Below are 142,768 nucleotides of genomic sequence, written 5' to 3'. Positions count from 1 at the left end.
GTTTGTGTGCGTTATGTAACATTATGACCCAGCTAATTTGAGCGAATCAGAGACTAAACACAGGAAAACAATGTCATAAGCACAAACAAACAGCAAAAGCACATTTCTTATTTCTGTAGATTTGCATTAGGCTTATTGAAACAGTAGTTGCTTATTCCACCCCCCCCCCCCCCCTCTCTCTTTCACTGTCTGTGTGTGTGCACACATGTGCATAAGTGTGCGTGTCAGTGTTGGTCCCGCTGTGCTCCAACTGGGCTTGGTCAGGGCATCGCGTGCAGCCCAGTAATGGGAGCCCAATCTGGAGAGGCCGAACAGGGGCAAAGCAGGGGCCCCTGGAGGTATTCAGAGCTGGTGGGGGCTCAGGGCAATTAGGAAGTCAGTTGGCCAGTTTAGCACTGCTTTGTGGAGAGAAAAGATTGAGCGTGCGTGAGGGTTGAATTTGGCAGGTCGAAAACATGAGGGACCAGTGAATAGGCAGTGTAGAGTAGAGACTTTACTGTGTGTGTGTGTGTGTGTGTGTGTGTGTGTGTGTGTGTGTGTCTGTGTGTGTGTGTGCGCGCACATGATATATCTCATTGCGGAGGACAGACAAGCACACACACAAACACAACTACAACCCTCTACTGTTGGTTCTGTGGGCGACGGGGAGTCCTCCTAAAATTAGAGTGCAGCCCTGTGTCACAGGGATGTGACAGAATGTAGTGAAAGAATAGAGGGAGGCATGAAGGCCAAAACACGCAGTGGGGTTCAACCAGGGTGTGGGAGGTAAGCAGAGACCTTTTGGAAGTGAAATTACAGTACTAAATCACTAAATTGGTCTTCTTCCGTCTGTTCTTTGTCAGGTTTTTTGGCTTTTAGACACTGCGTTCAGTGTTGTAGACGTATTGCAAAAAATCCGATGCCAGCATAAACTTGGCCAAAACTCACTATGAGTTGAAATAGTGCAGAACAATCTGGAATCCTCATAATCTGAGAATTCAGAAAATCCCAGTTGTAATATTTGTGTTCTCATCACTTTATCCAGCTAAGTGGAAACTACATTTCTATTCCTCTACAACTCCCGAAGCCTTTGAACTCTCCTCTATATTCCTCTACAACTCTCTAGATTGCAGAAAAGGAAACGTAGTCAAAAGAAGAACAGGAAATGTATATCGAGCCAAACTCATAATTCTATAAACATACCTAATTCCAAGTCACCCTTCATTTCAATGCTTTATCTGTGACCAGAGCTGGCCATTTCAGTTCTTTTCTTTCTTTCTTTCTTTCTTTCTTTCTTTCCTACAAGTTCCAGTAGAAGATTTTGACTAAAGTTCACATACACACAGGGGCAGTAAAAAAAAAAAGAGAGAGAGATCTTTTAGTGAAAAAAATCTTCTCACCGATGTTGTTTATTTCAGTGTCTTTCTCAGGGTCGTGTTATTTTCCTTCATAATATGTTACACTGCATGGTACTGTCACTCATCATACCAAAAAAAAAAAAAAAAAAAACCCTGTCCATTCAGTAAAGTATATTTAGTCATTTGTTTACCGGTCCAGGACTGTTTGTCGGTTCTGGTTGTTTTGTATATTTGTACGGCTGTCACATAGAGAAGCAGTGGATTACAGAAAGTCCTGTGTTTCCAGACTCCTGAGAGATTTGGCACATACCCACACTGCCTTGCGTGTTTACTCAGGATCACAGATCGGATGTTACACGCCACATACTCGGGCCGTCTTGTTATTTTAATGACTCTTCATGTTTTAATCCATACTATAGGTTTGCTCGACCGGCACCAAATCCGGGACAATAGACTTCTATCAGAACGCCGGTGACTGAGGACTGGGCTCTCTCATGTTCTGGTTTTGAAGAACAAGGCGGCTATTTTTGCTAATTAACCCTGCCCTACAAACCCAACACCGCCTGAGTTTCCACCCTCTACCCTTCTAATTAGTCACCCATAAACTGTCTCCCTGCACAGACTTAATAGAAAAGTTCATTGAATGAAGGGGAACACCAGATTAAAAATATGACAAATATGTAACCCGCGCGCTGGTTTTCTGGGGGAAGACCGAAGATTTTGATTTGTTTTCGTTGGCATTAAGAATGTTTTTGCTTTATTTTGCCAGACCAAAAAACAGACCAAACTGAAGAAAAACAGTTGCACTTTGACATACTGGGTCTGAAACATAAGAACAGTCTGATGGGCATTTCCAAAGCTTTGTTGTATTAGCTTTATTGTAATCAGACATCGTAGATTAGTTGCAAAGTAAATCTAAACTGGTAAGTGGAAGCTAAAAAAAAATGTCTTTAACTCAAGCCATAAAGTTATACCTCAGACAGTAAATGGAGTGTAAATGTGTACGCTATAGAAAACATCAGTGATAAACAATACATAAGATGAAAAAAAAAAAAATCACACTGGCATTCAACATACACTTTACCACGTACAGACAAACTTGATATTTTTGACGAAACTTGGTCACTCACAGCACTTTTTCTGCTTCTGCTAAATGGGGACGCATACATATTTGTCAAATCCCAAAACGAATTAAAGACAGATAAATCATAAAGCCATGACAGTGTAAATTGGGCTGAGATTCACATTCAATCACAACTTTTCCTGCTGATCTGCACCAAAGCTGTCTACTTTCAGGATGAAATGCGAAATAAATCTGTCTTTTGTTTGTTCGACTCTTTTTTTTTTTTCTTTTTTTTTTTTTTTGTTCATTGCTCTCCAGGGTGGAACGGTTTGTGGTAAGGAGACAATGTCTCAAGAAAACATAGACAGTCTCAAATGGTCATGGTTTCAGTGGAATAATGTAGAGGAGAAGGGGGTGTTAAAAAAAGAGAAAAAGAAAATAAGAATAAATCAAATGTGTCTGTTTATTGTGCCTTGCGAAACTCATCATGTTGTTTGGCTTTCGTTAATATTTGTCTCCTATCGCTATCCAAACATTTACTGCTATTACAGTTGACTTGAATATGCAGTCAGTATTCTCTTGGTCTGGATAAATGCCACAAACTGTCCTCTTTCTCTCCAACTACTCTAAAAGGAAGTCTTTCATTCAAACACAAAAGCAGCTTTTTAACAAGCAAGACTTTGTCTAAGTCTTTAGATCAAACCTTTTCTCTGGCTCTGATGCAACAAAACGATTCAGATCACTGCTCATATGAATGCTATTAGAAAGCATACTACATGATAAATGCTGTATTAAGCCAAGACATGTACTAAAGCTGCTACGTTCTTAATAAATACATATTACACATATGTTATGCCCAAATCATTTGCATAATTTGAATCCTATGTCATTATACTAACCTTTAAAAATCTTATGTCTGTTTCAACATCTTTTGAAAGCAGTAATAATACATAGAAATTGTTTCCTACATCAAACAGGTATGATGGACATATTCCAAAACACAGACAAAAGTTGTTAGAACCATTACACATCAGCTTTTTTTTTATAGAAAGTTTAACTAGCTGTAGCTTTGAATGTTTCCTTTACGTAGCTTTAAATGTTTCTGAGTCACTTTGACCATGAAGACATCATTGAGACAGAGGTAGAAATGGAACTGACGGTAAACTGAAGAAACTGATTGGCTTAAACCATTAGCGATGCCAGTCTGTAAGTCCAGCACTGTTACAAACCCTGATATAAGCAGAATATAAGATTTCATAAATAATTGTATGACCATTCAAACAACTGGCTGTAGCTCCAGGAGTATCATATTCTGCTTATGTAGTGCTTACAACAGTGTTAATAAAGGTGTATTAAGATGTTATAACACTAATGGAAAGTATTACCCTGTTGATATTCAAGTGGCAAATGAGGCTTTGTGTATTGGTATGTGTGTGGTTGGATTTTGTTGTTGTGTACATATGGTGCGTTTGTGTTCAACTGTGTGTTTTCATGTTTGGGCTGGTGTGGGCTGTTAGGAGCCGTAATAGTTTGAATGTTTGGTTCTAGGTTCGAGGAGACACTTTGATCCGGTATGGTCTGGGTTTCATGGTAAGCCCAAAGTCAGCAGTGAGGTCCAGCTTCTGACCTGGAATGTTCTCTATGTGAAGACGGTGGAGCATGGTGGTCAAAAACACAAACATCTCAAACTGGGCAAACCTGTCGCCTAGGCAACGGCGCTTCCCCATCCCAAAAATCATCACTTTCTCCGACAAGTCTTTGTTCAGTTTTCCCTCGCTGTCAAGGAAACGTTCCGGACGAAAGTTGTCTGGATCTCCCCAAATGTCCCTACATAGAGGAATGTATTTTACAACTTACATACAAGTCTGTCTCTCTCACACTCACACACATATAAGCACACAGTTCATACTTACATATCATGATTAACTTGATACTGATTGATGAACACACAGGTGTCCTTGGGGATAAAGTATCCGTTGAGGGTGATGTTGTCCGTGGTGCTGGAAGAGAGAAGGGAGGGACCGGGAGAACTTTACGACATTCTGATGGTCTTTCTTTCAGCCCCTTTCTCAAGCATTTTTTTGTTGTTGTTGTTGTTGTAAATGGTAATGTTGGATTATGTGGCTGCAAAAATGAAAAGGAAAAAAAAAAAAGGGAAAGAAAACCGTTTCAGACACCACGGACAACTCACCAGTGCGGTATAGTGAATGGCACGTAGGAGGCGTGACGGAAGACCTCGTTTATAAACGCTTGGGTGTACGGCATTTTCGGCCTGTCCTCGAAACATGGCAGTCTGTTTGACCCCACGTGGTTGTCTGAGAAACACACAAACAGAATTACACAGTAACCAAGTAACATGCAAGATCATAAAAAGAGCAACAAATAATCCTGAAACGCTAGGAAAAAAATTCTGTTTATAAATGGGTAACCATTTTCCATTTCGTTTCAAAATATGATTAAGGATAATTATCATATAAAGTTAAATAGTTGTATTTTTGTTCTCTGAGGGGGTCAGTTCACTTCAAAAAGCAGACTGCTATCTCAGTGAATGCAACATGGCACGTGGACACACTCCACTGGTTTTCTAGATCCTTTCTAAAGAAATTCCAGCGTCAGCAAATTAGTGTGACCAATTGTGCGTGACCCAACAAACTCTAAACTGGAGGAGGGGAGAGAGAGAGACAGAGAGAAAAAGGAGAAAAGGGGGTTGAAGGGTTTAAAAGATGAGCTCACATTTGGACAGAGGTATAGTTAGCTCATCCACACCACACACAGGTTCTCCATGAGTGATGAATACCCACAAATTACACGACTGCTTTTTCATTCAACGCGATCACATCAATTTCATCCTGCTAGTTAGTGTTTTGATGATTTCTTATATCCACCAATCTAATGTGTGAATGTCATCAGATACTTGGAAAACACTGAAAATTGTTTTTTTTTTTCTTAATACTTTAGCAAGGTGGTTAATTGCACGGACTCAGTGCATCAGATAGTGTGTGTAAAATGTACCAAAAATGAGACATAACTTTCTGTGTAATATGACTGTAGTCATAGTGGATTTACAGTGACTTAAGTGCGGGCAGTTTTTTTTTCAAAGGCAGTAACACTGTCAGTAATTGCCTGAGGTATTTGTGGTGTACCAATCATTAATCATGCAACAGGTTGCGCAATACTAACATATGCAAATCAAGTTAACCAACCTTGTTTTATATATTTGAGAAAGAAATCATGATTGTACAGTTATGATCTGAATTCATCACACCTGCTCACCGGTAAACAATAAATCGGCTTAACAAAAAGCCTAAGAAGGTTCAATTCGGTAAGCAGTTTTTAAGAAATTACACAGAATCTGACTTCAGTGCTGCTTGTCTGCTTCACCGCATATGTGAGGAGAGTTTAGAGAATCTCTAATATGAGGTTTTGGAATGTTCTAGCTCTTTCTCTGCTTAAATCTGTTGTTGTGTAAACATCCCTCCTGTTGACCAATCAGCATTTTCAAAAATGAGAGACGCAAAACAGTCGGACATTTTGAGGGTACTGAGCGTTTCATGATGCCATAGCATTACACAGATATCACTATTTGTCCCCATCCATTGCTATTTCCTTGACCGCAAACTGCTTGCGGGTAGCTAATTTCTCCAAGATGCTCGGTCTGAAGTTAGACAGGAAGAGTAAAAACCATGCGAAGGAGAATGTACATGGGATGCTGTTTTTCATTCAGACAGGAAGCGTGTTACCGATCTCCTGGAAGATCTTTGCTTGGATGCTGGGGAACTTAATGAGATACAGAAGGCTCCATTGCAAACCAGCTATGATTGTGTCAAACCCTACAAGAGCAATAACAAACAAACAAGAAAACATAAAACAGATTCTTTTCAGCACAAATATACTTTTTTTTTTTTTTTTGGTTGTCATCATGAAACAGAGTAAGAAATTGTGATAGAATCTCATCTTGGCATATGGTGGCTACCTGAATGGTTCACGCGAACTACAGCTACCGTGGGCAGAACTGACTGGGGCCTAGAGTATAATTGCAGGCTGATGGAATGACATTGTGCAAAGCATTTAACACAAAAACATGATGTGGTTGGGCATTACACAGAGAGATTTACAACATTGTCTGTGTAATTCAGAGTGGGAGACAATAATGATGGGAAGGAGTGGTTTGGCCCAAACCACATGCATAAGGCACTAAAAATCATGTAATCTCACATAATATCTGTTACATGCCCATATATGTTATAAGCATTTGGTATTTCACAGTGAATACATGTCATGCACAAAAACCCAGTGAGGAGAGTTCTAAAAGTGCAGGTTCTGAACAGATATATTTTTTTAAGAAAACCCTCTCAAATTTTGACAAATCTCATTTGTCTGTCTGGCTAATGCCTTTGCTCTGACCTTGGATACGGTCCAGGAAAAACATCTGGGCTTGGACGAAGCTTTAAGTTGTTAACAAGAGTTACAATTCCAAGACAAGTCTTGTAAACAAGATCGCTGGAGACCATACAGACTGTTGCTTCCAGGAATATGGTGATGAAATTTGTACAGTCATTTCCTCAGGATCACACTCACTTAACATATTACCCTCCCCGTTCTTACAGGATTACGACAGCATTACAGCATATGTTTAAAAAGTTTACCATGCAGTATTAGTGCGTAGAAGAGATTTATATTCAGCCTAAACCTAATTCTGACTTCATAGGGTTCTCCTCTCCCTTCTCCTCTCTTGATGTGAAGTAAGGGAAGAGAGAAACCCTGTTTCAAATTCCCAGGTGACATCTTGTCCTAATCTCCTTCCATTACTTGGACTGACTAACATGGAGATTAGAGGCTGTTGCAGCTCTCTCTAAAAAAAAAAATGGCAAGCAGTAGTGGGTTACTAAGTAATGTGGGGAATAGACTAGTGACAATTGTTTTCAGATACTGCACTTTTGCTCTCTCATATATCTATGTTTGCGTCTGGTTTCTCCTTTCTCACCGGCTCCAAAGATGTCAATGACGCTGTGGACTATCTGGGAGTTGGTGAGCATGACGCTTTTCGCCTCCTCTTGTCGGTCCTCGCACAGAGCAATTAAGGCATCGGTGATGTCACGGATACAGTTCTGCGCGCGCGCACACACACACACACACACAGACACACAGACACACACACACAGTAAAATGAAACCTTTGGCACTGACTAATGTTTTTAGCATTCCAGTAGAACAATAAATTATCCACAATCAATACAAAACACATGCTATGATGAGTCTTTGGCCTACTGCACACATTACTATCAATAACATGGGAAAAATAGTATCATAACTTTTGACTGGTGCAAAATGAATACCATGGCTGGTCACTGACTGTAAGAAAAAAAAGAAAGAAAGAAAGAAAGAAAGAAAGAAAGAAAGAAAGAAAACAAAAGTTTTTTTCCAAATGTGTTGAAACTATGCTCAGAATGTTTGTTCAGAGTAGCTGAATGTTGCTATATGGTCAAGATTAATATATTAATACTTTTATCAATATCAATCAAGCGCAAAACAAGGCTTTATCATATTTAAATCTGTTCACTTCAATGAGAAATAATAGAAATATGAGCCTGAGTGTCTGAGGCCAACATTTCATTCAAAGCTTTCCTGTGTCTCGTGAGATCTCTGTGTAATTCTGAGGTTTGGATACATGCCCACTGTAAATGTGGAGTCATTTAACAAGATTTCCTCCATACAGAGAGAATTCAGCTCTAGTAAAGTCTGTGATTTCACACCGGTAATATATTGCTATCTTCACATTAATAGTAAGAGCAATGTGTAAATGCATTATAACAGCTACAAATATTCATCATAGTAGCATGTCTGTGGTTTTCTTAATATAAACAATTTCATATGATTTTAACTTTAGATCTTCACAAAACACATATGGTTATGGTAGGGAAATTAATCATATTTACCAGACTGCCTTTGCTTGAATGTTATTAATTTTTTTTTTTTTAATAAATTCAGCTGTTCATTTCTCCCAAAACCATGTCTCCTCTCGTAAAAACTTTTATATACTTTTATTGACAATTTTCCTCTCAATATATCTAAGCATGCGCCTTCCACAAGATTGATTGTAGCAAATTAAATTGTCTGTGGAAACATTTCAAACTGTGGGCACAGAGACAATGGGTCATTTTGGATGCTTCAGAGAAAACAATTAACCCCGGCCTGGACCAAAATCAGCAGATACAAGTTTGAAATTTGGACAGCGAAATAATGACAGAACTTTGTCTTTTAAATTACTTCTTAGAATGATGATTCCTTACATATTCTTTCAACAGTCACAATGAATACACCTAAAGTCATCATGCCTCAGAGCCTCCTGTTAGGAGGTATAGCATCTATAGCTACATAGCATTCTATAGCATCCTAGTGGCAACTCAGGGTGACCATGTGATCAAAGTATTATGGGAAAGCCTTCTACAAGATCTTGTAATAGTTCAAGCATATAATGTTTCTTAGTTTCTTTTTAATGAGAAGTCAGATTTTATGCTAACAGTTTCACTGATGTATTGTTACTGCAAGTATGGACAGAAGTGTCTTGAAATTGTAAATATCTGCAGAATTCATCAAAGGCCAGGATTTAAAGTATAAAATCTGTTTGGTCAGTGTCCAACATCAAAATGCTACGATATCCAAAAAGCATATCAGTGGTAGATAAAAATACAAACAGCAACAAGGCAAAGATTTATGTGTATCTTAATGGAATTTTTGGACAAAAAATTTATGGCTCCAGTAACTGTGCCAATATTTTCTTTAGCCAAAGTATCACTCTGAGAACAATTGTGGGAGAGAGGGAGAGATGTGTTGTCTTTGCTCTATCAGTGGAGGAGAATATGGAGTACTTGGCAACAAAGTGGACACCACAAAGTTCAACCTTAGTTCACTTTACACCAAGCACAAAAGACTTCATTTGATTCAAATTTCTGTCACGAATGCAGCAGAAAGAAGACTGCTCTCCCTTACACACAAGGTACCATTTTTGCTTCCATTATCTAAATGAACCCTTTACCCACTGCATTTTCTGAATCACTTTTCCCATTTCTCCACATCTTATCTCACCCAATCAGTGCACATCTCATCTAAACCACCCACTATTGCTACACTGGCAGCCATCTTGGACTTCAGCCTCTGTACACAGAGTTTTGGATGTGATGGAAAGCTCTCTTGAACTGGTTGAAATTATAAACTTAAGCACTATTTTCTGGGCTGTTTTGTTTGATTTTGGCAATGACACATTAAAGGGGCTGTTTTGGTAATGGTAGATTAGAAGAAACAGAGGAGATTTCACAGAGTACAATGTTCCTAAACAAACTGTCATGTGCGTCTCTCTGCCTCATTACTGGAGTGCGTTTAATGAGTACTCATCAAGGAGTGCATTTTTCACGCCTCCTGTCACGACGTGATGCGGTGACTGTAGAAACTACAATTCGAATAGCACTATTTGCCAATTATCATGATGACGCACAATCCTGAGCGTATTTTTGCGATTAAAAAGGGAACAGAACGTCCCGTCATAAAGTAACACAATAAACTAATGGTCACAGCCAGTTTAGAGATCGAATTTCATTACTCACTTAATTAAGAGCAAGGAAACAGCCTACTCCGGTTATTACCCCGTCCTATTGCTAGGTAAGTGTAAACGAAGTACTGCAAAACAGGGTGACTTGAACGGGTAAAATGCATGCGGATTCATGTGTAAAGTAGGTCTGCGTTTACTGTTTCAGCCGTGGTGCTGTGCCCAATAAGAGCATGATAGGAACATTGACTGGCCAATCGAGACAATGAACCAGATTACCGATTTACCATAGAGTTAATGCCCACTGTTTCCGCACTACTGCAATGACGTCATGGTCTATATGTCGAAACCACCGCAGTCATCATGTTAAACAAGTTTAACAGTTTAAGATGCAGCATAATAGAGTTATCAGGTCAATACCTTGTCAAAGGTGGTGAGATGTTCTTTGATGTTCTCCTCCATGAAGCTATTCATCTGGCGGATAAATTGCACCATCCTCCTGAGAGATGGACTGGGCAAGTAGCGAAAAACAGGGAAAAAATCAGCTAAATTCCCGGTACCAAAGATTCGCAACACCTCATTGTTGATATTGACAAGTCTGAGGAACTCCTTGTCATTATAATCATAGCGTTTTCCAAAGCACAGCGCACAAACTACATTGGCCACTGAGGTGACGAGAGGAATCACTGGATCCAGACCAACTTCTCCACGTTTCTTTTCGTCCATCAATCCTTGCTCTTTCAGGGCTTCCACCAGCTCAGCTGCCTCGGCACAAATCCGTTCCTCCAAGAGGCAGGAGGCACTAGAATCCTTTGCTTCTGCCTGGGAGAAGTTGCGTAAAGCGTTCTTGCAGATCTTCTTATGAAGGATCCAGGCTTCTCCGTACTTTTCGCTGAAGGTCATGGTGGTTCCATTGGCGATAGCCGAGAAGGTGAAGAGATCTGGACGGCCGGCGAAAGCCTCACCTTGTCGAACCAACGCCTGGCGGATTGTGGAGTAGCCGCTAAGAACGACCACCACCAGAGAGCCCATCTTCATCTGAAACACATCGCCGTACTGAGCCCTTAGTCCAGTCAGAGAAAGATGTATCTGCTCTCCCATCTGCAGGAGGTTTCCAACCAAGGGCCATGGTCTGGGCCCTGGGGGTAGAGTGGCCCCAGGACACTTCTGTTGGCTCCTGAGTGCCAGTAGAAGCAGGGTGAATACACAGAGAGCTACAGTCACACCAGATGTAGACAGGACAGAACTCTCCAGCAGAAACATGTTCATATTCATACTCTCACTGTGGAGCACAGGACAAATATTCCCTGTCAAAAAAACAAAAAACAAAAATGACGACATGTTAACAAATAAATAAATATAGAAAATAAAACTGGTTTAGAACACAATGCATAATGTAGCACAAATTCCACAAGGTCACTAGTTGAGTTGAGATGCAATTTATTCTATATTACATATTACATACATAAAGTATATTTCTGAGTGAAATAAAATGTAATTTATGCCTAAATTATGCAGTGCAGAGGTTAAAGGAACAATGAGAATAGAAAAGGAAAAGAAACTGAAATGAGATTAATAGAGAGAAAGAAAGAAAGAAAGAAAGAAAGAAAGAAAGAGTTATATCTACTGGCACAATGTTGCAACTAAATGCAGCACAAACTGCAGAAAGTTCAGGAGTCGCAACAGAAAATTCTAGGACACTCACCAAAAGACACTCGGAGTCAAATTTGTCAAAACGTAGCTTGAAGACTCGCCTTAAGTGTGCACTGCGACCCCCAGCGAAGGAAATCACTGAAGGTCTCCATAACTCCAAAAGCCATACAACAGGACTTAGTCCCAATAGCACACAGAAATTTGAGGGGCGTTGCAAAAGTGTCCGTGCACTTCTTGGTTTCTGTCGACGTTATAAAAATAAAGATGGTCGACTTTGTAGGAGGGGGGCAAACGGAGTTATTATATTCGTTTAATTACCTCAGACTACAATATAGCAAAGTCAATCTGTTCTGATTTCCCATCTCTTATCGTTCCTTACCACAGGCAAAAGAGAGTGCGCAACAACTCTTTCACAGGACGCATCATGTCTCATGGAAAGCGCTATCCTGTGTTACCCTGGCTCACGGAAACAAGGGGATATTAGTCAGGTTATTAGCACAAAAAGTGCACGCTTTCTGACTCAGCTTTTTCTGTCGTTCAAGGTGAAACCTCTTCCTAATTTTCGACTCATTAATTCTTCCTAAATTTTGTGAAATGCACAAGACACCATGTATATAGAATAGAATAATCAGAATATTCTGTTCAAACTTTATAGTTTAGGAATCAAGCGCAGAAAACAAGCGCACTTGAGTGTACTGAATACGTGTATTAGTTTTATTTGCTTTAGCAATAAAAAAGTAGGCTGCTTTCTAAATTAAACAGCCAGCGACAATGGCTTTTTTTAATTGACGTTCTTAATTAAATTATCTTGTGGATCCCACCTTTAAACTGCTGTTGTTTTCCACGAATTAGCTGTCCTTTATTCATCCCTTTTGTTGATTTTGTTGATAATTGTGCTTTGTTCACAGCCTACTAATGATCTAGGACATTTATTGCCACCGTCTTTGACAAAGAAAACATGTACCACGTTTGGCCACACGATGGAGTCGGCTGTACGATAATAATCCGCAGTCCCAGAGAGAGGAAAGAGGGAAGAATGCAGAAAAAGTGAGGAAGAACAGAAGGAAGGAAGGAAGGAAGGAGGGAAGAGAGGAAGAGGAGGAATACAAACAATGAATTTCAAGAGAGGTATATACATATTTGGCAGATCCATAAACTCTATCAAATGCTGGACTTTATCTGCAGCATCATCATCATTAACATCATCCCCATCTTCATCCTTCTGCTTGTCATCATCAGCAACAACAACATAGTCTATACAGAAAGACAATATATCTTTATATTTATTTAGTTGTTTGTAATTTATTTTAGTAATAAAAAAAAAATCATAAAAATCATCATTTTACAGAATGTGGCAAGTTGCACAACTAAATATTTTCCTTCTTGTGAGGAGATGAGTGTTGAGGCTTGAGGCAAGGTCTCTGTCTGCATGCGCACACATGCGTGAATGCGTACATGCATAAACAGTCTCTGTGAGGGCATCTCAGCGTCTGGGTGGTCCTCCTCTCCCTCTGCCTCGCCCAGACCCAGGGGCCGGTCCACGAGCGTTTCCTGGCAACGGTCCCGGCCCTCTTGGACCAGGGGGCCGGGTTACTGCCGCCCGTGGATTGGGAGCAGCCAACGACACGTCCTTCTGAAGGCTTACTCCTTTCCCATTGGTCGCTGCCCCTGGCTTTCCAGTTACCTTTGATGACTTGCCACCAGGGGCTGGATCAACTGACATCTCTATGGGAACACATGGAGATCAGAGGGAAAGCTGTTACATGAGGTCTCCAGTGTATTCTTTTAACACTTTTTTGGCATCTTCTGGGTGTAGAGATATAACCAGTGTCCTCTTTTGTCCCCAAACTAAATGGCAAATGGCAAAATGTACAATTTCTTACATAGTGCCAAACCAGTAGTAATTGAAGACCTACTGAGGTAAGGGGAGCCCACAACGCAAGTGCTCTGACAAGCAGGGGCAAGCACAGGAAACTGATGGAACATCTATTTAAATGCCATGCTAGCACACTTTTTTAATAATCTGGAGGATTTGGGAAAAACCAAAACTATTAGCTCCACAAAGTCTGGTAGCTTTTCTTTTCCACATGGTACAATAGTTACAACAATATATTTCAACGAATGCCCTTTCTCTGCTTGCCAAATCACTGAACATCACGAATGTTTCACCATTTCTGCAGCAGATTACTTCCACTGCCTCACATAGTAATTTTACACAAACAGCTTGCAAACTGCCATCTGGTGGTTAGAACATTTCCAATGTGGGCTCCCACAAAATGTGGGGTTTTTCATTTCTGTTAATGCTAGTGTGCTGTCGTTTTTCAGATGGTTCTGCAATTTGTTCTTGTGTTTTTTTGTGTTGTCAAGTTCTCTCGGTTTGTTTGCATGCTTGTCTTTGGTACTGCGTCCCCCCACCCCCACCCCCCACCCCCAAATTTGTGGTTTTGGTTTGTTTTCTGGAGCAAATGTAAACTCATATATTTAATGACTAAAATAATAATAATAATCATCCAGGAAATGGTATAAAGAGAGAGCTATGGGAAAATGTGATAAATAATGCAAATACTCGCAGTAAATATTTGACACAGAGCAGCCAAAATTGAGTGGCACTAACCTTTGTTCTCATCAGGAGTTGGAGGTGGAATTAGAGATTTGTTGGGTAGAAGATCTTCTAGATCTTTCATCACCTGGTTGGTGCTATCCTTATTGTTTCTCCGGTTCTTCTCCTCATCTCTTTGCTAAATATTTGAGAAGTACAGTGTCACAGAAATCAAAAAAATATTATATGTTTGTTCATGGCAACATATCATTTCAGAGTTCTCATCTGAAATGCAAATTTAACTTTGGTAAACTAGCATAACAAGGAGCTAAATATAAAAGACGTTCGATAAAAGGTTAACTGAATACAGATGCGAGAATAATAAAGATAAGAGAATAAACAAGTCATCAAAATATGTATTTAAACATTTACTAACCATTTGCATTTTCCGTTTTAGATCCATATTAGCATTCTGGTACGCTTTAGACACAGCATTCAGATAATAGATGGCTAACCTTCAGAAAAAAACAGCCACACATTTGACTAATGAAAGACTATTTATAAATAATGACTATAATCACATTATGCTTTTTTTTTTCACATTTCAAGTGTTAACCGAACTAAAAAACAACTGTCTCATTAAATTGATGGCTTTTGACAACTGCAAACCACGGCATGGAAAAGCTTAAAACATTAACTGGCTGAGATAAAAGACAATTTTTCACTTCTAATTTTCATTCAGTTTGTGCTATGGGAGTTTCAGTCAATATTACTGATTGAACAGCAGGTTGCAGGGGTGATGTTGATCAAATACAGAATATCAAACATGGAATATTTACACCATAAGCAGTACTGCAGGTATGATCAGGCCAGGGTTGGAAGCGTAGCTGAAAATATCAGCCATAAACGGAGGCAAGTCCTTCTCAATCGTCTCCATAATTACATCATACATCTTCTCTCGTCCACTGTTGGGTCAGAGGAGAGAGAGAGAGAGCCCGAAAAAGGTCAAGGTCAAATCCCATTTAAAGATATGTCTTTCCTAAATACTTTATGTATAATTTATTTTAATGATGAGCTAATGAGGGAATGTTTTATTTATTGGTTAACTGAAGACTCTTAAACAGCCAGTTGGGCACTGACTCATGAATCCATGTGTGATGTGTGTGTGTGTGTGTGTGTGTGTGTGTGTGTGTGTGTGCGCGTGTGCGTGTGTGTGCGTGTGTGTGTGTGTTACCTGAAAGGTCCACAGTCAAAGGAGGGAGGCAGGGTCATGATGCTGTAAATGACAGGCATTAAACTGAGGAAGAGTACGAGAAGCAGGAGGGCCATGTAGAAATTGTTGGAGCGTGATGCTTTGAACACTCTTTCATGAGGGACGTTACAGCTCATTACTGCCCAGCTCTGATAATACATGGAACAGAGCAATCGCAAAACGTTTATCCCCACCAGCCCTGGAGCATAGAACGCCCCCATCCTGTAATATACACACACACACACACACGCACGCACAAATTTATTTCTCCAGTGAATGTGCATTTAACGAATGATTTATCAATATTATCCATCTCAATGCCTCACCAAATCATTCCCTGGTTGAAAATGAGGCCCAGCACATTTCCACTGATGTCAAACTCAGCATAGGATGGCTATCAAAACACACACACACACACACACACACACACACACACACACACACATACACATACACACACACACACACACAAGAAAAAAATTTCACTTTCCACAAATGGCATCAAACAATATTTTCCACAGAAAGCATCCATCAATGTTTAAAATGCTGACTCCACTGCCTCCGACCCTTGCTCTCTTTCTCTCTCTGTAATTAACTGCACTGAATGGTGTTGTCTTTCTCTTTGTGCTTGAGTTTGTTAAGTATCACCTGTCACACCAGGTGCTTCGGTGTCATGTTGAGCTGGATGAGTGAGTAACACATGAACGCAGATAAAGTAACAGAAAGAGGAAGAAAGAAAGCTGGGCTAACCTCTCAACTACGTCATACATTTCTTTACCAAACTGTAAAGAGCCCATAGTGGATATGATTAGCCTATGTTGTCACGGATTAAGTTTTATGAGTTTTCATGAGTCCAAATATATTCATGAAAAAATATTTTAAGTACAGTTATACAAAGCATACAGTGTTTCAACATTTTTTTAAAAACTAATTTACCAAAATGCAAGGCCTCTTACAGAGATATTGGTTATAACAGTGACCAAGATATAGGAGTTACGTTGACTTCTTTTTAAATAAAAACCTAAAAATGTTTCTGGGCACTCACAAACCCTGCCTCCAGATCCCAGCACCAGCAGTAGTTGAGGAACCGCACGAGGACTGCACGTAGAAAATCGCCAATCAAAATGGTCAGATAGGTCACCTGAATGTCTGAAACAGTAAGCTTCACAAACTCCTACAACAAAAAAAAGAAAGAAAAAAACAACACATAGAAATGAAAAAAAAAAGCAATTTAAATTCAAAATATAACAACAAACAGGCTGTTACATTAAAAAGCCTAAAACTTTTTTGTAGTTGTGGGTACGTGCGGCTGCGAAGAAACACACCACAGAGTTTTCATTAAAAAACCCCTCAAATATGAGACTTTAAACCACATGGCCATTTTAGTGACTTTTTGTCCATATTTCATAATGCAAAGGGAGAGGGTTCTGGAATTGTGTGATCTGGTGTAATAGTGATTGAAAAATATTCCTTTTCAAATTAAAGCAATTTTATTTTACGTATTTATGCATTGACCTACTCATAAAATAACCAAAGTGTTGAGAAAAAATGTCCAGTTTCTGTCTATAAGCTTCATGTGCTTAGTTTGTAACAGAAGTAAACTGGTACACACAATGCCCACTCCTGTTTCCCAGCAGGGTCCTCTGATGACGTCTGCAGGGTGAATATCTGGAGGGGGGATGTCCGTTGTGTTGTGGTACGCAGAGTAATTACCATAGTATTCATTGAGTGACCAAATAGTAGCATTCTTTATTGACTTCTCCTTCTCCAGCTAGAAATGGCATATATTTCAAAAATAAATAAATAAACTTGATTAGGCCAAACATATTTGAAATATAATCATGCTGTCCTCATGTATTCATACTCCATTTTGTATACTCGTGTTTATATGGTCATACCCAAAAGAAGCAAGAATCCAGACTCCATGTAAATATATAATTATTTTCCTGTGGCCTTTTCAGCAGATATGAGTTCATCACAGGCATTATGGTATTAACTCTGTGTTGTTGTCCATGAAACCCATAGCACACCAAAGAACTAGCCACACTCCACTATATCCTTTGTCCTCAAAAGGACTATAGCCTATTGTTCTGTTTTGAAAGTGCTAGAACACTCTAGGTTTAGCAGCAGGATGAGAATCTCTACAATTTGTAGGAACTTGAACTAAGGGAGACATGTTAACATTTGAACACTGTGCTTGGTCTGCTGTACCTTAGCAGTGACCTCGTCGAACAGTGCGAACAGGAATGTGTAGAGGTTTCCCAAAAAGAGGGCGAAGATTCGACCCAGCTGCCATTTCAGGGCAATACGAGGGTGATAGTCCTCCAGCTCAGCGATAGTTTCAAACAGAGGAGGACACACCAGGCCTAGTAATGACATAACAAATTCTACCTGCAGGGGACAAAAAAGAACTACAGTTTGGAATGTTTTGCCATCACTAACATTATGACATTATCACAGACTTCAAATGTCAGAAAAAGAAACAGCTATGACATCATAAAGTCACAGAGTAAGAGAATATCCTTCTAAAGTGATGTCACTGTGAAACAGTATATGAGATTTTGACACCTTGACACGATGACATGTTTCTGATATCACTGCTTAAAATACCTTTGCTATTCTGTGAGGTGAACAAACAGTAACTGGCACAAGGGAAAAAGAAAAAAAACAACAAAAAAACCCTTCCCAGCAAGTTTACTCATCTGGCCGTAAAGATTACATCTGAAATGAAGAATCTGGGGGTTATTTTTCATACTAGCAAGCATTTCAAATCTCATTGAAGTAATTTGATTTTTTCCTCTTTTTTTACTTTATGCATTCTGTACAGCTTAGACCATTCCTTACGCAGCTTGATGCTGAGACGCTGACAGATGGTTTTGTTTAAAGCCATCTATATTATTATAATGGATTTTTTACTGGGTTCCCAAAGAGGTTTACTGGTAGACCGAAACTGGCACGCAATAATGCAATCAGAACATGAACATGACATGAACACAAAAGACAGACTATATAAATTGTTCTAATTCTTTTAAGGTATTTAACACATCTGTCAGTGCCTTAATATGTGATAGTGTCATAAGCAGAATCCTTGGGCATCATGATTCAGCTGAAAAAAATACCCATTTATAGAATAATAATAATTTCAAAACGCACTTGTAACCTTAATAATGTTAATAAGCAGATAGGGGTATTCATGAGTGATCATGAATGTGTTAAGAAAACAGCTGTATCTTTTTCCTTTGTCAATTCTGATCTTAAGTAGCACAATGGTGGGCTCCAGATGGCTGTATTGAAAATTGATAGATAGATAGATAGATAGATAGATAGATAGATAGATAGATAGATAGATAGATAGATAGATAGATAGATAGACAGATAGATAGATCAAGTATTTGAACCAGGTCCAAAGAAAGAAAGCTTGTTTCCATCTTGAAAGAGAAAATGTTTTTTAGCGTTTCTGTGAGTCATTTGTCATTGGGAGAATGGTGACAGTGTTTAACCTACTGGGAAAATGCTTAAGATAATTTGTCAAGTGTTGCACTTCCTGTCCTATTTATGGAGCATATGTGGTTTAGTTTGCAGTGGAATTTTATTTAGTTTTACTTCCTTGTGAAACCCCCAAACCAGAGCAAGGCAATCATTCAACTTGGCTAGTTCTGCTCTGAGACTAACTCTAGAGTAAACATCTGCCACAGTTGTGTGAATGAAAAGCTAAATGAGGTATTCTCAGGGTACTGGAACATTTATTTCACAGTCTTTGGTTATTAAAACACAGAAAAAGACCATAAAAGTGAAAGAGTAGCCTGCTGTTTTATGAATACCCACTACAAGAGAAAAAACAGACACATTCTGTAGAGATGCAATTTAGCCTGGCTTTCAATAAATTTTTATAGCATTAGTATTTGTAGCGCTGATAGTGGATAATGATGATTACTTTGTTATGTGTTCTTCTGTTTGTCTCACTTGTGTTTTTTATTTGTAATTGTATGTTTTCCATCATCTAATTTGCTTTTTCTACATCTTCATCTACCTCCCTTTTAAATTTCCTGCTGCAAAGCACTGAGTTGCTAATGTTGCATGAAAGCTGTAATGTAGTAAATATATTATTATAACTGGCAGTTGTCGTAATGCTTTCTAAAAGAAGGAGAACTTGCTGTGACATCACAAAGCAGTTCAATAATGATATCACCACTTCTGCTAAAAGAAGTCAGCTCAACATCATAGTGACATCATGGAGTAAATAAATCCAACTATTACCTCACAATCTGAATCAGAAAAACAAGGAAGCATAACAATGATATAACTCTGACATCAAAAACTCATTAGTTACATCATAGTGGTTCATATTCAAAGCTTGTCAAATCTTGTGAAAAAAGTATGGATTCTTCAGGAGTAAAACTGGGTTACCTCATTCTTCTCAAACCATGACAACTGATCTGCATCCATTTCAGCAAACACCTGTGACCTTTTAACCACATAGTAGATAAGGTATCCACTTCCTCCCAGGCTGCAGAGGATCATAACGTTGGCTAGGACGCGGAGAAAACGCCGTAAATGAACATTCTCGTCCTTCTGGTTCTCTTGCTCGTCCACAATAGATTCCTATGGGCAGAAGATACAAAACATCTCTCAGGATTCAGAAACCTTTTTACTTTATAACAAAATGAAAGCCGTTAGGGTCCGACAGCATTACCACTACATGTGTATCTAAATGTGTATGTGCTTTACTGTTACACTGCTGGTATGTACAGTAGACATTATTCATGTCAAGATGAGGGTGGGAAAGAAGATTTTATAAAATGCAGAATAATGCTACTGAGCTAAATTCTGTTTTTATGCTGATAACACGACTAAAATTGTTGAACATATTGTTTACGCCGACAGAGGTTAAAATTATTTATATTTCTGGGATTATTTTACTTAAAATCCAGTGTCCTCCATCGCTGTGGGAGAAGGAGAGAGTAAACATTAAGAATGAGAGGGGAAATTGCTGATGACATCCATTTGTCAGGCAATGGTTACCAAATTATGACTGAAATGGGTTCCACAAGGCAGATGGACTGAGAAAGGAAAAAAAAAAAAAAAAAAGTAAACAAAATCTTTGGGCCAAAGCAAAACTCTGATTTTGCACACAATGCATCTGCTATGTGGTGCCAACCTCCTGAAAATGGAATTTTTGGAATTGTTCAAAGGTGTGAAAAATGATTTCAAGTGCAAGAACCAAAACTAAGCGATTCAAAAAACGAAATCCGAACTGATGAGTGCTGTGAAAACTCAAAATAGTTTTCATAATGCTCAGTTATTCCAAAAATCTTATGTGCAGGAGTGTGGCATTGCACGATTGGAACGCTGATTGGAACCAGCTTTTCTGGGCAAATGACGCTGTGATTGAAACTTGCAGCCACGCACATTAGTAGTGAGTTTTGTATAAGCAGGAAGAGACATGCTTTTGAAAAGACATACTTGTGCATAGGGAAATATACTGAAAATCATTCATATCATGGATCTATTATGAATTTGCTGAGCTTGTGGATTTTAAGAGGGTTAATGGAAGCATTCAAATCTTCAAATACAATGTTGTTTTTATAAAATCTACCCCTCTTTGAGAATTACAGCTAATTATGATTAAGAGACCATGGCCAAATCAGCCAAGAAATCTGATCACAAAAATCACTGTTTTATAATTGACATTTTCATATGCATATTAACTCAACTGAAAATTAAGGTATCAGCTGACAAGGGCAGGCAACAAACTGAAGTAACTTGAAATGAAAGGATGTTGAAAGATGAAAAGACAGGTGAAAAGAAGATGTGAAAGATGGTTTGGGCAATTACAGTGGGCAGAAGGTCCAAACATACGGTGGTTATTTCACATAATATGGATTTAGATCAAAAAATGTATTTTGGCTTCCAAAACACAGCCCCGAAAGGGCCAAATCCTGCTGATATTCATTACTACCAGTCAGTGTAGTCTCTGATTGGTTGAGAAGTACAAAACACCTGTGTCCAGAGGTAAAATTGGCCAATTATGGCAAAAAGCCACAGGACTTAGGCCCTCCAGGAATCAGCATAGCAAATGAACACGTTTTGTTATCCAAAGTTGCCAGGGATACCTGATATTATATGAGACTGGATACCATTGGATACAGACATATGTCACTTAACCTTCATGTCATAACTGTGTGTGCATTTATATGAAACCATCCTGGGATAATGTACCTTGAAACTGGTGGTGATGGAGGCAAATTTGTTGTCGGCTGTCTCCGGGTTACCGATGAGGTAATCCCAGCTTGTGAACAACTTCCAGGTGAAGTTGAACGTCCCCTCCTCAGCTCCATCACCACCCTCGTTAGCATTCCGCGCCATCCTGTGACAAGGTAAGTGCTATTAACGACTTTGTACAACTAATGTCTAGCATGAAGATGTTCAATATTTACAATACTTATAAGAAAATAGCATGCATTTTAGTACTAATATGAAGATGACCTATACTTTCCAATTTAAAGGGCAACATTTCTGATGCTAATAAAAATATTAAGGCTGGCATTTCATTGTTAATGCTAATGAGAAAAACAAAGATGAGCACATTTAATCATTAGTGCTAATGTTTGTATTACTACTGTACTGTATAATCAACTTGAATGTTTCTCCCTGTTGTCACCCATGTCGTCATAGCCAGCCATGACACGTAAGTCTGATGTGCACTTACGTTCTGATGACAACCATGAGACTATAGCCAAAGATCCCAACTCCAACCAAGAGGTAAGACAGCGGCAATCTGAACTGCAGGACCCCGATGGTTCTCTGGTCGTTATAGAAACCATAGAAGAGAATGGAGTATTTGCAATAGCCCTGTCAGACAAAAAAACACAAAATCCTTAAAATCTGGAGTACTTTTTTTATTCGAAAAATTAAAGCAATATGATATTTCCTGATTAAATCTTGGACATCTGAAACCCTACATTAAAGAACGCATGCACATACACACAAACACACACGCACACACACTAAAAAGAATGATCAAGAAAAACAAAATCCTCACCCCAAAATCAAATAGCACAGAGAAGTCCATGGCTCTGGCCTGCTCCTCTCTGGGAACAGTCTTTCTGGGGATGGATCCATAGGGTAAGCCCATCAGAACCTCCAGGGAAGAGGGAGAGAAAGACCTTTTCATGGACCGTCTATTACTTCAACCAGGCCAGTACAAAGCCTTAAACACTCTCACTTGTGGACGTAATATCCTCTTAATCTAACAGGACATTACACTCACTTATACACTGTGGCTCTCTCTCTCTCTCTCTCTCTCTCTCTCTCTCTCGGAATAAATTCTGAAGACCCTCTCCCTTTTGAGTTTGCCCATTTTAGGTAAGGGTTGTTTAACAGAAGACCACACAATGTTTTTGGGGTGATATTATATTATATACAATATTATAATGGTTCATACCTCAGGAATGACAACAAGCCCAAACATGAATCCAAAGAGAACAAGATTTAGGCCATACATCCATCTGAGAAAGATGAAATAAGAGGCTACAGAAGATCCAAAGTGACCTACGAGAAAATAAAGGTTGGATTAAACCTTCTATCGTTATACTGATGTATGCTGTACTACAATATGATGGTCAGAACACTCTGAAGTTTAAAAGACTCTGAACTTTTGCGGTGTTCTAAATGTACTTTAATTCTCTTTTCACTCTTGATATGAACCTGTGTGCATCACTACCCGATGAAATGGTTCTGGAATGTGTTCTTATCAGTTATTCTTCAGTCAGAATCTTTTGAATTAGTAATAATCCACATAATGTCATGCTTATTGTCACATGCATTTAAGTTCACAGTTATGCCAGAAATCCCTTTAAGCATGTGTATAGTCATACAAACATATGTAAAAAAAAAAAAAAAAGAATGACTCTCAAAACAGACTTTCAACTTCTTTGATCTTCCTTTCCCATGGAATGCAGGCTGTTTTGAAGTTTTCAAAATCTCTGTTGAACTTGATCAATTTCTGAGGAAAAGAGAAACATGAAAAGTGTAAAAAAAAAAAAAAAAGAGTACTGCTATGAAAGCCTGTTAAACGAAATATTTAAACATTCAGTAGCTGTATTTCTTTTCTTTTTTACATGTACAGAACTGCACCTTGGTCATCATCACTTTGAATGCATATAATCTCCTCCCCTTTCCTTTGCCTAATGCCCCTTCAAACTTCTCCACAAACAGCTGGGCCTCCCTGAAACCCAGGGACAGAGAGAGAAAGAGACAGAGACAGAGAGGCAGAGAGAGTGTACTGAGGCAATGTTTATCATGGGGTTGTCCCATAAGGAAATGGATGTGATACATGAAACAGGCAAACATATTGTATGACATATATCAGAACTGCACCCAAAAACACAGTGATGAGTGATAGCTCATGCGTTAAGATTGACACACTGTCGTTTCAGTTTTGTCTGTGATCTCCATAAAGCCCTGAAAAATCCGACGGAAAATTCAACTAGTGGCCCAGTTGCTCCAAAGAGCTTCAATTTCTACCGCTGAATACAAAAGTAAAAGGTTATTTCTTTATGAAGCTATCCATAAATCATCGATCAATTACACTGTGTTCCTTGCACAGAAATGCACCACTGAGCCATGAACAAAAGCAGTACAAACAACAGTATCAACTTCCAGCTGAGGCCGTTACTCACAGTAACCTGAGAGCTCGAGTAACTAACTGATCCACTGATTATTGATGGGAGCACCATCGTCAGTCATCGCATCAATCAATTCATTGACCTATGACATGCAAGCTATGGCATTCCCTATACAAAGTAATTAACTTGCTATGGTACGTAACAAGACTACACAAAAGCTGTGATATAGAGATTACACAGAAATGCAAAGAATGTGCACTATTACCCGAGTGTTAGAGTGTCATAAGACCCGAAGAAGGCCCAAAGAACAACATTCCACCGACTTCATGAGCGTTCATCAATACTAATGTGACATTACGTTAAGAATGAGGTATGTGCAGGCATCTCTGATGAAAAAGACAATGGTTGACACAGATTCAGAACTATGGTCACGAATGTTTTCCCTATGAAAGCTTATGGGAGGTTTATGTAAAACATACACGTAAAATATACACCAGGTATCACTGAAGTGCTACGCAGCTCTTAGCAAATTCGTTGGAAGTGGTGAACAAGAAGACATGTTGGCAGGATCAACAGCATGCATAAAACAGTGTTACACTCATCAAAGCGTAAACACATCTCGCCTGCTCCAAAGCTTTTACCGAGAATTTGGCTTGGAAAGGCATGCCAGCATCCGGTCGTGTTTAGGGTAGAGTTCTCATTTCTACACCACAGGTTGTGTGAGGTGAAAACCTGAGCGCCCAGGTGGTGGCTGTTGGCACTGTCTCTCCTTGTGTTCCTTGAGTTCACTGACCTAAACTCTCAATTGTCTCTTCGTCTGGCTCCCGGATCAACTCTGATTTGTCATTAGTATTTCATTAATTAGTTGGTGAATAATTAAACGTTTCTGGACTTAGTTCACTTTTGGTCATACACTACACTACCATGACTATACTTTAAAATTACTATCTATGACTATTCTTGACTATGACTATAAAATGATATCGCTTTTCGTCCGTTGTTGCGTTTGAAACGGTTCCTTTAAGATTTTCCCAGGCTCCCAAACACTGAATACTGACAATTTTTGTTACCAACCTACAAACTGGTTCAAAAGGCCATTTAAAAAGTCAGCACACTCTAAGGAACAATACCTTTAAAGCTGTCAAGTTTAAAGCGGAGCAGCTTGAAAGTTCAAGGCTCACATTCAGATCTCCTGCTGATTGGTGATAAAGAGGGTAATTCATCCTACTCTGTGGTGTGAGAAAGTGGTTTAGAGTCCCAAAGCATAATTGGTGGATGTAGATAAACAAAAGTATAACAAATAAAAAGAGAAGATGTAACAGCAGCAGTGCAGCAAACAGCTTTAATCACACACGCAAGAAAGAAAAAAAAAAAAAAACTTGAACAAAGCTCATGGCAGTTGTACAAATGAGGTATTGGACGTCGTTAAGACGGCAGCTGTTAGAGAAAGTTTGTGGTAAGTAACTGAGCTGTGGAGATGGCAGTGAGTAGCTATTTTACTTAAGGCTTTTAAGTCTCCTTTTCATCCTCCAGGGTTTGTTCCTCAGAGTGGCGATAAGTTTCTTCTTCTCCTCCACCTCCTCCTTCAGCCGTGCCATCTCTCCTTCTGACATGGACTCTTCTTCGTCCGATTCGCTCGAGGAGGATGAACTGCCGGAAGAGAAAGCGGTCTTAGAGAACAAGCCAAAAGGCTAACCGCAGACACGGTTCTCTTTACTCCGGGCTTAATGGTTCTATTCCCAGTTATCAAAATGAAAGAGCGCAGTCTGATCAGGTTTTTAGGCAATATTGGAGCTCGAAACACGGCAAAAGGCACACAAAGGTCAGCAAGAGTTCGGAGAGTTGTGCTGCGTTCTGTTAGCCTGAGAGGCACTTCCAGATCCAGGAGTGGAAGGCATTGGAGGGAGGTGTAGTCTATAGACAGAAGTCATAGGCAAACACAAGACTCAAGGAAACAGAGGACAGTTTGAGGGCAATGAAACATTATTTTCTGTAGACAAGTAAAATAAATGCAGTTTTCATGGAATTAAAAATACGTGGCAACGAATCACAAATTTAAAAAAAATGCAAAGGCCTAATTAATGACTGACCAAAATGAGTACATAAGTATTCCAATGAACCAACCCATTAGTTAACCATTTCAATTAAAAATCACTTAATCAATGAACCAATAGATGCACCGATCATTAAAGTAAAGTAAAGACCTCAAAACATGACAACAGAATAAGGAAAAACATGAATGATACTAAGGCAAACCAATTAATGAAATGCAAGGTTTAAGTCTTGCTGGAAAAGTTTTCCTGGCCTCAGTGAATAAAGCATGTAAATCATTAATATATCTTCAGATGAGCTTAACTTAAAATGTCTCAAACAGCTAAAACTCAAAGCAAAACATTCTGCACAAAGACACTGCGTATGTGAGACACAGTATGTTGTAGGGCTTTAAGAGTTGATTTAGAGAATACTGCACCTGCTAAACTTTCCTTTCTTCTTTTTCTCCTTGTTATTCTCTTTGTCATTCCCCCCTTTTCCTGCTCCCTTGGTTTGCCCTTTCTTCTCCTTGTTGTTTTGCTCCTCTTTCTCCTTTTTGCTCGCTCTTCTACCTCCTTTTTTCTTATTCCCTCTCTCCTCTTCACTCTCTTCATCGCTTTCTTCATCTTTGGTAGACTTCTTCTTTTTACTCAGCGTTTTCTTTCTTCTCGTGGTCTGTTCTTCCTCACTCTCATCCTCCTCACTTTCCTGCCGGGCCTTCTTCCTGCTTTTTCTTTTTCGCGGGGCTTCCTCTTCTTCGTCATCTTCCTCTTCCTCGCTCTCTGCTTGTCTTCCCTTTTGCTTTGCTCCTCGAGAAGCGGCTTTCGGTTTTGGTCTGGGCCGTCTCTTTGTGTATTCTGCACTCACACACACACACGTATGCACAACCTTAACATCTGATATCGAGATCATGATTCACTTCTTTGAATTAGTTTCATATAATTGTCAAACATTTTTGGACTGTTAAAGCAAACTCAGTGACCAATTTTTCTTTTTCCTTTTCATGGATATGAACACATATAGCATTACATACACACACACACACACTCTCTCACACACACACACTCTCACACACATACACACACACGCGCGTGCACAACCCTTTCCTCCTCCAGAGTCACCTTCACTATCACTGTCAAACTCCGCATCAATGTCCATCCCCACTGCAACAAAACAAAGCCCATCAGTGAAATATTTGTACATCTTTCTTTCACAGTAATTAAATGTACAAATAAAGATAACAGTATTAGTAAGATTCATCTGGTACATTCACATTTAGAATGATGCAAATGAACACATATAGAAACATCAACATACAAATACAGTAAGTACAGTTAAAAAACTAAAGAAATGTCATTTATGTATCTTTTTAATTTGAAGACATATTAAAAATTAATTAGACAGATAATTAGCTAGTTAACAGTGTTGACTGAAGTGATTATTTAAGTTTTAATGGAATGAGGCCAATGGGAAGGCTCCTTTTAGTAAACTGATAAATAGTAAGAAACTCACCGTCCTCAATTTTTATTGCAATATCGCTTTTCTTCCGTGGCGGCATTGCGACTGTAAGATATATACAAAGTCCGATTAAATGCTCTCGAAACGTATCAAAGTTTAGTTTATCCCATCAGGCATCCAGAGGTTCTGACATCAGATGCTGCCAAGCAAGGTTGTTTCTAAAGCAGGTGCATGGTTCCTCGGCTCTTGTATCAGATGTCCTCCTCATAAAAGCACGTGATGTCTCCGAGAGGCGACAAACATCTAAATCTAGGCTCCTTCAAAAACAAAAACTTGAAGGAATTAAAAAAAACGGTCACATAAGAGAAGTCCATCAACCAGTAAACTGATCTAAGACGCAAGCATCCACCAATAGGTGCGCGTACACACTTACGCGCATTCAACCCCACTACTGCTCTCTCTTGCGCTCTCGCTCTCTCTCTCTCTCTCTCTCCGTGCACCAGGTGGAATACTTTAGCTAGTCATTCACTCATAACCACAGACTACAAGCCTATACCATATAGGCTCTTTGGTTCTGGGATACCTAGCTCTCTCTTGTATTAATAATGAAAGCGTTCCCCTGTCAAGTAAAGAGGAGGACTACATGTAATTAGAGTCCACAAGGATAACCCAAATCCAGGTTTTCATGGTTACATAGAGAATTCGCCAGTAACTTTTAGAGTATAGCTTTATATGAAGACATTTTGGTGTTTAGACCTATATAATCCACACTCACGTCGTGGCCAAACTGTTGGCCTGTTCAAGACGGGCACGGGACGTGAAAAGGTCTGAGACTAACTCTAAAACACCGGCACATTACACTGGGAAGAAAATGTGATTATTTATTAGCTTTCTACCCAGATTTCGACAGTGTTAATAAACACCTGTGCACATGTCTGTTGTGTATAATCTGGTCGGTCTCGTATAATTAAATCATTTCAAATTCAACGAGTGCAACGATTTAATCCAGTTAAGAATGAACGCATGTTCCGTTATAACGCCATAACAAGACCGAGCAATTGACCTATATGCTCTTCAGTACGGCGTTCATCAGAAATTTAACCAGTGCTTCTCCTATCAGCGCTATCAAATACTCGCTCACGCAAAATGTCCATCAGTGTCCTCTCCGACGGAGGTTGTTTTCCTTTCTTCCAGTGTAGCTTCAGATCACTGGCTGATATGTTGGCATGCTTACAAACAATTACTTTATACAGTATTTTATCCAGCGAATCACAAAAACCCATGTGTGACATTTCGTCGTCATTCACAGCAGTAAACACATCATGGCTGCTGTGATAGGAGTTTATCCAGTAACTCACACCCACTGGGAGCTCTGCTGTAAACTACGATTACAGTTTATGTCAGCCAACTGACTTGAATTTAAATATTGTAAATGTGCAGTGGCCAACAGCAGGGCAAGTTAATACCTCGTCTGAAACTCTAACCAACATAATCCCCGCTACGTTAAAAGTTATTACCAAACGCAGTGTTTTTTTTTTACTCTTTATGTTATGAATTTATTAAAGATTTTCAGTTTACTAAAACTTGTTCTTTTCAATCAGTAAACTGGTGTAACTGAAACCAATGTGTGAGTTTGTGTGATTTATATTATAATGATGTGAAATCCTTTGGGCTCTCGGCAATGGCGAGAATCCAGCAAATCCAGCACTGATTACTTTAATGAGCTATGGCTTTCTGAATGAACAAAAAAAAAATTCTCAGATGACGCATGAATACTTAATGCTGTGTGATCATGAATTTTATATGCGTGCATGCAATGTTAATGAAACTATGGTGCCAGCTGCATAATCCCGGTGCCAAGATGGCATGAGGTTGTCTTGGAGATGTAGATCGGCGCATGTGGGCTTTGAGGAGAGAACATGTGCGCTATTGGTGACTTTGAAGTTCAAAATATATTTCCCAGATATGAAATGCCAGTTTTATAATAGGTCTTTAGCAATAAACCAATTTAGGTCATCATGTGAAGGCAGGTCAGAGCTGAAGAAGAAGAGCCGTTGATTGACAGGGAAGTCGCAGCCTGTCATATCTTCTGCTCTAGCGAAGGCAGTCTAGCACCGGGATACTGGACACCCGGTACCGATGCCAAGCGTGGTTTTTAGAAGACAGACGTCGGATCAAAATAACCAGTCACCTGCTGAGGGTCTGTAATTTGGGGATTACTGGATTAATGATACTGAGAAGAGAGAGAGAAGTAAAGCCACCTGCTTGGTGAAATAAGGAGACCAATCTGATGAGGATGATTTCCTTTCCTGTTATGTAATCTGTGCTCTATGGGACAAACAATCTTATTAAGTCCTCTATGCAGCGGAATCAGCTTTTTTGGTGTATTATATCATAATTATGCATTTGGAAATTTTTATCATATAAAAGTTGCAATGATGGTTTATTTGTTGTTCTATCTCACGAGAGCCCCCAAAGTGTATGGTCTTTTTCCTTTTTTTTTAATTGCCATTCAACACAAAATGACAAGACAAACATCTCAATGTGGCAGATGCTGCCTTTATGAATCAGAACTAACTCCAGGTTCTCAGATTCAAAATGTTAATCATCATAGTACCTGTCTAACTGAGTTTATACAGTTTGCATCTTTTCATTTGGCAAAAAACCGAGAAGTTTGTCTAGATGCCAAATCCATTTTCTCCATCCACTTATCTGTTTGCTCCATTTTATGCTCTACAGAACACTGGAAGTAACTTAGCCTTTGCGGAGATGAGATAAGAAGTAGAGGTATTATAAGGTTACATAGCCATTGAACTCCTGAACCTATTAAGACTCAGGGCATATGGGCTAATGTCACTCTATCAGTGTCAAAGCAGCAGGACTCCAGGATCTTCAGGAATAAAATATCAGTTATCTTCATTTTCATAAGCAGTGAGAAAATACTGTACTGTATCTGAATCAAAGCAATGCAGAAACATCAAAGAGTTCTCTATTTACCAGTAAAACATGAAAATAATAAACTTTTCTTTCTAAGTAATACTGTCTGCCATGTACATAGAGTTGTACTAATACTTCATTTTTGTCTCTGTTTAACATTCATTGCTCAGGGGTCTAGAATGCTAAAAAAAAAAAAAAAAAAAAAAAAAAAAAAAAAAAAAGCAAACAACTTCTGCTGTCATCCCGAATCATTTTGGGAGACTTGCTAAAGTGCTTGCTCTTTTAGTTTTGTCGAACAGACGTCAGCATCCCCGGGTGAGCGTCTACATGGAAATCAGCGTCTCTGAAAATGTGAGCCCCTCTGCGTTGTTGGCTCTGGTTGTCGTGGGTGACCGGGTAGATGACTCCGTGCAACGGGGGGTCGTGTGTGAGGGGAGTGGGGGTTTGATGTTCCTCGAGCAGCGTGTGATGAGCGTGTATGTGTGTAGCGTCCATGCTGGCCTGTGTATTGTTCTCTCTGCCCTAGAGAAACAGAGAATGCACAACAGAGAGACAACAGTGAAGATCCTCATCAAGTTTGGGATGGTGGTGATGGTGATGGTGATGATGATGATGATGATGATGATGATGATGATGATGATGACGATTCCACTCAGACAGATGGAGAGATTATGTTTTAGGCAACACACCATAAAATGGGTACTCAAATATTCATTTGGGCCATAGAATGTGTAAGATTATATCACAAAGCCTTCTTGTTAGGCAACAGTGAAGCTGTAGGCATCACCCCTAACAAAATCATTTATTAACATTGTATCATGTGTTGTTAAAATACATAAAGGATGAAATTGTATCGTGGGTTTTTAAAATGCATAAAAGAAGACTGGGTCCTGGTGTATAAGAGTGTTCACAGACATACATAGTCCTGTTAATAAACACATATATACGACTTAATGTGTTTTATTAAAATCATATAGAGATGATCCAGAGCAATGTTACATCTTCATTAAGTCGACTTAGTGTTTTGACTGACGAGGTCATGATGTTAGAGTGTGAATTCTCACCTGGGTCTGAGGCATTGTTATTGGTCTGTGTGGACAGGAGCTGAGATGCTGTGTTCTTGGCCTCTTTCAAATCATCAGCTGCCTTTTGAGCAGCGAGTTTATTCTTCTTTTTGTTCTCTTCATTTTGCTGCGAAGAAGGAAAGCGAGAATTTGACATATACGCCTAAAACAAGCAAGCAGTTTTACAATTCGCTCGTTCTCAAGACTAATGATACAATCTTTAAAACGTTTTGGCTATAATTCTCCGGAGTTTTATTGTTTCAAGATATGAACAAAGTTTAGGACCTTTAGGCTGAAGTGGACTGGCACTTTTCCGTGTCTTTACATCTTTACGCTTTTGAATTCATGGGTTACGTCTTTGCTTTCTATTTCTTTTTTTCCCCCTTCACTCTATATTAAACACAAGGGTTATGTTTCCCTGAGAAAAAAAAAGACAATTGCTAAACCCTCCAAATGGTGGACATCATAGAGAATTGCAGAATAAGTAAAACATAATTGTAGGAGAAAGAAAAGAAGGAAATGAGATAGATTGTTTTAAATTGTTTGGCGCTGTTTGTTACCATGTTGGTATGCGGAATGTGTTTTAGGTGTTTTTCTGTAATTTTGTGGCTTTGTTTGGAAATGATCTTCTAATTTGGTGTGGTTTGGATGACAACATTTTGGTTTGGCCACTGCATTTAATGCTGTTTTAATGCCTATTGCTGATTGAGACATTTGGTATACACCAGTACTAACATGTTGGGGTTTTTGGGGGCGGGGGGGGGGGGGGCGGGGGGGGGCAGCATCAAAGCATTATTTGTATTTATGCATATATTTTCACTTGGTGTGAAACTAAACTAAAACAATTACATCAGCAGCACACCCAGGGAGGAGTACAGAGGCATAGTTCCAGTAAGTAAGCGCTATTGACTTTCTCTGATGTTGTGTTCACCTCATTAAAAGAATTCTTTATGCACCGATTCTCCTCTTTCCTCTCATTCTTTAATCATCTGACAGTAGATTAGCCCGACATATTTACCCTGTGTTTAGGCATAGGTTTTAGGTTAAAATGAAGATTGACCAAGTCTAATTACATGGAATTATGTGGGACATATACATTTTCATTATGTTATGGCATAGTTATTTTCTCATAGGGAGTTCTGTGATGCGACTGGACATTTAAGCTGACAGTGCTAGTACAAAGTGATACACTGCCACCTTGTGGTAGAAGCCTGTAATTACTAGAGGGGTATTCAATGAGTAGAGAGAGCAGAACTGTGTTACAACTGGTAAATTTGCTGAGAAGTGACTGGTGTTTTGACTTACTGTTTGAAGTTTCTTCTTAAGCTCAATGTTGGCTTGCTTGTAGGTTTTAGAGGTAGACTGCAGGTAATAGATTGCCAGACTGAAACAGTTAAAAGATCACTGACAAAGGGTCATTTCTTTTTCGTGCATAAGCTATAAGTTATTCTGTGTCTTACAGTCACAATTACTCCATGGTCTAAATATACCACACTCAGTACCTTACAGAACCATACTGCACTTACTCACTAATACTATATACTGTAACATAACGAACTATGCTATAGGCTACTATGCCATGCTATTGTAGCCTGCATGGTATTGTACTATACTCACCTGTATTATACAACACTAGACTATGAAACATTATGCTAAAGCACACTACAATACTCTTTTTCCACTTGTCACTGTGGAGGTCTTCTGTTTGTTTAACTGTCTCACTTCCCTGCACAGTTTTCTAGACACACAGACAAATGTACTCACACCATGACTAGTATGAAAGGAAGGACCAGGCCAGGGTTCGAGGCGTAGCTAAAAACTTTCCCAAACCAGGCAGGGAAATCAGTCTCCAACGTCTCCTGAATCACATCAAACATCCTGTTCTTGCCACTACACGGTTAGCCAATCAGATCAGAGGACAGGTTTAGAAAAAAAGAAAAAGAAAAACACTCAGTATGGATGAAAAAGGTACGTTTAATTATCCATTAGCATGGGAGTACATCACTCTACTTGTTTAGCATCACAACTCTGCTCTAGCTTTAATCTAATGTAACTAGCCTAAATTCAGCTCTTCAAAGGACCTTTACTGTCTGAATCAGGTGTGTGTGTGTGTGTGTGTAGGATTGGAGTGAATCCCTGCCTACAATGCAGTTCTGCAGTAGGAATATTGCTCATTGCTTTAGCTCATTTCTCAGTTACACAAAAATGTGCCTTTTGATGGATAAAAGGTGTACTCGACTGAAAGATATAAAAGATTTCTTTGTGTTACAAAAAAACATGAAAGAAAAGAGACCCTGAAAAAGGTAAGAATTTTTTTTTTTTTTCATCTCTTCTGATTGGAAACTTCAAACGATATTTCTGTGAATGCGTGTTTTTTTTTAAACACAAACTAAGAGATTCTATCATTTATCAAATCAAAAGCCAAGAGGCCTCCGGTCGTCAAGGCAACCACGTTCGCAGTCACCTGAAGGGTCCACAGTCAAAGGACGGGGGGATGGTTACGATGGTATAGATGGCAGGAAGGGTGGAAAGAAAAAGGATGACGAGAAGCATAGCCATGTAGAAGTTGTTGGAGCCAGAGGCTTTGAAGACTCTCTCCTGAGGAACATTGCAGCACATCACAGCCCAACACTGCAGGTACATGGAGACGTGCAGACGCAGGACGTTCAGGGCCGGCAGACAGGGGGCATAGAAAGCACCCATCCTAATCCAAAAGAAACACGTACGCACTCAGTCGGGTACAGGAATGCACAGAGAGAAACAAAGAGTCGCACAACCACCCAACAGAGAGAGAGAGAGAGAGAGAGAGAGAGAGAGAGAGAACGTGTGTCATGCGAAGAATTAACTTTTAATACAAGATGTAGTCATTTCTCTTGATGCAGTCTGCTCTCAATTTCTCTCTTGTTCTCTCTCTCTCTGACTAAACAAACAGACACCCCCCCACACACCCACACACACACACACACACACACACACACATTTCCTACCATATCATTCCCTGATTGAAGATGAGTCCCAGCACATTTCCACTGACGTCAAACTCTGAGTATGAGGGCTATCAAAAAAAAAAAAACAACAACAAAATTAGTTTCAAGTTTTAACTGAATTTGAATATAATGCATGTTTTTCTTTCTGACAAGCGCACAGTTATTGTATATATTTACTTACGAAGCCATACTCAAGATCCCAGCACCAGCAGTGGTTCAGGAAACGCACTAGTACCGCCCTCAGGAAGTCACCAGTCAGCAGCATGATGTAGGTTGTCATGGTGTCAGATATAATGAGACGGACAAACTCCTAACCAATCAGAGATGTGAGGCAAGGAGCTCAAAAACTCTACTTATGTGTAGTAATTTAGAATCTGGCTGATTTGTCTTCAAAGTGACAACATTTTATTTGCAATGTCAAGTTAACTTTCTTGTTATCTAACCGATGACATGGTATAAATTACCAAAAACATTTTCCCAGCCTTTAAGTTTAAATTAGCTCTAAATAGTTAAATAATATTGAATTAATACATGTCTTTTATCTCACAGATGACACTCTGAATGCTGATTATCTCGCATGCGTATAATCTATAGACATACATTACCTGTCCCACCATTGTCTCCCAGCATGGGCCGCGGGGGACGTCTGCTGGGTCGACTGCGATCATGGATGCTGTGGTATTCTCTGGCAGGCTTCCATTATACAGACTAGCCATCCATATGGTCATATTCATTTTCACCACTTCTTCCTCTGCTCTCTGAACACAGATAGTGACATGGCATTAGATATTATGCTTTCACACAGCGTGAGTGGCTGTTGTTCTCTCTAAGGTACAAAGCTGAAACGTAAACTGAACGAGAGGGTAGATGTTACACAGAGATCTGTGTAATCTAAAATGGAAACAACGTTCTACTTCATCTAAGTTAGCGAATGTGTCGACACTGATTACCTCTGAGAATTACAGAATACTCTCTTCCTTACATTTTTATGTGTTGCTGCAAAAATTAAACATAGTTTTAATCCATTCTAGTGTACAGGGAGTTCAGAGACACCATGTGCTCTGTGCTAAGGAGGATGTGCTTCAGTCTTAATTGGGGAAGAAGTGGCATTGATTTCAATTTTCTCCATCTAATAACTGAAGTTGCTTTAAGGTAGAGGGAAAACTGAGGTTGCTGGAGACTGAGGTTGTGTGAATTGAGGTTGCAGCGACTTGCCCTGAAATGTGAAGACTCACCTTTAGGTTAATAGCATCCATCAGGGCAATGATGAAGGTGTAGAGGTTTCCGAGGAAAAGGGCGAAGATCCGTCCCAGCTGCCACTGCAGGGCAATGCGGGGGTGGTAGTTCTCCAGGGTACTGATCACGTCAAATAACATCGGACAGAACATTCCCAGCAGTGACATCACCATATTTACCTGGCAATATACACAGACACACACACACACACAATTTTTGTTTAATTATTTTTGTACAAGTCAAGCAGCGAACAATAGTCATCATATTAATACATACAGAAGTAAGTTAATAAAGATATGAACCAAATGGTAATGACATTAATTAATTATTACTTGGAAATATATTCATTTGGAATGGCATCAGTATACTTTTTCAAAAATCACCCAGTTTTTTTTATTATCAGTTCTGCATGATCACTTCTACTGCTTTACTGCTATTTACCACTACTTGTTCATTTTGATTAAATGCTGAAAAACAGCATGGCATGTCCATAGCTGTATACAGGAATGCATAGATATGAAAAGCAGGAGAATGGAATAGGTCAGTAGGTAGCTGGAAGGTCACAGCTTGTCCTCTCCTTCCATAGCTTTATAAGTTACCTACCTCTCCTGAACTGAAAAGAGGAGCCATGTAAAAATTCAGACACGTAAGTACATAAATCAGTATAAATTTAAAAATATTCAGCCTCCTGTAAAAACATGCCAATCTGTCAAAAGCACTGACAGGTTAATCTTACCTCGTTCCTTTCCCACCAACCATAGTTTTCAAGTCCCTCCAGAGCAAACTTCTGGGACCGTCTCACCACAAAGTAGATCAGGTACCCGCTGCCAGCCAGGCAGCACATTACCAAGAAATTCGCCAGAACTCTCAGAAACCTGGTCAGGTGGATGTTGTCATCTTTCCTGCTCTCTTGCTCCTCCACAATAGCCTCCTGAAAAAGTAATCAATGCAAGATCAGTTGATGCGGAAACACACACACACACACAAACACATATACACACATATACACACACAGACTCTGTGTACCTTGAAACTGGTAGTGATGGAGGCGAACTTGTTATCAGCTGTTTCTGGATTACCGATGAGGTAATCCCAGCTGGTGAATATCTTCCAGCTGAAGTTGAAACTGGTGTCATCTCCACCCCCTTGTTCATTGGCATTCCTTGCCATCCTGTCGGATTATGGGGATAGGAGTTCCATGCCATCAGCTCGTATGTCATCGTAACACCAAAATAAATAAATTCCCATTTTTATCCTGATTGGTAAACAAATGCTCTTGACGAAGGAACTCACGTTCTAATGACCACCATGTAGCTGTAGGCCACTGTGCCCACCCCAACCAGGAAGTAAGACAGGGGCATGCGGAACTTAAGCCAGCCAATGGCACGCTGGTTGTTGTAGTAGCCATAGAAGAGGACTGAGTACTTTGCATATCCCTGTAATTAAGTGTTAGGTGTTTAAAGATGACTGTAAATGTGCTGCTGAAGACTTAGGAGTGTGTGTATGTGTGTGTGTGTGTGTGTGTGTGTGTGTGTGTGTGAGTGTGTGTGTGTGTGTGTGTGTGTGTGTGTGTACACCCTCACCCCAAAGTCCCATAAGACAGCAAAGTCCATGGCACTGGCCTGCTCCACTCTGGGTACAGTCTTCCTGGGCAAACTCCCATACGGTTTTCCCATCAGTGCCTAAAAACGAGAAAATAAACCAAACCAAACACGTAGTAAGAGCTGTCAGTCACACGACCTTTGTTTTTGTTGTGTGAGAATACAATTGAAATACAATCCTAAATACATTACAAGTACAAACACCAAACACTTTCGTAGTACAAATGTCAACGCAAACGTAAAGGCAAACGCAAACGTAAACAAAGTTCAAACACTTAAAAAGGGAAAGCAGAACAGCTTGCTTAACACAGAAGCAATATAGCACCTTTGTCATTGGCTTACACTGTAGTATTGTTCTCATTTTAAGACTGTTGTAAATAACACATAAAGTGACAGGTAGATTGTGTCTCACCTCTGGAACCATGACCAAACCAAACGTCAGACCAAAGAGGATCATGTTAATACCATACATCCACCGCAGAAATATGAAGTACGAGGCCACAGATGAGCCAAAATGACCTGGAGAAAAGTTTGTACATTTTTTTTATCAGATAGGCAGTACAGAATGCCTCAAAACACACTCCAAAAAACTCTAGGGTAAGAGCTGAAAGGAAACTGTGTTGCAGGACAGGCTGAAAGGTCAGACCAAAGTCAAGGACGTTACTTTCAATTTCCTTTATTTTCATTTCCCAAGGGATGCATGCCGTCTTGAAGTTTTCAAAGTCACGCTGAAACTTCATCCATTTCTAACAAAGAAGAACTGGGTTAAATTAGGTTAAACATCAGATAATTCTGCATAACCTTTACCGCACTAATTACATTCTGCAGTAACAGTTGTCTTAAGATTTCCTCTGGATGTTCATTTCAGACGTTACAGGTGATAATGAAAGATGAGGTAAGACTTTGATTAACTAAAAGATGATGACGGGCATCTGGAGGTGACCTCTGACCTTCATCATCATGACCTTGTAGGCGTAGAGTTTCCTGCCTTTGCCCTTGCCCAGAGCCCCTTCATATTTCTCCACAAACCTCTGAGACTCCCTGAAACAAAAAGAGACAGAGTTTGTGTGTGTGTGTGTGTGTGTGTTAGCAAATAAGAGATAGAGAGAGAGAGAGAGAGAGAGAGAGAGAGAGAGAGAGAGAGAGAAAGTGAGAGTGAGAGAGAGAGAGAGAGAGAGAGAGAGAGAGAGAAATGATACCTCAGAGTGAGGAGTTTTTTCCTCATGGGCCATGGTTTTGCTCTCAGAGTGATAATGAGCTTCTTCTTTTCATCCACTGCCTCCTTCAGTTTCTCCAATTCCTCTGGTGACAAAGAGCCCAATATACCTTCATCTCCTTCATCATTATCCACCCCCTCCTCTTCCTTCTCCTCCTCCTCTTCCTCAGATGACTCCTCCTCAGAGCTGTCAAGTTAAATTTTCACATTTCGCTTCTTAATATAGCGTGTGTTTCACATGACAGCTACACAGTTAATGGCAGCCTATAAAGCACTTACTTAAAATGCATGTAATAATCGAGAGGGAAGTACTATTAATTTATTATTACCATATAATTATAGGAAACTGTGAGACAGTTGCATAGTAATCCCTCATATGATTCTTGCATTAATATTACTGTTTTTGTTCACTGATGTGAAACATGTCTTCGTTTATTTTTTGGACATTTGCAACTATTTTTTTTTTCTCTTCTGTGTGATCTAGATGACATATATGGGAAACCTACGTTGTCTCTACTTTCTTTGTCTCTTTCTTCTTCTCGTTCTTCAGTTTTCTGTTCTTCCTTTCTTTCTTTTCGTTTTGCTCCTCGTCTTCGTCTTTCGTTTCTTTACGCTCTGTTCCTTTTTCATTTTTGACATTCCTGGAAGTCCTTTTCATGCTGCTCATCCCATCCCCGTCATCTTCTTCTTGTAGTTTCTTCGTCCCCTGATTCTTGCGATTCTTTCTTTTTTTAGTGACCTCTTCCCGCTCAGCAGTTCCATCTGCGCTCCTCTTTCCCTCTCTCTCTCTCTCTTTTCTGGTCCTCTCTCTCTTAAGGTGTTTCTCAAGCCTCTCCTCTCTTCTCTCATCACCGTCATCCTCCACAGAGGAGCTTCTCCTCCCGTTTGTCTTTCGTTTTCTCGCCTTCTTCCTTTTCGGTTCTTCTTCGGTCTTTTCATCCACCTCCGCCTCATGGTTAATGGCATCTACATTTTCGGAACAAAAACAGTGACAAGGCCAATATTTCACATGCGTAACATGCATATAAACACACACACACACACACACACACAAACAAGCAAGGAGAAAAAAAAGAAAGAAGAAAACTATAAATAAACACAGATGAAGCATTCTGACCTACCATCATTCACTTCAATGCTGACTGTAAACACAAACAGACAAAATAGTTATTTTGAGGAACTCTCTCTATACACACACACACACACACATTACCTTTTTGTAATGTATACATCCTTGGACTTTAGTTGGACTTTTTAGTATAGTTTGACTTTTTTTATTAGAAAAATTAAAGCAATATGATATTTCCTGATTGAATCTTGGACATCTGAAACCCTACATTAAAGAACGCATGCACATACACACACACACACACACACACACACACACACACATATTACATTTTTGTAATGTATACATCCTTGGACTTTAGTTGGACTTTTTAGTATAGTTTGACCATAAGGTGGACAGGCATTAAGGGACCAGAAATACAGAGGTATGCTGTTTTGAGACAGCTTTTGTTGTCTGTCCACTCTGTAACCAGATACCTGTGTAATATGCGGGTCATTACACCTGTAGTAGTGAGCACAATGATCACAGACTGAACCAGTAATGAGATATAGCTTATTACTTCACTGTATGGCATCATACAATAAAAAATACACTGAATACAGACACACACACACACACACACACACACACAAAATCTAAAGACAGAGGCTGCTAGGACTCGGCACAACATCATATGTAAATGAGAGCACATATGAACTTTCAAACTGATGTTCCATATTAACACACACAGAGAAATTAAGAGAGAGAGAGAGAGAGAGAGAAACAGAGAGAGGGGTGGACAAAAAGCATAGGCTACTTGTGTGTGTAGCCCACTCTACATCCTGAGGAAAGGTAGCACTGTAAATCTTAGTTCCAGTGTTAGGACTTGGCAGGAAAAAAAGAAAACTGACTCCAAAGGTTTTGACGACGCAGAAATAAGAGTAACATAATCATTAATCAATAAACACAAAAAGATCAATCGGTATTTACCATCGCTCTCTGAAGCAATAAGTCTCTGTCTGGGCATCCTTGTCGTCCTTTCAGCCTCACGGTCTTAGGAGTATGTATGGAGCGGACCCGACATGACCTGACCCGGGCGTAGCCCACTGATGAGTCTCGCGCATGAGGAGTTCACTTTTTACAGCTATTCAACGCTGCTCACGCGCGAACAATAACTTGCCGAAACCTTAGAACCACTCCGTTTTCTCTTTCTTTAATTATTCAGCACAGTTATGACTCCCTCTTTTTATAAAGGGATAGGGGACCGAGCCAGAATAGGGACTGATAGGCTAATAATTTTCAAGAGAGACAGTAAATGAGATACCGAACAGGGATGTCACCTTTCATTGATCCTGCATTGACGGAATGGCGATAAATTTGAGGCTAAAACGAGAGGAAGTGCCCCACGAGACATTAATGGGACAGGTAACACAGAAAAAGTCGGTACCAAGACATCCTTAAGTATCCCCGCGACTCCCACTAGTTCTCCGCGCCTTCAGAGACGCAGATCGTTCAAAAGAAGTGTTGCCTGGGGGGAGAGAAAGAAAGAAAGAAAGAAAGAATTAGTGCCGACTAAACTGCAGTAATAAATTAATACAGTCTAAACGACTATTTTGATTAAATCAGATGATATTAGAGCAAAAACAACAGGAATAGTAAGAGAAATGTTACACATCGAAAAGTGGCGCACACAGTGACAAGAGCAAGTGAACAAATAGCCTAGAGTACAATGAGCTTTGTGCATCCCTGATGAAAAAAAGTGAAGGAAAAAAATATGTATGTACAGATTTAATGTCTAGTCTTAAAGACGCGAAACCTGCAGAGTTTCGTGGGACTGCACTACAGGGTGGGTGAAGATGGGGATGTATTTGATCTGCAATATGTATTGTGCGTCTTTAAATTTGGCAGAATGAGTTGGGAACTCACGTCTCTCAGTAGATCGTTTAACTGTAACCCTTTGAACTATTTTGGTGTTTTGAAACTAGGCCATATTAGAAATTGGGCAAAATTTCATTACACATTTCATTACACTGAACTATCGGGAAATAGTATTCAAGCAACATTAAGGAATTATGTAAAATATAGCCTACGTAAATGACGCTCACTGAGACAACAGCGATTCAGTATTTTACAATAAAGCAGTTTTATGCAAAACACACAATAGGCCACCACTGGCATAATGCAAGCTACAGACACCTCCGATAGGTCGCGTAGAACCTACCACTCTATCATTTGCATGAGTCCACTCTGTAAGAAACCATTTTGACTATTATTTGGATTTCATTTCAGTTTATTACGGTAGGCTTATAAATGTGGCTGACATGACGGTTTTAAAGGCATTGGTTGAAAACCCGACGCTTTCCGTGAAGTTTGCAATAAATAAATAAATGTTAATGTTTTTTTTTCTTTAAGGTTTTAGATGCCGTTGTCTACATTGGCCGTGCGGTATTCAAAATGCCGTTTAATCAGAATCAGATATTGTTTGCAACGAGACCACCAGGTGGCAGTATAATAACAAGTGACCGAACGGTTCTGTCCTGTGGCGAAAGAAATCTCTCCATATAAGGAAGCAAACGGAGGAAACTCACTTCACTTTTCTGTACGCCAGATTTCCCTAGAAGAATTCGAACAGTGGTAGAGAATCAGACGAAGTTTTCTACGTCACGTATTAATTCATCTTAAACAAATACACCCGTTAAAGCTCGTTTTGGACGCAGCTTGTATGTTATCTCGGCACAATGGCGTACGATTAACACAGGTATTCTAAATACATTTTGTGTATGTTACCCACAAACAGAGCCTAAAAGGCGTGAATAAGGAACAAAGAAGCCATAGAGAGACAGAAGGTGTGTGTGGGTGGGTAGGTGGGTGTAACTTATTTTTCTTCAAAGGCCTCTTAAACAGTACATGAGATAACAGAAATGTTATAGATACACATTCAGTAAGTGTTTTAATGCTGTATATATTTGTGTATGTACATGTCTGTTCATGTGTATGTTTATGCATCCCGCTAAGCAATATATTATTTTCCCCAGTGCTAAATTTAGCTGAAAACCTTGGGGAATTCCATCTTCAGAGAGGTGAGGGGGGGCCTTGGCAGTAACCTGAGACTGCCCCCCCCCCCCAAAAGCTGCAGTCCTTCTCCCACATACACTCTCTATTTTAATTTTATCCCCACTGAAACACATGAGAGTTTCACATTCATATAAATAGATTTCTCAGTGTTATATAGGGTTTTCCAAATGGGCACAGATGTATCGCTGTGGTTGGATCAATGACAAGTTTAAAAAAAAATGTTAAATGCTTCGTTAACAATTCACAGACTCCTGTCATACTGGATTTTCTCCCTTTTGGTTATTATCGTATTATACTCATTCCATTGCTCATCATAAGTTTGTTTAACCCCATAAAGACAGCTGAATCACTGAAAACCAAATGACAGTTTCTATTCAAATTTAACCAACTGACAAAATACTAAGTAGCCTGCCAAAACTCAAAGTACACCGCCCTGCTATATTTGTGTAAGACCTTAATTTGATCAGTCTTTTAATGAATTTGTCTATGTAATGACTCACCTGGTATAACCAGTCTCTTGTTTATGGTACAGTCAAGGAAAACATCCACCTTCCTTGACTGAGGTGGTTATTGTGGGGAAACGTACACTGTACAGGCGCCTAATCAGTTGGAAACAAGGGGTAAATACAAGCTTATGATAAGTAGTAGTAGTAGTAGTAGTAGTAGTTGATATTGGCAGTGTTCCAGCAGTAATAACAGTGATATTGATGTTATTAGGAACATCATTATTAGTATCATGATTATCATAGAAACTTCCAGCTTCCATCTCAGAGTGAGGTAAAAAAAAAATGGATGACTCAGCATGTGTTGAAATCAGGTGTTTACTCTTAACTCAAACATGTGAGTCTGCATGCATGAGTCTTAAGTGAATGGGTTCTAGAGAGTACTGTCTTGCCCCAAAGGCATACCAGTGTTGCTTTGCCTAAAGAAGAAGAAGAATACACTGATCTAAAGAGTATGTTTTCTCTTTTCCTCAGGAATTCCAGGTGTTGAAACTGCATGTTTGTACTGATGTCATCATTAACGTTCTCCCCCCTACAGCAGGGCCATGTTCAGTATGAGGGACACTTTGTTCTACAGTCGGACAACATTCCCACTCTTCCAACTGTGCTGTCATGACAGAATGGGTCAACTCTATTGGATCACTGAAAAGGTAAACCTATTTTATGTGTAGAAAACAAAGATTTAAAAAAAAAAGAATGTTGAAAAATGCACCGAAGGCATATCAAAACATTTCAGAGGACCTTAAAGTTTGTTTTGTTATTGGGTTTTTGTTCCTCACACAAGTCAGAGTCCTGAACTCTGCACAACAAAAAAAAAGCTTGTTTGTTTTCTTGCAAATTGGTTCAAAATAAAGATTAATTACATGTATAGAAAGTTCATCGTTTTTGTCTTTCGTTACTTATCATTAACCAGTTTATAAAATGCATATGTCTTAAGCTTCAAAGCTGGTTATTTGTTCCTCCCATTGTCCTTTGTTTACACTAAATAGTCAACTCAACAGACACAAAATAAACAAACAAACAAACAAGTGGTGTGCTCACACAGTTGTTTGCGTGACTTACTTGTTTTCCTCAATTCACTGTTCCGGTATAAACCTTTGACCCAAATGGTGTATGTCACGTTGACACAATTCAAAAAAGGGTTATACCTGACCCACAACATCATTACAGAGTTTTTTTTTTTTTTATCTTGGCTAGAGCAGTAAACAAATTATATGTAAACAAGCACTCACAAGATACTGGTATGTCAAAGTGGTTACTGTTGCTTGACATGTAAATTGGTCATCATCAAACCACAGTGTTTTCTCACCATTGACTGAAATATTGAAAAACCGTTTGAGTGTATAAAACAGATTGGTGTATTGTAATCATGATTAGGTCTGTGTCACACCAATAATAATTTTATAATTTTTCTCAACAGGCAACTAGTATTATAGCATGTTACCAGGATCTTTTTTCAGATCCATAACATTTAACAGTGCTGAGTTTGTTAAACATATTTCACATTGTAAGCAGTTGGTATGAACCAAAAAGGTAGAAGTCTAAAGCAAAACAACATGGAAAGCAAGCCACAAGCATGTTCTCAGAGAGCAGGCTCTAACTAGTTCAGCCAGGGATGTTTTTACTAAAACTCCCTACACCTTCACCTCTCACCCACAGCCGTCAAGACCCCCCCCGCCCTCCCCCAACCCGCACCCCTTTTACAATAAAACACAATTTTAAAGGCATGTCCCACGTGTTACCCCACCTACTGAGAATCCTAGAGACCACCTCTGACTAAAACGTCGCTTTAAAACGGTTTTGGACGGTAGGCGACAGCGCATGGCATTAAGTATGACCTTCGCTTATGGGCGTATACAGAGAAAGGATGGTATATCTTTTAAATTAGCCATAAAGGTCAAGTAATCTCTCTTTCCAAACGACAAAAAAAAACAATGTTCTGCCGTAGCAGGGTGAGAGAAACAAACAAACAAACACAGTTACAACACAAATTATTCCTTTAAACGGTTCCCACATAAACACAGTATGTATCATATTGAAAACAAATGTAATTATTACATAAAATACTTTTGTTCTGTTTTGGGGGGAGGGAGATCGTTCAATATAAATTGACTAAACATTGAACGTATTCCGATGTATGCATACCTCAGACATTATTGTATGAACACACGACATGTGGACATAGGATTATGATGTCCAAATAAAATCTTCCTGAATAGAAAAAGTGATTTTCCAGACCTGAAGATCAGTTAACAGCCTTGGACAGACGTGTCTTTTTAAGTTGATAAACATTGTTGGGTTACACGCAAATGTTTTTTCTCCCCTTTAGAACTCTCCCACCCCACCCCCAGGCAGTGTATGACCAATAATGCTTCCTCCTCCATCCAATGATGTCATCAGCCACGCCTCTTTACTAAAGAAGGAAACAAACAGAGTGAAAGAGGAGATAGCTCGAGAAGAGTCTAGAGAGAGAATTGACTTGCCGTTGCTGCTGGCATAAAGCTACGGGAGAGGGGATATACCTCGCTGATATTCGAAAAAAAAACATCGCCTACAACACATATTTGTCCATTAACTAAGTCATCAAGATTCAATAAGAGGTAAGTGTCGACGATGAGAAACTGACAAGACTTGGAACGGGTAAATGTCGATAATGAGAAATTGTGTTTAATAGTACCCAGTTCAGATCGCTAGAATGTCTGTTCCTTGTCTGTGTGCGAAGGAGACACTGGCAATTGAAATGGAAAGATTAGCTGACGAGTTTCTGTTAAACTTGGCCTAGATACTGGGGGCCATAAAAGGAAAGTAGGTGTCCCGTGTGGATCACCTCAATTATTTTCTATTTACGTACACAGTCGGTATGAATCTATTGTTTAGCCGTTGATCTTGATAAACAAAGTCTTCGAAGTTGTCGCCACCATCTCTGTTATCACAAGCCTTTGACCGTGACTAGGTTGGTCGACATGTAGAGGGACTGAGTCGAAAGCAGTAACTAACCTAAGTCTATTATTTACAATAATTATCGACAGAATGTATGCATGAAGGCATTGGTAGGCAGACAACAGCATAATCAAATTAATTGAAACCAGTCGATGTATCTGATGAATGCGAGCGAGCAGTACAGCCAGGCATCTCACATCTAACTTAACATTTGTTGACCTTTTTAAGAACATTACATCTTACGGTGATTTATATTTGTTTTTTCTCTACCAAAATATAGCTAGGTCTTCGATATTTTTGTAAAAAAAATATGATCCAAAAGGCCATTTGGCCAGATAGCTTTGTTAGCTTTTTGTGTCAACCGCAGTCTGAGCAGGAAGTCATTTGGCTATGTGGTTAGACAAAGAGAAAAAAAACAGACAAAGAAGAACAGGAGAGGTGGCGACCTAACAACGACATAGGTGGCAAACTGGGAAGTAAATGTTTAATGTCCGTTGATGGTAAATTTCTGCTGGGTTTATGTTACCTCTCGACAGTTCATTTAGCTGGTTTCAGAGTGATCAGTTCTAGTTAGCTAGCTAGGTTCTGCTAAACTATGCGATAGCTAGCCAAAAGCAATCAGACTTGTTTTCCATGGAATCGCTGGGCGAAGCGACATTACAAGTTGACAGTTTGGCTTCTTTATGGCGTATAAATTTGAACTGCTATGCATATGTGGATATGATACAGTAAACAAACTGAACTGAATTAAGCAACCTTGAATTGTGTTTGTCATCTATCTGATGTCAGTGTGCTCAAGGAATAGACCTTTTTTTTTACGAATTTTAGCCAGAATGTTTGCCACACCTTTCCGTAGAATACCTTTTGACTACTGATGTTAATAAAATAGCTGTCTGATTAAGGTTAATCTTCGCTGATTAAGAAACAGAATGGTTGGCAGTCCTCGCGTGGACACACATGTGAATTGTATAGTCCTACCCTCAACTGTTGGGAAGAACCATTCGCAATTGTAGGAGACTACGTCTCGTGGTTAAGATAAGTAGCTTAAATCATACGCCTCTCGCTTAAATTTATCGGATATAAACATTTACGGGTGAAACACTGCACCCGCCCATGTCCCAACTGATATTTTTCGGTAAGGCTTCCGCTGCAAGTCACGTTTTGACACTGATGTCTGGCGGACAACTCCCAGGCTGCCCCCACTCCCTCCCTCAACTCAGCAGCTGTGAGAGGAGCTTGCAAGAGGATTTGTACATTATCGGAATATGTGGGGGTGGCGGGACCTGAACAAAGTCGGCTGTTAAGTGTTCCAGCTTACGTCTGCCCTATTTTATGGTGTGCCAACTATGTTGCTCTTATAAATGGGGAAATTGTGGCATATAATTCTTCGCAACGCTTTGGAGGCGTCAAAAGGTCACTGTAAAGTCGTTTAAGGGGAATATCAAAAACGTATTAGAGATTACTTTCCTTTTTATATGGTTATATAATATAGAATGAGACACCGACCTGAAAGGGCATAATTATTGTACTAATAGCACGGATGGGTTTGATAGCTAGACAATTATGCTTTCTTTTCAAGCGTGAAGGACACACAGGTTGTCTCATTTACCAGTGTCCTCAATCTGAACTTCGTTGTTCATGCCTTTCTCTCTCTCGCTCTCTTATTTCAACAGAAATGGCCCAAGAAACCAACCAGAGTCCAGTGCCCATGCTTTGTACTACTGGCTGTGGTTTCTATGGCAACCCCCGAACCAATGGCATGTGCTCTGTGTGTTATAAGGAACATCTGAATAGACAACAGAGCAGTGACCGAATGAGCCCCCTTAGCCCTATGGGTAAGTATCTACTAACATTCATCAGTTTTCACAGGTAATCAACACATGTTGTGACTAAAAACTGCAGTAATAAAGTTGCTAAAAAGTGGTCTCCAGCACTGGTATGTTGGTACTAGTAATGTTTTAGCATGGCAAACATTGTCCTTGTTGATAACTGTTGATAAATTTTACAGTGTTTTTTTAGCCATATCTCAAAGAGAAGAACATTCACACTAACATATCAAGGCCCAATAAGAAATTATGTCTACTTCTTTGGGTATCGTCTACAACTATTATACAGTTATAACCATTTCTTTAGCCAAAACCATGAGGCTTCACCATTTGCTGCTCTGTGCTTTGTTCCTCATTTTGTTGTTTTTGAAGAAATGCATTTCTTATTCATTATCTGTCGAGCCTTCCCAGCACATTGCCACATTTGACGATTGTTTGCTTTGTATCAGCTTCAGGAGCAACAGGGAATTCATCTGTGGAGTCCTCAGCAATGCAGAGACTAGAAGCCACCCTAAACAAAGCTGAACCCTCGACGGCCTCTAGCACTGATACCATGACAGAGTTAGTATCCATGTCTTTCATCCCTGCTGTGTGTCAGTAGCTGTACTTACTGAAATAAGATGCAGGGGACAGTCATTTTACTTTATTCTGTTGTCACATCTGCTTAGACACACATTTCGATCCTAATTTTTTAATTACCAGTCATAACATTCCAGTTAATTCAGTTCAGGGTTTTCTCTCTTGTCATCGTCCAATGAACTCACCCTTTCTCTTTGGCTGTGCTGTCTCTTCAGAACTGTGCCTACGCCTTCTTTGCCTGTGACCCAGCAAATGACCGAGATGAGCATCTCCAGAGAAGACGAGGCCCTTTCCCTTAAATCAGACTCTGTTGAACCAGGTCAGAGCAGTGGATTTATGTTTTATGGCAGTTGGAAAGTAATCCAAAATCCCAATCAAAGAAAAGAACCAGTATAGTTTTTTTGTTGCTGTTGTTTGCATATTAACTTGATTCGATCTGTCCACAGTCGTCACCCAGCCCACTTCCAGCACCTCCTTGCCTGTTGCCCTTGGCAACGACGACGCCAAGTTGCCTGAAGCCGCCAAACCGAAGAAAAACCGATGCTTCACCTGCCGCAAGAGGGTGGGCCTAACAGGTTAGAAAAGCGGTTAATAGTTTACTGGACAATGAATGAATCATCCAGGACTCCTCAAGTGGTGTGAAAGTGAGAGTCTAAGGACTGTCTACCACCAATTTCATAACCTGTCTTTATTTCTTCCCATTCTCCCTCTATAGGCTTTGACTGTCGATGTGGGAATCTGTTTTGTGGAATCCACCGCTATTCCGACAAGCACAACTGCACTTACGATTACAAGGCGGAAGCAGCTGCTAAGATACGAAAAGAGAATCCTGTCGTTGTTGCCGACAAAATCCAGAGAATATGAAATTCTTTTCGTTTTTTTCCAAAAGAATGGGACTGATTCAAACACTGGCACAAGCAGATAATGGACTTGTCGTTTTTGATTCTTTTTTTTTTTTTTTTTTTTTTTATCTTAACCTGGAGGAGTAAGAGAAAAAAAAAGTATGCAGTCTGAGGCAAATGCATGAACGATCGTTTCTTCCCTTTCCTCTCTCTTTTTTTTTTCTATTAGATATTCTTTTCATCATTCTTTTAGTTTCCTTCCTTGTCTAGAGTATGTCTGTGCAAATTGTTGTTATTACCATTACTTAACATGTATTTGTTATTTTCTAGATCGGGAGACCTTGTAAGAAAATCTTAGTATTGCTCTAGGAATATCTTATCCCTATAATCTCTCAGTGGAAGTGATGGACATTTTGTGCCAAAATGTAATTTTACTTTTGGAGGATTTACGTATATCCCGGGATGCAGGTAGACCCTTTCTCCTTTATTCACCAACCTTAATGTGACCACTCTTAGGAGAGTGTTTGCAGTGATCTTGGACAACAGCACGTGAATCAAATTTGTTGTTTATTATTTGCAATCAACTTTAGAACAACATCATATAGCAATCATACAGATTAAAATGTGAGTCTCACTAATAATGGTTTTAAGAATTTTGTTTGTTTGTTTTCTTAGAATGTGAACATGCTACTGTGATAATGTTTCTACTCTCCTCACCAGTAGAAAAAAAAAGATGCAAACTATCAAACTTTCCTCTCTTTTTTGATTTTCATCATCTTTTTTGTCGTTGTTCTTGGCATCCCTACTTGCACAACCGATAGCCAATAACCACTTCTTCAAAGCTGAGTATGAATGGATAGGGTTTTTCTTTTTTTCATTTATGAGAGACTTTTTGTTTGGATTGTGTGTTTGTGGACATGTTTTAAGTTCAGATATTTAGACGTTTATATTGTTTGTGTGAAATGACGCATTCTGTGTGTCTTTGTGCGGGAGAAAGAATCCTGCCTTTAGGTAATCCTTGTATCCCTTAGGATTGAACCAACCTGTTCCTTGGCTGAATATGTTTCAATACCACAATAGTATCACAGTTATTTTGGAATCTGAAACAGATTCTCATTTTTTTTCTTTTTTTTTCTTTTTGTCATCACATAGAATCACATCTGTCATGGCATGTGTGTGTGTGTGTGTGTGTGCGCGCGTGCGTGAGTGAGTGAGTGTTGTAGATAAATTCTTTAGTTTTGTTTTATGTGGGGAATGAGGTTTTTTTTTCTTAAAAGAGAACCGCGTGTATCTGTTTGAGTTTTAATTTCAACTGTTAGTTATATGCAAATGTGTAAAAAAAAAACCTACCATGTTCATATTTATGTATTGCATTTAATCCTGTTATCTGGCATTAAAGCAAAATAGTAAGATGTAAATAAAGCTATGTACAGAGAGTCAACATAAAGGTAAATTCTTGCACTAATTTCTTTCCATATCACACTTTTTTCCTGCTTCGTACTTCAGAACGGATGATTAACGTGTTTCCTGTGGAGAGGACAGCACACACCCTGTCTCAGAACAGAGAAGAAAAATAACTGAAATTCTTTTTATAGTGACATGAGTTACAGGTTAAACTAGGTTCCTTTCTCTCTGGGATACACATTTCTATAACTTTTTGTATGTGTACAGAGACAGACAGGTGCTGATGTGTGTCTAATTGATTTGTCAGATGGCTCAAGAGTTCACACACACACACACCTGTCACCTTTCAGGAGAGCTGGACATACTGTCACTACAACAGTTGCTTACACAGCTTTAATTACTGTTGTTCACACCCATTTAGAAAGGGTTAAAGTTGACAATGTGACACTGAATGGTAACAGCTGGAGAGGTGTGTGTGCATGTGTCTGTGTGCATGTGTCTTATCTTGCTCCTTGGGGAGACAAAACAGGTGTTGTACCCAGATGACTTGGTAAAACACTTATCCTCTCACCTTTTTTATCTAATTGAGTCTTTTTTACTCTGTCTTAATGTCTATCTTATTTCACATGTTTTTTTTTTCTTTTTCTTTCTTCCTTTTTTTTTCTGCGTCACTGTCTGGCACAGTGTGTATCTGTGTGTGTTTTTCGTTCCTCTGTAGGAGACAGCGTGTTTGTGTTGGGGGAGGGTTGAATGTTAAGCCAGGCCAGTCTGGTGACATCACAATGACGCTTTGTGACAGATGTTGCCTGCAAATGAATGGACCTTTGGGAGGTGGGGTTAACTGAGGGGAGAAGGCGGGATTTTCAGGGCAGCGTCGACCAAATTTGGGCAGTCCCATTCTTGTGGTCATGACAAGAAGTAATACAAATTTGACATGAAACTTCTATGTGGAAACTATATGGTTTTGTTGAAGAGAGGAAAAAGTGATACAGACAAGAACACAGGATCAACGAAGAGAGTGAGCAACATGAGAAAAAGGTAGAAAGTGGCCGTGGTGTGATAAAAGTATGTAAAAGGGGAGGATGAGAGTAAAAAAAAAGAGGAAAAGAATAGGTGGAAACAGAAAGGGTCATTTGGAAAGAGGGAGAGAGGAAAAGAACAGAGAGGTGAGGTGAGGACAGGATAAATTAATAGAAACGTCACTGAGTGTTCAGAGAGCATAACAAGATTATGACAGTCTTTGCTCTGTGGGGACTCAACAGTCTAGTGATCTCAGATACTGTTCAATTCTCTCTCTCTCTCTCTCTCTCTCTCTCTCTCACCTTGACAGACAAATACAGCCATTCTCTCTTGGCCATATGATATCTATTAGAACAAGAAACGAAGCTAAAAAGGATATCAAACAACTTTATAACTTTATTACATGTTATAAGGATACCACCTCACCTCTATGTTTCATTAAAATATAATCGGACTAAATCTGTCAAGAGAGATATTTTCTCAGCACTGAGAAGACTGATAGTGTCTGCATTGTTTTACAGTGACAACAAATCATTGTAAAGTGGTATTCACACTCATAATTCACATTGTTAATTGGATTTGACATCAAGTTTTCCAGTATTTATTTATAATAACTTTCTCTTCCGTTCATACCCAATCACAGTCCTCAATCATTATTAAATGAACTGAATATATTTGGTAGTTTTGCTCTTAAGCAGATGAATGTTTGTTAAATAAGGATTAGATCTGTCGAAGTGTCAAACGCGGTGTGGTAGTTTCACACAGGAAGCAACCACTAGAGGATTACATCAGATTAAGGAAACTCATTGAGTCATAGTATTAATGACGCGCTAGGTTTGTCCGCCGGTATCATCGCTGGTTTGTCTTTAACATTGTCAACAATACCATTAATATGATTATGAGGTGAGTGTAAGCGTGGGTGTGTGCGAACGCTTTGTATGTTCTTGCCAGAAAACACCCAGCCACGCTAGTAATCTACGGTTGTCTGATTCAGCAAATTTGTGACTCAGATTTAAAAGAGAGTGAAAAAAGAGAGACGGAGAGGGCGGACAAAGGGCGGGGAAAGCAAAGACAGTATTTTGACGTCACCGAAATCAACGTTAATCTCTCAGGTTTATTTACATAACCACGCCCATTCTAATCCACGCCCACTCACATGGTTGCAACTCATGCCCTCTCGTTTGTGTACGGTACAGCAGAGTCTTTTCCCCTGTGTGCACCCCATCACCTCTTTTGTCTGCCTCTCCCGTTAATACGCTCCCTTTCGCAGTTCCCCTCTCGTCTGTTCTCTGTCTCCCTGACAGTTTGTCACGCCGTTTTACCCTTAGGAAGTGCAAGGGAGCCTGTGAAGGTATTTTCTTTTGTCACAGTAAACGGTGGTTTGTTGGTGCATTTATTTTCTCAAATAGAATGCATTGTGCCTGTACTTCACTGGTCTTCCTCGTTTATGATACCATTCTATGAATGATGCATTCTCGTTTCTGCACGATTCATGTGTAGATTGAGAAAATTCCAGGATAATAATGATAGATTCACTGTTTATATTTCATCCTTGCATGGAAGAACATAAAGCCGTCAGAGTAAGCCACCGTGTTATTTAAAAAAACCCTTTAAAAAGTCCTCTGCGGTAAAACACTAAGAATGACGTTAAGAGGATAATGTTTGGTTTGGTTGGGTAGGTAAGGTTTGTTGTTGACAGTTGAATTGGCGGATCTCGGGCTCCCCCGTGTGTTTGTTACTTTAATGTGCTCTGATTTGTTGGTTTATGCCGAAAGGCTAAAACGCTGTTGTGGCAGAATGTTCGTGAACGTGCGATGGATGAGACGCGTTATTCTGTCTCACTTAACCCCTGGATGTCACTTTAATCAGGTCAAATCGCGTGCTATTTTTTTCCACCTTTGTCCGTCACAGTCGCTGGTGTGTCAGCTTGTGGTGACAAAGAGCACTTACAATGTGAGTCCGTAGACTAATGGTGTAGTGCACGAACGTATAGTCAGTCACAATCAAATGTCTTCAGTTCTTCAGGAGACATACACGTTATAACTGTTAAAACAAACACCATCTACTCTACTGTCGAATAGCCCGACAAATAATTCGCACCACGGTTTGACTTTGTAAAATCATAAAACACAAATGTTCTTTTATTATCTAAAAAGACAAACAAACAACAAAACAACACTGACTAATTTTCATGTTCTTGTTCATAATAACGCATAATTAGAATTTGCCTTCAAACACAACAACGATGAAAAACAAAATTAAAAGTTAAAACTGGACATTGTTCTGCAAAGCATGTACCTCTGTGCAACAAAATCACAGAAACAAAACATCTTATAATATCATATAATGCTGCATACATATTGTCTGTTCTTGCTTATTCTATGTCAGAATGACTAGTGGTCAAAGATAGGTTATCAGATTACACTGCTAAGAGTGATGCTTCAGAAAGATAAAGAAAAACCTTGAAAAGATTCTGGAAATATCAGCATCATCATTTCTCTGGCAAAGGCACCACCCGTCTCCCGGCAACGTACACCTCCACGATGTTCCGGTCGTCACCTGTGGGAATTCCCCGATGCAGGACACAGAGAGACAAATAAAAACACGTCAGGTAGGAATGAAAAAGAGAGAAGAAATGGAAGAAAGAAAGAGGAGGACATTAGCTCACCTAGATTCAAGAACTTCTCGAAAATAACCTATAAAAGGAGCAGAAACAGATAAAAAAAATGATTAAAACAAAAAAGCAGAGCTTATAATACTGGGACCAAAAGTCATTTTAAAGCAAGTCCACTGAGTGCCGAATGACACTGTTTGTCATTTACCTTTGTCATAAATTTGGATTGCCATCATGTCCAAATATGTGTTGAACAGTAGAATAAATATGTCTGTTCCTATTGCTGTATCTATTACAGTGAAGCTCAAAGATCAAAGCTCAGATAACAGGATCATACCATGGGCTCCTCTCCTGGAAATACGTCAACTGGTCCATCAGGAACACAAAGGTTCACCCGCAGTGCATCAAAATCCTTCCCCACCTCAAAGTTTCCAATCTGCTCGTCCAACCCAAGAGCTACATGGGTCAATCAATCAGTCAGTCAGTCAATCAACCAATCAACCAATCAATCAATCAATCAATCAATCAATCAATCAATCAATCAGTTCACACTACTAGTCAATATTCTGCACACATACCATATCAGTTCATTAAACCATCAAAACTACAAGCAGTGATATGACCAAACAAACAACTAGCCAAATAGTCACCAAGACCTTAACTATATTACATGGCTGTTATATCTACCATAATTAATGAATTTTTCGCAAAAAGTGCAGAGAAATTTCAAGTCCCTGATCACAATGTATTTACAGCAAAGTCGCCTGTTTCCTGCCTGGTTCTCACTCTCCCCCTCTGCTGGCCATTTAGATGTCTTTAGCCTGTGTTTTGTTTTTATTTGTTTCAGCTGGTTAATAATTCAGTTCTTGTTTGTACCCTTGTCTGTTCTTTTTCTTCATTTTCACACATGTGTTCTGTTAATTTACCTTTGAATTAAGTTTGTATATATCCCACTACCTTTTCACTCCTGCTTAGTGAAGTCTTTTGTTTGTTTGTTTGTTAGGATTGAGTCCTTGGTCCTCTGAGTTCTTTGTTAAGAAGTAGTCTTGTTTATTTGAATTATTGGTTAAGTGCTGTTACTTTGCATAGTATTAGTTTATCCACCTGTGTCCCTGACCTGCTGGCTTCAAATAAAAGATCCCCTCATTCCCCCCCCCACCCACCCACCCATGCATCCAGCCTCTCTCATTTTTCTCAGTTTCCTACCTTCACTCCCACCCAGTGTGGCCAATCTGAACGCCTCCTGAAAGGTAAGGGTCTGGAAATTGGGGTCCTGGATGGTCAGGACTTTGGAGCTGTCCAAGGCTCTTCGGATGGCGTCCAGCATGGACGGAGAGTAGCCACCAGCCACATCTACACCAGGGTCAAGAGAGACAGACCATTATCAAACACCATACACGTTAGATCAGATAGCTGAAAATCCATCTTGATAAGAGTGTGTTTATTTGGTCTGTAGTTGTGTAACTGTATTGTAATTGTGATTCAAGTGGTCAACTTCTAAATGTATTTAGTTGTGAAATTGTGGTAAGTTATTTAATTGTTTTGTCTTGCAAACGTGGTGTGAGAAAACTCACCGGTGCCCAAACCAAGTTTCACCTCGTTTTGCAGGACCTTACGAGTATTCAGGATTCCGCTGCACAACCTTAGAGAAGCAGGGAGAGGTAGAGACAGAAGGAAAGAGAGACAGAGAGAGAGAGAGAGACAGTGAGAGACAGACAGCGAGAGAGAGAGAGACAGACAGACAGAGATAGAGAGAGAGATAGGAAAGTTCACAAATTCGCTTAAGCAAGCAGAAACTGTGAGATACACATTGACAGTTCCAAAGGGACACTCACGAGGTGTTGCTATTTGGACAGTGGGAGATAGCAGCGCCTGTTTCCCTGAAAACCTTCAGCTCCTCATCAGTCAGGTAACATCCATGGGCCATAACTGTCTGTTAAACAGTAAAGTTCACATTTTTTTACCCATTTATGAGATATACTATACTTGTATACATGGCTAAAATAATGTAATCAGAAACTGACTGACATAACAGGATACACATAGTTTAACAAAGTGATTCAAAGAGGATTGCTTAAGGTAATAATCAACTTGCAAATGAGCAGAGCAGAATATTTGACAATATTGGAACTAAAGTTACAGCTAAAGAGCAGTGGTTAATGCGGTAAAAAGGCTTGGTTTGTTTTTTTCTATCCTAAGTGTGCATACCCTCCCCAAAACATCCAGTTTTCAGTTACAATCATGTTTTTGGGGACACAGTTAGGCTTGAAAAGAAATGAAGTATTGCTCAATATCAGTTCAGACTTCAGACTTTGGCAGAGTCCAAATTGACAAGGTTACTGAACTGACAAACAGTCGAGACTTTATTCGAACTCAGAGTTTCTCATTAGACCATAAAGTGTTTTGACAACGCAAAAACACATCTCATTACCTGCTGCCGGGAGCATGTATTGTATCTTTGTCACTTATCATTTCATAGTTTAAGTGGTTTTAACTCTCATTTTACCATTACACTCTTTATCTGTGTAAAAATAAAAGTGTCACGGAGGGGCAAGTGGCATTTTCAAAAGCAAATATGTTGAGAGACAAATTCAATGACCCTTCTGTTAGAGAAATATAACTGTGTTAGAGAAATGTACTGTGACATTAGTTTATGGCCATTTTGTAATGAAAATTGCTGACTGACGGTCAACCTCTGTACCCAGCAACCTCTGAACTCAGTCAGTATACATGCACCACACCTCTCTCAGAAGTTCATGGAGTATGACCTGACATATAACAAAACCTATCAAACATAATCACAAAAGCGGAATGAAATTTGCTGGGGGGGGGGGGGGGGGGGGGGGGGGGGGGTGTTCTTCTTTTTTTTTTTACCTCTTTTGTTGCTTTCAATTAAATATTCAAATATTGAATATGATTCAGGAATTTGATTTAAGGGATGTAGAAATCATTAGACAATTCAAACCTTATTTGTCAGAAGGTGATGCTTCTTGTAAACATCTGTGTATGATTTGTGGTCTGGAAAGAGCTCCTTCACCACTTCAACCTCTTCTTTGGTCTCGCTGATGTGACTCTGTTTAGGCAGGATTTACACAGAAAACAGCCATTAAAGTTACATGTTTTTGCATTATTCACCGATCAATGAATATTGGTGTTTTTGTGTAATGATGTTTTGTGAAAAGTTCTTTTAAACACAAAGTGATTTCAGCCTCACTGTAAAACCAACCTTAAACGTAAACCTAAAACTAAACTTAATCTCTCCATAAAAAAAAAAACTTCGACATAATGTGTATCATTCCTCAAAACAACTTTCATAAAACACCAAAGTATTTGATCAATGAATTTCTTGCTTTGGTAAAGGAGTAATGCTGTTTTTTTCAGCTAGAGTTGTGGGTTTTTTTTGAGGGGGTGGGGGGTGGGGGGGGGGGCTGTCCTGTTGTTTATGTGCCTTTGACTTTCACATAGGTGTGTCAGGTTACATGCCTACAATGCTTAAACTCCAAAGTATATTCTATTCTCACGATTCTAGCTTTTCTTTCAGTTGGTGCTTCCCAAAAGCTTACCTGAATGTGAAGGTCATTGTTTCTGGCAATTTCACCCAGAGCTGACAACAGGTCGGAAGAACAGGACACAGCGAAGCGGGGAGTAACCACTGGACGGACATGTGGGTACTGTAAGGGAACAGACGCGGGGTGTTTTTTTTTTTCCTCACGAATACAGGTTACAGACTTGAGCATAATGAGTTGTCTCTTTATGATAATTCTATACGCACATATTTATGTGTCTTTACAGTTTGAAGGCCTCTCAGTTGTTGTGATACATACATAGCTGTCAATCGTTATTCATTATTATTATAACACATATATGTCATATATTTTCATAGTGAAAAGTTCAAAGTTGTGATTAAGCTACATAATTGTAGCCATAAGATTTTTGATTCAAAAAAACAAATAGTAAAGATATAGCCGTATTTTTTTTTTTTAAATATAATTATAAACTGTGTTAAAGACTAGTTAAATTAAAAAAAAACTACTGTTCTGTAGACTTTCATAGGAGCTGTGGTTGTTTGGGATGCTAAGAGGCAGGTCAATGGTTTCACCCCTTTAAAACCCCTTCCCCTTTGTTTTTTAACAAGTTCTCAACAGTTGTGGTCCGAACAGAGAGCTCAAGTTTCACCGACACAGAGCAGAAGCACAACTGTGATGTCTGAAACCTTGATATTTCATGTGGTGTTTTTATGTGTGTGTGTGTGTGTGTGTGTGTGTGTGTGTGTGTGTATGTGTGCGTGTGTGTGCGCGCGATAATAATTAACATCAAAGGCTAGAGACCTGGGAGATCTTTCATATCTTCACCTCTAGTGAACTTCTTTTCTAAGGCTACTTGCATAATTTTCCCACACGGTCAAACTTTTTAGATAATCAGTTAAGTTAAGTTTAGTTTCCATTATTGCACACACACACTGTGAACAGTGAGCAGTGAATTTGTCCTCTGCATTTAACCCATCCAACACACCAGTAGCGAACACACACACCAGACGCAGAAGCAGTGGGCAGCATTACTCTGCGCCCGGGGAGCATTAGGGTTAAGGGATAAGCCCGGTTCTCTAATCTTTAGTCCATGGCTGTCCCAATCATTACACATGCATACAGCTAAGACTGAAACAATACATCAGCTTTTCTATCAAATGCTGCAGAGAGAGATTAGTGATTTACCTCTTTCTTGAGAAGTTCTTGGATGAAACTGTGAAAGTGTCAGAATAAAAAAAAATTACACCAGAGGGTAATGGGCACAAAAAATGAATAATAAATAACAATAATTCATTCATAACTTTAAAACACACACATGAGCGTGCGCGTGCGTAATCTCTCACAAATGTTGTTGTTTTATTTTACATGATTTAGCTGTCTAAAATCACTCATTATAATCATTTTTGTTGTTCTTTGTAAAGATGTGGATTTTTAGTTAAGTTCATCAATATTTACAATCTATTCCACTCACTCTCTCATTCAGTTCATCACACGCTCCTCTCTCTTTCACTGCCTCTCTCTCTCACTCTCTCTCTCTCACTCTCTCTCTGTCTCACTCTCACTCACTCTCTCTCTCTCTCTCTCTCTCTCTCTCTCTCTCTCACCGCTTTGTTTCTTCCACGCTCTCCATTTGAGTCTCTTTGTAATTATAATTATTATGATCCATGCAGACTTTACCCACCAACGCTCGCTGTCCAAATTTATCTGAGGATGGCCAATAACATACAGGGAGAAGTATGTAAAAATCTATTCCAAATTAAGCATAACAGGCAAATAAATGGTAACAGTAAAAATGACTTCTCATTAGCTATTTGAGCTAACTCAGGTTGTGCACTAGGTTGGCTTAAAACTTTCAATTAGAGTAAGCGTTTTACTTACTTATTTGTTTACTTTCAGAGAGTTTGTGTGTGCTGTGTGTGTGTGTGTGTGTGTGAGTGTGTGTGCGTGTGTGTGCGTGTGCGTGTGCGTGTGAGCAAAGCACAGATCCTATGTGTACTGCAAAAAGTGGTTAATTATTGTTATAAACATTTCCCTGTGCATTATCCTTGTGGTCATTCCTGGCTGACTGTGGTTCCTTAATGGCTCATGGATGCTTGTAGAAATCCACTTATGTGGGTTTGGTATAAGATCTCCTGTGAGTTAAACATTTTACACGATTCAACACTTTGAACCTGTTTACTCGTGTGAGGTAAATTATTTCAGTTTCGATTATGATTAAGAGATTCGTTTTAGAATGAATATTTCACGTAACTTGAATCTGTGTTTTGAGAAACTATGAAGGAGGTCAAAGTAACATTTTAATGTGTGTTTTTTTTTTTTGCCTTTGTGTTATTATGTAATCAATCAAAACTTGCTGAATGTATGTGCTGACTGACCCTAAAACCTGGGCAAACTCCAGAGTTGTGTGTGTGACAGTATAATTTTTACCAGCTATCTGGCCCAGCAATAATGAAGCATCTGTATGTATTGTGGCGAAGTAGCAAGCGGTTGTAGTGCCATTTTTCAACGTTCTTTTCTGCAAACAGACAAATCAGTAGAAAGTGTTAGCAACTCTTACTTTAAAAGAGCTAAAAAAACCAAAAAATTCTGAAATTTACTGTATGGTACTGTTATGCTAATTTTATAGATCTTATATGACCAAACATACCATACATATGAAATCCCATGGATAAAATATATTTACAAATACATTTCATTCAAAACACAAATACAAATCATTTCGAGAGGAAAAAAGGTTTTAGGGAGAGGAAGTCAATCTTCTAAGTGTTTCCATTTACTTTGGCCCCACGAAATCTCTTTCCTCCAATTGTGCAACAAACCAAAGGTCTTTGTTTTTGAAGGCGCCCTGTCACTACATTGAAAAGAAGAGTCTGAAGTGGCGATAACTGACCACGACTCTGGTGTAAACATCCATGGCAAAGGAGAGGTCTTTAAAGCGCGCCTCCACAGGGAAGGTGTAAGTGTTGAGCCACTGGAGCAGAGGGAGGTCCAGAGCTGTGCCTGAGTAACTGTACTGAGAGGCATGAATGTGGGTGTCCACCATGCCGGGCATGAAGAATTCACTGAAAAGACAGCAAACAAAACAAACAAACAAATGATTCATGCGGAAGACTGTAGTGGTTACAATATCAAGATTGTAGGATAATGAACATTATTGAGGCAACTAATTTATTTCTGAATGGGTAAACTTCAAGGTCATTTCACAAAGTAGCCGTCCACTCCACTCTACGGAACCAGTAAAGATTATCACACAAATGGCGTTGTTGCTATGCCATTTCTGTGCATTTCTGAAACAAACTGCAATCTATCAGATATTAAATGATGTTGAGCTGATAACTGAAAACTCCAAAAATACAGATATTCACCCAATTTTTCCTTGATTTTCCATTTCTTTACAAAGCCTAAAGCTTCCACATTAAGTATTTTAGTCTGAGGCAGAGCTGTTGGGATCCTGGCAGAATGGTGGCATTATATCAACACATCAGAATAATTCACCATCTCACACACTGTCTCATTCAGCCTTTAACTCCTATTCTACTGACTGACACATAAAGGAACAGGTACTGGCTCTTACCACACAGTCAGACTAGAGTTCCAAATTGCTATACATATTGTGACACCCTTTCAAAATCTTTGGAAACAGGATATTTGGTGTGTTTAAAAACTGACAGTCAACTCAAGCAATCATGGTATACTGAAATAATTAGAAAATACATTGTGTACTGGAGAATAGAGCACATGGAACAAACTTTATGAACATTTGAAAGAACGACATCTGAAATTACACGTTGATGAGCATGTTTTTGCTCACTTATGACTTTCATCAAAATTAGCCAATAGAACATAACATCTTCGCAGAGTCTCAATACTCCATGAGCACCTTTGAAAACTTCTCACTATTCTGAATGACAGTGAATATGAAAGTAATGTCTCATGACAAGTCTTAAATGGAGAGCCATAGAATGTCTCCTTCAGTTTTTATGGTCCAGACCATAAACGGAGGAAACATCATTCAACCATTGGGAAAAAAATGCAAAGTGGAATGGAACTTTAAACCACATGATAAAGGGCTTGTAAACAAAGGAAAGTGAGAGTGTCTTATTATGATGGCAAGTCGCTAATGATATAACAAGGTGAAACATTATTCATATCCAAAGACCTGAAGACTACTGAAAAACAATACACAATATTTAAATGATGTTTCTCAGATACGTCCAGCTACTCACCATTGCCCGAGCTGTTTGACATCTGATGGTTTGAAGCCCCATTTTTGTGAGAGACGGTCCAGATCACTTCCATCTCCGATGAAAGCTATCTGTCCGCAGAGAAAGAGACAGAGATGAGTGCAGTTGAATCATGTGAGAGTGAAACCAAATCTTAACAATAACTTGGGCTAAATCTATTAAATTATCATTGTCTTGCCAAGTATCCCAAAGGACAGAGAGAAAGTGTAATTTTTCTAAGAGTAAAGTATGAAAAAACATCACGGTTATAATTACATTGCTTTCGAACACTAGTTGCATCGATCGGTTAGTTAACATTCATATACTGCGCTGGACGTCAGTAATATTGTTTGATGTGGTATATAACTTAACTATAAACTATAACTTAACTATAAAGACATAGTTTCCTCTTTTAAATATTTAAAACAAATTTAGACTGAAATCAGTCTTGAGGGATTTCAGAATAAGAGCAAGGATTGGCGGAAAGAGAGAGAGAGACTATCATAATAGAGCGAAATATCATAGCAAAGTATACCTTGCTATGGTATTTGCTATAACACAGCAAAGTATACTCTAAAATTAAAAATGATATGACCAACACGTACTTTTCCGGCGCGGTCCACTCCCAATACAGTATCCTGGAGAATTTCCACCGCTGCGCTCCGAGTTGAGTGCACAAACGACCCTCGGTAGACGTGCGCAATGCATATGGTTGTGTCGTTCTGGCTCGTCATGACGAAAACTCCTCAGGTAAAGAGTTCAACGCTCTTTTATAGACAGAACGATTGTGTCAGGTTGTGAAGTAAGTGGGCGGTTCACTTTGAACGGTTTCATTTTTATCATAGGACAAGCAGGACGCTTCACTCCAACCAAGGGTCATTAGTTTCGTGTGCTAAAGGTAACTTGTGTTAAGTTTGGACAAGGCAGAAAAAGCACACCATCATCGCCTTTGCTACTGCTGCTGTTACTACTGACAACAGCAACAACGACGACGACAAGAACAAGAATAACAGCATCAGCAACGACGACAACAACAGTAATCATCATCATCATCATCATCATAATAAGCAGGTACTTACAAAGAAAACAGAATATAAATAAATCAATTATTCTGTTATGTATTCAGTAATTGAATGAATTGCACAAAACGAATTCATGCACAACCTGAAAAACGTTTCAAGTCCCACTTCAATTATAATACCACAATTTAAAATGCTTGTAAAGCTAGACACACGAGAAAGTCTTGGAGCATGCCTGACACACCTGTTCTTTCCCGTACCCAGATGTGGATTCCCACGCATTTATTGTCTGACACTGCTCAACTTTAATTTGAATGAAATTATCATTCCATCAAGATGAAACTTGTTTCCTCTTAATTCACCCAGCCATGTCCTGACTATCTTCCACACCTTCTCTTATTTTCTATTCATCCGAAATGGCTAGGATATTGACAAAGCCAATGAGTGAAAGCAAGGATTGATAACCATTATGACACATTTTGCCTGCAACGGGGCCATAACGCGCGTCAGTTTCCCAGTAAACCCTGATTCCTGGCATTTGTGTTATAACCATATTCAGATATACACCAGTCATTTGCTCCACCTCCTTGATAAAGGTGACAACAGATTTTCCATATTTCTGAATACGGCATCCATACCTGCTCACCACCATATTATGAAACATTTCTGAAGACACAAGTGATGCAAAGATGATGGAGATGTACAGCTGGAGGCAGCCTCACAATCAACACCTGTCAAGGTCTTTAAGCCAGCGATAGTGCGGTCAACTTAGATTATTCAGTCTGCACTGTGCCATGCCAAGACTGTCCTTACTATACACGATAATTGGGCTCTCAATCTCACTTTTACCCGCACTATACCTCAGGTATAATCCCCTTCCTTCACATCCTCGACCATACTGTTATCATCACTCCCCTAGTCGTCCTCTGACCCCAAACCCCCATTATCGATATCTTCCTGTACGCCCTTAACTAATATACTCTACCTCATTTGGTCAGTGTCATTCTGAAAAGAGAAAGTGGTTTCTCATTAAGATCAAATGGTCTGGTATTATGGAGCTGTACATTATAGATCTGGACCCATGTTAAGTGAGATGTGATTCCTTTTCCGAGATTGTGAGTATTTAATAAACAAGATTATGCAAAAAAATATTTAGTAAAGTATTTTTGCATGTGTTATGCCAGGAAATGGATGTAAATGATGTGATAGTGTTACTCTTATTTTTCTTATTCTTATTATTGTTAAAATATAATATATTTAATTATTAAAATTAACATTTAATTTGACAAAACATTTTTGGACAGATAACATTACAGTGCAACTGAATTGAAACAAATTTAACCTGAACACAATGACAGGGCTTCCTTTGTGAATAAAATGAACAACGATCATTACTGAGTGTTACCCTGCATTGTATTTTTGCAACATTCAATAAAGGGCCACTAAATCGGAGTGGAATACCTTTTTCCAAGATTAATACACTCATGTCCTTAAAAAAAAATACAGTTTCAGGACAGTAAAAAAATACTGGAGGTCACATATGTACTTGGCAAGGTGGAAAAAAATCATTCCCAAAGGAAGAGCTTGGAGCCAGAGAAAGGCTGTCATGTTTTCTAAATTTGGAATGCTGCTTGTATTACAGTGCAAATGCTTTCTCTTCAAAATTGTTTCCATCTTACAGATAGGAGAGTGTAGTTCTGGGGTATGTGTTTTTGTGTATATTCAATCAAGATTAGATACAAATAACCTGTTTTAAACAAAAAGCATTTTTGCAACAGTGGGGCTCTGTGCACATCTCAAAATAACCTTGGGATTTTTCATAATGTGGGGTCGAAGACCTCATCTAACTAATTTCATTTTGGACCAACCTTGTAATTACATATGTACGTAAATACATATCTATCTATCTAAAAAAAGACTATCAACATTTTAATCATAATCATAATACTTTTGTTATTATTAGTATCAGTGGAAAGACTGTGAGGTGTTTGGAAAATGCAGTGCACCAGCCTCAAAGGCTCTACTGGGATTAGTCGTCATGGAAACATATAACATATCATCACCATTAAGGGAATTCAGCACTAGGAGCAAACCAAAGAATAAGACAGTCGTTATGGATCAACAGGGCCACCAAAAACAGTATTCTGTGACTTACTCAGTTTTATCTCCGATATAAGCATTGTTACAGCTGAAAGGATTGATTAAGCTGCTCATCCTCTTTCAGCGTACAACGGACAGATTACCATGCAGGATGGGAGAAAATCTTCTAAGTGTTCTGTAGAATATTGTAACCTATTGTTAAGATCAGTTACATAACAATTTTTGGGTGAGGCACCGTTAAATATTTGTGAAGTGAAAGTAAAGATAACAACAAAACCAACCAAAATTAGGAATGACGCAGCCGTTCAGCTGAACGCATGAGTGAACATCGTTCCTCATGCTTCCTTCCTTTTTTTCTTTTCTTTTCTTTTCTTTTCTTTTCTTTTCTTTTCTTTCTTTTTTTTTTTCTTTGAGTAACATATGTTTTGTTCCTGGTACACCGCACAGTCAAATGGTCCCTAATGCTATTGGACTTTGGACAATGTAAATGATCTGAATGAAAATGAATGGGAAAGAATGAGAATGAATGAGAGAACAGATAAGAGAAAGAAGTGAAGGAAAAATAACTTTTATACAAGTCAAGACCTGTTTTAATTATGCAGTGTACTGCGTGTTACTCACTGTTCAAAGTTGATGAGAACCTCATAAACAGAGATCACAATAAGGCTGTGCATTAATTTACCCTTCGTATTACGGTCCTGGAATTCTTTGACAGTGAATGACAAACACAAACACAAAACAAGGTTAGTATTTATATACATATATATATATATATATATATATATATATATATATATATATATATATATATATATATATATATATATACATATATATAGAGTGCTTTGGGAGGTTGAATACCAGGCGTGCAGCGGCATTCTGAACAAGCTGGAGTGGCCTGATGGCTCAGGTCAGCAAGCCAGCCAGCAATACGTTGCAGTAGTCCAGGCAGGAGATGACAAGCGCTTAGACCAAGAGCTGGATTGGTGTTGCGTGAGGAAGGAGTGGATTCTCCTGATGTTGTAGAGGGAGAATCTGCAGGTTTGAGTGACTGCCGCGATGTGACTAGGTCAGCTGGTTGTCAAGGGTCACGCCAAGGTTTTTGGTGGCTCTGGTGGGGAACACCACAGATCCCTCGATAGTGATTGCAGTGTCGATCGTTGGGGAGTTCTTAACGGGAAAAAACAGAAGCTCAGTTTTCTCCAGGTTGAATTTGAGATGGTTAGCGGACTTCCAGGAGGCAATGTCGGCTAAGCAGGCTGCAATGCGAGGCTGAACCTGAGAGTGGGAGGGGGAAGGAGAAGAACAGCTGTGTGTCATCAGCGTAACAGTGGTAAGAAAGACCGTGGATGGAGATAACTTGACCGAGTGATCTGGTGTAGAGAGAGAAGAGGAGTGGACCAAGTACAAAACCTTGTGGGACTCCTGTGTGGAAAGGGCGGGGGAGGAGACCGATTCCCTCCAAGAGACCTGGTAAGAACAAGACAGACAGGTAGGACAGATAGGACTTGAACCATGTGAGTGCAGATCCCGCGAAGCCCAGCCCAGCAAGGGATGAGAGGAGAATCTGGTGGTTAACCGTGTCAAATGCTGCGGAGAGGTCAAGGAGTATGAGGGCTGAGCGACTTCGGTCTGGCCAAGTGGAACTCCTCTGAGACAGCAAAGAGGGCCGTCTTGGTGGAGTGGTCGGCTTTGAATCCAGACTGATTCTGATCCAGGAGATTGTTCTGGAGAAGATATGGAGAGAGTTGGTTATAGACTGCATGTTCCAGGGTTTTGGAGAAAAATGGTAGAAGAGACACTGGACGGTAGCTACTGACTTCAGCTGGGTCTAGAGTGGGCTTCTTAAGCAGTGGCTTGACCCATGCCATCTTCAGGGCAGAGGGAACTGTGCTAGTAGACAGGGAGCTGTTGATCAAGGACGAGATGAAGGGCAGAATGTCGTCCGAGATGGCCTGAAAGAGAGAGAAGGGGATGGGATCTAGAGGACAGGTAGTAGGACGGTGGTATTTTATAAGTAGAAGAGCTTCAGAGTCAGATAGAGGGGAGAAGTAGGAAAAGATAGTGGGGGGACGGAGGGTACAGGATCCAAGGTGGGAGGGGATGGGGGAAGGAGTCGCAGATGTCTTTGATCTTCTTCTCAAAGAAGGAGACAAAGTCATCAGCAGATAGGGATGAGGGAGGAGGAGGAGGAGGAGGAGAGAGGAGGGAGGAGAAGGTGGAGAAGAGTTTGCGGGTGTTAGAAGAGGCAGAGTTAATCCTGGAGTGGAAGAAGGAAGATTTGGCAGAGGATAGGGTAGAGGAGAAAGAAGAAAGAAGAGAGAGGTAGTGGGATAGGTCGTCAGGTGATTTCGATTTTTGCCATCTCCGTTCAGCTGCACGAAGTTTGGCTCTGTCAGCACAAATACTATCGGTCAGCCAGGGACTTGGAGCGGAGAGGCGATCCGGTTTGGTGATGGGGGGGGCAGAGGGTGTCCAGGGAGGAGGCCAGTGCAGAAAGGACCGTAGAGGATTTCTCCTCCACAGGAAGAAGTGAGAAGGCTTCCGCAGATGGGAGAGAGGAGCAGACCGTAGAAGAGAAGGCACTAGAGGAGAGGGTGCAAAGGTTACGCCTAGCTGAGACTGGCAGTGGGAGCAGAGGATTTCAGGGAGGGTGGGATCGAGAGAGAGAAGGACATGAAGAAGTGATCTGAGGCGTGGAGCGGTGTGACTGTGAGATCAGGAACATGGCAGTCTCTTGTGAAGACAAGGTCCAGCTGGTTGCCACCCTTGTGTGTTGCAGGGGACTCTGCGAGGGTAAAGTCAAAGGACTGAAGGAGGGAGAGTAGGCCAGCAGACTGAGTAACTCTTAGTCATCATGAGGACAGGCTGGTACTGCTGGGTCTGGGCTGCCTGGCTGTTAATGCCTCTCAGTATCATGGGCCTGTCTGGGTACTCATCTCTGCTGATGGATAAGGCCAGATTAGATGCAAGTCTGGTCTGAATGCATACCTAAAAACTCACAAAGAGAGAGAGAGAGAGAGAGAGAGAGAGGGAAACAGTTGAAAGGCCAGCCTGTGCAGATATACAAAATAATCTCAAATCTGTCACTAAGAAAACATGCCAGTGCCATTACCATCAAACAGCTGAGTTCACACAACGCATGTAAAATAGTTGTTATTCCATGTGCTGATACTGGTAAACAAACAATGACACCAGCAGCAGATAATCTATGCACGCACTCCTCACATGATTCATCAGCGTTTGTTTTTGTTCTCCGCTTGGTTTGTATTCTGCTTCTCTTGGGAAGTCACTTTGAGTAAAAGTGTCTGTTAAATTAATAAATGTAACTGTAAATAAACGAAGCACTGATGCGTGGGTGACATATTTGTTTTCTGTCGTGCGGAAAAAAAAAATTCAGGTGATGACAAATGTATATGAAGAATGACTATAACATTCGTAAGAGACAAAGCAGATAAAATGTGCAATATAAACATTTGACTTGATGAAGTCACTCTTGTATTCTCTCTCTCTCTCTCTCTCTCTCTCTCTCTCTCTCTCTCTCTCTCTCTCTCTGTGTTTCACTCCTTACAAGTGTACAATGTGTAGAGGAGTCCAAACAGTTTGGTTCTAAAGGCACTGGGATTCAGCAGCAGACACTGGGGAGGGTCACTGACATGAAGATGACTGAAAATTACTTTTTAAAATACCTCAGAGGAAATTATGTAGTTTGAGTATTAGTCAGTGTGCTTTACCCTGTCACATGTTATATTATTTTGAAACGCTCAGAGGAATACACCTCACATGACAACCACACAGAGAGCATGCTTAATTTAGCGACCCTACGTTCGTCTGATCAGTAGATGGAAACAGGGGTACCGTCAGGAGTGGGAGGGGGAGGGGGAGAGGGAGGGTTAGGACGATTCCAAGGGCCCAGCACCCTAAATAAACTTGCATGAACTCCGACCACGTCATTAACGACTGGGCACTACACAGACATCCAATCGCCTTTTCGAGCATGTCCGCCCTTAAACCCACGATTTTTTTTCTTCTTTTACTTGTTCCCCATAAACCACGTTAAAGTAAACTCCTTTGCAGAGAATCCCTCTTGAAATAACTTAACCAGACTATGATCTCACCCCATTCATACGCAATAAATCATATGCTTTTCACGATTCAACATGACGCGCACCCAAACCTCGCATCCAAACTTAGCGCAGAGCTTCAGCTAGACCTCCACAGTGTCCCAACACAAAACAGTATTTCGTAAACACGTAAAAAATGCATCAGTCATCACGTTTGCAGCACTTCTCATTGCAGTGTTATTTTCAACCTTTTCGACACGTCTTCGCGTAAAGAGGTGGTGAATCATGACAACAGATGCGTTTTGCTTCATTAGATGGCTGATACAGAAAACTTCGGCTGTGACGTTGTGCAAGATATGAATGAATACGCGTTTCCATGCTGCTTGGATAACTTAAAAGTAATGCGGGTGTGGAGGGTGGCAGTTTATTATTGACTCGATAACAACTGTAGCCAATATTACTGTAAAAATGATTTTTTTAAATGCCACGTGGAATTAATAGCACGATTTAAACTGAAGCAGGCCACTCAGATCCGCTTGTAAGGATGATTTCCAACCAAGGGTCGTTCACCAGTGTTAAAGGACATGCTAAGTAATTTTGCCTTTACACTGGTCACATGAGTATATTATGGTTATTGACTGAAATTATACCATAATGATTACGAAGTTTTGATCAGATATGTTCCAAACGCTTATGATTGCAAGTTTGAACAAACGCGCAACCCAGGTCTGATATTTACTCGTTAGTGCATTCTCTTGAAACTTTAACAATATATTTAAAAGGACTTACCCTCTGACCACAAGCAACGATTATGGGGTAATTATGGGGTAAACGGTCACTGTGAAGTAGCTTGGACACGTAAGGTAGTCGTCTTTTAACTATACCGAAAAACAGCTGGGTATTTTGTTGATGGAATTAATTAATGAGTAAATAATTATCTGTTACAGTGCGTTGCAGCATTATTAGTGACCTCAGTACATAATAGCCAAAAAAAAAAAGGGATAAATTGACTGCATTGTTGATCATATGTTTTCTATGCTAGACAATATGAGACATTTATATAATTTTATTGTGATATCATTGTTTAGAGAAAAAAATGAACACAAAATTGAACATTTTATTCTGTGAAATATATGTTCTTCAAGTTCTCTCCATGGTGCTTACATTTGCGCTTTATTGATAGCAAAGTTTTTCTTCTGATGAGTCCTCTGAACAATTTGTTGACATGGAAGTGGCGTCTAATAGTAGTTTTGGACACTAGGAGACCCCAAAATGCAACTAACTTCTGCGACTCTCCTACTGCGATTCTTGGCGAAATTCTTGCTTCTCAGACTTAGACTTAGACTTAGACTGCTTTTATTGTCATTTCCACATATGCATGAGTCATACATACAGGGGAACGAGATTGCGTTACACAAGGACCACAGTGCCACATAAAACAATATAACAAATAAATACCACATAAAGCAATAAATACACACAATAAGTACTGAGGGGAGGGTTAAAAAAAAAAAATCCGGGGGGTAATAAATATGATAACAGAAGTACTAAGTAAAGACAGAAAGTACTTGGTAAAGAAAGTACTAAGTAAGTAGTAGTAGTAAAAAGTAAGACTTCTACAACATACAAACAAAAAAACAACCCTACATATTTCAAACCTAGACATATATGACATACACCTACAGACATAACACCAGACACAGACAGTGAATTACTGGCAACAGCATTGGCATTGTGCAGGTAGGTAGGTGAGTTGTATGGGGTATTAGTGCAATTTGATTGTGCAGTAGTGCAGTTGATTGTTCAAAGGTGCAGTTGTGCAGTTTATTGTGCAAAGGAGAGGTCAGAGAGTGTTCAAGCTGTTGAGGAACCTCACAGCCTGAGGAAAGAAACTGCTGCATAGTCTGGTGGAGGCAGCACGGATGCTCCGGAACCTCCTGCCAGAGGGTAGGAGGGTGAAGTGGATGTGGGAAGGGTGGGTAGGGTCCTTCACGATGCTGAGGGCCTTTCGGGTGCACCGTGCATTGTAGATGGCCTGTATGGATGGGAGAGCAGTTCTTATGATCTTTTCAGCTGTCTTCACTATCCGCTGCAGGGACTTGCGATCACAGGCTTTGCAGTTCCCATGCCAGACAGTGATACAGCTGGTCAGAATGCTCTCTATGGTGCCTCTGTAGAATGTGGTGAGGATGGATGGGGGGGAGACTCGCCTTCTTCAGGCGCCGCAGGAAGTGGAGACGCTGCTGGGCCCTCTTGGAGAGCACAGTGACATGTAAGGACCAGGAGAGGTCCTCTGTGATGTGCACTCCCAAGAACTTGGCGCTGCTGACTCTCTCTACGTCCGTACCATCGATGGTCAGGGGGGTGTGGTGGGCGCTGGTCTTTCTAAAGTCGATGATGACCTCCTTAGTTTTCCCTAAGTTTAGGAAGAGGTTGTTAATTTTGCACCACGCTGCCAGTTGGTCCACTTCTGCTCTGTATAGAGATTCATCATTGTTGCTGATGAGGCCTACCAATGTAGTGTCGCCAGCAAACTTAATGATGAGGTTGGAGGTGGATGATGCTGTGCAGTCGTGGGTCAGCAGGGTGAACAGGAGCAGACTGAGCACACAGCCCTGTGGAGTGCCGGTGCTCAGTGTGATGGACCTGGAGGTGATGCTGCCAATTTGGACTGACTGTGGCCTCTTCGTGAGGAAGTCAAGCACCCAGATGCAGACAGAGGTGTTAAGGCCCAGCTGGCTCAACTTTTCTATCAGGTGTTGAGGTATGATTGTGTTAAAAGCTGAGCTGAAGTCAATGAACAGCATCCTCACATAGCTGTTCTTTCTCTCCAGGTGGGACAGGGCTGGGTGGAGGGCAGAGGTTATGGCATCTTCTGTGGAGCAGTTAGCGCGGTATGCAAACTGGAGGGGGTCCAGTGTAGAGGGCAGGCTGGACTTGATGTGTTTCATGACCAACCTCTCAAAGCACTTCATGATGATGGCAGTCAGCGCAATGGGGCGGTAGTCATTGTGGCAGGACACAGTTCTCAAACGGTGGTTCGGGAACTGGTTCTCGAACCATCCTCCTAGCTATGCATGGGGCAAAACACATTTGGGTCCTCTCCGAGCCAGGTTCATCACAGTTCCAATTGTATTTAACTTCTTAGTTACTGTGCTTGTTGTGGAGATGGGTATTTTCAGGCATGTAATTATGTTTTTATAGCAATCGCCTGCTAAATGCACGTCAACAATCATTTGCCTTTGTTTTATGTGTCGTCTCTGACATTCCTTGTATTTACAGAGAGTTTGGACTGTGTGTCATCCTTTATACACATCACGTTGAAAGGGGAAGTAATGAACGACCATTGAGAGAGGATTCTCTTCACAGACATGCGTAAAAGCCGAAAGTAAGAAGGATGTTTTGTCTGTGAAGCGAGTGTGAATAAACTGTGTCTTACTCAATGAAAGAATTTATCACATGCTGCTTTGTAATATTTCACTTGTAACGCTAATGGAAAAGGGGACTGGTCAGAAAAGTTTCATTGATTTTAATGACTGTCAGACATATTCTTCAAAGACATATCAAAACTGTATTGCACATCAGCTACTCCGTATGCACCATTTGCATGTAAGAATCGCATTATATTTCTTACAAAAATCACCTTGAAATCTCTACATCTGGGATGACTTGTTGTTAAATGCCTCAGCTGTAATAAGTAAATATCAATGGTATAATTGTTGTATTTTAAATTCTTCAACAAAACAGCACATAAGGGAGAACAGTAGTTAAAAAAACAGCACATTATGAGGAACAATTGCAGTCTTATTTGTTAATGACAGACACATTAGAGAGTCCTTGTCTTCTTTATCCCTTGGACTGCTGTCTTTTGCATCACTGCCCATGCATTAAAAATCATCATCATCATCATCAAGTTCATCATCATAATCATCTTCATCATCATCATCATCTCTGTCGGGGTCTTTTTTCTTCTTCGTATGTCCTTTGTGCGTCTGACTTGAGTCTTCTTTTTCCTCTTGGTTCTGAGAGCCAACCCTTTGACACACAAATAAATGTATTAAGTAAAATAGTGTTTTATTTTATTGCAGACTTTGTTTGCAAAAAGCAGTAATTTAGTTTGTAATCAGTTCTAAAATGCCGGTCACTGGTCACGCTTTAAGTCCACAAACTTAAGCATTACAACTTTGTCCTTGATGCCTGTTGTTACAAACAATGTCCACTAGATGGCAACAAATGCATTCATGTTTCAATTCTCTCGGACACGTAGTAGCCAAAACAAAAAGTTTGGTGTTAGATTTCTGCTAAAAATGAATATGAACGATCACATTCATTACTCCATGCATTACACGCGTTTTATCAAGCTGGAAGTACAAGTTAATGTATTTCTTGCCTGCAAGTCCTTTATACTATACACACATGAAAAAGGTGGTTTTGACGACAAAACAATATTCTATTTCATATGTTGCAATTTTGACGATACTTACGGAATCACTATCTCCTCTTGCTTTCCACACTTGGCACAAAGCTGTAACGTTAAGGCACAGGGCTTACACATGATGTGATAAGCATCTTTCACAGTTTTCTGAGAGCACTTCACACTGTAGGACGAGAAAATCAACATATATTTACAACCTAAACAGTCTTGTGGCAAGAAACACAGCTCAGTTCCTCTAAATGCACAGTATGTACCTGCTTAAATCATGCTTTAGGAAATATCACAACACTATACATTAAGGCTGTTTTATTACATGTGTACGACGTGTACGAAGAGACTCCATACTCACGCACTTGCGATTTTTGGTTATAAACACAAATACATTAAGCGAATGTTTAAAAACATTTCTAACGAGAAAAGATATTTTTTTACTAGAAATGTGAAAGGGAAAATGATCGAAGAACTTCTTTGCATGGGGTCAAACATAAAGAAGTCTAAAAACTGTGAATCCTTTTCCTTTCACTGAAAGGCAGCCTGATTTTTTTCCTGTAAAGAGAGACGCTAATGACAAAGACAAACTTGCCATTTTCGGGGCTGGGTAAGGGGTTTGTATTTGTTATATTTGACTTTCCATTCAAGAACATCCTTACAGTGCTGACACAGACCGTCGTGGACCTTCGCATTTGCCTTCTAAACACAACAAAACACAAATACAACCACACAAAAATGAAGAAGCTTATGAAACATTTAACAGCAACGTCTTTTAATCAATCTCATCTTGTACCAGACGAACTGTAAAAACTTTAAGTGCTTTCGAATACATTACGCATTAGCTGAGACATAGCAACCTAGCTAGTGGACACATATTAATCTAGCTACGCACCTTCACGTGAACACTTGCGCCATATTTGTCATTTTTGAAGGCAGTGGTGTTTTGGTATTTCTGACCTCGGGAGCGAGACACGTTGCCTTTTTGTGAACTCATTTAAATCCCAAATTCCTTCAACGAATGTGAAAACCAATTTATAACGTTCTCCTGAAAACCCACATGGCCTCGCCTAGCTCGTACGTAATGACGCAAATTAAGGGCACCGGAAGAAGTATCCATTGATAGTATTTTGTTACACGTTTGATACTTTACGTTTTGCTGCAGCGAAAATGAATATATCGCCAAAAGGAATGACGATGTTGCGCTTAGTTGCTCTTGTGGTTGTTTGTAGAAAGAATAGCATTCATGTGAAAAACTCCGCAATGTAATATCGTTGCGATTATTTGTGTGCACTGGGGCTACGCAGCTGATAAATAGTAAATGGACAGTGTATTATGGACATTATGGATTCTTTCCAACGTTGTCGATGTTTCCCTTGTGAAAGAGTCTAAATACATAAATGGAAGCTAGTTTAGTGCAACGTATCAACTGTCCTTCCAGTGGAACATAGTTTGATATATTCTGCATTGTGTATTTTACCAACACCACTAAACAGCTTTCAGTTTCACCGATGTTTGAACCGTCGTTAAATGTTGAACATGTACTAGCACAAGCATATGAAGCTCACTGGTTTAATACCAAATTTGATAACCCGTTGACAGGTTTGCTCCTATCAAAACCATCATTTCACACTTGAAAACAAGATTTTTCCTGAAATATTGTGAGCGTTGTTCATTGGTTTGCCCAAATGTCATCCACTTCAGCTGTGGTTTTGGGAACGCCTATGTAGCGCTGAAGGTCAACTCCATTGGTGTAACCACAGCATTCTTACATTTCATTGGTCGATACGCCGCTAAACATACCCGCCTTACTGCAAGACATCAATAACAAAGCTTGGGGAAGCGAAATAAGGACTGACTGTCGTACGGAAGGCTTCTCGACGTAGAGCCCAGCTGCTATGGTAATCATGAACTCTGACAACTCTGTATAAAATACAAGCGAGAATCTGGTCCACATGTTGACAAGACTCGTTGGCCTCGAGCAGTTGGAGCAAAGTTTGGGAGGATTTTCGTGGGAGTGCAACGTTACCCCTCTGATAAAACGAAGCAGTGGGCAACCTGTGTGCAGTTATTACAAATCGAAAGATACCCAAGTCACCGCCTTGCGGCTGAGGAGAAACCTTAGATCGGAGGCTAACAAGCTAACTGGTCCAGCTAAGTCCAATATATCCTGGCCGTAACGACTTTTTGTGACATACTCATCAGCTGCATCGTGAGACGGACGCGACTTCTAAGGTAACATTAACATTGCGGGTATTTTAGGCAAACGTCCTCAGTTTGTTAATTTATTAGCTAGTTCTTGGTTAATAGTGCCCTGTGATGGAAAGAGGGGGCTCTTTGCCCCTTAGTTGCATAGCTATGGGTAGCTGGGTTGCGATGTGTGCCATATTATTGAGAAATCTGAATGTTTTCGTTGCTGTCTTATAATTGCCGTCAGACAGAATGTCTGCCATTTGCTACAAACTTTCTTGCCATTTAACGTTTTATGTCATCAGTCTGAGCTGTAATGTATGGTTAAATTGGGTGACTATGGGGAGAAACATATTTGCTAGTAGGCTAACTGGCTAATGTTTGCTTACTAATCGGCTAATTCTGTCGTTCTCTTAAGGTACCTTTATGTATGTTTGTCTCTTGCAGCCCTCAAATTGCTGTCTTGACAATAAATGTGGTCATTTTTGCAAAACAGTGTAACTTGATTTAAACTTGCTTCCGAGAACTTTTTCATTCAAACGGACACTTCTGCAAGGAGGCATCTTAGAATGAATTGTCATCTTGAGTTCTCCCATTGTTTGGTAAACTACTTGAACCAAATGCTTGAATTCTTATCTATCTTATGAGAACAAGAACGCATGATGAATGCAAACTAGATATTGTCCATCGCTGGGTGTGGACGACTTGGCCACTAGTTCCATCTACTACGTTACCACCCTATGTAAATCAGATCAAGGCAGCTTTTTAATTTTTAATTAATTAATTTATTTTATTTTTTGACAACTACCTGATATGTCTTCTATGTGGTAAAAATCGTTTGAGTTATTATTAGTTAGTTCAATATACTTTCACTTTGATTATATATGAGTCTGATGTGTTTATGATGAGTATGCAATTAGATACCCTTAGCACGTCAAAGGGTATTTAAAGTATGGTGAACTTCCTCATGTGTTTTTAAAACATTTATCAGTTAGATACGATCTGTTTTCTTTGCACAACTGACCGACTCTTACAACACGCAAGAGTTCAATGGCAGAGCCATCTGGCAAACAAAACCAGGAAATGACATCACTGACTTATAATTGACAATGTCCCACTGGAGACAGCTGTTATTTGGGTAATCAGACATATTGCAGTTGGACAAATTGAAACATGAAATGATGTTAAAAAGCTTGCCTTTGTAGTGTTTGTTACACCTACCCAGTTTAACTGAAAATGTATATTTAAAGGAATGCGTCTGAAGTCCACTTACTCAAGAATGTTTTGCCTTTATGAACGTGAAGTGGGGTAACATATCCCATAAAGCTGAAATCTAATCTTGCTACAGTCATAAATGGAGCAGTACCCTTTGCATCTGCTGATAAATCGTTCTCTCTTTCTTTCTCGTCCCATTTAGGAATTGAGGATGAATCATTTATCTTTAAGTGAGCTTTGTTGCCTCTTTTGTTGTCCTCCCTGCCCGAGTAAAATCGCATCCAAACTGGCCTTTCTCCCACCCGAGCCCACGTACACGCTCATATCCGATGAGAGCGGATCGCGTTGGACGCTCCACCTGTCCGAGCGGGCCGACTGGCAATACTCGGCTCGCGAGAAGGACGCCATCGAATGTTTCATGACCCGTACGTCGAGAGGGAACCGAATCGCGTGCATGTTCGTTCGCTGTTCGCCCAGCGCTCGTTACACCCTGCTCTTCTCTCACGGCAACGCAGTGGACCTGGGCCAGATGAGCAGCTTTTACATCGGGTTGGGCTCACGCATCAACTGCAACATCTTCTCGTACGACTATTCGGGCTACGGAGCCAGTTCAGGAAAGCCGTCGGAGAAGAACCTGTATGCGGACGTGGACGCAGCGTGGCAAGCCCTTAGAACGAGGTAAGGAGGGCTGTAAATGACTTGTGAAGCTTTGGTACCTCAATCACTTTGACTTTTTTTTACTGACAATTTCATAGACTTCACACACATTACACAGAACAAGATCTTTAAGCAGAGACAGTCATCTGAGAGTGATGGCCAACATTTTAAGTAGGTTCTTCATGCATGTTCTGCCTTTAAAACAAGAAGAAGCTGTGGTCTTCATTTCAGTTGACTGATCTTGATTTGATCTTTTGCTGACCTCTAAACACTGAATCATACCTCTTCATATATACATGTATTTATCCATGTGTGCCTCTTTTTTGTGTGATCTCTTTGTTGCTTTTCTGTTTGCAAGGACCCCTTCCTCACTCTGTTTCACCGTTACGCCACAATTCCTGTCGCTATTGTCCATTGTCAGTGTCATTTCTTTGTTGGCCGTTCTCTGCTTGTTCCTGTTTTTCTCACATTGGTTCTGTTGGCTTGTCTGTCAACCCTGTGACCTCCCCCAACCCCCACGGAGCTTTTAAGGAGTGTAAGTCATTTCAGTGTGGCCTCATTAACCCCTCCCCCATCTCCTTCAGTCACATAGTCTATTGGCTGAACCATTAGGTGAGACTGCCGTGTGACTTCTTAAAATGATCTGGGCGGAAATTGAGACACTCAGCATTTCCCCCTGGAGAATGTTGATTTTGATGTTTTGGTTTTAAGCATGTATCTGAGGGCTTGTTTGGATTTTGAAGCAACATGCCAAAGATTGAGTTCCTGTTCCTGTTCCCGCCAGTAATGGATTTTTTTTTTCTCACTCAATACAAGCATTACAGGCTTTGTTTACAGAAATATGTTCCAGCAGCTTTTGCTTGAAGCAGCAGTTTTCTCAGAGAGAGGACAGGCGTTGAAGCTTAGACACTGACTCACGCAGGCACACACACACACACACACACACACACACACACACACACACACACACACACACAGAGAGAGTTGTGGTTTCTCTAACTGACGCACACAATGTGCGATACTGTGTACGGGAAATTGAGAGTTTATCAGGTGTCCTCATAGATTGCCTGGACCTGTTAGTGTGTGTGTGCAATTGGTTGCAGCTTTCATTTGCAACTCACTTGCTCCTGCTCAGGAGATAAAAAAGCAGTGAAGTTTGAATATATAACCACATGAGTATGTATGTGAGAGAAAGAGACCACAGGTCCTGCATTTGCTTTGAGATGGAGACTCTGTGTGTCTGCGTATCACTCTGTGGGTAACCCCAGCTAGGTAGGTCACTGAACACACAGACATGCCTCATTTGCTGAGTCAGTTTTTATAGGGTTCTTCAACGTCATAAAAGAGAAATTGTGTCACAAACTTATCCTAACATAGTTTTGATTGTTCACTGAAGTGATAAGAATTCATTGTTTGCTAATGACTCATGAACAGAAATCATTTTGATGAAAAAAAAAAAAAACTGCAATGAAAAACAGTGCAATATGACAGTAGGGCTAAAAGGTAGGCTAAATTCTTTGACTGATCATGGACAAGAACTTTTTAGCCATTTTTATTACTCTGTACTCCCTGTGTTTCTCTTTCATGTGAATTTTTCACCCTCTATTACGCTCACAACTGCTGCTACAAAGCACAAAAACGAAATGATCTGAAGATCCCTGGATAGGCTATCCTTTCACCCCGGTGATCTGTCTCTATTTGCCCTGTGCGCAGGCTAGACAGGCGTCAATTCAGACTGTCTAACTAACTGTCAGCCAGAGGTTTATTACCTCCTCCTGTTTTCATCCATTTTAAATGATTGCAGATAAATGTTTTGGACTAAGACTGAAAAAAAAAAATAAAAACTATGACAGTGATGAACCAAAAAGAGTTCTCAAAGAAGGAAAAAATTCTGTTGCAAGAAGTCGATTCCATAGTTTTGCAGGAACCCCCCCCCCAAAAAAAAACAGGAGGTCGTGAACAGCAACACTACACCTAAACACGACAGCAGGATAGACCAGTATCCAAACACCCCCCCTAATATAATGTTATTACTGATGAGTTACCTACCTACCAGGGTGTTTTACTGTATAAATTAGAGGTAGAGTCTAGAGTCTAGGAAGTGTAAGGGATTCAGTCTATACAGCGGTTAAACTAGCCTTGCTGTTGCCTTCAAAGATTTTTTTTTTTTTTTTTTTTTGTTTATAGAACAAAACATTTCTTATAAATTGGACAAATGCCATTGAATGCACAGTACACAGTCCTCTGTGTACTAATGTGTGTGTGTGTGTGTATGTGCGAGGAATTTCTGTGGGCTGCTGTGTCCAATACTCTGTCTTCTTTTCAAAAGTGTAATTTTTTTTTCTTCTTGCTGTAGATTTTTGTTCATTTCACAGGCATCGGGCATAGGCATTTCCTCATGGTTTTTTTTTCAGGTTAATCCATGGTTTTTTTCAGGTTAAACCATGCCCTGAATTGGCTTCTTTAGCACATTTCAGCCACTCACTTTTCTTCCTGCAGCAGTAACAGTCACGTAGCCTAAATTCGCCATAATTTTTAATCTCATTCCAGCGCAGCAGGTCCATGTCATGGCTCAATCAAATTATCGTCAAATGGAGATTGCCGACGCCAAGGATTTCATGTGACGGAGAGAGAGAGAGAGAGACAGACAGACAGAGTGAAGATAAGGGGTTGGAAGAGAGATGTGTTATAGAACAAGACAAAGGCCAAAAAAAAAAAGAGAGACAGAGAGCCTGGAAATTCAGAAGACACATTTTGTGAAAAATAACAGACAAACATCACTCGTCTTGTACTTGACTTTTCCAGAATGATGTTATTTCCGTCCCCGTTAGTCGGGCATACAAAGGAGATGCTTTACACTTAAACAAAAAACTGTAAGGGAGGGAAAGTGCTTTTAAATCCCGATGATTTTACAGGAGGTTAGCTCCTCAGTAAGTGCGACTCTCAGCTCTTTGATGCGATGCTTGTCGCTGTGTCTTTGTACTGTTGTGTCCCGTATCGGTCCTGTATTTCACGCTCGGCTTCAAGAGCGCCACTTTCTGAAAGCTCCTCAGCTTCCGAAGTAGATTAAAAAACGACTCTCGCGAAGGGGAAAAAAAAAAAAAACGCATCCAGGCTAATCTGTGTCACGCTGACTTGCATTAGGAAGAGCGGTGAAAGTAAGCGGCAGTTGAACAGTTTGCTTGACAAATATCGTTATCTGATCTGAACAGCCAGCAGTATCGGTTCGAATTTTACTACTGTGGGTTTGAGCCGCTTTCTTTTTTTTTCTTTCTGGAGTGGAACATCCAGCTGTTTAAGTTTGATGCACAAAACATCAAGAATAAGAATAATAATGGAGAGTAATGGAGTTCACAGTCAGTCGTGCTGTGAATATTGTATTTAGTTTTTTATATGTATTCAGATGCCTCTTCTGAAAGTACATCATCCCTTGGTGAACATGGTGAAAGTTCACATATACTTGAAGCCAAGGGTTTCCTTGAAATTGAGTTTCTGTTACCTGGAACTGGACTAAAATGTTCTTTGGAGCTCTTGTCTGTTCATCTCTTTTCGAAGCGTCTCTCTTTTAATAGCCCAGAGCAGAACAGACGTACCTGCTTTGACAGGCCACCACACCCGTTTCCCCCTGGTACAATCAGGTGACTCAAAATGTGAGTCAGCAGGCGTGGTCGACCAGAAACTCATGCACACCTGAGGGACGGAGAGAGAGAGAGAGAGCGAGGTCACCGGAGCTGTGGAAAGATTATGTAATTGTAATTAATTACTCGTGGGCAAAATGGGATAAAAACGGGAGAAGAATAAAGAGTTTGCGATGTCACAGATAAACATTAAACGGAGGTAGAGATATAGAGATAGCTCCTGCATCTAAAGAGAAAGGAAAGAGAGACCATGTCCTCAGTCCTTACGCACAGCCAGCGGTAATACACTAGAGAGAGAGAGAGAGAGAATGAGGGAGATGTACAAGCAAGGAGTAGTATGGAGGGAGAACACGAACCAGAGAACATGAGAAGGAGGGAAGGGATGAGATAAGGAAGGAAGGAATGAGGGAGACAGCGAAACCACAGAAGAGGTTTCACAACCTCCACATGCGAGCCAAAAGAACACGTCTCAAACTTTGGATCCCTCCTAGGGCTGCAAATGTTGTCAGACAGGACACACCAGCTGTTTTGCAGGAAGTCCCCGGTACACAGCTTAGTTTGACTTCAACCAAGCCGATCATTGTCGTGGCTCAACACATCCGCTCTGTAGCCTTCGTCACGAGATCACCGTTGAATTTCACTCTCCATTTACATTATAGGGCAACGGCAGGATTCCTGAAAACCTTAGAATGTCATGAGAAAGAGAGAGAGAGAGAGAGAGAGAGAGAGGTGAAGGGATAAAGGAAGATCAATTAAGAACGGGGAGAAAAGAGTGGGGGAGGAGGAAAGGGATCTGAAAGAGGAGGGGAGGTCGCGTACGGCTGGTATTGAACACAGTAATCGTTTTTTTTTTCTCTCTCCCCGACTAGGGGGAAGGGAGAGCGAGGTATTCCATCAGCCAGCCTGCCTTAGTCAAATATTGACTTGTTTCCTAGCAACCAATCCTGAGCGAGCGCCCAAGGACAGACCCAAATGCTTCCATGGCAACATCATCTGTCCAGGAAGTAAAAATGAACTTCCTGATGATATCATATGATTATTTTTGTTTATAGATTTTGTTTTTCAATCTTGACTCTCATTCACACACAAATATGCGGGCGCGGACACACACGCGCACGCACACACACACACACACACACACACACACACTTTTGTTCTTAGTACAGTAAGCGTTCCAGTAATTCACATGAGGGTGTTTTCAGTGTAATTTGATACAGTAGCTGTTTTTGTTTACAGACAAAGGCTCCTTTGTTCAGAACGACGCGGCCAAGTCAGTTTCCTTCAACTCGGCGCACTGTCGCAGTGCAAATGTCACAGATATTTACCATCCTCTTTTCAAACTCAAAGTCATGGCACTATATGTGTGGTTCACAGAGCTGCACTGGGCAGAAGACAGATGAGAACTGGGAGACTGATAAGCAGATGAGGTGGATGTCGGCCACGAACAGAACAAGAGAGGTGCTTAAGCCTAAGAAATCTAAGCGAGAAATAATTCATTATCGAATGGCTTTGTCCCCGAGGATAATATCGACGGTTGCAGTTGCATAACCGTCAAATTGAACACGGTTCGCCCGTTCGGATAAGGTCAACCGGCCGTAACAAAAATGCATCGGCAGCATGTCTTATTTCGACCGTCTTTTCTCGGTCATAGTTTGCTGAGGGAATATGGTGTAGGAAAGTGTGTCGAAGGCTTGTCTTCTTAGATACACACCCCTCCCCTGTCTTTCTGACTTAGAAACCTGTTATGCCACCCACCCTTAACAAATGTTAACACTGTGAGTGGTGTAAAGCTTTTTTTTTTAATTCCATTAAGAGCACTTCAGGGATAACCCTGTCAGTATTGTCGGCAGGCTGTAGTAACTGCAGTAATATCGTTAACTTTAAGATACCATCAGGCATTGATTGGCTTTCGGGGGCGGTGAGACGTTATGGTGAAATAGATTGGTTTATTAAGGGGGGGGGGGGTTCTCGGTGACATGTGCCGTTGTGGTAACATCCTCGGCATCACCAGCTGGACCAGTTCTGATCTGGCCGGCTCAACCTCTCACCCTCATTGGTCATCGTGATGGTGTGACGTGTCTTTCAAGTTTGAGGATTCGCTTCAGGTCTGAACAGTCGATTGTGGCTGCGTCAAACAATGACGCTTTGACCTTGGAAAAATTTGTTCTTGGCTAACTGTCAAGTCAAAATTAGCTGTAGAATCTGTAAAAAAAAAAAAACCCCACACATACAGTGAAAGGGCAGAGCCAAAGAAAACAAGAGAAAAAGGGGAAAAAAGTCTTGTTCTGAGCTTTGTGCTACTGGACTGTAAGGTACATGGACCTGTGAATTTCATTAAGTTTGCATCTAGATAATTTTATGTTTTTATCATTTCATTTTATGTGACATAATGTTACTTTTGTTTTTTGTTTTTTTTTTTTCCCAAGCGATGATTGTGATTTGTAATAATGTATCCATGGCTGACAGGGATGAGACAATATAAGTTTCTTACTGAATCACTCTCAGCCTGTCAGAGCTGAAGCAGTTGTTGAGTTGAGTGAAGATGAGTTTTCTGTCAGCTTCCCTTATGAAGTGCTTCTCAACAGTATCAATGTCAGTGTCCTCTTCTTCCTTTTCTCCTCTCAGCTATTCATATAGTCTCTCTTCAGCAGTCTTTGAGATTTTTTTTTCTTTTACACGAAAACACACACACACACACACACACACACCCGCGTGCACATGCACAACCGTGCACATGCACGAAGTCAGCTGACAAAAAGGTCACGTTGTCTTTAATCGGCGCTGGAATGCTGTGTTTGCGTCTCTAGGGTCACAAGACTAAGCCACTGCCCATCCCATTTTACAATGATGTGGTTTTTTTTAACCTGCCTTTTGAGCCTCTGACCCCTGACCTCTCACCTCATTTTATTGCAAAGGAAGAGGTTGATCAAAAGCAGTGAGCTGAGACAGTGATTGATGATGTTAATGTTATTATACAACACTCAAGGGACAGAGATAGGGTGTGTGTGTGTGTGTGTGTGAATAAGTGATCTTGGATAAGCAAAGGAATCTGAACAGCATCAAATTAGGCCTACTGTGTTGTCTGGTTGTCTGGTTTAGTTTGCGTGTATGCATGTGTTCGAGTGAAACTGTAGTAGTCTTTGACATGGAGTGTTTGCGTTCATCGTGATTCTCACTGGTTTTAACCTCTGCTGTTTGTGTGGGTTTCAGGTACGGTATCAGACCAGAAAACGTGATCGTGTACGGTCAGAGCATCGGTACGGTGCCATCGGTGGACCTCGCAGCCCGTTACGAAAGTGCAGCCGTCATCCTTCACTCCCCCCTTACCTCTGGCATGAGAGTGGCCTTCCCTGACACCAAGAAAACCTACTGCTTCGATGCATTCCCCAAGTGAGTACCTCCCCCCCTCTTCTGTCTGTCACAGGCCTCTTCACAAACACTGTCAAACATAAAGCCTCAGAACTGGTCTGTCTCACCGAAATTTTCTCTCCTCTTCTTCCGCTGCATTTTTCTCTCTCTCCCCCTGATTCTGACTAGTATGCATCCCTCCTTCTATAGTTCAAACCTTCTCCTTTTCTCTCTCTCTCTGTGTTTCTTTCACAGACACACACATATACGCGCACTCTCTCTCTCTCACACTCATGTCAGCTGAGATGCTCTCTGGTGGGGGATTCTTGCCTGAGAGCGAGAGCCTTTGTCATGGTCTTCTTCTCTTGGTCTTGTCTCTCCTCACTCACTTACTGACTGCTGTGGGGACTGGCTGCCCCTGCTGGCAGACATTTCACCAGCTGAACCCTTCCACAGTCATCACACAGCATTTGTTAAGACAGGACAGGAACCGTGTTTAGATTCTGTCACCCAGTTCCTATTTGGGATTGGGGGCAAGACCCTGTGTTGCGGGGTGTTCATTCTCCTCTTTGTGGTTCTTTGTAGTGGGACCATATGATAGTTTATTGAACCAGGTCATCTTTTTTCTTTTTCTTTTCAGTTTTTTTTCTTTGTTTATGAAAATTGCCGCTCTAATAAAGTGTAATGGCAGCATGCCACACAGTGGTTTCATTGGACCTCCTCTCTGGTCCTGCCAACAGTCCAAACTGGCTGTTCTCAAACGTGCAGACTGCATTGTATAGGTCTCAAGATTGACTGAATGGATTCATGGACCCAAACCTGAGTTTTCTTATCCAAACAAGCTAGTAAAAACATATGCCTGTCTTGAGACTGTTGGTCTGATAATAATTTATAATTATTGAGAAATTTCAAGTAATTGGCCTGTTTTCAATTCAGATTTATATGCTTAATGAGGAGGGTCTTTTTCGTCTAATAGATCATTTCATTTCTAGACTGGCCAAAGTCAAACACTTGGATCCATGTGTTCTTTACACATTTAAAAAGTATTTTTCTTTTGAGTTTATTTACTCTTCACGGTCTGCTTTTTTTTTTCTTTTACAGCCAGGAGTCTTCAGTATAACTTAATATCTGAATCTCTCTTGTTCTCCCTCTCTCTCTCCCTCTCTCTCTCTCTCTCCTTTTTCTCGCAGCATCGATAAGATCTCCAAAGTGACGTCTCCCGTGCTGGTGATCCACGGGACGGAGGACGAGGTGATCGATTTCTCCCACGGCCTGGCTCTGTACGAGCGTTGCCAGAGACCCGTGGAGCCTCTGTGGGTGGAGGGTGCTGGGCACAATGACGTGGAGCTGTACGGACAGTACCTGGAGCGTTTAAAACAGTTCGTCTCTCACGAGCTCGTCAACTTGTAGGAGAGAGAAAAAACCAAACTGAGGGCTTTATCTCCATTGCGCATACACACACACACACACACACACACACAGGCACACACACAAACACAAACACAAATACATACATACTCTCTTCAAGCTATACCACCCTCAGTGACTGAACTGGGCAACTTGGTGAAACATTTTTTTTTAATTATTTTTCTTTTTTTAATATTCTTTTGGGTTTATTATTATTAATTTTTGTACGGTGCACTGCACAGTGGTCAGACAGGACGGGTAGCTTGTCCTTGCTGCCTTTTTGGACGAGCTGTGTGTGTGGTACTACATCAATAAACATTTGACCGGCACTTTGGTTTCGGTCAGTCTTTCTGGTCAATCAAACCCATTCCGCTGAGCTAAAGGTTTTTGTTTTTTGTTTTTTTTTCTGACTGTGTAGATTGTTTTGAATAAAAATAATATGTACTAAAATGTGACTAAGTACTGTACAAGTTTCAAACGAAAACCATAATGCACATGGTTGCCATGCCAACAGAGCCAAACATTTTGGCTCGTCCAGTTAGATATGCCCCTTCTGACGGGCAGGTCTGTAGAACAACTCCAGTATACAGCATCTCTCTGCGTCTGTCTGTTTGTCTGTCACACGCCACAATAACTAATAGTTAAGTCAGCACTATAACTGTCATAGACTATGTGTTTTCTTTGTCTGTCTGACAAAAATGCTGGATCACAAGACAAACGGCCTCTTTTTACCACTGTATGGTTCATTTACAGGTTGAATATCAGAACACTTTGTGGTATGTGTCGGGACTGAGAATCAAAGTGCGTCTCAGTTATCCTTTGAAGAAGGACGATGAAGTGTGAATGTGCTGTTGTATGTGTGTGTGTGTGTGTGTGTTTTCTTTCTCTTTTTTTTATTTTATTTTATTTTTTAAAAAAGTACTTGGTTTTATTTAATGCCAGTCACAGAACGACTAGTTTGTAAGGTTTGTAATGTTTTTGATCCTTCGCACTTTTAAAAAAACCAAAAAAAAAACCAAAACAAAACAAAAAAAAAAAAACAGTTTAAAATTAACTTAGTTTTAGGAAACCAGTGCATGAGTATTTTAGAGGACACCATGGTTGATCATGGTTCCTCTGTACAATGACAGAAACCTAATATTTAAAGTACTTCAGCATCAACAGACGTTTGCATTTCAAACCACTGGACATACATTCTGTTCTTAGCACCCAATGAAGCAGATAAGAGTGTACTCATCATGAAACATGATGTAAATTCACCTGTGATACACTGCTGCTGACCATAGATTTTTGCATTTACTGAGAACTACAGATGATTAAGGCAGTTTTTTGTTGAGTTGAAATTGAAACGCTGCGGTCATATGATTCGAATGGGCAAGTTTAATGTTATTGGCAGTTGAAAAAAATAGGTTTGTGTTACCTCTCTTTACATCAAAAATGACTGGGTTCTTTTTCCACTTTGTAAGTAAAAGTTTTGTTTGTACTTTTTTTTTGTATTCTTCCATGACTATTATCAGAATAATTATAATAATGCAGACTTAATACTAATATAGTTGTTGGAAAAAAAATGATGATACATTTTTGGTGAAGACATTTTAAAGAAATCAGGGTGAATTATAAACGCAGAGATATCATCCTGTCAAAAAGTACGTTTTTGTTTTTTTTAACTGTCCTTTTTGAAGGAAAATGTTATATGTAATGGTTGACAGTAGTTATACTACAAATGGTTATATGGAATTAAAGAAAAAGAGCGAGAAAAAAAATCAAAAGAGGTGCGTTTCCAATTTATTCACTTGACATTTGCATGCATGCAATGCTGCAGAAGGATAAAAAAAAAATCGGCATATCATCTGTTCGTTGTCTACAGGAGAGAAAAGATGGGTTTTGTATTAAAAGAAATTAAATTTCAGCTTCGTAGAAGAAAATGTTTTGATGTTACGTTTACACAGCAGCCTCTAGTGGTGATAATGATTAATGGTATAAGGTTCTGAAAATGCAATTTGTATCAACCATGGAATGTATGATTATTCATCGGTGTGAAATAACAACGGTCGTATTTGTCAGAAGAAATGTTTCTTTCCGACACAGCTCGAGTCCTATTCTACAGTGAAATGTTTTTTTTTGTTTGTTTGTTTGTTTGTCATATGACTAGGAATACGTTTCCTTGTGACTCTCGTACTAAGTGGCGCTGCGTGAAAGAGAAAGAACACGACTACTGTGTTGCCACTAATGAAAAACATTCAGACGTATTCACTTGTTGTGATTTGGTTTACGGCCTAAAGGTCACAGGCTCACCATGACAGCAGCAAGCCACTGACCCTTGACCTTCTGTGCCTGGAGAAGGGGTAAAAATGACACGAGTTCCGTTAGAAGTAACAGAGAACTAAAAGACAGAACTAAACAAAAACATGGGGGACAAGATACAGGGAGGACCCGAACAGATGTCAGAGAGCAACATCGATTTCGCTTATGTCCTGCGGCAATAAAGACTTATAGAAAGATCTTGCTGTGGCACCTTGAGTCTTGGTAAATGAGAAGTCAGAAGTATCCAGTGATAAGGCTTTGCAATGTATCTCTGTATATGTTCGGTGTCATGGCTTGAATCTTGGAGATATCTGCCTGTGGTCGGTCACACTCTAATAGGCGTAGTTTACTATACGTTATGTTGATACATTGACATCAACATTTACTGGCTATATTTTATGGGTGCTAAAAACATGGGAATCTTAAGACATGGAGACCTTTTAAACAGTGACTACGTCAAATATTAACTCTTACGTCGGATAAAATTAATGTAAAAATTTCAAGATGAGAGGTATAAGGAAAGTTCCTCTAGTGCAAATATAATACACATTTTAAAACCTCGCTGTGTAGTTTTAAGTGTATTTCGAGCGGCGCACGACCAGCGTGTGAAGCCCCTCCTCGCGCCCTCTGATATCCAGTGCACGCCTACTATCTCACTTCCTCTGCGAGGCGCGACTGGTACGGGGGCTGGCTAACCACAGCCCCTCAAAGAAAACACCATGTAAAGAAAGTAAAAGTATATTTCAAACGCTGTCTGTCTGTCTGTCACTTGGTCAGTGAACACAGAGATTAATTTGTGCGGTTTTAAGAAGAACGAATGGCAAGAGCAAGGACATCATAATCTTGCGAAAGGTAAGCGGGACCGCTTCAGCCTCGAGTTTCTTCAGCTGGAGCATGCTGGAATGGCAATTTTAGACTTCCACGAAGCGTTAACAGTTGCCAGACCGCAACGGTGTCACATCAGCTTTCCGTAATTCATACTATAATAGAGAACTGCTCTCAGTATATTTGAAATGTCCTGTCACTTTGCATTAGCAAAATGTCGATCCGTGTCAGAAGTTCCTGAATGCGGGCAATGATTTTGTCTCCCACTGCCAAAGATCATATATAGCTACAGCGAGTTTTGGAGACCCGAAAAGCACCTTGTACGTGTTATCAAATACAGAGCGTAAAAACAACTTGTTTGCTTAGTCACATGTTTAGTTCTTTTAATATGATTGTTTGTGATTCATAAGACAGTTTGTTGTTTACGTAAACTCTGACACCATTGTTCCGAAACGAGTTGTTCTGTTGGAAAGTAGCCTACTCACCTGCTAGTTTGTTTCTGTTATGAATATAAAGTTTGCGCAAGGACATATAACATAACCTACTCCGTAATGATCAGACTTTCAACTCGGTAGCCTGTTAGAATGCTGTTTGTCTCTGAGAGCCAAAGGCCCTCAAACTAAACAAACCTCTCTCGTCTGTCATTAACGAGATCATTTCTTGGATCCGGGTCACAGATGGCTCTGATAATGCAAGACGAAAGACTGAACGTTTTACAGCCTTTCTTGAAGTCCTCTATGCATGATTCACCCACTGACAAATGCCCACTTTCCCGTTTTAATATCATGAGATCTCCTGGTAAGGTAGTGTATTTTTTGTGCTTTCATGTCATTACGTTTCTCTGGTATTAGAGAACATCTCGCAAGTTTCTTTTTACCATGTAGCATGGCCATCCATTTTACCGCTGGAGCTTTCCTCTTTAGCTCCTCAAAGTACATTTACATGTAAATACATCGAGACATAACACTGTATGAACTATACTGTAGGTGACAGTTTGGTTGAGAGCCAAATGTGAATATTAGGAATGGTAATAAATAGACATATTTACTCCTCTTAGTTCCTAAATGATTAATGTGAATATGGGTGTGTTTGTGTGGGTGTGAGTGTGTGAATGGGTGTGTTAGAGCATATTTTCGTTTTTCTATGTCTGTGTCTGTCTTTTGGACGTAACTGTTAATGTGCAAGAAGTGGGTTAGTGTGAGCGGGGGTATTTGCAGCACTGTGACTCTTAATTGGTGCCATGTGTTTTTGTAAATAGGCCTAGCTTTTTAAAAAATGTGAAAATCCCATAAGATCTGTCGTCACAGAGAACGCAGGGTCGCGTAATTCAAACGCCTCTATGCGACAGCCAGTTCGAAGCTAGGGTATAGAATTTATAAACTAAAAGTATACTGCTAAATCAAAAATGGGTGTTTGGATTAACTACTGTATATTGTCTGATAACATTGGAGTAATCGGTCGTCTCTGAGCTACTTAAAATGTGTTTTCGACACAGTTTCGAACTTTTTCCTTTCAGAAAGAGGCAGACCGTTATACCATGCAGGTGAGTGATGGCCCTACCCGCCCCGTTTTCGTTGCTCCGCCAAACGGCAACAGCCAGCGGTCGCCGAGTTACGTCCCAGGTCGGATTGTGCCGGTTCGATCTCCGCCTCCTCCCAAAGCCCCGCCCCCTCCGCCAGTTAAACCAGTGATCAAGCCCCCATCTAGGCCGACGACCTTTAACCTTTCAGAGAATGGACAGCAGCGGGAACGCGCTCAAAGCCAGCTGAGGAGGAATACCTACATCTGTACGGCAGTTTTCATTGGAGTGCCATTTTTTGCTCTCATCCTCATCGTCGGGCTAACTTCTCGAGACGTCCTCGATGGTGAGCGTGTGTGTGTGCATGCATGTTTTTGCATGTCGCATTTTTCTAAGTCACTTGGAGAAGGGCCTCTGATAAATGATTCATGTGAATATGAAGTGTTTGCAGATGAGTTTGTAAGACCGTGCTCTTATCTCTGTATGTGCGGGTCAGCATTTGTCTGGTATTCTATAGAAATGTAATCTAATCTAGAGAAAACAACAATAAATATGAATCCATACATTCAAGCATGTGAAATGCCCCTCTATGTCTGAATTCTGTTTGTCTGTTTCTGCTAAATCGTCAGAACTCCAAATATCACCCTCATATTTTCTGTACGTGTTATCTTTTGACCTCTTTTCAGAGAACTGCCCTGATCATGACCCATTTCTGCATAACTGGAGCCCAGGCCATGACCTTCGGAAGGCCGTGGTTGTCCGCAGTGGAGACAAATTCCGTCTAGTGTCCTCCGCAACCCTGCACTCTTTAACCATCCAGTCAGGAGGTGAGTTCAACAGCCTCTGGTCATTAACCCTCCAGTCACTGTGGTCTGTGGCCATTAACTTTAATCTCATTACTGTCTCCTCATAGGGGCCAGCATTCGATAACCATCCAAGATGTGTTTTTTATTGTGGTCTTTGGATACACAGCAGTCACATGTTACATGAGATCTTTGTATCTTTTTATTTCTCTATTTTATGGACTGTTAAATATGAACTGGGACTTAGTATGAAATTTATGATGTAAATCTGGGCCTGACTCATTAGTGAGTTATTGGGATGATTTTTCTTGTGTTGTTACCTTGTTTTTGTGCTTCATTAATCTGATTGTTTTGGTTGTCTTGTTGACTTTGCTGTATTATTTTATTTGATGTTTTTCAGGAGTGGTTGTCTTTGCTGATGACAAAGACGGCTCCAAAAACCTCACCCTGAGAACCCACCATGTTCTGATCGAGGACGGAGGCGCGTTACATATCGGCGGTCCGAAATGCCGATATCGCTCACGTGCCACAATCGCTTTAGTGGGCCGGTCCGATGATACATCGGTTATGGAGGTCCCCGGAATGGGCCGGAAGTTTATAGGGGTTCGGGCGGGTGGCACTTTAGAGCTCCATGGCTTGGAACGGCTCACCTGGACCCTGCTGACCCGGACGGTACCAGCGTCGGGTCTCCCAATGGGGAGTTATTTGTTCCAAAGGAACTTTAGCCGCGGAATCAACCTGCGTGTTGTGGACCAGGACACGGGGGCCGTGCTCATGGCCGAACGTTTCGATACGCACGACTCCAAAAATGACAGTCGACACCTGACGGAGGTTCTAAAAGCTCTTCCCAAAGGGCGGATCGTCACTCTGGCCGTTGGAGATTCGGCCGTCAAGAGCTTGCTGGATGAAACAAAGAGAACCATCCAGAACCTTCTGGGAAGCTCTTACGTCAATGATCTGAAATACAGGTAATTATAAAACTCACATTTGCCTTTAGCAAAAAAAAAAACCAAACAAAAAAACCTGGTATACAGTGGAAAATAAGGAAGAAAAACAGGAAAATACTGAGCCTGTGAAAAGGTCAGTAAGCAAGAAGGAAAAATGAACAGGCCTAAGTGAGTGAGTTAACTCAGAGTAAGTGGTAAACCTACTGATAGAAGAACCCTACGGCTTCTTTCTCCTAGCAAAACAAAGCCATAGGGCTCTTTGTATTAGGAGGTTTACTACTTATTCTCAGTTAACCAACTCAGAGTTTTCACTAAACCCACTTTCTGAAACACCCCCCCCCCCCCCCCCGTGCTCTTATGCTGAAATTTTTGTTGTTGTAGCACTCTCCCAATTTTTCATGCTTTTTGTTTTGTTCTTGTGTTACCTGTTTGTCCCTGTGTGTTTTACAGCCCCTTCGAATTGGCAGGCTCATTGTCTGTGCTTGTAATTTTTATTTATTTTATTCAGCTTTGTAGCACCTTGGGGCCATTGGCATTTTTCATTTTTCCATCACAAACATTACGGCACTTAAAAATAAATCACTTCCAGTTTTTAAACAAGAAAATGTTTTCTCCCCAATATGGAATTCCCAATAACCATGGATTCCTGTGAGTCTCCCCCATTGCTCAGCTTCCATTCCTTTGGGTTGGATAAAGCAAGTACACACTCGCCTCTCATGCATGTGAGGGCATGGTCACCCTTTGTGTGTTTGTTTGTTTGTTTTCTTTCTTTCTTTCTTTCTTTCTTTCTTTCTTTCTTTCTTTCTGAACTGCAGACAGCATAAAGTATGATCAATCAGTATCGAGACAAACTTTAGTTTCCACAGAAAGAAGAAACTGCTGGCAAGGATTTCTGTTATTGCAGGGTTGACTTTTCAAAAGGTTTTCAAGGATTGTAATAACAAAAATCAGACGTCATTGTACAGGGAAACGTGTTTACATAGCTGTTGAATTGGTCTCTTCGGGGTAGTAGAAGAAGCAGAATAGGTCTCTCCATCTTTCCTGTAGGTTTGCTTTGAAATATGTGAGTAATACTTTGAAGTTGTTTGGAATGAGAGAAGAAACTGCCTCATTGTGTTTTAAGTGGTCCCACTACAAAGTCATTATTGATGTAGAGTTACCTAAATGCACGCATGGGAGAGCTTAAGCTCAGAGAATGATACAGAAACACACACACACACACACACACACACACACACACACACATTTTTAAACACTTGCGTGCAAAGAGTGACTCAAAAGTGTAATATAGACTGAGGCATTGAGACTAATGGGTGACACTTGCACACAAGCTTGTCTTTTTTTTCCTCTATGTCTCACTTTCTTACATTTACACACACAAACACACACACATATATTACTGTGTTATATTACTCTTTTGTGCTCCTAGCATACATATGCAGTCTCAAATTAAGTGCCTTATTCATTAAAGATACTCTACCCAGGAATAAAAATATCTTACAGCACCTAGCCAATAATCCAGAGCATTGCACTCTTCACTGCACTGCAGTGACTGCCAGTATTCCTGAAGTCCTGCCTATCCACGGAAACATTCCAGAGGAAACCTCCCTGTGTTTCCGATGTCTGTATTCCAGCAGGAAAAGGACCGTACCGAAGCATTCCGCAAACCAGTTTCCAGGATTTGTGTAAAAAAGGGCTGACTTTGTACTCCTGATTTCCCAGAGAGGACTTCCAATAGGGCAAAACACATGTGCTTTATGGAGTTTGTGGTCAAGATAAGTAGTATTGCCAGGAGATATGGATGATTTTACAGTGGCTTTTGTTTTATGATGTCCCTGTTTAATTAAATGTCTTTATTAGCTTATGTTATGGAGATGAGGTTATATGTAGGACTTTGTACACACATGCACAGAATGTTCTTTTTAGCACACTCCTATACAGGTAGTGACGCACTGTACCTAGAATCCGAATGTGAATAGTCTCCTCTCAAACGGAAATTCTGACGGTTTATTTTCATTTTTTTCAGACTAAGTGAGACACTTGTGGAGGCAAGTGACATGATGCAATTTTTTTCATGAGGCAATTTCTGATACTAGGCAGCTTTTTTTTTTTTTCTTTTTCCTTTTTTTAGCTCCTCTCGAACAACATCCTTGAAAATGTTCAAGAATGTTACGCAATTCATTTTACCTCTTCACTTCTCATCCTCATACCCTCAACCTGTTAAAAATATAAATACTAATCATAGAAACACAGTCAAGCACACACACACAGACTCAGGTAAACAAGAGTGAGAACGTGTTTATTCGTGTATTTCTCTTACGTGGCTTTGATAGATGAAACGGGCCACATGCTTGCCGGTTCTCTTTCCAAGAAAGCGAAAAATCTTGGCCCGCTGTAGCTAAAAATTTTGCGTAACGTATACCAGGCAGTCAGAACTCTTACCCCCTGCTGACTCTGTGAGCAGTATATCTCAATAGATTGTTTCGCATACAGTTGAATTTCTCACTCTTACTAAATCAGCTTATAAGAACTTTCTGGAAACACTTATACAATGATGATCTGTCGTCCTCAACATAACCGGATGCTTATTCTAAGACAGTTAAGTGTAAATTAGTCTGCAGCTTTAGACTGGATTTAGCAACACACGTCACTATGTCATGTAACTATAACTATGAGTTACTTCTGCTTTCCTTTCTTCTCTTTTTTTTTTTAAGTATGGAAGCTGTAAATAGTTGTCACGCATGCACACACCACACGCACACACACACAGACAATACAGCTGAATGAATGGACAGGCTGAAGTGATCCTTTTGAATATTTCATTTCATAAAAGTAACATTCAGGCTTAGGCCAACAGAATACAGACACAAACTGTAGGATGAGGAGATGGTTTGTTTGGACCCCAGAGTTCCTAGACTCAGATATCTTGTATCATAAAAAGAGGTAATTGCAGACTAAAAAGCAGATGAATCTCACTGAGGCATGATTTGGTTTCCTTCTGTATATATATGTGTTAATGTGGTCCATATGTGACATGGATGAGTGGATCATTATTCCTCTGTGAAACATGTCAAATCGCCTGCTGCTTCCTTTAAAAGAACTCTCTCTCATGCTCTCTCTCTCTCTCTCTCTCTCTCTCTCTCTCTCACTCTCACTCACACACACACACAGCTGAGGTACTGAGAACCCTGAGAGTGAGTGTGTGTGTGTGTGTGTGTGTGTGTGTGTGTGTGTGTGTGTGTGTGTGTGTGAGTGTGTGTGTGTGTGTATGTGTGTGAGTGACGTCAGAACTGACTTCCCTCTGCCCAGGTGGTTCCGTTGGAAAGCGGGGACAATCTTTGATGTAGAAAAATGATTTTGTCGAAAATGAGTCAGAAAAGTGCCACTCCGAAGTTTTAAAACTCTTTTTTACTGATAACGGTTTCTTTTGGCAGCATATAATCTGCCCTTTTCTGATGTGGTACATTGTGCCATGAGGGACACGACAGAACCCTCTGGAAGTTTTGGAAGTTCACATACATAAAGACTACGCCTGTGTGTTACATCATTTTATAAATCACTGCCATATATAAAAGATTTGGAACCGTCTGGATGATGTAGCTCTCACCACAGTGATAAACATATACGCCTGTAATAGACCCAGGCATAAATTTAAATGTCTTGTCTTATGGTTTTGCAGGCTCCAGTGGTTAATTAGATAGTGTATCTTAGGTTATTGCTCTAAACTGACGACGTGGTTTGATGAACTATGACATGTCAGTCAAGAAATCCTCAAAATTTAATTGGTCTCATGATTTTTTTTTTATTCCTTGTGACCAGGCTTCTTACATAACTGTCACCTAGTAAATGAAGTCGAGAACTTATAATAGCTTTCCTTGAATTGCTGGTAGTTTACCATTTTGTTACATTCCTGTTTTGTGTACGGTAGCAACAGAAAAACGTCTTTTATAATAGTAAGTGTGAGCGCTGCAGCTGAGACAGTTTTATAAGAACTGGTCGCAGTATTAATAGTGGCAGAAGTAGCAGTTATAGCAATAAGACCAGTAGCCGAAAGGTCTGGAGTGGCACCATAACGAGCTTATAAAACCCCTCTTACATCAGTGTTTTTTTTTTCGTTTAGGGGAAAGAAATTATAGGAATTCTGGAGTCATCACTCACTTTTACTTATATTTGTACCAAGGGTAAATGTTAATGAACACAAACTCAAGAGAGCGAGAGAAGGAGAGTGTGTAGCTGCATTTTAGCGAGAGAAGGAGAGTCTTTATCTGCATTTTAAGTGGCACGGTAACAGACACTAATTAGAGACCAGTGGAGCAGAGAACAGAGCTTACGTTTGGAAATTTGTCCTTGGTACTGGAAGTAGAATATGATGAAACAAAACCTTCACATGTGTTTTGTGATGAGTAGACATATTTTTAGTATGAAGATGGATAAAAGGAAGGAAGGAAGTGATTAGTCAGAATTTTCTGTCTTTCATATTGTTTTTGTGCCCTTACTGAGAATCGGATACCTCCTTCCTCTCCACCGAGTTACGCGCGACGCTGATTCATGCCATCCTTTAAATTTGTGAACACAGTGATAGAACTGATTCTAATGATTGCCTAAGCAGAAAATAAATGTGTAGAGAGTGGACAGAAGTCACATTCTTGTTGTTATGAACTGACTGGGAGCAAACCGTGACCAGTTCTCACTTTAGCACCAGATTATCTCTAATTGTTTTGTCAAATGAGTTAAGAGAGACTGTTGGGAAACACATAGCTGGCATGCTCTCAAAGTCTTGGTCATGTTTTGGAGTTGTATTCTGTTGGTCCTCTGGCGTTTCTTACCCAGAAATTCATTCTCTCTCTCTCTCTCTCTCCCAGGCAGGCCTGGGCCCTGGTGTCTGTGGTTGGAGGGGGGAATGGCTCCTGTACCGAGGAAGTTCGGGAACATGAGAACCATGACACGGGCGGTAAGGCGCTGGCTCGCCGAGACTTTGTGACCGTGGATGGAGTGAGATTCAGCGTCAGCGCCTACAGCGAGTGGAGAAACGGTACATCACTAACACACTGTAACATTTCAGTAAACAATACATTACGCAACATGACAGATTAAATATCTGCAATATATGTTTATATTGAAAATGATTCTTTCAGGTTATTTGTAGTGGTTGTATCTGTAGCTATTGGATGATGATGATGATGATGATGATGATGACGACGACGCTGACTGATGAGGAAGACCTTTGAGTTGGCATATGACAGCCTATGATTACATTTGCATTCATTCATTAAGCAGGTGCTAAAGCAACTTCCAAGACAGACAGAAAACAAATCAAGCGTACAGCCATTAAGGGGCTTTCTGTTGCATAAGAGCCACCGTTAAGTTCGTTAAGTTCAGTGTTAGACCAGATACAAAGGCAAGACTGTTGAAGGAAAATATGAGTGTGGAGTATTAGTGGGTCAAAAAACATCCATGCCATGATGTAAACTATCGAGTATGATAAGAGTCTCGGGTGATTTGAGCTCGAAGGCTTTGTATTTTTCCATCAGGTGTACCTTTGAACGGTATTATCTGTATTGTTGAGACGTCAGAGAAAAGTGGACAGTTTGATAAATGGGGAAGTGGATGTATGGGCTCAGCTCGGGACATTCCAAACTCTCCCAGGTCGACCTCTCCCCTCATACACGTCCGTTGTCATATGTTTAGACCGTTGATGATTTTATACTGTGTTTAAAATTTACTGCAGATTATAAGTAACCAATTTTTCAAAGCTGTTCACATCATTGTCACATGCTGAATTCACTCCCTCTTTCTTTCATTCACTTGTGTAATCCTACTTGTGGAATTTCCACACAGTGACACAAAAAAACAGAAATCGGTAAGAAATCATTGCAGCATTTGCCTAATTGTAAGAGTACGGCAAAATGACCACACTCACACACACACACACACACACACTCACACACACTCTCTCTCTCCCCGTCTCCATCTCTCTCTCTTTCTCTTTCCTTCTCCGTTTCCAGATCTTAGCTGTTTTAGTCTAAACTTATAACGCGTAGCCCATGCTTTTGGTACTGATCCAGATTGCACCTCTGGTCCGATAGGGTACCCAGTCTCCGGTTTCCAGGTGGACGCAGTGGACCAGGTGATCCTCAATCTGCAGGACGATGTTGGGACGTGGAGGCCTGGAGATCAGATCGTTGTGGCCAGTACCGACTACTCCATGCACCAAGCGGAGGAGTTCACTCTGTTACCCTGTCCAGAGTGCACCAAGCGGCAGGTCCGAATACAAGGTAAGAAACAGAGAGTTGTGTGTGTGTGTGTTTTGTGTCTGTTTGCTTATGTGCTTGTTAACATGTTGTGTGTGTGTGTGTGTGTGTATGTATTCGTAAGTGTGTGGGTGTCTTTTTTTTGCCTTTGTACTGCTCTTGTTTTGAACGGAAAAAGAACATCAGTTTCGTATGTAATATTTTCCTGTTGACTCTTCCCTTTATGGCCAGAACAGGAAGGGTTTGGTCCTCTGCCAGCTCATAAAGTTGGAGTGAAATGAGAGGATAGATAGATGCAATCAAGGCCTAGATAGCAGTGGAATGCAGCGCCGTTTACAGCCTGTTATAGGAGTTTAACTCCTGACCCTTTCTAGAGCTGATTAAATTCTCTCTCTGCTGGTCCTTTGCTGGATGATACCATCAGATGTGAGATTTATGCCCTGGCTTTCAGAGGGGAAAGACACATGACAAACGTTAATTCAGTGATGTTTCGCCATCTTCACACTCATACTCACTTTGTTGCTCTCTAGCTGTCAGAACTCCACGCAACTGGCTGTCTGCAGATAGACCAAGCATTTCAGTTGCCCAAATTTAACTGATTTGAAAGGTTTGAAAGCAAAGGTAGAATTTTGTGATGCAGTGAAGCTGGCCAGCTGATGTAATGTGGTTGATGGCTTAACTCATAATAACCACACACATCCATAGGTCACAGTGACCAGTTCAACATGAAACACAGAGATGAAGCTGTGTGTATGTGTGTGCCCTTCACAAAACAATGCTCTGGTCTTTTCTTTCTTTCTGTCTTTCTTTCTTTCTTTTACTCTCTCTCTCTCACACTTTGTGGATGCAGGTATGCAATGCATATTTCCTGAACTACATATTTTGGGCAGTGGACACTTTTATAAGTGCAGTATCTAATGACAGAAACACAGTGTGCTGGTGTGGGGGATGGAATTCAGGTGTTTGTTTTTGTGTATTTGTGTCCAGGGAAGCCACAATTCACCCATATGGGAGAGATAGTGAATGGAGTGGACATGAGAGCTGAGGTAGCTCTCCTCTCCAGGAATATCCTCATCCACGGAGAAATGGAAAACTCCTGCTACGGAAAAAACTGGTGCCAGTTCTTTAACTACGACACCTTTGGAGGACACATCAAGGTCTGTGAGCATGTGTGAGTGTGTGAGTGTGTGAGTGTGTGTGTGAGTGTGTGTGTGAGTGTGTGCCTGCGTGCGTCCGTGTGTAGGGACGTATGAGTGTGTGTGCTCGGGCGTGTTGGTTTAACACCAGGCTGTCTAGTGTGGTCGTGGTGAAATCTCCCAGACAGCTGCAGAGTGAGGCCTTGGCACACTTACTAGCAGTGGCTCTCTGTTTTAAAGAGAGGGTGCTGAAAAAGTCCTAATGAAGCAGAAATACAAAGTCTAGGCTGTTTTATGTGTTATGCTAAACCTTGCGTATCCTTCGCACTTTGCGGTCATTTCTTTTCTGTCTGAATGAGAAACCTTGTAGTTCCTGCTATATTCTGTTTTTAGTTATTACTATGAATTGTTGTTAAATTGGTGTCCAAAATCCAAGCAAATACTGAAATAAACCCCCATACCGGGTAGTTTCGGAATTTTCGCATTCAGTCCGCATCTGTTTCAAATTTCCCAAATCCTAAGACTTGTTCCTGTTTTTGGAAACTTGTCCAAGCACTTGCCGCTTTTATGTGTCATACGCAGTAAATTTTCAACATTTCAATACACACTTGTCAAATAGTTTGTTGTGACTTTGTCATACCATAACTGTTGCGGTATATGCTATAGACTTACGTTAGCCTGTCTTAGCGTTAGCTCTCTTTGAGCTCTGAGAGGGAATACCATGCAGCTGTCACATGCATGAATGTATTTGATTGATATATTTATACATACACATCAGAAATTGCACCATCACTTCACTGGTTGTTTTTGGCTCTTTTACTAATACCCTTGGCTCTCTGTGGCATCCCTTCTGCATAAAGATTCTGTGGAACTTCACAGCTGAGCAGTTGTAAAAATTACTATCCGTGAAACGTGATTGGCCGGTGTATTTACATACGGGAATCAGAAAATATTATTTTTTCCACACACAAGCTAGCATGTGTTAGCAGCCTTCTGCCGCTGGGCTTTGGTATCTCTCATTCAACCGTTTTCAGTTCGGCAGGCCACTTGTTACAGAATGCGCTTTTTTGTGTGTGTGTGTGTGTGTGATTTGGCCACACAAATTCAGAAGTATTCTTGTTTTTGGATACGCTTTTAGATACGCTCGTGTGTTGTTTTTTTTTTTTAGTGTTTAGTGTTAACAGAATTCGTGAACTTGTTCCCCACCTATTTGTGACAGATTTTGAGGAATTTCTCGTCAGTACATCTGTCCCAAGTGGAGCTGAAGCACATGGGCCAGCAGGAGATGGGAAGCTACCCCGTCCACTTCCATCGGTGTGGGGATGTGGACGAACAGGGCGGATATACTTCTCCAACCTATGTGGACTCCCTCTCCATCCATCACTCCTTCTCTCGCTGCGTCACAATCCATGCCACCAATGGCCTTCTGGTGAGTATGTGTGGAGGTATGGATTTTTCCTCCTATACTTGACATGTGATTCTCTCTCTGTCTTTCTCTCACTCTCTCCCTCTCTCGGTCCCAGTTTCTTTCTCTCATTCTCTCATTACTAAGGACAGATATTCTTTTTTTTGTGTAAGTTATGTGATCACTTGTGTAAACGAAAAACAATTCAGTCATATTATAACTTTGTAAGTTTCTCCATCTGTGCAAACAATCATGTCGGATCCATGTCGGAGCAGATAGTTCTTCAGTTCAAAAAACGTATTGATCTGTTAGGTTCTCCTTTTTGCCTCTGTAAGATATTCACATCTGATTCAAATCTCAAACTTATTTTTTCAGGTGAGAGACACAGTTGGCTATGACATGCTAGGTCACTGTTTTTTCCTGGAGGATGGAATTGAACAGAGGAACACATTTTATCATAACTTGGGACTAGTGACCAGACCCGGTACAATTCTTCCCACTGACCGTAACGAGACCATGTGCATTACAATAAGAAATAAAGTGTACGGCAGCTACACCCCATCACCATCCACAGAGTGCAAGTAAGGTCCACACATCTATCTATAAAATCTATATGCACACAGCATATATATGCTCTGAATTTAAGTTGTTAAAAACTGTGTAATTAAAAGGTTTTCTAACCCCTGTTAAAGTTATATGAGCATTATCAGGTTGCTGATGTGCATGTCTGTGGGTGTGTATATTGTACCATCAGTGTCTACTCACCTCCAGCATTCCTCGTGTCTTGCCCGTGTATCGTGTTGCTAGGTAACACAACAAAGAACATAGTCTTAATTTCCTTAAGCACACCACGACAGAGGTCTGCTCTTATCCTTCCAATAACACACACTCCTCTCCCGGACGGGAGGAACTCGCTCTTGGGGAGACGCTGAAAGGGGAGGCGGTGTTTTCGGAAGGATGAGCAGTGTTTTTGGAGGCTCCGTTGCGTGTGTGTATTAGGAGGCCTTGTAGACTGCTGTAAGACAGCTTGTTGGGATAAGGTGATCAGGACGGAAACTAGGTCGGATTTGTGTCTTTATTAGATTTAAGTGAAACATAATAAAAACGAGATTTAGAGGTCTGATAGGTAAAATTATACCTGCTGTTCAGTAACCACCAATGGAAAAGTATGGAACCTAAAACAAGTTCAGTTCAAATGTTTTACTATAATCTAAACACTAGACTCTAGCTTTGTATTCATTACTCATTTACTGCTTATGTATGTTTTATATAGAAAAATGTCTGTACAATATGTTTAAATGGAATTTTTGGATCTCATGAAGTAGATGAATTTACACCAATTGTTCACACACAAAACAATAGCAAAATGTATTAAGTCACACACAAAAACATGCACATACATTGTCTCATCTTGGTGTCTGTGTTTGTGTTTGTGTGTGTTTGTGTGTGTTTGTGTGTGTTTGTGTGTGTCTGTGTGTGTCTGTGTGTGTGTGTGTAGGGCAGTGTCTACATTTTGGATTGCCAACCCTAATAATAACCTGATTAACAATGCAGCTGCTGGATCCCAGGTACATTTTTTGCATGAAGCTTTTCTTCAAGAAAATGTCACTATCTAATCTCATATTCTGATATATTCTCACAAACATCGATATGGGCTATTAGCAACACTGTGTCTATTGAAAATGATGCATAAACTGGTTACACACATCTGTTGTCAAGTTTCAAGTTCATTTAGAGCCCAATATCACTGTTTACAGTCTCAAAGGGTTTTACATGCCACAGCAATCAAAATCAAAACAGGATTTCCCCCCCTGACTTAATCCTCATGGCAGGCAAGAAAAAACTCTCCAAAAACCCAGGTGTAACAGGAATAACAGGGAAAAAAATGGGAAAAATCTTGAGAAGGACAACAGAGAGAGAGGAGACCCCTTCTTGGCCAGACAGGTATGCAGTAGGTGCCAACCCAGCGGGCAGTTACAATTTCAAGTAAATACGGAATACAAACAAAGGGGATGGCGATGCTGACAGGAGGCTGACGGGGGTGAAAGATGGTGACATCAGGATGGATCGGTCCGGAGGGCAGGGCAAGTCAGGATCACTAGTATCTCAGGTGTAGCATGTGTGGCGAGAGAGAGAGAGAGATTGCTAGATAATGTTCATTTCCACATAGTGGTTAAGGGACAATGTACATCGTGTGCCGAGTGCAGGCAGGGACTCCAGCAAGACTAGCTATTACAGCATAGCTAAAAGGGAGAGCTAGAAGGTAATACGGACATGAGGGCACTCTGGGACACAAGGCGGCCACCCACTCCACCGTCAACAAACCTGAGTGAACGTGTTAGAGTGAGGGGGCGACGGCATCCAAACATCCCAGTTCACCAAACACTCTATGCCCGAGATCCCTCCAGATCTGCTCCTTTACCTAGTAAAGAGCTTTTAGCAAAAGGCTTGGCTAAACAGATATGTTTTCAGCCTTGACTTAAACATAGAGACTGTGTCTGAGTCTCGAACACTAATTGGGAGGCAGTTCCATAACTGTGGGGCTCTGTAAGAGAAGGCTCTGCCTGCTGCTGTAGCCTTCACAATTCGAGGTACCAACAAATGGCCTGCACCTTTTGATCTAAGTAGGCATGGCAGATCATAAAAGACCAGGAGTTCACTCAGGTACTGTGGTGCAAGACCATTTAGTGCTTTATTGGTTAATAGTATATTTTTTTAATCAATGCGAGATATGATTGGGAGCCAGTGCGGTGTGGATAAGATAGGAGTGATGTGGTCGTATCTTTTGGTTCTAGTAAGAACTCTGGCTGCTGCATTCAGGACTAACTGCAACTTATTTATACACCTATTAGAACATCCAGACAGTAGGGCATTACAATAGTCTAACCTAGAGGTAATGAAAGCATGAACTAGTTTTTCAGCATCGTGAAATGACATTGCGTTTCTTATCTTGTTAATGTTTCTTAGATGAAAGAAGGCTATCCTGGTAATATTATCTACATGAGCTTCAAATGAAAGACTGGAGTCAATAATTACACCAAGGTCTTTTACTGCCTCACATGATGAAAAAGAAAGGCCATCCAGAGTTGCTTCGTGATCAGAAAGCTTACTCCTAGCTGTATGTGGCCCTAGTACAAGTACTTCTGTCTTTTCAGAGTTACGTAAGAGGAAGTTAGTAAACATCCAGTGCCTAATATCCTTTACACGTTCCTTAATTTTATTAAGCTGGTGTTTCTCGTCTGGCTTCGCTGAGACATACAACTGTGTGTTGTCAGCATAGCAGTGGAAGCTAATACCGCATTTACGAATAATATCACCTAGAGGAGCATATATAAAGAAAAAAGCAGTGGGCCTAAATCAGAACCCTGCAGAACTCCAAACATTACCTCAGTATGTGTAGAGAAGTCCCCATTTACATCAAGAAACGATCAGTCAAGAAGGGCCTAAGCCTTAAGAGGGCTGTCTCCTTAACTCCAACAACATTTTCTAGTCTATCAGGGAAAATGGTAACCAGTGCTGTCTCTGTGCCATGATGAGGCCTAAATCCTGACTGATACATTTCATGAATGTTGTTCTTATGTAGGTATGAGCATAACTGCTGTGCTACAGCCTTTTCTAGGATCTTCGAGAGAAAGCGGAGGTTTGATATTGGCCTATATTTGGACAACGAACAGGGGTCAAGTATTTTAATTAGGGGTTTGATAACTGCTAGTTTAAAGGATTTAGGTACAGTGCTTAGCCAGTGCTAAGGGAGGAATTGATTATTTTTAGAGGAGGTTCGATGACTACTGGTAGTACCTGTTTGAGGAAATGTATAAGTAAGTGATCTAATACACAAGTTAGTGATTTTGATGAAGAAATTAGGTTAATTCAGTCGCTTGAAGGGGAGTGAAACATTCTAATCGCTGATCTGATATAGTTATATTGTTATCTACATTGTTAGTTATCAAATTGTCTGGTTTTAAATGTATAGTCTGAATTGTTTGCCTGATATTTTCAATTTTGCTATTGAAAAAATTCACGAAGTCGTCGCCACTGTATATAGATGGTGTGCATGTTTCCGAGGTGCTCTAATTCCTAGCTAGTTTTGACTCTCAGTAGTTACTGAGATGTAGCTCAGTGCTGTGCTTGGATAAGGGCCGTGTATTGTACTGTATTGTAGCACAGGCTTCCGTTACACCCTAGATCTGCCATGTTAAGATGCATGGTGGAATAGTTTGTGATAAATGGGTTAAATAGCATATTAAACAGATGTTATCCAAGGTAATCTCCACATTATTATGGAATTCATGAAGATATGGTATAAGAGATCATAATCTGCTGGATCTGTCTCCTCATGCTAATAAAATAATCTTCACTCTGAAGTCTGGTCAACAGAATCTAAACTCTCTTTGTTTTATTCTTTTGGCCGGAGCTGTTTGTGTTGAAGGTTATGAAAACAGAACAGTCTGCAAGCTTTTCCTCCTTGTTTTATTAGTCTAAGAACAAACCAAAAGAGAGATTTTATTTCAGGTGTGGTGCATCTGAGTTTGCCTTATGGGTGGTGATTTGATCTTTTTGGATTTTTTTTTTCTTTTTAATGTTCAGTATTGTCTTGAATTTTGAGGATGTTCTTATTAGCTAGTTTATGTAATGTGTTTTTTTCCCCCCATGATTCTGTCTGTAATTTTTGTTGTACTTTAAAACTTCAGATGTATTCTTTTCCCTCTTTTCTTTTCTTTCTTTCTTTCTTTCTTTCTTTCTCTCACTCCCTTTTCTTTCCTTAGGATGCAGGTATCTGGTATGTATTCCACAGCTCTTCCACTGGTGATTCTCACGGGCTGGTCCCAGAGACGAGAGCAGAGCTCACTCCTCTTGGAATCTTCTACAACAACCGTGTTCACTCCAATTTTAAGGTTTGTCAGTACCTAATTCGTTACTTTGGCTCGTTTTACAGGAGATAATGTAATTATGTAAAACCATTAATAAGAAGAGCATGGACGATTTTGGAAGAAACAATAGGGGGTGGTATGTGTGGGAGTTTTTTTCTTTCTTTCTTTTTTGTAATCCTGCAAGTTTTGAAATGAGCACCAATCGAAAATAGTGTGAGTCATTAACAAATCAACAAATCAAAATCAGATCTACTGTTGTATCTTGGAAGTTCAGTTTTGTTTACAGTGTTAGCACACAAAGAACACAAGAGTTTGTGTGCAAGCAGACACACACACACACACACACACACACACACACACACACACACACACACACACACACACACACACACACATTAACCTTTACAATGAGCCACTGTTCCCCTGAGTTAATAAAATTGCAGGTCAAGCTAAGAGAGACAGGGAGCTAAACTGTAAGCCCTTTTATTTAAGGAGACCAGCATCAGAAATATTCTGATTTAATATGAAGTCTTTGTTTTTAGACCTTAAGTACACAGTAGTAAAGTATCTATATGTGCATTTCTTCATTTTTCAGGCTTTTTTTTTTTTTTTTTTGGTTTGATTTTAAGTATCTCTCTTTCTCTGTACTGTCTTGCTGTTTAAATGAACTTGTTTTGAATGTCATTTCATCTCTAGGCAGGACTTTTCATTGATAAAGGAGTGAAGACCACCAATGCCAGTGCTTCTGATCCACGGGAATACCTCTGTTTGGATAACAATGCAAGGTGTGTTTGTGTTTGTGTTTGTGTTTGTGCGTGTGTAACGTGTGTAATGAGTACATGCTCTGCCCGGCAACTCTCCAAGCTGTTTAACAATAACTACTGTATTATGACTTTTGAGTGGTCTGTGTTACTTTAACTAGCATAGACTAGTAAAAATCTGTCTGTCTCCACTTGCTAAATGTAACTGCCAGTCCAGAGAGTGGTGTGTTTGCTTAACATTTACATTTATTTTTGTGGTGGCTGGTATGGATATTGACTTGACATTTATTTCTGGCAAAAGTAGACGGAAATGAATAAGGTTTAGCAGAAGCACGAGTATTTAAAACCAACGGATTTCAGAAATGGATTGTAATTAAAAGCTGATGACAATTGTTTTGTCTTTTCAACATTTTTCACCCGCTGTACTGGAGAAGCAGCCTCTTCTTAGCTCTTCTTAGACAAGCGTTACACCATCTCCCTGGTTTTGGGTTTTCTCCTTAATTGTTGATATGTTCTCTTCCCCCCCAAAAAAATTCGGAGGGGAAGCTGATTCATTAGTTGTTCCCGAAGTAAGTCAAACAAACAGTCCAAACAAAGTGAATCAGTCTAGTGCAGATGAAAGTGATCAGTTTAGTGCAGATTCAGTATGCAAAATCCGTGACTGTTACTGCCCAGCTGTAACAGATTCAAAATCAAACACACAGAACCTTTTAAAAGCCATTTTCTTGCTTTACACTGTTCAGCTTATGTAAACAAAGATGTCAACAGTGATGTAGTTCAGAACAGTTCAGAATTAAAATATCACTCCCTTTCATATTTCATGGGCTGCCACATCATTTGATTATAACTATATTGTGCTTCATGGCTGTCAAGCAATGGTAGAGATGAGTTCATGACATTAAAAAACAGGACAACTATTTATATAGTTCCAAATATAGTATTTATTAGTATCTGTAGTATATATTCAAAAAACATTAATGCTCAACTGGGGTTCTTTAAAGATAAAAAAACAAACAAATGTAAAGAAACTGTGATTACCATGAATATCCTGTGTAAGGACACAGATACTCAAACAGAGAGCTGTAAATCTTTTTTTCCTTTAGCTTCCCTTGCCTGTTAACTGGAAACTCTGTATGTGTGTGTGTGTGTGTGTGTGTGTGTGTGCTTTAAGTCCAGTTTGTAGTGTGTGTGAATGGGAGCACTGGTTCGTTCTCTCAGGAGGGTCTGCCTCCACTGTTTACTGAGAAAACACATCAACACAGATAGAGTTTCCACTCTGTGTGTGCATCTACAGTGTGCAGAACTGTAGGGTGTGTGTGTATATGTGAGAGAGAGAGAGTTTGTTTCTAGTGTTTGCATCTGTATTATTGATTTAGCCCTTTATGTGTGTGTGTGTGTGTGTGTGTGTGTGTGTGTGTGTTCGCTGTGTGAGAGACTTGTTCAGAGTTTGTTCCGAATATTTAGATTGCAATTAAACCCTAATTTGGTAATTAATATAATTAACAACTTTTAACATTGTAATTGATGTGTAAATACTGTAGCCAATTGATTATTCCTGGGTTTGGCTATTTTAGGTTCCGGCCTCATGAAAATGCAGATCCAAACCAACCCAGGGTTGCAGCCCTTATAGACACACTCATCTCATTCAAGAACAATGACCTAGGTGCCTGGATACGAGGAGGTGACATCATCATTCAGAACTCGGGGTGGGTGACATGACATCATCGTTCAGTACTACTCATGTGTGACATCATAATGTTGCGACATCATGTAGAAGACAAACTTTGTTTTTTTTTTTTTTATTCTCCTGTTTTGTTATTTATAGTTTTTGTTCCATCTTTTATGTTAATGCCTGTTTTGTCTTTACCAGATTTGCTGATAATGGCGTCGGCCTGTCTTTTGCAAGGTACTATGCGGGTGATCTGTTGGTTTATTTTGAACGTGTGTTTGTATGCCTGGCAGTGTCGCTGTCTTAGGCTGCAGGCTCAGAAAATATCCAATGTAGCCTCGTCGTTAATAGCGCCAGCCGAATTCTTAAGAATCTGAAGTATGCACTTGTGCATCTGTTTTCATCTATCCTGTTTTTTTTTCCCACGTATTTGAAGAAATTATGTTTGCTGAAACACTTTCTCTTTCACTCACTCACTAGTGATGGTAGCTACCCTAAAGACGAGGGCTCCAGTCAGGAAGTGTCCGAGTCATTGTTTGTGGGGGAGAGCAGGAACCGTGGCTCAAATGGAGGACAGAACAAGTACTGGGGCGTTGGAGGAGTGGATAAGAAAATGAGGACTTTGCCAAGGAACAAGTGAGTGTATATTACGTGTACGGAGAAAGAGAGGCCATGTCATATTGTAACGTTAGGGGTGGTGTCATTTGCAGTGTAATATTTATATTGTCGTGTACTTCTCGTGGCGGTATAAAATGCATCAAACACATTTTTCATATTCACATTTCAGATTTATATTGTACTGCAAGATAATGTACTGAATGTTCTACTTGTCAATACAAGACTCATTGTGTACTTACTGGAATTCTGCGGTAGGGAAAGTCATTCTAAGTCATTTTTGTTTCCCAGAATCAGTTTTTAGCTTGAAAGCAGCAGCAAGAAGCTCCCCGGGCCCCTCCTAAGGCACACATTCTCTCAAAGCTCAGAGACATTGTTTCAATGCGGTCTTGCTCCATAACACCTTAAATTACCACACTTGTCATGAATCTGCCAGTTTGTCAGATTTATGGCTAGGGTTTTTTTTTTTTTCTTTTCTTTTTTTTTTTTTACTTCATTCTCTGACCTAATTGGAGTTGTGGTTTCTCTAGCTCATACATTTTGACGCTGCGGTTCTTCTGCCGAAAAAAAAAAAATGAGCGTTCTGATTTTCGCTTCCACCCAGAACGTTCCCGATCCGAGGGTTCCAGATCTACGATGGTCCGGTGCGACTGCTGAAGAGCACGTTCAGGTCCTATGTTCCCACCCCCGATCGTTATACCAGCGCTGTAGGCTTCAACCTGAAAAACACCTGGCAACTCACTCCCAGGAACAACCTGTCTTCTCTCTCCTTTCAGCCCAGTGTGAGTTTACACAAAGACTTATATATAACTATGAGCAGTCTGAGTGCGCTTCAGCAACACACACACACACACACACACACACAATAAGGATAAGATTATGGGAAGGTAAAAAAGTGTTTTTCTGTTACACAGATGTAGACTTTCAGAGTGTAATTATTACAATGGCCAATGTCAGGCCAGAACAAGACATATGCTCTACAGATTGCCCATCAGATGTTCCAATACTGTATTATTCTACTGATTTACTTGTGAAACCTGTCTGATTTGTTCAGTTTTAGTACAAATTTAGTATAGATTTTAATACCAAATAATTGAACTCTCTCTCATATGAGAACGTTTCCAGCAGTCATTAATACTCTCAATACATTGCAATGTTCTAGATTTTAGTGTATAAAGAACATAGGCTCATTGTGGTACCTGATTTGTGTGTAAAGAACGTAGGGTCGTCGTGGTAACTGATATGATGGTCCCTATTGCTGTACTCCTGTAAAGGCAAATAGAGGCCTTTATACAGAGGAGCTTAGGGTTCAGTGTCCAGTAATATAAAGGAGTCATTGTTATTTAGGGGTGGTCATGGAGTGAGGCAGTCTTAGTCTAGATGAACTGCTCTCTGGTCATTGCCTACTGTTACACAGTAATAGAGATACAGCTATTAGAGCACTAGTCTCCCTGGAGGGTTGGCCTGTCTCTTTTATACAGCAGGGCGTGATTGGATAATTAGTTTGATGGTTTCCTGTTTGCTGTAGGGTGATAAATTCTTTCCTGTGGAAGATTACACACTATTTTACACACCATTGTCAGTCCACCACTGCATTTCCCTCCCTCCCAACCAGTTCATTTTTACGTCTTAAAAAGCTCTTGAACCTAACGTTGTTTTACATTGTCAGTTGCGCTTAAACTAACAGTTTTCTTTGTCAGAGACCCATAATTCATTCACACTTCACAGCTGTTTCTGTTCTTCTGATTGGCCGATGTTTGTTGGAACCCACTCAGTGCTGAGAGACATTTGGAATTTTCCACCTATCAGAGCTGGCAGTTAACTTTGGACTGAAGAAAACGACCCCATGCATAGGTTCTGGAAATAGTTTAGAGTTTAATTTCATTCTGCTGTTTGAAAGAGATACTCCAAATTTAGGTCAGCGCAGAGAAAAATTCCTGATACAGCAGTTTGAACAATCAAACAATACTTTTTAGACCCTTTTGATACGTGGACTTTGTGAGATAAGGTTGTCTGTAAATGTATTGATTATATTTGAATCACATTCATAATGTGAGTTTGTGCATGCGTGTGTGTGTGTGTGTGTGTGTGTGCGCGCGTGCCTGTGTGTGTATTTTTTACTTCTCTTCTAGGTAACTTTGAGGGCATTCTTTGGGCAGCCTGGCCAGTGGTTTGAAGACAATGACCTGGATGGAGATAAAAACTCAATCTTCCATGACTTGGATGGTTCTGTCTCAGGTTATCCAAACACCTACGTGGGAAGAGCGGACAACTTTCTCATTCGTCACCCTCAGTGTGTTAACATGAGTGAATGGAACGGGGTGGTGTGCAGTGGAAGGTACTCTCAGGTGAGAGAGGATCATGTTATTGAGTTGGCACAGCTGCACTAACCAACTGAATATTCTAGCATTCAGCTGGAATGATGAGTTTATGCCTAGCGGATGTGAGTGGAATCGATAAATGAAGGGATGGAAAGAAAGAAAAGTAAAGCTACTTATAAAGCTTAGGATTGCAGGTTACTCCAAGTATGAACGGAGCCCCCTGGTGGTTATTGAGTGCTAAGTGCACTCAGCATATTCCGATTAACGACAGCAGGCCCTAATTTTGAATGCCATGTGGTTCCTGTGTTGGATGTTGTCATTTCTGTTGTCTTGTGTTTTTAATGAATCTTAGTCTGTTCCCTTCCCTGAGTTTTCTTGCATAGAGTGCAGCTGACAGTAACCATTCCAAAGATTCTAAATTGCCACTGTCAGAATGTTGGCAGAGCGGGCTAAATTTTACAGTGTGCATGTAGTGGCATAACACCTCTCTCTCTCTCTCTCTCTCTCTCTCTCTCTCTCTCTCTCTTTCTCTCTCTCTCCCTCTCCTCCTCTCTTTGTGTGTTTTTAGGTATACATTCAGACCAGACTTGCGTCTAATCTGGCCTTATCCATCAGCAGAGATGAGTACCCAGACAGGCCTATGGTACTGAGAGGCATTAACAGCCAGGCAGCCCAGACCCAGCAGTACCAGCCTGTCCTCATGATGAGTAAGAGTTACACCCTGCACTGGGATGGGCCTGCACCCAGAGAGATAGTCCTCTCCCTCATCAACTTTGACCAGTAAGTAACACTCAGTACACTGCATAATTAAAACATGTCTCGACTTACATAATTGTCATTTGCTGTGAGTTCTTTCTAGTTCTTTCTTTCTTTCTAGTTCTTTCTTTCTTTCTTTCTTTCTTTCTTTCTTTCTTTCTTTCTTTCTTTCTTTCTTTACACAGTTGTTTACTCTCTTGACATGTCAATCTATTTTGACATTTTAGTCTATTTACTGTCTCTGTTTCTGTTTGAATAAAACTGCGTCATAATGTTGCTATTGCTTACGTCAGACTATCCTGTGTCATTGAGTCATTCTGCCTTGCAGTGGTAAAACTTTTTTTTTTCTTTTTCTTTTTGTGGATTGACTTAGTGACATAAGTTACAACTGCTTGTAAAGCTTGCTAAAGTTGTGGTATTAACATGCTTTCCCAGACTGTATATCTGTGTGGCTGATATGTTGGTTCCGTTGTAGAGGAGACTGGGTCCTGGTTGGCCTCTGTTACCCCACTGACACGACCTTCCAGATTATGTCAGACATTAACGACCGCCAGAACAACGTCTTTGAAGACATTGAGGATTATGGTCGTGTCAACTCTCTGTCTGACCTGGAGAAACGACCTCTGGACAGGAAGTACTTCTTCGACAGCTCAGTTGGGTAAGAATGAAAACCTCTGTTTATTTAACCATCTGTCGCATTGTGGTAGTTAAAATATTTCCAACACATTTTGGCCTGTGTTAGCATGAGAATGGAGTATGCATTATATGCATGAAGACAGTATTGTGTTCTTTTATGTCATAAGACTGTTTTGATAAACAATTACGTTTATAATATAAATTTTTTTTATGAAAGAATTATGATTATGATTAAAGATACTACAATTACCAATGCACTGTTGTCATAAGTGTATGTATTTTAAATGATATGTACATGATGTCCAATACAGAATGCTGTCCTCTCCTCCCAGCTTGCTTTTGATAATAACACTCTAGCACAGTGCACTATAACTATGGCATGAGGCTAAACACCACTGTCATGTATTCTGTCATTAATCTACTGTATCTGTCATTTTTTAGGTTGCTGTGGTTATATTTGCGAGCGAGGCACGGACGTGAAGGCCACAGTTACTGCTCCGTCCGCGGCTGTGAGAGAGTGAAGATAACGGCAAACACGCGCTCCAAACAAGTTTCCAACTGCACAGCCAAAGCCTACCCAAAATACGCAAAGTCCCCAAACGCCGCGGTGTCCATGCCAACGCTATCCAAAACGGCCTGCTCCCACTGCGGAGCCGCGAAGGTTACTGAAGCCTCCCACTTTCAGCTTTTGCAGTTTGATTCTAGAATGTTCTGTCAATGGTTGATTCTACAGTGCTCTAGAATGCCTGATGTGAACGTTCTAGAAATGAACACTGAGCTTTGAACGCTTGAGCTTTGCTGTTGTAATCGGGAAGTCTCAAGTGTTTTTTTCAAAGAGGTTCTTGAAACCAGTATATGTTTAGGATAATTAGAAGACTGTTTTTGCTTCTGTAGTCTTCCAACATTAAAATGACGTCTTTGTTTTCATCTTAATTTTTTCTCACTGTTTTGTTTTTACACAAATTTGATAAAAAAAAAAATAATAATAAAATCAACTGTGTTTGTTTGTTTGTGTGGTTTGTTTTTTGATTAGCTCGTCTTCTCCAGTGACCCATGGAACAACTACCTCCATACTCAGATCAGGTCTGTCAGTCCTGGGGAACAGAAGAACGGGACTGACTCTCCCTACATCACTGTACGTTCACAGAGTGAAAATCAAATCAACAGGCAGAAATTCTCTTCCAGTTAACAGAGCCAGTGATTCTTCATAAACACACCTTTGTGTATCTGTTCTGTTTTTCATTTTTTTTTTTCCCTTTCCTCTCCCGGTATGTTTTTCTCGCTCAGGTGAACAGGGAGCGGTTCAACCTCACTCAGCCTGGTTTCCTCCTGGTCACTGTGGATTCCTGCTCTGGCACAGTCACAAAGAAGTCATTGTTTTCCAAGCTGAACTCTGACTTGGAGCAGTTCTTTAGAACGGGAATTCCTAAGAGGTAAGGGCTAAAGTCGGGGAAAGAAGGCTTTTGAGTCTGAAGGTTACAGGTTTGAAGTGTTGGCAAAGGCAGGTTTGGTTGCTGAAGTTTGATGATATGCTAGGAACAGTATTTTAGAATCAATTCCAAGTCACCACCTGACCTTCTCTCTCAAGGCCCCTGTGTCAGACTTAAAATGCCTGAATTAGCAGTACATTAGTCAGTGAGTCACATTTGCGGTGTTACAGTTTAACTTAGACACAACTTCTCTTTTCAAATCTGTGTGAAAGGACGAATGGTACAGGCAGGAAACCGATTCAGCCTCTTGCCCTGTCTGATCAGCTTGTGGCTTGAGATAATGTGTTTCGGCTATTAGAGCACAGGAAAATGTTTTACGAGTCCTTTGATTTTTTGAAGTGCATTTGGAAGTTTAAAAGAATTCTTTAGCAGGACCTGAGAGACATCAGTAATACAAGGCTGGGCGTGTCTGGTATTTGGTCCAGTGAGTGACTCATTTTATGGGACTTTGATTATGCAGTTGAAGTTATAGTTTTTAATGCATAGATCTTTGATGTTGTTCAGGTCGATTGTTCTCCTTGCAACGAGAGGACAGCTTGATGGTCTTGCTGGTGTGGCGAAATATCTGGTGCCACTGGGGGCAGCCAAGGTGGCAGATCTACAGAGAAAAGGTTAGTCCTCTCCCAGTCTATACAGTCTCCTACCATGGCAACATTGTCATGGTGTAGGCTTGTTCACTTGGATTTGCATTAGATGTCTCAGATTCAGTGGTTGTTTCAACTTCTCTTCTCTTCTCTTCTCTTCTCTTCTCTTCTCTTCTCTTCTCTTCTCTTCTCTTCTCTTCTCTTCTCTTCTCTTCTCTTCTCTTCTCAGATGGCTTGGCTTTCTTTGGTCTCCAGGGAGGTTTAAGCACCCCACCATGGGTGGCTCTCTTTTCCAGCCAGGGAGATGATGTCCTGGGCGTACAAGAGAAGTTTATCCCCCTGGGTCTGGAGGAGTATGGGTGTCCAAAAACTGATCCACCCAAACGGAAAGATCTTGAACTTCTGAGGAAAGCGCTGAACCAGAAATGAAACCTATCCAAATGTGAACTTAAAAAGGACAAACCCTACAATGGAAGGAACGGATGAATGTGAACTAATGAACTTTGTGTATTTATTTATAGCAAAGAAAGTGGTGGGTATTTTATTGTGTGAGTATGTGTGTGTATGGTTGTGTGTCTGTGGTCGTGTGAGTTGGTTGTGAGCCGTACTGCGCATACTGATGCACTTTCTGTAAACACAGCCAAACCTTAAACAGAACAGAGCCAAGCAAAAAGTGATATTCACCAGGGAGAAAATCAAACTCTTCTTTTTCATGGAATAACACAGTTGAAACAAATTGTATGAAAAAAAAAAAAAAACACACACACATACATTTCATTAATTTCTGAAGCCATGATTATTGATCCGATACCTCTGCATAAACCTCTAAAATTGTATCTCATTTTAGATATACTTCAAGGTGACCTATGTCTTCGTTGCTTAGATTTTATTTATTATGATTCTTAAAATATATTGTATATTCACTTCATTTTTTTTTTTTGCTGGGACAAAGTTTTGCTCTCAAAATTCAACAATTCATACAGTGCCAATGAGGATTTAGTGGCATCTTACTTCACAGCTTATGTCCAAAGTATTTCATTCCATTTTTAAATGTCTTATATCTTCAAATTCAACGAGAGGTTGCTTGAGGCAGTTAAGTGTAATATGTTAAAAAATGAATTTTGTTCCTTTTCCACTGAAACTAGATTGAGGTTTTTGGGGGTTTTTTGCAGACTGGTATGTGATGCATTTCATGCAGTTTTGTATGTTGTCACAAACTCAATACCAAAGTGTAGGGTGTGTACGCCTCATCAGATTTACCAGCAGTTCTTTCTCCCACAGGGTCACTGTTCACCTTAAAGAAACTGGTATTATCAACCAAACAGCCATTCTCTACTTCATTGTGTTAAATGAACGACAGACTGTCTGTAACTTTATACTGTTGAGTAGAGTTAAAGGGACCTGCTCTAAAACCACTGTGGTATTCTCCTAAAGAAACCTTTTATTTTTTATTCTGAAAACTTTTGAGATGCACAAAAAAAAAAAAAACCCAAACTGTATGGCAGTTTCTAGTGAATGATATGCTGAAAGATGTAGACAGACATGGTATTAGTAAGCAACTATTATTTGTTTGTTTGTGTGTTTTTTGAGAGGTATTTTATCATTTGAAAGTTCTGAATCACTACGGTCTTTTTTGTGTGTGTGTTTGTTTATTTTGTAGTAGAGCTGAAATTTGATACTTAATCTCTTTTGAAAACCGCTAAACGTTTATACGTTTTCATAAAAAAGGAGGGAAAAAAAAAGCTTGCAGCTGTTCTTATTGTGATTATGTGGTTTTACAGGACACGCTGACAACATTTCCAAAGATTTCACAGTGACCGTAATCTTTTGATTTCTACAGTTTATCAGGTCTGAGTATTTGTCTCAGGCCATGAGTGGTTTATTTTTTGAGGACAGGGGATTTTATGTACATTAATGAGGAGAAATGTCAGGCACAGTTCAATGTCAAATCCTCACCGTCAGTACTAATGTGCCCACAAGGTGGCAGCATTGTCTATTATCTGCACTCACTCCCTATTCCTTTGACAAATCAGTTTGAATTAAACCCAAACCAAGTACCTTTATATTAGAAATGATTTATTTAGGCTAACTTTATGAGATTTAAAGCTGGGATGAAAAGTAAAAAGAGTTCTTGCCTGCCTTTAAAGAAAAGAGTACAATAACACAAATGGTATTTGTGTTATTATTGGGATTATACAAAATTTTGTGGCAACGTGGCTCGCGTACCATTTGAAAAGAAGAAAATCTTTAATTAACTTCATCATTGTTGGTAACAGGTTAAATGATTGTTTCCTTAGACATGGTTTATTGTTAGAGACTCCTTCTTCTCACAGCAAATGTTCATTTCACTAAATGTTTGTCAGTAGGTTATTTAAACACATGGATTGTACGCATATGCTACAATTACAGTTTCATACATTAGAAACGTGACTTAAGATCTCACAATTATGAAAACATATCTCAAAATATTGAACTTAATAACTCACAGTTATGAATGTCTCAGAGTGAAGAGTCCGCAACTCGTAATTACTATTTAATTAATATCTAAGAATTGCGATTTAATAGGCCCATCTTAGAGTATGAATAGGTGACTTTAAATTATGACAAAATACATCAGCAATATGACTTCATAACTCCCCATTACGACTTAAAATCATAGAATTATGACTTAATACTTCACATTTGTGACTTAAGTTTTCCACAGTTATGAGTTAGTAATTAGAAATTGCGGTGTGATATTTTTTGATTTAATGTTTGTGAGATGCACAGGAAGTAGAGCGCCTAGCTTCTACACCATTTTATGAATAAATCATAGTGTATGCATAATTAGAGAAGTAGACTATCACACATTTTAGATCTAACATTAAGTAGGTTACAGTCATCACACAATGTACTGAAACCGTTCTGGAGTACAGTTTGTATAGTCTGTTGTAGCAGCAGCAGCAGCTGAGTCTAGTTTAGTTACACGTGCACACAGGCTTGGCATACATTATTTTTTTTTGACAAAAATAATGAATCGTAGGATAGTGCATAAAACAGATAATCAAATTTGATTCTACTTGACATCTTTGTGAATACTCACTGCATACTCATTTTAGTGCAAAGCCTTTTTTGCATAGTCTACAGGTGTTACCGGTTCTAGAGACTTGGTATGTGACGAAACCAGTATGTGCTCAGTAAGTGGCAAATTTAGATATTATACTAATTGTGAATGTGAATATTTATCAGGATCGCATTTCTTAAAACATTAAGCCATAATTCTGTGATGTTAAATTGTTATTTCCAGACATTATTTTGGAATTTGAAAATATAACTTGTGATTATGGGATATTACGTCATGATTTTGACGAGTGAAGCCGTAATTGTGGCCTGCTATGTTGGAGTTGCAAAATGTTAAGTCACAATCGCAGGTACTAACTCTGTGGTATGTTTGCTTTCACACACCTCACAGCCCAAACCAGAAAGAGTAAGCAAAATTTGCATGTATCTTGCAAAAGCTTTGTTGCATCCCTTCAAAAAACTGGCTGCATTGGACTGGGTTGCAGAGTGCCTACCTGCAACCTGCTCTGCCAGATGCATCACTAACGGTATCAACAGATTTATCGGACCGGCATGGAAACCGGACAGCTGAACAGATGCAGCAACCCACATGGTAACATATGAATCACTACAAAGGCTTTGTAGACTAATAAAGCTAAAGGAGTTTAGAAACATATGAAGGTATATCTTCCATACATAATTTTTAAACCGATATGCTAAAATGGAATGCAGTTACTCAACAAGAGGAGTCAAAACAAGATTGTCCAAAATGTGTCAGTGTTACAGTTTTTTAAAAAATCACTAACATCCTTTTGTCCAATCTGCAGTCACATTTTCAAAACTCTAAACACAATTAGCACAAAATCCGTCTGTTGTGGACCATACTGTTAACACAATTCATGTCGTTTTCACAGAATGTGCAGTCAATTAACACGTTTCTGAAATGCTTAAATTTTCCTTACATATAAGGTTACCCAGTAACAAAGTTTCTTGTCTTATTTACAAAGGCTTGCACACAGCATGTCAGAAATAAAAATCTAGTGTTCAAAACATTAATTATAGTATAAAGCCTCTACTTCTGCAACAATACCAGCTCAAAAGCTAGCGTTTTTGAATGAACCGATCATCGAAACATTGAGAAATAGCTGATTTACTGTAAGTTGTGTAAAATAGACCAACCACAGCTGATTCCAATCTCAATCGGAGACAGGTGTTTTTACACATTTGGAGCCAAAGGCCTGGTATGTTGGATATATTGTTGATCACTGGCAGCAATTTCATGTTGCTAATAAAGCTTTTACTGCAACAACTCTGTCACTTACTAATTTTTTCTATTGTACATTCTATAAAGTAAAAATGACTCGTTTACTTTTAGGTAGTATCTAGCCAAAAATGCACAAATTTGACACTCAACCAAAAAATGTACAGTGGTTTACAGTAAAAGGAAACGGAATTATAAAAAAACCCAATGAGTTTCATATTGTCTGTTGTGTGCAGGTACCTGTAGAACTGAAGCATGAAAAGTAATGCAGTTTTTGTAATGCCATCAACTGTTAGTATTTTGAAAGTCATTGTGCTATGATTGACTGTATGTTCCTTTTGATAGAAAATGTGCTAATGTTTTGAAAGAATTTGATGTTGAGTCGGGTTTGCCGTGTTTTGATATTGTCAGTTAGTGTAGAGAAAGGATTCTCTTTTTTTGCATTTTGAAATGTAGACTTAGCATTTTTTGAACAAAATGTGGTTTTGAGCAGAAAATTAACTATTTTGCTGATTGTGTGATGCAGGTGTATTGCTGTGTTAAGAGTTTAGAAAAAGTATCTTAAGCATAGGTAAACGCTTGTTAGCAATTGTAAAAAACTGTAAAGGTAGCTTGCTTTCCTAATGACACTGGTGCTTCTTTGTTAGTTGAGGACTACCTCTAGGTGGCGCTAGAAGTGTCTGTCATTACTTTGTTGCGACAGGGAGCCCTCTTGTCATTCTTGCACTTGTTTGTTGTTTATATTCAACAAGGCAAGATTGCAACACCTCTTTAGGAGCTATACAGCTGTGCATTGTTTTTTTGTCACATCTGTATTACACTGCCTGCATTAAAGCTCGTGGATATGTGGTGCTGGGGCAGTTTCAGAGGGGAAGCAGTGCAGCTGTCGCAAGATGCAAAGTGAATTGTGTGGATGCCTCCTTATTTCAACTTGGATCTGCCTTGAGTTGAATATTACTCCTGCAGAGCAACACAACTCTGTGAGCTGCAATGGAAGGAGTGTAATTAGGTAGCAACAGACTTTCTGTACAGCCAAACAACTCTTGAGGGGATGATGCAATTTGGCCTCACTGGCTACAAACAGTCAATAACTGTGAGAATGACCAAGAGAGCCCTCTTCACTGATGTAGGTAAAAACAAAGACATGATGAATACTGATAACATCAACCAGAAGTAACCCCTCCACCAATAACAAGGAAGCAGTAGTTAGCAGAGCATGGTACCTTAAACACTAAATGCATTTTGGATACATTTTTGATCATTTCTCTATTTGTTTATTTTGGCTGTATATCTGCATAGCTTTTGGATTTATTTATGTAGGCCAGTATGTTCACTCTGCACACAACGCCCGACGAGTCTGTCAAAATGTAGCCGAAGAGACTTTTGCAGAGATCTTTTTTCTGATGAAGTGAATTTTCAGTGTTAACAAGCTTTTTGGAAAACAGCTCTGTGTATGTTGTGTTTGATGATATTCGTAAAAGAATGATTAAGCAACCTTAGACAGTGGTACGTTATGTAAGCCACTGTTTAACGATAGAAAATCCATGTTACTGGTGTTTAAATGGTTTTCAAATAAGGCATAATAGACATAGCATGATAGTGGATGTTGGAAGCTTTTAATCAAAGGAAACCTAAGCAATATGAAATTTTGCATTAAGTTTTTGAATTGTAGTTCAACAACATACAACTAAGGATTTAGCATTTATCCTACTCTGAAGATGCTTAAGGTGTGATCAGATGCCAAGCAATCATCAGATAACCCGTTAAGGGGACTGCACATTGATGACTCACATTATTTTGAATGAAACATCCTTCTGCTTTGTGGTAGAGGTTAGAATGTGTAATGTTCTGTTTCTAATTCTGATCTGAGCTGTGTAAGAATTGGTGGTTGCACTCTGACTCTGAATTATGTTATGTTTCTGGTGGATTATGCATCTTGAAAGTACGGTTTGCGTCGGAGCAGCCTTTGGCGCACTGTTAAGAGAGTGTCAGTTCTGGGTGTAGTGAAATAGCTGTTAAAAAAAAAATAGGGCTTCCGAGTTTTCAACCAGTCTCAGCTCTGTAGCTCATTTGAGTATGAGCTGGAAATGTTCACCATCAAAAGGCATATTGTCATAGTGATTAACTTCTGTCACACTCCCACGTGTTTGTGTGTCTGTGTGTGTGCGCGCGCGTGTGTGTTTGTGTGTGTCTGTGAGTGTGTGTGTGTGTACATGGCAGTGGCTGAAGGCTAGTCAAGTGTAGTGGCACACCGAATGGGATTGGAATGCATGAGCGCAGCTGTGAACGCCCACTCCAATGCAAACCTAATTATGTACAAAAATTTCTCTCAAGAAGATGAATTTACAGTCAGAATAGATTACAGTCTATAATTTAAACAGTCTGTTAACTAAAACTCACCCCAGTTAGTTATTTTTTTAACTAGTTTGGAAAATTCTCTTGGAGTTACCTCGGAGAAGAAATTTGCATGGTGGGACCAAATCTACAACTGAACGTGACCCGTGTTTTACATTCATGTCATCAGTGGGTGATGAGTTTCACCTTTAACTTTTCATGTTGCTTATGAGGTCATGGTTTACTCACATCAGTGAAGAGCAGGCTGTTTGTTTTCTCTCATTTTACCACCCACTCATTATATGGATCTGGTTTGGAGGTATTATATAACACACACACACACACAAACACACATACACACATACACAAAAAAGGAAACATACACTCGTTTGGCTTCTGAGAGAGATTCGTTTTAAAAGTCAAAGCAGCGTTTATCACACAAGCACATTACATTTGGGCATCATGGCACTTCTGTCACGACACTGGTTTTGCAGGCACTCATTAGACGACTCACCATTAAAATCTTTTTTCCACTTTCTTCTTCTTTTCTCAGTATCTTCTCTTTTTTTGGCATGAAAAAAAAGCTCTCCAGCGTTTTGCACTTGCGCTGCTCTTTTGGGCCCACACAGGGTCCTGTCAGAGCAAGTGTTTAAAGTTTTGCATTTGTATGAGACAGAGGAGAACAGAATGTTTTGGAGAATCTCTGGAAGAGGATTTTGTGAGTGTTACGGAATTCGGTTCAGCGCCGTTTTATCCTTATATGTCTGATATATCTTCGGGTGAACGTAACTGATGGGTGTTTGTCTTTGTCTGTGTGTGTGTATGTGTGCGAGTGTGTACTGTGGAGGATATTCCCGCGTAGTCAAGGCATGGGGTTGTGAATAATTAAATGAGTCTGAAAGCGACACAGGGTTCTGTTACCATGGTGTCAACCTCCCACCGAGCATTCACTTGGTGGGGTAATGTAAATGTCGCCACCATCTAATACCAAGCAGGGATTTTCTAAAGAACTAAAATACCTCACTTATTAAACAAAACACATGTCAGATAAATTCTAAATATGATCCTTAGAGGCCATGCCACAACCAAAGATCTTGACCATAATTTACTTAATGAAATTAAGTTAATTTATGCCATTTAGAATGGGTTAGAGTAGTTATCATAAATGAGTAGTTATCACAACTGAGAGGAAAATGACTTTACTGGGTTAGGATTACAGTGAATTTTCAGCTATTTACCAAGAGATTAGAGCTTTACTGTTGGGAGCGGTTTACTTGTCTTTGGTAGGTGCATTTATCCAAATTTCGAAACATAGATATGAAAGGAACTGACTGCGGGGATTTTGTAATCATCTTGGAAGCATTGAAGTATGGATTTGAACCTATCCAATATTTGGTGTTACATTATCACATCCTGAAAAGCAATGAGAGATCTAGAACCACTGTGGCCCACCTGGAATCAAACAGAGACTGTTGTAGTTACTTGACAAGTTTCTCTTTGACTTCTCTACATAGTAGAACGATTTAGGGCACCTTCAGAAGGACAAACAGTGGGTAAGAAAGATATGTGGTCTTTGGCAAAGAGAGACTGTGTAATGTTTCAGAGCTGTCAGGGCATACTGGAGGCAAAAGACCCCAAAAAAACAAAAACAAAAAAACAAGCAAAAAACTTCAGCTTTTGTGAGACCGGTGAAGCTTTGACTTCCAGTGCGGTGATTAGTTCCATACAGACCATGAAATAGCCTCCTCTTCATTCATTATGCTTGAATCCTTCTCGTTCTCCCCTGGGCCCTTTGATTTAGATTCCCTCCAATCAGATTGTAAGGATCCATGCAGTTAACAAGAGGTCAGAAAATATGAAAATCACACATAAATTATTTTTATGTCACTCCCTTTGCGCGTACTACTACACTTACAATGTATTTCGAACTTTGAAACAAGAGCGTTTGAAATGAGGACCGGTGCCAGAATCATTTTGCCTTCACTTGTTGCAAAATATCCAAGCTAATGACATTTGGAAATAAACCTGTCATGTGGTTTGGGTGTTGATCAATCCCGGCTATAATTTCAGGGGACATTTGGAGGGTTCATTTAAGAGGCTATCAGACCATACTGGTTTTTCATGATTGGTTGCTCACTGATGCGATTTAACGAACGTAGCAGTGTTTGTTGGCCAGGCCGTTGCTATGGCGATATTGTGATGTCACCAAGTTCCGAGGTGCTCGGCTCGGTCCTGATGGATCTGAACACATGGTACTCCTCAGTCATCAGAATTCTCTGATGGGTTATGGATTTTCAGGCAAACTGACGTAAACACACACATACGCACACACACACACACACACACACACACACACGTATGCGGTGTTGATTAGCTTAAAGCACTTCTGGAATAAAGATCAAGGACTTTGTAAACAATGTAGATGAGTGTTCTTTCTCTCCCTGTCTTGGCTCCTAACTCATAATTGCAAATTCAACTGAATCATCCTCTTATTACTGCACACCCTCATGACTAACTTTCTTGAACTCTCAAAAAAATGATACGTTTTTAAAAAGAGACCAGCAAATTGGTGAGAGAAATCATATTTCTTTCTTAAGTTGTATGTCTGTGCAGAAATTCTTTACCTAATATCTGTTAATGTATAATTACAGCTTCCATTAAAGTCATCAATGCCACTAAGCAATGTAATTGAATCTTTATTAGCAAACTTTGTTACAGCTGTCTAATTTCATATCATTATGTTGTAACTGCAAAATTATAACATGTGAAATGAAATGGTTATAAGTTTTAAATATATAACTGCATTACAATACCACATTTATTGCACAATAATGAGACCACTCCTATTATACCAAAGGGACTGGAATGATCCTCACTAAGACACAAGAATGAGATACCCAAACTTATCCAGTGAGAAACTGTTCTTCTTTCACGATGTCTAACTGAGCATCTACTGAACATTGACTGCTCAATGTGTCCCAGACAAGCTTTAAACAGACATTAAGAATATTGAAGAAAACTTCATTCTAATCCCAGAGCCAAAGAGAGTTCTAAAGTTCTAAAATCCCCTAAAATGTTCCATAAACCTCTCAAAAGTTCTTCACTATTCTCACAGAATAATCATGACTCAGGCTCTGGAAATTTCTACAAAATTCCCCCCAAATTTTTTCTCAAGTGTATTTTTATTATTTTATAACAGACATCACACGTAAGTCAAGGAAACAAACACACACACACAAAAAACCCTATTAGACGAGCAAAGCAAACTCCCAAATCTCCCTTTCCACCGCCCCCTCCTGAGCAGGTCTACCAGATTGGTGATGAAGCATGTTACAAGTAAATGGGCTATTTGTCCAAGTAGGAAATTAAAGGGAGCCAGATTCTCTCAAATGCTTTTAACCTATCCTTTAAGAGATATCTAATTCTTTCGAGGTGCTGTGTATTTGTTAGCTCGGTGAGCCACAGTTTAGATGATGGTGCCTCTACCTTTTTCCAAAACATGACTGTACATTTTTTGGCTGTCATTAATCCACATGATATGAAAGGACACCGAGTTATGCTTAGGCTCTGGACCCGTTCAGATGTCCCTAAAACAATCAACATTGTATCTGGGTCTATGTTCACCCCTACAATCTCTGAAAGAAACCCTGAAAACGTCTTTCCAGAAGCTGTGAAGCAATGTGGCTTCGTTTGTTTTACATTTATCACAAATGGGGGATACGTCTGGAAAAAAAAAAAAAAACTGCGTAGTCTCATCCTGGAGTAGTGCAACCTGTGTAAGAACTTAAACTGGATTAGACAGTGTCTGGCGTTAGCAGAGCAGACATGTATATATTCCAAACCCTCTTCCCGTATGTCATCAGGTATACCCAACTCTAGCTCTTCCTCCCCTGCTTGTTTTATTGTTCACATAAAAGGTGTTTGCATGATTGCAAGGCGGAATACAGATGAGATATTATTTTGTTTGAGCCGATGAACATCTCTAGGTTTTTAGCAAATTTTTCATGTGGGCACGAATGTCAGGTTTTGTTGATGAGATTTGACATAATCTCTAATTTGAAGGTATCTGAAAAAGGTCGTGAGATAATATGCCACGTTTGTCCCGTAGTTGTTTAAAGGAAGCAAATGAACCTTCTATCATCAAACTGCTGATGTCATGAATATACGAATGGTGTTGTAATTAAAACTATATATGGACTTCTTAAGTTTTGTGGGAGACAGATAAACAGCACCAATACAGTAGTCTTCTTGTTCAATTTTAAGCCAATGTGCATCTGTAGCTAATCCATCCAAGGCAAAGGTTATAGCCCTTATATTGGCTACCCAGTAATCAGAACAAAAATCAGGTGGGGCCAGCCCTCCATTTGCCTTGCATTTACAAATTCCAAAATTTAACGAAGTTTTACTACAAATAACTGAATGCTATATTCCATATACTTGACCATATAAAATCAACACTCTATTAGCTGATCAGCATTATATGAATTTGTTAGATGTTGAAAAGATTTGAACAACGAAGAACAGTGGACTCTGGATCAAAATTTGAATGTTTATTTTGAACCTTCTTACATAAGGGTGTGTTTGATGGAGCTGCATGGAAACCAGTGTGTTTTAATCTTCCGGATCATTCTGCCCATGACAGCCCCTGAGACAAGCCAAATCAGAGCTCCGTGCTTCCAACACTGAGAGCAGACAAACCATGAAAACCAGGAAGACGGCAGTTGGGGGGTTGGGTGGGTGTAGGTTGTGTGTCGAGACAGAAAACCGATCATGTAAGGGTACTCACAGTAAAAGTGAAAAGGGTAGAGGAGGAGAGAGAGAGAGAGAGAGAGAGAGAGAGAGATTGATACAGCTACTTTGAAAAGACAGATAAAGAAGAGAGAGAGAGAGCTAAAGAAAACTATAAATGAATACCCCTCCTGCACATCACTGCCAGGCTTTCATGGCCTAAGCCCCTTCATTCTCTTCAGCTGAACGATCAGTCCATTCCCTCTGCCTCTCCTTTCACTCCCTGACTGATTCCTGTCTGTGGGGTGCTCGTCATTAATTCATGCCAGAGAGAGCACTAAATTATGGCTTGTTAGCCCCCGACTGTTTACTTTATTTTATTTGACATCATTAGACCCCTCCACCTCCAATGAGGGAAAGGCTTGCGATCCCGCTCACCTAGCAACCTACATCCAAGAGGGGCGAGCTGGATCTAGGCGCATCCATCTCATCTCATCCTTTCCTTTTTGTTTTTTTTTTTTTTTTTATATCCACCGGGGTCCCATGCCTACCCCACCTCTTCCCCCCCCCTCCCCCCTCAGGCCCCTCGCACCTGCTGCGTTTTTTCCCCTGTCGCCCAGGTGCCTCCCCTGATGACGCTGCCCGTGCGTTTGTGATGAGGTGGATGAGGCTGACGAACGCATACCTTTTCATGTCCTCTCGTTCTCGTCCGTCTTGTCATTAAAAGATTTTTTTTTAATACATTTTTTTTTTTTGGATGTGCAAATTTTTTTTTTTTAAGTTTTATTTAGTTTAGGGTTTTTTTTTTTGTTACTGTTATTGTTCTTTTTTTTTTTTTTTTATAATTTTCTCATATATCCAGAGGCTGAAGATCATAACATTTAGGATTGCACAGAAACAGTATCATTCTCATCTCTGAGAACCTGCTTTGTCGTCACGCCATATCATATATTTGATTGGTGTCTTGGTTTCCAGCAGTGGTGGTTGGAGGTCAGATTTTTGGGGGGAGTTTGAAAGAAGTTGAGTCAGAATTTTTTTTTGGTGTAGTTTTCTTTGGATGCCATGGCAAAGGAGAACACTTTGAGAGGGAAGCCATCAATGTCTTATATGTCACGGGGTTGACGTGCCCTTTCTATTTGAGAGGGATTACTGAACCCATCACCTGTGGCTCCAGAAGCAAATCTATTGTCACGTTGTTCCTGGAGGCTTTTCAGGAGGCTTCATTGAACCACATTGGGTCAGACTATCCTGCATCCTCTTTTTAAGAATCGACAGACGAAGGTCTTTGAAAATCACATTGACTCAAGGAAAACCTGAGGGTTTTCACTGACCATAAAACTGGTAAGAAATATGCTGTTTTCTCTTTATATATGATTATATGTTTCCCAATATTAGTTGTTCTTCAGGTTTTGCTCTAAGCCCAGTCCTACTTCAGAGAACATTTCATCTTAAAATCTATCTATCGAACTATCTATCTATCTATCTATCTATCTATCTATCTATCTATCTATCTATCTATCTATCTATCTATCTATCTATCTATCCTGTCTGTCTTTCACCTTTCCATCCATCCATCCATCTATCCATCCATCCATCCATCCCTCTATCAGTCCATCCAAGTGGTGATAGTGGTATTTTCCAGGCTGGAGGTGCATGGTAAATAAATGATAGGCGTTGCTCAGTAGCCATCTGTTAGTGACTGTGCAGAGAACACAGCGCGAGAGGGCTTTGGACCATATGTGCTCCTTAAAAAAATCCCTCTTTCTTCTTTCTCTGCTATAATCCATGTCTTCTTTACGTTCCTCAGTTTTTCTTTTCCCTTTCCCCCCCTTGATTGTCCACCGTTTCTGGGTAGTATTTCATAAAACCTCAGAAACCCACCTATATGTAGTTTTAGGGCATGGATCCCTATTTATTTTTTATAAATGTTGGTATGAGGGCTGTCATATTTCAAATTTAAATTTAGGTACAAAACTGGTCAGTGTAGCCAGTCTGCACAAACAGCACCATTTGGATAATAAATAAATCTTTTTCATTGGCACGCATCAAAGAGTTAATGAATCATGCACTTGTTGGTGCAGGTTCAGTGCAAAAAAAAAAAAAAAAAAAAAAAAATATATATATATATGTATAGTTTTATCCCACCAGGCACGCCTATGTTTGTTGAAGTTTTACTCAGAAAGTCATATGAAAAGTTATAAAGTTTATAAACCCTAACCCAAATCAGCTCATCCCTTAGTAACTTCACGTGCATTTGTTTGGCACATTTTTGAACATGAGATCTGTGAGATCATGATGGAATTGGAAATGCTATCTGAGCAAGGAGAAATAGCAACCTCCAATGGACAGAGTATGGAATTGCAACCTTGTCAAATATTGACGTTTACCGGCAAAAATGTGGAATTTTCATAATTTGCCACATGTCAGTATATGACATAGGCTTTATGACACTGTGTCATAGGTCAAATGTCACATGCTTCAACTGTTATGTCATACGCAAAGGTCCAAAGACACTATTATTTCCTCACTTACATGTCATTTTGTCGATACAATGCACATTCTACAGTAGGGAAGTCAATTTTAAAAAAATTACACAAAACTTTACTTCATTAGCTAATGGTTCAACCAAAGAGAAAACTCATGAGATGCAAGATCAAAGGAAAGATTTAGTCCACGATGCTGTCAGTTTTATTTATTTATTTAGAGATAGTGATCTTTTGACTTGAGCATATTGTCTAATGCTTTGCATCAAGAATCCATTAGCAAGAAAATAATCTGCAGAGGATTGCATCTAATTATTGAAGACCACATATCAGGACAGTTAATGGAACAATGTATCATTTTGAAATAAATGCTTTTTGCCTTTTGTTGAAGACTTGTTTGAACAAGCTGATACACACACACTCTCTCACACACACACACACACACACACACGTGCAGATACGGAAAGAGAATGGGAGTTTGTTGATGTAGAGTTTAAATTACTAACGGAAGTAGACTGCTAAAATGAATCCTCAACCTTTTTTTATCGTTCAACGAAAAGAAGAGCCAATTAGCAGAGCTACACCAAAAAACAATTTTCTTTTCTAATCGAGATTGCTGTTTGTCTTCAGCTAATCCCCTTTTCTGCTGGGAGACAGAGAGAGAAAGGAAGAGTGAGAGAGAACCTAGAGTGCTCAGAGTAATGAATTCATCCTCAGTACCTTTGCAAAAAAAAAAACAAAAAACAACAACAGCAAAAAATTGACTGTGAAACCAGACATTTGCATTCATAGCATAAGCAGCCCAGGCATAAATTTCTGTCCTGTCTTCACAGTCTTAGTCTACATGACATGGTGCTTGAGCACCAAATTAGGAAGATTTTACCCATGAATATTACCAAAACATTTTTTAAAGCCAAGTGCATTGATAAATCAAGAATGACAGAAATAAAGAGATGAAAACCGTGAGAAGTCTAAAAGGGTAGGAAAGAGAGAGAACCCACAGGTTGTATAACTTACAGGGGTATCACACATATACAGGGAGAAAAAGGACAACAAGTTTGTACTTTCTTATTTCGTGTGATCTACCTATCTATCTATCTATCTATCTATCTATCTATCTATCTATCTATCTATCTATCTATCTATCTATCTATATGACATCTGTGTGTTGTACCATGTTTCTGGCAACTAGACCATAGGGCAAATGTCAAAAGTGAAGACACTTGAGACAGAGACTCAGGTACCTTTGACTGTAGCTCCCTCTTTCTCTCTCTCTCTCTCTCTCTCTGTTTCTCGCCCTCATATCATTGCATGAGTCATGAGGCTCTTCGTTCTGGAGAGATGGGTTTTAAATGGATGACAAAGGAAGCGATTTCCAAATGGAATTCGTATGAACCCTCTGCGATGGTTTTTATAGATGCCATTTCAGTCTTCAGTTCTCATTAGCTTAGTAGTTTATGACTGAATATTCAAAATAATAAATCAAAGGCATTCCATCATTATCTCTTTGTATGTTTTGATTTGTACCTAAGAGACCAAATCAAATGACGGTCAAATTAATCTTGATTGTCTAAATATTAACATAATGTGTCCTCTCTGCAGTCAAGTCAGGAAACAGCCAAATACACACACACACACACACGCACACACACCTATATACATACACAACACAGACTCATTGTTATGCATATATCTCATAAAGAGTCAAGATCCAAGATAGTGTTCTATAATGTGGATGAAGCTGCACACACACACACACACACACACACACACACACACACACTCGCCTTCCCTGCTCTCAATAACACTACTTTTTGATTGCTTTCATCTATCTCTGGGTCTTTTTGAAAAGGTTCGTGCCAGCATTTGGTTAAAAAAAAAAGGCGGATAGATAAACAGAGTAACTGTTCAATTCTGCGTTTTTTTTGCTTTGCTTTTTTCCCCTTAAAGTCTTAAAAGGGTTATTCCCTTATAAAGAGGCACACTGGAATTGTGATTTAGTCATTTAAGAAAAAAAGGTCAAAGACGTTTTTTTAAAATTTGTTTAAAGATAGAGCAAGTTTCATAAATTTTACAATAATCATCATTTAAAGCATATAAATGAATGTTTGCTGACTTCAATTCTAATTATAATGAAAAGTCTTAGAGGGCATGTTAATAAATATTGGCCTAAACTGCATTATTTAAAGGAGGACAGAATAAATTCAAGGCTCTGTATTGAAATATTTTCTTGAATGACTCAGCAGACAAATACATATTAGCCCACGTTACATTGGTATGTGTGGTTCAGGGAGGTTGAACATTACTCCGCAACCCCAGCAGGCCCCAGGTGATGTTTTTCTCGTAATTAAGCAATTAACCGTAATTAACCCCATGTCAACTCAATTCTCCTTTCACCAGTGATAAAGCACTCCTTCATTACTCGTGTCTTTCGAAGCTAATCTTTCAAGTGAGCAGAATGACTTGCAGAGTGAGTTCCACTTGAACTCACGGACTTGTCCGTGTCTTCGCATATTGTTTATTACAATTACATATGAATCATGGCAACAAGTAAGCACTTTCGTCTTTTTTGTTTTGATTTTTTTTGAACTGCTAATGAACCTAATCTTTTGAATAATTTGTTTGGTTTGTTGGATGCACAGCCGTCATTCCTTCCCTCATTCTCATTTGCTAAACCATTGTACCTGTAACATAGCAATGGGTCCAAAATAAAAACATCAATGATGAACTCTTCAAATGCATTTACAGCCCTGTTGATTCGTGTGATACTTAAGGAGGTTCAGAAACGGTTGAAGGGGTGAAGAACCGAGGATAAGAGTGTTGTTTGTCTTTCTCTGGACAGGACTCTATGACGAGAAAATCCCAGGCCCGGAGGGTTTTGCCACCTCTCTGTGTAGAAATGAAGGTAAGTGATAGACACTCTAGGAAACTGTCATGCTTCTAATGGTTACGCCACATTACATTTCCTCTCTGGGTAAACAGATAGCTAGTGTTAGCTTCAGTGAAATGAAGAGAGGTCAGAGTTGATGCGTATGATCAGAATTGAGATCACAGATTAGATCCGGTTTAGACCACACCTGTGGTCAGTCAGTTAGATGCTGTTCCTCTTAGATCTTAATAAAATTTGAGTCTGTCTCGTACATATTAATGACTGGGCTTTAATTTATGGCTTTATTGAGATATTGCTTTTTTTTTTTTTTTTCACAGAGACATTATTTGAGGCCAAACACCAATCTCACTGATTTTCTATAAAAAGATCCTGAAAAGCATGACTTTAAAATAACCACTCAAAGAGATCAACACGTCCCGTGAAAGACTCACGTATTCAGTTCAATATGTAACAAATATTTAATCTAGTAACTTTGCTGAAAAGGATATTCTCTCTGAGATATTGTACATTGATTTCCCTGCTACAATGGTCAAAATATTTGACTGCCTGCCTCTGATGTCTTTTATGATATGTCCCAATTCCAAAGGCTAACGCAATAAGAGAACATTATTGACAATAACAAACTATTACTGGTGTGGATCTCTGTCCTAAAGTAATCTTTTTGTTCAGCAGTGAAACACTGATGTTAGCAGTACAGTGCTTTTCAATGGCTGAAACGAGCCCCAGGTTAGAGATGGATTTCTTTGTGTGACCTGTAATGATTTACCATCGACTGACAGAATGAAACAGTTTTTTTTTTCTTGTATCTTGTGCATGTGCTTATTAGTCTTGGAAGTCTCATTTCATAGTTTGAGGAGAAGTGAAGCAACATATTCACTAAATACTTTATCTGATACGGTTCTGGACTAGTGATAGAAAATGAGGACTGTCAAAAGTACATTCAACATTTTCAGTAAGGAAATAAACCATGAATGTTCCACTCAAATATCCAGTTAGCAGTTTGACAGATTTATACTGCCCTACAGAGCACATTAGCAACCAGCCATGTGAATCCGTAACACCATACTTTGCCTAATTTGTTTGGAAACTGTGTTCATTTTTTATTTACATTCTCTCATTTAAGCCAAAATAATTAAAGTAGTTAGTTAATCAGAGGCAGTATCTCTGGCCAATTAGACAGCTCTAAATGAGAAAGTGAGGTAGTCACTTCATGACCCTCAAGACTTTGTGATCTGCACCTTTGTGATCTGCAGGAAGGGAATCAAGGAAGGGCATGCATTCCTCTGAAGCGCAAATCTTTTTTTTTTTTTTTTTGGTACTTCATTTGCAATACCCACGGGAGACTTGTTCTTTTTGGTTTTTTTCCAAGTAAGAATTTTGTCATGTTTATATTCATATCAAAGTTATCCTCACCTAACAAGCAACATTTCTGAATGGAAACGCAACACAATTATTTGTCTCAGACATAACTGTCCTGTACTTTGCTGACAAAAGCTTGTAGGATTTAAAGTTCTCAAAAATTAAAATAAATACAAAAAAAATAAACCCATGTTATTTTAACTGGTTCTTTTAAAGGTGCCGTATACATTCCCTGAACCAGCGTAAACCAAAAAGAAAAAAAGACTTGCATTTTATGCCCGTTTTCAACTACTGATTTAATAGGTAGTTCAAAAAAGAAAACAAAAAAAAAAACAAACAAACAAAACATGAGAAAGAGCAAAAGAGTAGAAAGACAAATTTTTTACCAGTGTAGAGTTTGCTGTCTTTATGTCATAAAGTTGGATAACTTTCCAGTTTCTGTGTGTTTTTACTGATGTTTCCATGATATTTCCAGTTATGCAATGCATTCATTCAGTCAGCTTTTCAGCGTACAGCATTTTTTTGCAGTTCTGGTGGGGTAACAATGGCTGGTTTTCCTTTTTTCCACTGACAGTCATAAAAGGCCAATTATTATTTTTTAATTAGTTTTTGAGTTCCCTTTTTTGCATTCATTGGCTCATTATGTCTGTCAATTTGTTCAATAAGTGGATTTTGACTCTCTGAAATCTGACCCTGTTCCCAGCAAACCACAATTTAGCATTAGACTATGTGAGACGCATTCAGACTTGTAGTCATGCAGCGGTAGTTGAGTTGATGGGTTTAGGTAAGTGATCCATTAAATACGTGAAAAATGTTCCACATATGTAATGGCCTCAACGTTAGATCATACACTCTCTAAAAAGTTAAAGCTTTCACAGCACAAGATGTCTTAGTACCAATTTCTGATAGCTTTTTTCTTGTTTACTCAACAATTTTAAATAAACAATTTTACTGACTGGCAGACTTTTGTCAGGACTAAAAGAAATATTTAGCTGAGCTAACATAAATGATTAAGTCCAGTTGAGAGAACAAAAACGGCATAAAAAATACTGCATTAAAAAATATTGCTTAGTACTGATTCCAGAGTAATCAGGATAGGCCCTGTGACTTCAGAGAGCAGTCCATACATGTGGGATTGCCAAGCACAGAAGACTTCTCCAGGATTCTGGGAAGCTGTAAGGCAGGCAGAGGTTTGTGTTATTTAAGCTATGCTCCCTGGACCTGTCCACCACTAATCTGGTGCCCCTGACCAACCACTGGGAGCTGCTATTGCAGCGACAGGGAGAAAATCCCCAGTCAGCTGACCACCTCTGTCAGCTGTGTTGGTGTGAAAGCACCATTACTGGTGGTGCTACTTTGTGGTGGTGGTGGGCCAAAGTCTTTTCCGCTGCGTCGCCCGAGTGCCCCATTGAGTTTTGAGCTGTGACAGCAAAACACCCTGCACATTTGCTTTCTTATATCATTTATATCATTTGTTGCTGTCAGCAAAACTTTGATGACAAGCTCTACATTTCCATTACATTTATTCATTTAGCAGCTTTTAAGCTTTTATCCAAAGCATCCTCCAAGCATTGCACAGCATTGATGGGGTTTGTATACGTTAGCTGGGCTCGTGTATTACAGAACTATACTGCTTCCACAAGTTTTAGGTCAAATGTCCCTGCAAGTTCTGAAAGGCCTTGCCTATCCTGTCACTCAAGAGAACATCCTCCAGTCTCGAATGTGATAGTTTTAATATCACATTATGGTCCATCAGCATTGTATTTTACTCATCCTATAGGATGTGTAGTCTGTGAATGTATACTATATACAAACGTTCTATTTTAGTGGTATTTTTGAGTGGTATTTTAACGTAATTAACATGCTATTAAATTGTTACATATAGCCTATGACATACTGACCTTGTCTCTAAAGTCAGACAAAGTACTAACAACTGACTGAAGTCACAGTAATAATTTGGAAGAGGCATTTTGAGTGAATTCACAAGATATTGTTTACCAAACTCATCTTCTTCATTTTAAGAGATGGATATCTCGTTGGACTCAAGAACTTATTTTATACCATTGCTCAGGCAACTGCTTGGTTATTGCCTGGAGGCATAAAGCATTGTAAACACTGCAAACTACCAAATCCCTGCTGACCCAAGAAAAACATTTAAAAGCTTAGCAAAATGTCTTGTCCTTCAGACTGAAAACTGCTTGAGCTAGGGCTGACTGAGAACCAAACTCTTGCATAGACTTTTACTGAAGAGGGGAGCTCTGTGGGCTTACTTCTGAATACTGATGTGCTCTGCTAGTGCAGTGAGAGGTACTTAAGCTAGAAGAGGTTCATTTCACACATTGCTCAGGTTCTGACCTGATCCTCCTCACTTTTGGGATTAGATTTAGCTCTCCAAGGAGAACACAGAGTACGTTTCTGGGTTTATACTTTGCCCGTTGTACTTTGCTGTATCATTTGCTTTATCACAATCTTAGGATAATCATAACCGTAAGTACATCTGATGAGCTCTGTAATCTTGGGAGAATATTCCTCCTTGTTGACGAAACTGAAAGAAAAAGCTTTTTTTTGTCTTTTTTTTTTTTTTTTTTGTAGTGTGTAAGGAGAGCAAAGATGTTTTTGTCGGTGCCTCTGCTTCCCTGAGGGTTCTCTCTGACTCTGGCCTGACTTTAAAGTATAGCTAAGAGTAACTTATGGATCTTCGAGTTGTTTTACATCAAAGCCACTAGTTTACTGCACAAATAAAACTAGCCTCATTTGTCATTGTGAATTTTATGAATTATAAATTTCAATGAATTTTAAACACAGGATGTGTGAGAGATACCAGGAAATATGAGTATTTACTGGATGTTTCACTGTACTTATCACACTGCGCACTAATGCATGATGGGATACTAATGAGAGATTGAGCATTCCAGATTGAATTTGCCTTCTGGTAACCGTGGCAACTGCCTCTAAGTGTGGGTGAATCACTGGAACAGGGTACGTGAGTGTGTTAGGTGGCAGAGGTCAGGAAGGGGAGGGGGGGGGGGGTGTTACTGGGAGGGTGAATGAATGGCTGCTTGAGGTTGTGACACTACAAGGAAATGCCTTGAGATTGACTTTCACAACTTATAGTCTAATGATTACGAACCAGGTCAAAAGCCTCCAGTTTTCTTTCTTTCTTTCTTTCTGCCTGTCCATCTGTTTGTCTGTCAGTCATCAGAACAGCTATATTTTCCCGGTTTCTCTGTTCTGATAATCTTGTCTTATAAACTATCGCTCAAACCTCTTGTTGGATAATTGCATCACATTATGAAAATAGATCAATACTATGCTGAGGAATGTGATAACAGAGAAAATTTGTCTGTGACAGAATCAGATGGTGTAGGGGAAGGTTTTGCCTGATGGGGATACCTGTACTGTTTCTCTATCTGCTTTGTTGCTATCAGAGACCTCAGCCTTCTGTTCCAGAGGATCAAGGAGTTACAGTTCTTCAGGGAATGTCACACTGTGGTCTCAGGGTAATTAGGAAGATATTATAGTCAACACAGTCAAAAATATCTTTCTTCTCATGACAACATGAGCATTTTAGTGGCGTTTTGGTTGGGTACTCACAGTGTTTTCTCAGTCACCACAACTTCTTGATGCTTTTGTGAAGTGAAGACATAGGTCCCATGGTACTTGTCTGATTAAAAGAGTGAGAGGAAAGGAGAAAGATCAGTCAGAAGAAAGGTTGAAACCCTCTGCTTTTGTTGAGAATATCACTTTAATGCTCACAAATACAACAGGGAACAAGAGATGGTGAAGAGCAAGCTGGTAACCACGATGGTGAATATGATGAAAGAGAGAAAATGAGAGGGGAGGGAGAGGGAGAGAGACAGGGAGAGAGAGAGAGAGAGAGAGAGAGAGAGAGAGAGAGAGAGAGAATGAATGAGAGTGGGGAGGAGCAGGGACGCGGAGTCCAGATTGTTAGCGACTCACAGAATCTGGGGACTGTTGCAACCGGCTCAGACAGAAGAAAGCAAGAGATTGAAGAAAGAAAAAAATCTTCACAGGCAAGGTTGCTCTGTCGCTCTCTCTCTCTCTCTCTCTCTCTCTCTCTCTCTCTCTCTCCCTCTCTCTCTCTCTCTCTCTCTCTCCCCCTGCTGGAGCGAGAAACCTACATCAACAACTGACACAGCGGCAGCGCATGCAACAGGGTGCGGACGACAAAACTCCTATCGTTTACTCCACTTTTTTCTCAAAGCTGGGGGAGGAGAAGAGAGGGATAAAAGTCAGAAAAGGAAAGACATGCCCTGGTACCTGTGGGCAGTTTGATGAAGACAAACTCTCTATCTTAGTTACTGGCATTTCAGGGCAAAAAACGTTCTCAACAGGGATATTTGACTCAGAGGAAATGACAAAAAGGAAATGGTCACAGAGGAGAGAGGGAATCCGGGCGAGCTCTACCAGGGAGGAGCCTCAGGGCCCTAGCCGCCCCACCAGCAGGGGGCGCTTCTCTGAGTCCTGGAAGAGGCTGAGTTCCCGACAGGGGTCCACCAAAAGGTCAGGACTTGCTGCCCAGCAAGCAGCGGTAAGACCCTTCACAACAACTGAGCAATCTGTCAAAGTAACTCCTCACACTCAGCTGCTAAGGGGGTAAAGAGGAGAGGGTAGGTGGGTGTCTAGGAGGGCAAGTTCAGTTGTTGGGAGGTGTAGTTATGCTGAGACAGAAGAGGAAGGGATTCAGCTTGTAGGTCCAGGTGAATCTGTCAAGACCTTATGTGGTTGCCCCTCTAGTACTGTTTGAATGTTTTTTTGGGACATGTTCGAAAAGTTTCAGGAGAACATGCATGTTGTATCGGTCCCTTGATGTTCTGATTTGATTTTGTTGATGGACTGAGCTACTCAGTTGGTAATGATGCTTATGTGGTCCTAAGCATCTGCCCGCAATCAGTTTCGCTGTTGAATAAGTTTTGTTTGGCGTAATGGAATAATGAAATAATGGAAATTTAACACCAGCATGAGAAGTAAGGCTTTCATGAAAGGAAAAGAGAAAGCTGATAAAAGATAAAGAGCTAAAGGAGAGAGAAGGATGACTGTATATCAAAGAACTGTTGAGGGGCGGGGGTTTGGGTATGTTAAGTTGTTACAGTGGGAATTGTTGCTTAGATGTAGAGTTTTCTCTTATTCTCAAAGGATACCGTGCATCACCAGGGAGACATTGCATCATTATGTGGGTACTTCACCTGGTATGTTTACCTGTTTGGACTGGCAGACCTCATTTATGTGTCTGAACCCTCTTTGTGTACTTGTGTGTGTGTATGTTTGTGCACTGCCTTTGGAGACTAGACATATCACTTTCAATAGGTCACAAAACCTAAGACTGGAGCAGGGTCCAGTCTAGCGATTGTCTCTTCCTATTTACAATCCAGTTAGACTAAAGCCATTACCTCAAAATCAATGTGCAGCAGAGTGCAAATGACTTCAGAACATTTCAAAGCGTATTTGTTAAGTCCCTAAAAGGCTGTTGCTCTTCTTCTAACGTGAGGATCGTGGCTATACATCAATACTGCCAGAGCTGTGCTCTGGTATGGCCCTGGGTTACTTTGGCTTCTTTCAACCATCTGTGCCTTAAAAGCACCCCCCCCCCAATATCTATTTCTTCACCTCCCACCCTTCCCTGTTTTTGCTTTTTAGACCCCATGTTTTCTCATCCATTTCTAAGATGACGGCTCACAAAATCTTTTGTGATAGGTTCTATATCTTTAGTGCTTATTTGGCACATTCTTGATTGCTGGACTAATTATGTCGGTTTCATCTAACCAAAACTCTTAGCAATTCTGTCATTTATGTTTTTCTCTGAGTGACAGATCTGCCCATGAGTGTTCCTTGTGTGAGTCTTTCATTAATTAATTTTGACATGATTTCTTTGAATAAATAAATAGGTATTCCAAGATAAGTTGGTGGCACTGATAAAGGAGACAGCAATTAGTTTGAAGCAGTAAATCATTAGAAGTCCACAATGCTTTTTGTGTCTTAGAGCACTCCAGTAAAATCAAGTGGGGAAACATGGTCTATAAGTGTCTTTTTAAGATAAAACTGTATTGTGTTTGTAGGTGGTTGTGGGATTCCTTGGAGTTCTGGCAGTCGCTATAGTAACCACTCAGGGTTGGTGCTGTCTTATGTATGAAAGGTTTATAGTTCATGAGAAATCAAAACTGGAACAGAAACATATGAAACACACCATCTCATTTAAAATCAAACTAAAAAAAATTTACAAACTGCTGTAAGAGCACAGCACATAGAAAACAGGATTTTCAGATAAAAAAAAATTATTGGACTCAAAACTGAGAGAAATGGTAAAAGCAATTTCAGAGACAACACATGATATTGCAATCTCATTCTTCAAAAGACTTTTGTCCACAATGATTTGTCCTCATGATTCCAGCATATTCCTGAACTGGAGGATAGTGTTCTTTAGATCATATCACATTTCTAGAGATAGACTATCAGAAAAGTGCAAGGAAATCACTGAGATTTGTATACAGAATGTAGTTATGATGATTTGTTTGGACCATTTTGTCTCTTGCTTCCAAAAGCCAGAAGTCCCCATTTTTATTGGACCTTACAAATACCAGCATGAGGTGTGAATTCCTCTACTAGTTAGTTATTTGTAGTATTTGTAGGGCTGGGAAGGGGTGACGGAATGTTTTCATCAACCACCGTGAATATTTGATAAGAAGTAAACAACTATCAAAAACTCTTGAACCAAAAGAACCTTAAAACATAAGACGCTCTAAACTGCAGAAAGCAAACATGTATCATCTTACGAAACAGCAAACCATCAAACAACGTGTCACCAAGTAGAAGCCACTAGAGACTGAAATATGCTAGCACGAGTTCCGTCAATGGCTACACGCTCCCTTCGGCTTAATATCCCCAACCGCAAGGAAGTTTGATTTCATGCTCTGTGAGCAGAGAGCAAAGTATAAAAGTGACAAAGTAAACAGTTGGGTGCATTTTAGCATGCCAACGATGCTATGCCCAAACAGTGTCTAATTGTGCCATCACAGACAAGCATTACAACAGTCCTTTTAATACCAGAGGGAAAAGTGCGCGTGCAGGGACCAACCTTGGCAACTCTACCTTGGAAACAGAATTCGGCAATTTGTCTGTTTTCGTATCTTTGGACAACTTTTTACACAGTGGGAGGTGTTGCACTGTGGGACAACAGTAGGGTGTTTGGGAGAACGCTCTCTGTGTGAAGGCTCGCTACCTCACACTGAGTCAGATGCAATTCTTGGTCTAGTGAAGCCCACACCTCTGCCTTGGTCATGATCCTAAACTTAACATAAGTAGTGTTCCTTTAATCTCTGATACTGATACTGCAGATTTAGATTCATCAAAATGCCTGTGATCTTATTGTATGAGGAGTGATGATATGAGGCTAATGGAATGATTGTGTGCTATATGCTTTGCTACCTTGTGATTGTGTGACAATTGTTAAGAAAACACTGTGCCAGAAAGTTCTCCGCCAAGGTTTTCGCATACCGCAGAGGACTGCAAATAGATTCTAATAGGGTTTTGTGTATTGTATGTCGGTGGTCATGGAGCGACTAATTAGAGATACATGGAGTTAGAACTGGCTTGGATGGGGCATTTAGTCACACGGTCCTTCCTTTGTCTTCCTTTGAAATCATTCCAGTTACCTCATGTTGTCTCTCTGTTAGAAAGGCATACTTAGACTGATTGGATCATTGGCTTTTTGAGCTTTCAATGTGAGTCAAGGGTTTGATTATCAGCGCTGATCAGTTAAATTAACCCAATTCATATCTCAGGGTTATTTAACAAATGTGTGGGACAGTTTGTGTTCCCTAAAGAGAGGGTACCCCCCCCCCCCCCCCCCCCACAATCAATAGATGTTCATTCTCTATATACAGCACTGGAAGTTCCTCATTCCTGTACCCTCTAATCTTGTTACTCTCAAGTATGTCCTTTCTTTCCCATCAGGTAAATTCTGTTCTTTTGTAAAGTTTTTTGTTGTTTAATGTTTTACAAAAACCCAATTTTGTGTCACAGTGGGTGATTATCTGAGCTCCAGCAGCAGCGAGGTGGCCTGCCTAAAAGGGAACCGGTCCAAGTTCGGAATAAGCTCTCGGTCAGAAGGGGGAGGGGGGAGGCACAGCATATTTTGTGCTACCACCTAGGGGCATTAAGCCTTGCGGATGTGTCTTACTTTTGCCGTCATGGCAACAGCTACTAGTAGTTGCAGTAATGTATTCTCAGCTTTCACAAAAACAGTAGCGTATCTTTTTCAGTAGCGGTGAATATGGACCCATGAATTCATCTGAGCAAAGCAACAAATGAACCGATCTGTGTATCTGTGATATCTAAATTTTTGGTGTCCCACAGTTAAACCCTCACTGTTTTTGTATTTTTGCTGCACATCTTCAATCTTCCAACGACCTCTCCTAATCACAACTCCTGCTCAAGTTCTATGAGATTGTCTAGACTTTTCCATGAGCTTATGTTGTAGCATGGCCTTGCTTGTGCTTCTGATAAAACATCTAGAATAATTAATCCCAAACGCAGTTCCCATTTCCAGTGGCTGTGTAATTTTCAAACACAGGAAATTAGATTCGCTTGCCCAATTATGATAGCCGTTGTAATCCTATCAGCTGCTGGTAGAGGTATCTACTTCATGAGAGACACTTTAGGTCGTGGATAAAAGACATGGAACGGAGGAGGTTTCTGCATCATAAAGCGAGCTCAACTCAGGGGAGACTAGCAGTAACGGCTAAATTAGCCAAACGGGACCTAGCTTTTCTCTGAGGAGATTAATGAGCTTACAGTCCTGCCAGTGTGTGTTTCTGATAAAAAGGTTTTTGAAGCTTGATCCCAATAGGCATCTAGAAATCCTGCTGACAGTTTATTCCGAGACATGACTAGACACATTCCATTTGCTCATGAGGATTCAGACTTATACCCACACACACACACACACACACACTCAGAGATTCTGTAATCCATTTCATAAAGATTCTGACATAAATAAAAAAAAATCTGCTCAAATTCCCAAAACTTTGTTGACTCATATTTGCTATTTGCCTTGTTGAGCTGAACTGTCAGTAGGCAAAAAAGTACAAGTTCTTTTTAGAAGGATAGCGCTTAAGTGTGGTGCAGATTTGCATCCAGATCTTGTCACATTATGTTCCTATGTAGATTAGGAGAAATTTTCAACTCATCGAACTAACACACATTTACGAAATGTAAACTGCAAGAATAGCGAGAGCTAGGTTGTGCGTTTAGCATCAGAGATTGCTTTGATGAACAGTTTGTTAGTCACTAAGTAAATAAAAACACTTATTTGTAAATGTATTATGGGTGTGATATCAGGCTTTGCCACATTTGTTGCAGTAATGTCATGACCTGTTTGATGTCTGGTGTGATCTATCACATGCAGATGGTGGAGGAGGGAGGAGGTTTGTAGGAGATGAAGGTTGTGGATTTTTCTGTCAAACTGTAAAGGCGCCGTCAGATAGACCGAGACTGTGAAATGTCTGCTGTGTAAACTCAAAAGTTACAAACTGTAATGTGTTCAAGCAAACTTTTCAT

General features: G+C 40.0%; 9 protein-coding genes across 12 annotated transcripts in view; 4 read left to right on the top strand and 5 right to left on the bottom strand.

Annotated features, from left to right (window-relative positions):
• Positions 1-3,944: 3,944 nt before the first annotated feature.
• Positions 3,945-12,748, bottom strand: cyp1d1 (cytochrome P450, family 1, subfamily D, polypeptide 1). The gene is made up of 7 exons (XM_030791148.1): positions 12,732-12,748; positions 10,363-11,188; positions 7,385-7,508; positions 6,141-6,230; positions 4,592-4,715; positions 4,314-4,400; positions 3,945-4,227 (listed from the first exon to the last, which is right to left on the bottom strand). The coding sequence occupies exons 1-7, from the start codon at positions 12,746-12,748 to the stop codon at positions 3,945-3,947; spliced, it is 1,551 nt and encodes a 516-aa protein (XP_030647008.1).
• A 330-nt stretch (positions 12,749-13,078) lies between these two features.
• Positions 13,079-27,602, bottom strand: tmc2b (transmembrane channel-like 2b). The gene is made up of 20 exons (XM_030791819.1): positions 27,557-27,602; positions 27,132-27,207; positions 26,484-26,888; positions 25,514-25,663; positions 23,523-23,613; positions 23,310-23,391; positions 22,831-22,937; positions 22,429-22,527; positions 22,096-22,238; positions 21,606-21,753; positions 19,794-19,988; positions 17,598-17,777; positions 16,999-17,157; positions 16,432-16,560; positions 15,713-15,780; positions 15,369-15,608; positions 14,974-15,099; positions 14,571-14,649; positions 14,210-14,333; positions 13,079-13,320 (listed from the first exon to the last, which is right to left on the bottom strand). The coding sequence occupies exons 1-20, from the start codon at positions 27,600-27,602 to the stop codon at positions 13,079-13,081; spliced, it is 2,889 nt and encodes a 962-aa protein (XP_030647679.1).
• A 3,119-nt stretch (positions 27,603-30,721) lies between these two features.
• On the bottom strand, positions 30,722-40,636 carry tmc1 (transmembrane channel-like 1). Its single transcript, XM_030791817.1, has 21 exons — positions 40,582-40,636; positions 39,665-39,685; positions 39,448-39,509; positions 39,050-39,282; positions 38,527-38,730; positions 38,278-38,368; positions 37,992-38,073; positions 37,740-37,846; positions 37,310-37,408; positions 37,020-37,162; positions 36,753-36,897; positions 36,463-36,657; positions 35,726-35,905; positions 35,096-35,248; positions 34,672-34,800; positions 34,491-34,558; positions 33,968-34,207; positions 33,268-33,393; positions 32,809-32,887; positions 31,439-31,630; positions 30,722-30,961 (listed from the first exon to the last, which is right to left on the bottom strand). The coding sequence occupies exons 1-21, from the start codon at positions 40,616-40,618 to the stop codon at positions 30,722-30,724; spliced, it is 2,826 nt and encodes a 941-aa protein (XP_030647677.1). The 5' UTR covers positions 40,619-40,636.
• A 4,984-nt stretch (positions 40,637-45,620) lies between these two features.
• zfand5a (zinc finger, AN1-type domain 5a) lies at positions 45,621-50,803 on the top strand. The gene is made up of 6 exons (XM_030791065.1): positions 45,621-45,769; positions 47,783-47,944; positions 48,385-48,496; positions 48,730-48,833; positions 48,961-49,089; positions 49,230-50,803. Exons 2-6 carry the CDS (start codon positions 47,785-47,787, stop codon positions 49,376-49,378), a joined length of 654 nt encoding a protein of 217 aa, XP_030646925.1. The 5' UTR covers positions 45,621-45,769; positions 47,783-47,784; the 3' UTR covers positions 49,379-50,803.
• Positions 50,804-53,891: 3,088 nt separating this feature from the next.
• gda (guanine deaminase) lies at positions 53,892-62,879 on the bottom strand. Of its 2 annotated transcripts, XM_030791399.1 has the most exons (14): positions 62,750-62,879; positions 62,148-62,236; positions 60,812-60,983; positions 60,349-60,436; positions 59,526-59,625; positions 59,107-59,134; positions 57,958-58,065; positions 57,360-57,467; positions 56,230-56,327; positions 55,969-56,036; positions 55,601-55,747; positions 54,732-54,850; positions 54,449-54,476; positions 53,892-54,339 (listed from the first exon to the last, which is right to left on the bottom strand). In XM_030791399.1, exons 1-14 carry the CDS (start codon positions 62,876-62,878, stop codon positions 54,272-54,274), a joined length of 1,350 nt encoding a protein of 449 aa, XP_030647259.1. In that variant the 5' UTR covers position 62,879; the 3' UTR covers positions 53,892-54,271. The 2 variants fall into 2 exon arrangements, with proteins under 2 accessions (XP_030647259.1, XP_030647260.1); XM_030791400.1 differs by lacking the exon at positions 54,449-54,476 and having other exon boundaries at positions 53,892-54,383; positions 54,742-54,850.
• Positions 62,880-72,840: 9,961 nt separating this feature from the next.
• c14h9orf85 (chromosome 14 C9orf85 homolog) lies at positions 72,841-74,793 on the bottom strand. Its single transcript, XM_030791899.1, has 4 exons — positions 74,646-74,793; positions 74,346-74,452; positions 73,812-73,925; positions 72,841-73,362 (listed from the first exon to the last, which is right to left on the bottom strand). Exons 1-4 carry the CDS (start codon positions 74,745-74,747, stop codon positions 73,215-73,217), a joined length of 471 nt encoding a protein of 156 aa, XP_030647759.1. The 5' UTR covers positions 74,748-74,793; the 3' UTR covers positions 72,841-73,214.
• Positions 74,794-75,625: 832 nt separating this feature from the next.
• On the top strand, positions 75,626-86,235 carry abhd17b (abhydrolase domain containing 17B, depalmitoylase). The gene is made up of 4 exons (XM_030791584.1): positions 75,626-75,985; positions 77,358-77,833; positions 84,661-84,840; positions 85,989-86,235. The coding sequence occupies exons 2-4, from the start codon at positions 77,367-77,369 to the stop codon at positions 86,206-86,208; spliced, it is 867 nt and encodes a 288-aa protein (XP_030647444.1). The 5' UTR covers positions 75,626-75,985; positions 77,358-77,366; the 3' UTR covers positions 86,209-86,235.
• Positions 86,236-89,303: 3,068 nt separating this feature from the next.
• On the top strand, positions 89,304-115,951 carry cemip2 (cell migration inducing hyaluronidase 2). Its single transcript, XM_030791405.1, has 24 exons — positions 89,304-89,361; positions 90,851-91,199; positions 91,540-91,680; positions 92,057-92,624; positions 97,466-97,635; positions 98,690-98,878; positions 99,842-100,011; positions 101,210-101,419; positions 101,771-101,976; positions 102,894-102,963; positions 106,162-106,290; positions 106,963-107,051; positions 108,602-108,733; positions 108,898-108,933; positions 109,177-109,332; positions 109,916-110,093; positions 111,444-111,659; positions 112,201-112,412; positions 112,864-113,046; positions 113,466-113,685; positions 114,058-114,159; positions 114,312-114,457; positions 115,019-115,125; positions 115,328-115,951. The coding sequence occupies exons 2-24, from the start codon at positions 90,872-90,874 to the stop codon at positions 115,525-115,527; spliced, it is 4,158 nt and encodes a 1,385-aa protein (XP_030647265.1). The 5' UTR covers positions 89,304-89,361; positions 90,851-90,871; the 3' UTR covers positions 115,528-115,951.
• A 21,616-nt stretch (positions 115,952-137,567) lies between these two features.
• The window catches only part of trpm3 (transient receptor potential cation channel, subfamily M, member 3), a 100,761-nt gene continuing 95,560 nt past the window's right edge, over positions 137,568-142,768 (top strand). For all 3 annotated transcript variants that reach the window (XM_030791189.1, XM_030791188.1, XM_030791187.1), the window contains exon 1: positions 137,568-137,744. In XM_030791189.1, the coding sequence (XP_030647049.1) occupies positions 137,568-137,744 (177 nt within the window). The remainder of the gene's footprint in view (positions 137,745-142,768) is intronic.

This window comes from Chanos chanos, chromosome 14 (assembly GCF_902362185.1).
Source record: "Chanos chanos chromosome 14, fChaCha1.1, whole genome shotgun sequence".
Classification (NCBI taxonomy): domain Eukaryota; kingdom Metazoa; phylum Chordata; class Actinopteri; order Gonorynchiformes; family Chanidae; genus Chanos; species Chanos chanos.
This window is presented reverse-complemented; position numbering and strand designations above follow the sequence as displayed.

Coding starts and splice junctions, on each gene's coding strand:
- cyp1d1 (XM_030791148.1), bottom strand. Junction 7,509..10,362: donor ATCTCACCACCTTTGACAAG/GTATTGACCTGA, acceptor GCGCGCGCGCAG/AACTGTATCCGTGACATCAC. Junction 4,228..4,313: donor TATCAAGTTAATCATGATAT/GTAAGTATGAAC, acceptor TCCTCTATGTAG/GGACATTTGGGGAGATCCAG.
- abhd17b (XM_030791584.1), top strand. CDS start 77,367: ATGAATCATTTATCTTTAAGTGAGCTTTGTTGCCTCTTTTGTTGTCCT. Junction 77,834..84,660: donor TGGCAAGCCCTTAGAACGAG/GTAAGGAGGGCT, acceptor TGTGGGTTTCAG/GTACGGTATCAGACCAGAAA. Junction 84,841..85,988: donor TGCTTCGATGCATTCCCCAA/GTGAGTACCTCC, acceptor TTTTTCTCGCAG/CATCGATAAGATCTCCAAAG.
- c14h9orf85 (XM_030791899.1), bottom strand. CDS start 74,747: ATGAGTTCACAAAAAGGCAACGTGTCTCGCTCCCGAGGTCAGAAATAC. Junction 74,453..74,645: donor GCGCAAGTGTTCACGTGAAG/GTGCGTAGCTAG, acceptor TGTTGTGTTTAG/AAGGCAAATGCGAAGGTCCA. Junction 73,363..73,811: donor CAAGAGGAGATAGTGATTCC/GTAAGTATCGTC, acceptor TGTGTGTCAAAG/GGTTGGCTCTCAGAACCAAG.
- tmc1 (XM_030791817.1), bottom strand. CDS start 40,618: ATGCCCAGACAGAGACTTATTGCTTCAGAGAGCGATG. Junction 36,658..36,752: donor CCATCACTACCAGTTTCAAG/GTACACAGAGTC, acceptor TTACTTTTTCAG/GAGGCTATTGTGGAGGAGCA. Junction 33,394..33,967: donor TTTGACTGTGGACCCTTCAG/GTGACTGCGAAC, acceptor CTAACCGTGTAG/TGGCAAGAACAGGATGTTTG.
- tmc2b (XM_030791819.1), bottom strand. CDS start 27,602: ATGCCGCCACGGAAGAAAAGCGATATTGCAATAAAAATTGAGGACG. Junction 15,100..15,368: donor TTTGACTGTGGACCTTTCAG/GTAACACACACA, acceptor CTGACCCAACAG/TGGACGAGAGAAGATGTATG. Junction 14,334..14,570: donor TAAAACGGAAAATGCAAATG/GTTAGTAAATGT, acceptor TCAAATATTTAG/CAAAGAGATGAGGAGAAGAA.
- cemip2 (XM_030791405.1), top strand. CDS start 90,872: ATGCAGGTGAGTGATGGCCCTACCCGCCCCGTTTTCGTTGCTCCGCCA. Junction 113,047..113,465: donor TTCTTCGACAGCTCAGTTGG/GTAAGAATGAAA, acceptor GTCATTTTTTAG/GTTGCTGTGGTTATATTTGC. Junction 114,458..115,018: donor AGAACGGGAATTCCTAAGAG/GTAAGGGCTAAA, acceptor GATGTTGTTCAG/GTCGATTGTTCTCCTTGCAA.
- gda (XM_030791400.1), bottom strand. CDS start 62,878: ATGACGAGCCAGAACGACACAACCATATGCATTGCGCACGTCTACCGA. Junction 60,984..62,147: donor GTCAAACAGCTCGGGCAATG/GTGAGTAGCTGG, acceptor CTGTCTTTTCAG/TGAATTCTTCATGCCCGGCA. Junction 56,037..56,229: donor TGTCCAAATAGCAACACCTC/GTGAGTGTCCCT, acceptor TGCTTCTCTAAG/GTTGTGCAGCGGAATCCTGA.
- zfand5a (XM_030791065.1), top strand. CDS start 47,785: ATGGCCCAAGAAACCAACCAGAGTCCAGTGCCCATGCTTTGTACTACT. Junction 47,945..48,384: donor GAGCCCCCTTAGCCCTATGG/GTAAGTATCTAC, acceptor GCTTTGTATCAG/CTTCAGGAGCAACAGGGAAT. Junction 48,497..48,729: donor AGCACTGATACCATGACAGA/GTTAGTATCCAT, acceptor CTGTCTCTTCAG/AACTGTGCCTACGCCTTCTT.